Source organism: Salvelinus fontinalis, chromosome 12 (assembly GCF_029448725.1).
Source record: "Salvelinus fontinalis isolate EN_2023a chromosome 12, ASM2944872v1, whole genome shotgun sequence".
NCBI classification, from domain to species: Eukaryota; Metazoa; Chordata; class Actinopteri; order Salmoniformes; family Salmonidae; genus Salvelinus; species Salvelinus fontinalis.
In genome coordinates, this window is record NC_074676.1 from 6,629,691 (window position 1) to 6,773,869 (window position 144,179).

Consider the following 144,179-nt stretch of genomic DNA (forward strand, 5'->3'; position numbering starts at 1 on the left):
GTTTGTTTCCGTGTCTGTGTATGTTGCACCACACGGTACTGTATCGGTTTATGCACTTCGTTATTTTGTTTTGTAATTCAGTATTCAGTTTCGTTTTAATAAATCATTATGAACACTAACCACTCTGCGTATTGGTCCGATCCGTCTCGCCTCTCCTCGTCCGAGGAGGAGGAAGAATGTGACGATAGCCGTTACAAGTATACATATCTCCCTGGCATATTACATCATTTATGCAGCAGCATACAATACATGTTTGGACTCATCTTGTTGTGCTGTGCTCACTTGAACAGGAAGGTGGCATGGCGGTCCTTTGTGGACAAATTTTGTCAAAGTCTGGCATTATCTGGATTTATTGTGCTTTCAAAACAACTGGGAACTCTGGAAAAAAAACAAGATTGAATCATGATTAAGTCATTGATCTTCAGGTCGTAGCTCTAGAAAAAGGCCGGATTTACAATTTAGTGTTGGATGACCGTTCAAAACGTATTTTCCCAGTCGGAGCTCATTTATTCCCGACTTCCCAGTTGTCTTGAACTCACTGAAGTCAAGTTTTCGCAGTTCCGAGTTAACAGCTGTTTTGAGCGCGGCACAAATCATGCTTCATTGACAGCATGGCCAATGTTTATCATTTTAAACTTGGAAAAGAGGCCCTTAATCCCAGATTTGGGACCACACAGCCACTGTCACGGATTCTTTCCAAACCACTCATTGTTGAATTGACGATTGCCAACTCATGAGCACCGATACATTATATCTATAATTTTCTTCATTATTTCTCTTAATATGACAAGGATTAAAAAGGATTTGCCAGTAGATTGTCGACTTGATTCATGATGACGACTGCTAGCTACGATTTTGAAAGTATGATGTTGAAATGATCAGTCCAATCAAAGCTACTGTAGATATAACGTGATTTGACATCATTTTATCTCTGGCCAATGACCTTGAGCCTTCTTGGATGGGCATTTCTAATGTAACTCTATGGCAGCACCAAAGGGCTCGAATTTTCAAAGTCTACCCTTAGACATGGCGGTGACGTAGTGTCAGAATACTGAGCCAATCACGACGCAAAGCTCAGTATTTTCTGCTGGCTTGCCCCACCACCACAGAAAGCACTGAGCTAGGCTGAAACACCTGCGTTTTGGAGCTGCTGTTTTGGAGACCATGTTTGCATGCGGCTTTATTAACTCAATGATATATATCATTATTTTTACATCGTTTGCAAATTGATATGTTACACGTATTAATGCTAAAATAACATGCAAAACAGGCAAGCCCCCATCCCCCCAAAATGTGGGGCTCTACATTTTGCAAAAACATTTTTTTGCCCCACTTGCCCTGAATGACAGGTCTACATTGGAGATAATACATTAAAAAGGGCTCATAGGCTATATGCTTATGGCATGTCTTACAATGCATCATAACCAGGTCAGAATGGATCATACCTGTTGTCTTTATGTAAAATATTAACCATTTATCTGATGACTTTATAACATCACCTCTACACCTTTCTCTAAACGGATCTGTTGTGATCTTGGGATGATAAACACAGGGCTGGTCACAGTTGGTGCCGTGAACCTTACCTGTTGAATTGTTCATGGGATAACTAATCAACCAAACAAAGGAACCCGATTCCATGAGGCCGTCACGAGTGTGAATGCCCGACAGCAATTGGAAAGTTTAGGCATTGGCTTTCACAATGCCGTTTTCATAACCCACGTGCTCTTTTGTTTACCTTAGTAGCATTCTCATTGAGAAGAGAAGCAACAGTGATAAATTACTCATGTGTAATCTATCATCAACCACATTCGTAATCCTTTACATTTGACTTCCAATATAGTCATAAACTTAATTGAAAATTCTTCCCGACTCTTCCCTGGAGCAAAACAGTTGGTACACACTGTACTTTAACAAACACTAACTCTTTGTACGCCCAGTCAGGTCGCAAGCCTCCCTAGGCCGCATGCAGTTCAAACGTGTTGAGATAAAACAGTAAAAGAACAATCAACTGTTGAACAAGAATGATGGCGTTAGCCTGCTCAGCCTTGACACCAACGTTTTTTGAACAGAAACAATTCTAATATTGGGACTTGAGAAGACACGTTGACTCTCGAGGGAGCGTTATGCAAGTCTGCAAATAATGTGGCGTCTCGCTCCTTACGTCACAGTGTTCATTACTGGAAATAACAATGTAAATCCAGGAATCTGGCCCTTCTACCCTCAGATGCTGTTAGTAGAGATCTTTGTAGGCCAATAATATCTCTTAGTGGGAGTTTCCACCATATTTCTTATTCCAGTCATTTCCTTTCAAATCAGTGAAGGGAAGTGACGTGAACGAGGGCAAACTTTGGGATGAAGGAGAGATAATTGGGACACAAACCCATCTGTTGGCTTGCCCTTCGACTCAGAGCTGCCTGGGATTCTTTTAGGGTTACGGACAGCTCCTGGAAGCAGAGAGCCAGATAGGTCAGCTACAGCTGAAGGGAACTATTTGTAATGGAAATAAAGGAAATTATTCTCACACTGTTTAGATGTATCTATAGTATTATTGTAGTAGTTACAATACACTGCACCAGTGGAATTTGCTGAATATTCGGACCAAGACCATCCATCCATCCATCCCTCCATCCATCCATCCATCCATCCATCCATCCATCCATCCATCCAACTTTGTCTTTATTTTCTTCTTTGACTTTGAAGGGCTGAAATCGACTGTATTTAAAGGGATGACATCTACTGTATGGCGCCAATGCATTGTCATAAGAACATTGGGTAGCACGATATTTCAACTGTAATTATAACGGTGTCATAATATTGTCATACAGAAACATTGTTATCCTTACTGTACCTTGTTCGGTACATTGTTCTGATCACCACCACATTATATTTCCCCAATGAAATCAGCATCCTGGAGGCCCATTCTAACCTCAAGCTCATCAGTAGAGAATTTAACATAATACACAATCCGTCAGTTTGAACTAGAGATATCAGTTTTTTTGCATGGGCTGAGTCTCAATCCACCACCTCTGCCTACGGTGGCCTTCCGCATTTGCGGTAGAAGGTGGCAGAGCTACAGCTGTGTTTGTCAGACCATGAGACATCCTGAAAATTGTTCTTCTCAAGAAAATGTCTGTAGTGTCCAAACTATTATGACCCCCTCAAATTCTGAGTTTTTCTCTACGACCGCGGGACTCGTCTGAAGGTAACCCATACAAACAAATGGAAGTATGGAGGTAGTTTTGTGCCAACAAAAATAAGGGATTAAATATGTGTCCAAAAAATATTTCCTGATAATATTTCTCAATTAAATATTTTTCCTAGAACAGACACTTCCAAACCTTATGATTTATTTTTTAACTGTCTTTTTGCCATTTATAAATGTGTTTTTCAAGGCGTTTCTATAGTAGTAAACGCCAAATTCAATCTTTTTTTCAAACCACTTTGAAACAATTCCATATGTTATCTTAGTACCACCCCCCCCCCCCCCCCACGGTTTAGACTTTTAGAAGATAATCCCATAATGATACAAACCCTTGAAAACGTAAGGTCATAATCATAACTTTGAAAGCCAACCCAAATCTCCCCTTCGTGAATCTCTCATCTCTTACAACCTACTGTTGTTAGTATTACATTATGAATGGATAATAATAATCATCTCATATCTGAACTTTACCCTTAAAGACTTACAGTAGGTGAATCATAGAGATTTGGGAGGGCTCATTTTAAGCCTCATCAGGGAGTGACCCAGAAGTGGATTGTGTTGTGTGTGAATCAAATGTGATGGCTGTGAAACACAAGAATGCAACTTAAGAGTGATTATGCTTCAAATGTCCGTCCAGTGTCTTCCGTCAGCGATTATCTCTGTCAAATATTTGCCTCTCACGTGAGTCTAATATCTTTAAATGACCATTACCCAGAAGTAACTTTCAGAAGTCTCTTATCATCCTCCTTTCCATAGGAGCACAGGGCCAGCCTCAGTACACTGCACTGCCCCGAGAGGTACTGTAGTTTTATGTTAAGTTCCTTGCTCCAAAGCATAAGGGTAGGAAATCTAAAACCGGCAGACCTCCAGCTGAAAGTTCAGTCTCCCTTTCTTTTAGTGCCTGGACTGGGATTCAAACTGGCAACACTGGCTATACAGGGCTGCCTCTCTTACCTCTAGGCCACCTACCTATTCTACAATGAATACTGTACATCCCAAGGCTAGGTATTGTGAGACAGCATTTTTTATTTGTTGCATCTCACACACTTTGTCCAATCTAATTAACAGTATGAGAAGCACCAGAGATACAGTACATAAGAACCTTCTTGTCACGTTTTTCATTTCTCCCAGCAGTCCCCTCTCCCCACAACCCCGCATGGAAATGATAGGCTTAAAGTGCACGGTTGGGACCCAGAAGCTCAGATAATGGCTACAGATGAGTAACAGAAAACCCTGGACAGAGTAAACACACAGCGACTATCCAAACTATCCAAACCGGCGCTCTGTTTGGGCCGGAGCCGCCATTGACAGGCGTAATCTGCTGTGTAAATCTGCAGTTTGGGCTTGTCTGGTTTCCGTCTGGGTTCTGTGCTCCCAGACAAAAGCGCTGGACACCTTGCGCACTGACAAAGAGGTGCACGTTGCCGGTGCCTAATCAGAGTGGACAAGGCTTGCTGATGGGGTCTTTTTTTGAGCAATTCATCTTGATCAATGCTTCTTAGGGGGACCTGATGGAAAAGAGGGACAGGCAGTTTGACTTCAACAGGACCTGCTGAAAACTCTCCCTGTCAAAGGCTGGGACTGTGAAGGGGTGCCGTGACCTGTAGTGACCTTTGTAAAGCACGTATACAAACAGATACTGTTGGCGGTGTCACTGTTTGTTGACCTTTCAGAGTACATACAGTATATATATAGATGGTGTTGTTATTTTTGGGTGACGGAATTTGGTGTTGGTCTTTTGAGGGAAAATAAATAGGTCTCATCTGTCGCCATTTAGCCATTTGGTGCTGTTCTTGAATTCTGGCAAATCATGAGAGTAGGACTCAATTACCTCCGAGTACGAACACAAAAAGGCAAGAACACAACGTTATCCAGTAAATCACTGAACAAGGTGGCAGAAGTTCTAACGTTCTTAAGTTCGGAGAGCCCGAGGGAATGGGTGTGGGAAAACTGTGTGGGCCGCTCTAGAATCTTCTCAGAGAGATGGACTACAAGCTCTGCACTTTCTCCATGTGGGAACGGTTCCTTTCCCTTGTCATCAGAAATTTCATGAAGAAAGTGTATATTGTTGGAGTCGTACAGTAGGTTGCTGTCTGCGCTGTTGGCCCCCTACTGTACCATCAACTGTGGAGAATGAGAAAGAGAGACAGAGAGAGAGAGAGAGAGAGAGCGAGAAAGGCAGCCACGCGCACGAACAGCTCCTGACTTGTGCTAGCAAGCTAAATTCTAATTTATTAGCTCCAACTATTTACTAGTGGTAACCATAGCAACGTGGCCACCGAGGCAGCGCCAGCAGCACCAGCAGCAACAGAGACTGAGAGACTTTCCGCCCCTTTCAAAAAAAAAATCCAGCAAAAATCAAATCAGAGAAGGAAAGAATCAATTTTAGCTCTTTTGTGCAGGACTTCCCCATCCTAGGGAAGATACCGGGAAACCAAAAAGGACAAGGACAGCACCCCGACCTTTCCCCTCACCTCAGGCACTCCAATAGCAGGAGCCCAGGCCAGCAACAGGTTTATCCTCCCCCTGTCTGCCTACGCCCTCCAGAGCCATGACCACACCACCATCAGCCTGCTGAGAGACAGGCTGGCTCTGTTAGAGGTATGGGTTACTGAGCTGAAGGAGCAGCCCCTCAGCTACACCACCACCAGCCCAGACACAGAGCTTCTACAGGACCAGATCAACCAGTGCAGGACACCGCTGAAGAACTCTGTCCAGGAGCTGAGAGAGAGGCTTACCACAGCGCTTGAGGAGGTAAAGGCCACCATGAGGAGAGAGCTGGTGCAGGTAAAGGAAGAGATGGCAAAGGAGTTGTCTGTCATCAAGAGGGCGCTGCAGCATAGAGGACAGACTGTAGAGACTCCTAGAGAGAAGCTGCAGCCCCTCACCACGAACCCCCCCCCCCCCCCCCCCCCCCCCCCCACTGACCCACCCACAGCCACTACCCCCCCATACCGACCACCCTTTATCCACACCCCCAGTCAACAAGGAGGCTCACATGGGGACACCTACTACAGAGAGAAGCTGTCTAGCCCCCCGACATACCCCCACACGCCCCTCCTGGTACATAGACCATGTGTACCCCAGTCCCTCTGGTAAAACTCACTGAGGTGGCCGTCCTCATTGACTCAAATAGGAAACTAATCCAAGAGGATAAACTCTTCCCTCACCACAAGGTGTCCAAAAGACGGTGCCTAAAAACGCAGGATGCACTCCACATCCTGTCCCAGCCTGACTTTGGCACACCAGGCCATATTATTATTCACACCGGCACCAACCACCTGCGAGAGGAGCCGGAGAGAGCAGGCAGCCTGGTCCACAGAGTAGCAGAGAGGGCCTCTAAGTGGTTCCCCAACTCCCACATCACCATCTCCACTCTGCTGTCCTGCAAAGACTTTCATCCCCGTACCATTCAGAAAGTCAACGCTGACATCACCAGAGGGTGTGGCCTACTCACGAACGTGCACGTTGCTCACCACCCAACAATCACCCCAGAGCACCTGCACGACCACTCCCGCCTTAGGAATCAGACATTCAGGATGTTTGCCAAGTCTCTAAAGGACGTGGCACTTTGTAGACAAACAGCCCATGCTGCACTGGACAGAGGACCACCCAGAGACCCTTACCAGACCACTCCTCCACCAAGGAGCCCCAGGCCCCCTCAATGCCCCAACAGACCCAGTGCACCCCACATGCCCCACCCACCACCAGAGCATCACCACCTCCATCGGCGCAGCCAGACTGGACCGGGCCCAGCCTACTACCCCACACCAGAACACCAGACCAGAGAGACAGCCTCCCGGCCCAGATCTGGCCCCCCTCCACTCCACAGGGCCCAACAGCAGGACCAGCGCAGCTATGCGGAGGCCATCAGAGGACAGGAGAACTCTGTAGGATTGTGTGAGATTAAACAGCTCCTCCAATACATCTGCACTAAACACACGCACGCACACACACGCACATAGCTATTGTACTAAAAGTTGACTTGTTCAATGAATAGGAAGAAGGAAAAAGAGAACAGATGTTTACTGTTACCCTGTTTATCTCGCTCTGAACAACTTAGTAGTTAGTAGTTACTGTTTTTTGGACTGTCTTTCTTTTTGCAACATGAAATCGCTATCAGTTAGCATGTGGAACATTCAGGTCCTAAACTCAACCTTTGAACTGAAGACTTTAGCACTGGAGTAAAAAAAAGAATTATCTCAAAGATGTTGTCATCATTCTGCAGGAGACATGGTGTAAGGCAGATATTGTCACTCACTGTCCCAGGGGCTACAAAGAGGTAATTGTGCCTTCACAGAAACACAGCTCTGTCAATAGAGGCAGAGACTTTGGAGTATTCATAATTTGGTACAAATCCGAACTACAAAATCTAATTGATCCCCTCAAAATTGGCAGATATCACATTTGGTTAAAACGGAAAAAACGAGTTGTGTTACTTTGCGCAATATATATCCCTCCCTCAAAATGCCCATATTACTCAGAGGAGATCTTCCCCACCCAATATATATCCCCCCCTCAGAATCCCCATATTACTCAGAGGAGATCTTCCCCACCCAATATATATCCCCCTCAGAATCCCCATATTACTCTGAGGAGATCTTCCCCGCCCAATATATATCCCCACTCAGAATCCCCATATTACTCTGAGGAGATATTCCCCACCCTTGAGGAGGACACGTGCCATTTCCAGGGCCAAGGAAATGTGCTCATCAATCCGCACACAGGAACATTACCTGATCTAACGACCACGCGAGGGGACAGCTTTATTACAGGCCATACTGTTTCTAACTGTCTTAATCTCCCCCATAAAGAACAACAGTGACATCACCGTCAACAACAACGGAAGGGATCTGTTGCAGCTCTGTCGAAGCCTGGGTCTAAACTTTGTAAATGGTAGGTTACAGGGGGACCCTTTTGGGAGATTCACCTATGGCTCACCTCTTGGCCACAGCACATTAGACTATACGATTACAGACATTGACCCTTTCTCTCTCAGCTCATTCACTGTCAAGCCACTAACACATCTGTCTGATCACAGACAAATTACATTGTTCCTCAAAAGAACGGATATGGAAACAACCACACATTCACAGCCCAGTAAACTGTACAACATCAGAAATTCATACAAATGGGCCAACAACAGCACAGAAGAATACCAGAAATGAACCAGTACCCAAAAAATCCAAAAACTCTTAGATAACTGTCTGGATACCACATCCACCCACAGTGCAGAAGGCATCAATCTAACATCTAAACATCAGCAATATATTCAGGCAAATGGCAAAAGAAGCACAACTGAAATTGATAAAAAAACAAACCAAAAAAGACTTGTTTGATGCAGATTGTAAAATGATAATGAAAAAACGTAGAACACTATCCAACCAAAAGCACAGAGACGCAAATAATGGTGAATTACGCCTTAATTACTGTGAGACTTTAAAACTCTATAAACGTACACTCAGAACCCCAAAAGAAGCAGCTGACACTATTGAGGAGTCCATAAACAAAAATAACTTTTGGCAAAATGGAAATGAAAGGAATTAGCAAAACAAATGGTGACATATGGACAACCCATTTTAAAACACTCTACAACACCGTTCAAATTGACACGAACGCAGAACAACGCCAAATCCATGAGAAGTTGAATGGATTAGGAAAAGCTAAAAAGGACAATCAAAATCCATTGAACTCCCCAATTACTGACCAGGAGCTCTATAAGAAATTTCAGGCCTTCAAATTTAAAAATGCATGCGGACCTGATGGCATCCTAAATGAGATGGTCAAATTCACTAGTGCAAAATTTAAATTGGCTATATTAAAACTGTTTAATTTGATCCTGAGTGTAGGTTATTTCCCTGACGGCTGGAATCAAGGACTCATAACCCCAATCTTTAAGAACGGAGACACATTTGACCCAAACAATTACAGAGGCATTTGTGTGAACGGTAACCTGGGGAAGGTTTTCTGTAGTATTATAAATGAAGAGTTCTAAACTTCTTTAATAACCACAACGTTTTGAGTAAAAGCCAAATTGGATGTATACCAAACATTGCATGACTGATCATATTTACACCCTACACACCCTGATAGATAAATATATCCACCAAAATAATACCAACATGTTCTCTTGCTTTATCGACTTCCAAAAAACATTTGGCTAAAACGAATTGAATGTGTCATTGAACTAATTGCACTTTATGGAAAGGAGGTGTGGGGTCCACTTGCAAAACAGGATTTCACCCAGTGGGATAAACACCTAATTGAAACCCTACATCCAGAGGTCTGTGATATTCTTCTACATATCCAGAGTAAAACTACAAACAATGAATGCAGGGCAGAATTAGGTCAATATCAACTAATAAGAACCACTAAAAAAAGAACAATGAAGTTTTAGAAACATCTAAAATACAGTGACCCCTTTCTCATATCATTACCAAGCCTTGCAATACCAAGAGCAGAGCAAATAAAAGAGTCCCCTCATCCAGCTGGTCCTGGGGCTGAGTTCACAAACCTGTTCTACTAACACACTGAAGCCTCAGGACCAGAACATCCAATCAATCAGAATAAACCAAAATACAACAGAGTCAAAACAAAACAACATTACTTATTGGGAAACACGGACACAAAATGCAGTGCTATCTGGCCCTAAATCGACAGTACACCATGGCAAACTATTTGACCATGGTTACTGATCAAAACCTTACAAAATATTTGACAAAGTACAGGCTCAGTGAGCACAGCCTTGCCATTGAGAAGGGTAGACACAGGGAAACCTGGCTCCCTGTAGAGGAAAGACTGTGAAACCACTGCACCACAGCAGAACCTGAGACAGAGCTGCATTTCCTGACAAAATGTCAAAAATATGAAACAATTAGAGAGCGTAATTTCCCCAAATCTGAAAAAAACGTATTCAAGGTTTCAAAGACCACTCTGATGAGAATAGGCTACCCATCTTGTTTGGGGAGGATGCAGAGAGTTGTGGGTTGGCAGCACACTACATTGCTGCCTGCCATAAGATGAGGGACAGTGTCTGACAGACCAACCAACCTGCACATGTTATCTATGCTTATTGTTATTGCTCAAGGTATGGTTATTTTGACCCTTGATTATAGTTCTTACTGTTGTCCCGTTGACAATATTGATTATTATTATTTAAATTATGTTAATATTGTAAATCTCCAAAGTAAGCTTTAGAAACATGTACACTGCTCAAAAAAATAAAGGGAACACTTAAAAAACACAATGTAACTCCAAGTCAATCACACTTCTGTGAAATCAAACTGTCCACTTAGGAAGCAACACTGATTGACAATACATTTCACATGCTGTTGTGCAAATGGAATAGACAAAAGGTGGAAATTATAGGCAATTAGCAAGACACCCCCAAAAAAGGAATGATTCTGCAGGTGGTGATCACAGACCACTTCTCAGTTCCTATGCTTCCTGGCTGATGTTTTGGTCACTTTTGAATGCTGGCGGTGCTCTCACTCTAGTGGTAGCATGAGACGGAGTCTACAACCCACACAAGTGGCTCAGGTAGTGCAGTTCATCCAGGATGGCACATCAAGGCGAGCTGTGGCAAAAAGGTTTGCTGTGTCTGTCAGCGTAGTGTCCAGAGCATGCAGGCGCTACCAGGAGACAGGCCAGTACATCAGGAGACGTGGAGGAGGCCGTAGGAGGGCAACAACCCAGCAGCAGGACCGCTACCTCCGCCTTTGTGCAAGGAGGAGCACTGCCAGCGCCCTGCAAAATGACCTCCAGCAGGCCACAAATGTGCATGTGTCAGCATATGGTCTCAAGGGGTCTGAGGATCTCATCTCGGTACCTATTGGCAGTCAGGCTACCTCTGGCGAGCACATGGAGGGCTGTGCGGCCCCACAAAGAAATGCCACCCCACACCATGACTGACCCATCGCCAAACCGGTCATGCTGGAGGATGTTGCAGGCAGCAGAACGTTCTCCACGGCGTCTCCAGACTCTGTCACATGTGCTCATGTGCTCAGTGTGAACCTGCTTTCATCTGTGAAGAGCACAGGGCGCCAGTGGCGAATTTGCCAATCTTGGTGTTCTCTGGCAAATGCCAAATGTCCTGCACGGTGTGGGGCTGTAAGCACAACCCCCACCTGTGGACGTCGGGCCCTCATACCACCCTCATGGAGTCTGTTTCTGACCGTTTGAGCAGACACATGCACATTTGTGGCCTGCTGGAGGTCATTTTGCAGGGCGCTGGCAGTGCACCTCCTTGCACAAAGGCGGAGGTAGCGGTCCTGCTGCTGGGTTGTTGCCCTCCTACAGCCTCCTCCACGTCTCTTGATGTACTGGCCTGTCTCCTGGTAGCGCCTCCATGCTCTGGACACTACGCTGACAGACACAGCAAACCTTTTTGCCACAGCTCGCATTGATGTGCCATCCTGGATGAACTGCACTACCTGAGCCACTTGTGTGGGTTGTAGACTCCGTCTCATGCTACCACTAGTGTGAGAGCACCGCCAGCATTCAAAAGTGACCAAAACATCAGCCAGGAAGCATAGGAACTGAGAAGTGGTCTGTGGTCACCACCTGCAGAACGACTCCTTTATTGTCTTGCTAATTGGCTATAATTTCCACCTTTTGTCTATTATATTTGCACAACAGCATGTGAAATTTATTGTCAATCAGTGTTGCTTCCTAAGTGGACAGTTTGATTTCACAGAAGTGTGATTGACTTGGAGTTACATTGTGTTGTTTAAGTGTTCCCTTTATTTTTTTGAGCAGTGTATATTGTTACGTCATGTCAATAAATCACATTGAATTAAACTTAATTGAATTGAGAGAGAGAGAACTTCACACAGCACGTGAGGCCCATACAATAGCTTATCTACTCCATAGCTTATCAACTCCATAGAACAACATTGCATGTGATCTTGCAATGCTCTGAATGTCCACAAGAGGGCAGCCATAACTGCAATGCACTTTCCACACCAGATTTACTCAAGTAGTAGGCTAAAGCTCTTTGAAACATAAAGGCAATGTGTGGATTTAAAAACAAATGAAAACAATTTGTGGAGTAGTAAGCTTGAGCCAACTCTATGATTCAGAGTAGTCTAGCAATGAAATGTAGAGAACATTGAGGTATAAAATAACAGTAGAGAAATTATATATGGCAACACCCTGAAGGGTTAAGTTTGTTGATGGTTTGTCGTTAGTGGTGTTCCATAGGGTTCTCCTAGGTTTCCATAGTGACCACAGTTCCATTTAGACTAATTATTTGCACGCTCCTGGTTAGTAAGCAGGTTAGCAAAGTGTTCAAAACACAGATAAAAAAATAACAGCAACATTTGGTGAAAATTTCGCCTCTGTGTTTCCTGACGCTGCAATACCATGGATGTCAATCAAGAAGACCAGGAGCAAACTGAGCATCATCTGAGACGGAAGACGTTTACTCATCTGCTGATGAACATGATGCTGATGAAGATGATGTGAGTCGGTTTCTTTATTAGCCAGTAACTGGAACTGAGAGCTTGTGTACTGTTTGGTAACTTAGAAATGTGTAGGCCAATGGAGGCTGGCGACTTAAAAAATGGAGGAGGATGGGAGACCCACGGCACAACGCGGAACGCACGGAGACCAGAAAGTGTGTTACAAAAATCTTCAAAGACTAATATTTTTAACATTACACATTCAATAAAGACATTTATAGTACAATATTATGGGGAATGGGAATGAGAGGGGTACTGGAAAGGGATCACAGCAGTGATTGAATGAGGGTATGAGGCATGTGTTCAGGTGTTCAGAGGCTTGACCAGTGCAGGACAGGATTTGACTGGGAAGACGAAAAACAATAACACAATAGACGGAAGAGCTAAGAATGAGTTAGTCCAAGCAAGGAGTAAAATCTTTGATGTGTAATGATGTGATTGTGTATGTGATTGAGTCTACATACAGTAATGAGAGAAAATTGATAAGGGCACTCACAGTGCTTGGAAGGGAAACACTCAATGTGCCAGTGTATGAGCGAGGACATGAGACGTTGTGGCTTCAGTTCATGTCAGGAGAGAGTTGACAATGGTAGTGGAGTGGAGGTCCTCACCTCTTAATCAGGGAAAAAGGAGGGGACTTAGTTGTAAATACAAATAGCAGATACATTCCATTGCAGCTGTGCCATCGTAGGTGTGGACAACAAGTTTCTCTATGAAGTTAAACTCAAACATTTCAAAATTCATAACGTCAAACACAGACTGCGCATCTCGCCCACTTGACACATCAAAGCAGCCGAAGAAACGTTCCTGAATAAAGCCCTGATCATCCACATACCTGACAATAACTGACAACTGCCAGCAGACTGGTGGCACCATAGGTCCCAGAGCGGTTGGGCAATTTTTACCCCCTAGAGTTTTCCTTATATGTTAACCTAACCAGGAAATCCCTGGACCCTATAAGGTACGACAGTGATTAATCAGTTGTAAAAAGGTTTTATAAAGGCTATGATGGGATCAGTTTTTCCTAATCAAGTCACATGGTTTAAAAAGCTCCTGGCCCTGAAGGGATGAAAACCCTGTCAAACTGCAGCTACCTTATATTTGTTCATATGAATTATATTTAGACTAGATTATGAGGGGGATTTCCTCTACCCAGACACAGAGACAGCAACTGAAACAATAGAACTCATAGGGCTGAGCTTGCTTTACACATGTTTGCATCATGCAGGCCTATGCAACTATAGGCCTCTTAAAAAAACAACTCACATCTGCCATCACTATTATGTAGATCGATTAATTCCAGCTAATAATTTTGGATTCAAAACGTATAGGCTGACTAGCCAGCTCAATTTAGATGACATTTTCTCCTGACACACAAATGGATTATAAATACATAACGTTACAAATTAGTTTACCCTGACCAGACGGACAGGGGGCATAGGCTGTATGCAGCTGCTCTTATTAGTAGCCTAGTTGATCAGATGGAAAAATAGTCTCATTTTCATCCCATACAGCACGTCAGATTTTTTATGTTTAGAATGGTAGAACGGTAGCATAGGCCATTCTACCATTCTGGCGGAGAAAACTGCACACTCTCGCTGGTAGCTAGCTAGCTACTGAAGTTAGCAAGGAAATTTTAAATAAATTGCACTAACTGGACACAAAAATAAAGTTCTAAACCCAGAAAACAATTTAGAAAATACATAATATTTGAATTGAATAATGTCCCAAAAATTCTCAACTATCACTCTTCACTTTTAATCTCTATCTAACAATGTCACCAAGCTTCTCAACACGTAGAACCCCCATAATGCTCTGTGTCACAATCCCAATACAACACACTAGGTTCGTTCTCTAATCCTACATCTATGATTGGATGGGCAACATGTCAGTTCATACTGCAAAAGCGTTGATTGTTTGGAGCACGTCCTCCGGAAGTGGTCATAATTACCATGTATGTCTATGGAAGGGGGTGAGGCCTACCTGCCTCCTAGGTTTTGTATTGAAGTCAATGTAGCCAGAAGAGGACGGAAGCTAGCTGTCCTCCGGCTACACCATGGTGCAAGCCCAGACAGTGCTGTTGAAGTTACTGAAGACCTTCATTGCAAAACAGTGTATTTTAAACAATTATTTGGTGAAATATGAATATATTTAGTATAGTTTTATCTTAAAAGGATAACTTTTTTAATGTTTCACGATTTTTATTTTTATGAAATTTCACTGGGGAGGATGGTCCTCTCCTTCCTCCTCTGAGAAGCCTCCACTGCAAGAATGACATCTAGTGGGCATATGTATCACATACACAAAAGTCTTTACACACCTGCACTGGGGTGCTGCACACTGTCTGTTAAGCAGTGGAGGCTGCTGAAGGGAGGACGGCCCATAATAACGGCTGTAACGGAACCAATGGAATGGCATCAAACACATGGAAACGATGTGTTTGATGTAGTTGATACCATTTCACTAATTGGCTTCAGCCATTAACAGAAGCCCGTTCTCCCCAATTAAGGTGCCACCAACCTGCTGTGCATTCTTGCCTCAATGTAACCAGGCCTATAATTATATTCTTCAAACTAAACGAGCTGTGACCTGTGTCTTTCTCTTTGAGACAGATTATATTGAATGTGATGCATATCTAGAGTCTGAAACTAAACTCAGTTTGGAACTGAAAGCTTTGTTGAAAGAGGGGGGTGAGAGTTGAATCGTGGAATACGAGGTGGAGCGAGAGAAGGAGCAGAAGAAGCAGAGAGAAAAGGAGGAGTGGTGGAAACGCAGACGGAGAGTCTTTGAGGAGGAGCTGGAGGAGGATAGAACAAGGCAATGTGGTTAGACAGTTCATATCATCAGTTTCTCCCATTTCCATGTTATATTATTGTCTGTCTGTAGCTTCACCCTACACACATGGAGGAGATGAGAGAAAGAGAGACATAAGAGAAGCTTCAACAAAAGTTGCTGAAACAGCAGGTGGGCCAGATTCAATCACATTTCTTTTTTATATGCCAACACTGAAACATTGGCTATGGGAAGGGACTATCCCAGACAGTGCTGTTTTCAGATTGGGCATATCTTTCTTTTCAGTTTTTATTGGTTAACTACTCCTCTCCATTCTCTCACACGTACCAGGAGCTGATCAGCAGCCTCCTGAGACAGATGGAAGAGGAGATGAGGGCTTTTGAGTAGGCGCAGCAGGAAGATGCACCAGTCTCCCTGAAGGGTGGTCATCACTATCCAGGCTGCCCTCAGAGGCCTCCCGGCATGCTGTTCCAGGCACACTGTTGGACATGGGTTGAGCTCCACCGCAGAAGAGAGGAAGAGAGAAGGTGCGAGGAGGAGGAAGGAAAGGGAGGAGATGTCCAGGAGAGAACAGCAGGAACAGCGACTGAATCAAATCAAATCACATTTATTTATAAAGCCCTTTTTACATCAGTAGATGTCACAAAATACTTATACAGAAACCCAGCTTAACTTACTTACTTACTTACTTACTTTATTGTCCCCATGGGGAAATTTTGTTGCAGGTCATGTACAAATTTAAAGTGGCGTTAAATACAAAACAAGATTGACAATACAACTTTCAATAACAGTCACGCACCAATAAAAAAAAAAATTATAGTAAGAAATAAGAAATAAGAAATAAAACATTTAAAACATTTAAAACAAAGACTAGCCTGCTGGCCTTACGGGGTCAATGGGAACATTTGCCCGAGCTTAAAACCTCAAAACAGCAAGCAATGCAAATGTGGAAGCACGGTGACCAGGAAAAACTCCCTAGAAAGTCAGGAACCTAGGAAGAAACCTAGACAGGAACCAGGCTCTGAGGGATGGCCAGTCCTCTTCTGGCTGTGCCGGGTGGAGATTATAAGAGTACATGACCATTAAGGCTAGATCGTTCTTCAAGATGTTCAAACATTCATAGATGACCAGCAGGGTCAAATAATAATCACAGTGGTTGTAGAGGATGCAACAGGTCAGCACCTCAGGAGTAAACGTCAGTTGGCTTTTCATAGTTGAGCATTCAGAGGTCAATACAGCAGGTGAGCGAGAGAGAGCGAGAGCGAGGGTCGAAAACAGCAGTTTGGGACAAAGTAGCACGTTGGGTGAACAGGTCAGGGTTCAATAGCCGCAGGCAGAACAGCAGAAACTGGATCAGCAGCACGACCAGGTGGACTGCGGACGTGGACAGTCAGGTGTCATCAGGCCAGGTAGGCCTTAGGGCTCAGGTCCCCCGGAAGGGGGGAGGGAGAGAGAGAGAGAGATGGGAAAATTAGAGGGAGCATACTTAAGTTCACACAGGACACCAGATAAGACAGGAGAATTTCACCAGATAGGACAGACTGACCCTAGCCCCCCCGGCACATAGATTACTGCAGCATAGATACTGAAGGCTGGACAGGGCCAACCAGGCAGGATATAACCCCACCCACTTTGCCAAAGCACAGCCCCCACACCACTAGAGGGATATCAACAGACCACCAACTTACTACCCTGAGACAAGGCTGAGTATATATAGCCCACGAAGATCTCCTCCACCGCACGAGCCCGAGGGGGCACAAAACCAGACAGGAAGATCACGTCAGTGACTCAACCCTCTCAAGTTGAGTATAGCAAAAAAGCCTTGCACGACATGATGCACCCCTCCTTGGGACAGCATGGAAAAGCACTAGTAAGTCAGTGACTCCGCCCCTGTAACAGGGTCAGAGGCAGAGAGTCCCAGTGGAGAGAGCGGAGGTGGCCAGGCAGAGACAACAGGGCGGTTCGTCAGTCCAGTGTCTTGCTGTTCACCATCGCACCCCTTGGCCAGACTACACTCAATCATAGCTACTACTGAGATGAGTCTTCAGTAAAGACTTAAAAGGCGAGACTTAGTCAGCTTCTCTCAAATGGATAGCCAGACCATTCCCTAAAAATGTAGCTTTATCGGAGAAAGCCCTGCCTCCAGCTGTTTGCTTAGAAATTCTAGGGGCAATAAGGAGGCCTGTGTCTTGTGACCGTAGCGTACATGTAGGTATGTACGGCAGGACCAAATCGGAGAGATAGGTAGGAGCAAGTCCATGTCCATGTTTTGTAGGTTAGCAGTAAAACCTTGAAATACGCCCTAGCCTTAACAGGAAGCCAGTGTAGAGGCTAGCACTGGAGTAATATTATACAAGATTATACAAGTTAGTGCTAAATAGCGTCCGTATTTAGCACTAACCGAAGTTTAGTATTCACCCCGCTCTGCATTTTCCCTATTTTGTTGCCTTACAACCTGGAATTAAAATAGATTTTGGGTGGGGGTTGTATATATATATTTATTTTAAAATATTTTTTTTACTCCCTTTTCTCCCCAATTTTCGTGGTATCCAATTACTAGTAATTACTATCTTGTCTCATCGCTACAACTCCCGAACGGGCTCGGGAGAGACGAAGGTCGAAAGCCATGCATCCTCTGAAACACAACCCAACCAAGCCGCACTGCTTCTTAACACAGTGCGCCTCCAACCCGGAAGCAAGCCGGTGTCAGAGGAAACACCGTGCACCCGGCTCCCTTGGTTATCGCGCACTGCGCCCGGCCCGCCACAGGTGCGCAATGAGACAAGGATATCCCTACCGGCCAAACCCTCCCTAACCCGGACGACGCTAGGCCAATTGTGCGTCGCCCCATGGACCTCCCGGTCGTGGCCGGCTGCGACAGAGCCTGGGCACGAACCCAGAGTCTCTCGATGCAGTGCCCTAGACCACTGCGCCACCCGTGAGGCCTTGGGGGGTTGTATATTTTGATTTACACAACATGCCTACCACTTTGAACATGCTAAATAATTTATATTGTGAAATTAACAAGAAACAAGACATAAAAAGGAAACTTGAGCGTGCATTACTATTCACCCCCCCAAAGTCAATACTTCGTAGAGCCATCTTTGCAGCAAGTACATCTGCAAGTCCTTGGTGTATGTCTCTATAAGCTTGGCACATCTAGCCACTGCGATTTTTGCCCATTCTTCAAGGCAAAATTGTTCCAGCTCCTTCAAGTTGGAAGGGTTCTGCTGGTGTACAGCAATCTTTAAATCATACCACCGATTCTCAATTGGATTGAGGTCTGGGCTTTGACTAGGCCATTCCAAGACATTTACATTTTTCCCCTTAAACCATTCGAGTGTTGCTTTAGCAGTATGCTTAGGGTCATTGTCCTGCTGGAAGGTGAACCTCCATCCCAGTCTCAAATCTCTGGAAGAATGAAACTGGTTTCCCTCAAGAATTTCCCTGTATTTAGCGCCATCCATCATTCCTTCAATTTTGACCAGTTTCCCAGTCCTTGCCGATGAAAAACATCCCCACACACTTCAGGAGGGAACCTGCATGATCTAAAATGTGAATCCAGAAAAATAAGCGATGTTTTATTTGTGCTTGATTTAGCTTGGAGTTTTCACCTTTTTCTATTCTTCCAAACTAAAAGTATGATACTAGACTACAAGTAGGATATTTAAATGTATTAAACCCAGGTCTGAAAAACAGTTATAACAAAACCAAAACCAACTTTTTACTGACTGGGCTCAACATGTACCTTCCCATGCAGGTGACCACAGTTGTTCTGGAGGATCTCCCCGTCTGTAGTCTCTCTACTTTGTCCCAATGCCACAGACTGCAGTCCCTCACCATGAGACGCTGTGTGCTTACATTCCTAGATTGCTGTACATGTAAATACACCACCCATTGACATGCTGTATAAGCTATAAGCTTATTTTTTTACACTGATACATTACTACATACTACAAGCATACACTGCATACTTTATCTGTGTTATATAATATATGTTATTGTATACTACTGTTATATTAGCCACTCGAGCCACGGCCTGTTCAACCCGCTATCATCCAGAAGGCGAGGTCAGTACAGCTGCATCAAAGCTGGGACCGAGAGACTGAAAAACTGCTTCTATCTCAAGGCCATCAGACTGTTAAACAGCCATCACTAACTCAGAGAGGCTGCAGCCTACACTGAGACCCAATCACTGGACACCTTAATAAATGGATCACTAGTCACTTTAAACAATGCCACTTTAAATAATGCAATTTTATCATGTTTACATATCTTACATTATTCATATCACATGTATATACTGTATTTTATACCATCTACTGCATCTTGCCTATGCCGCTCGGCCATCGCTCATCTATATACTTATATGTACATATTCTCATTCACCCCTTTAGGTTTCTTGTGTATTAGGTAGTTGTTGGGAATTGTTAGATTACTTGTTAGATATTACTGTACTGTTGGAACTAGAAGCACAAGCATTTCGCAAAACTCGCATTAACATATGCTAACCATGTGTATGTGACCAATAACATTTATTTTATTTGATTTACATGCAACACATACTGTCCGTCACAGTGATAAAAATGAGCATGTGAAAATATAAAATCTTTGGAATTTGAAAACTTGAACATTGTCATGCGTGTACAGGACAACTCGATTATGTTTGTGGACTGTGAGAATCTGGCTAACCTCAGAGTTCTTCTACTTTGTCGGAACTGTCTGACATCCATCCAGGTGGTGCTGTGGACCTGGACATTCTGGAGCTCTCCCACAGCCCCATCACCCACATCGGTAAGCTGAGCTCAGGATCCCTCTTTAAACTTTAAATAGCCACCAAATAGAGTTTACATATGTGAAACACAGTGATTTTATATGTTTTGAAGTAAAAAAATATTAGATAACTACCCGTTATGATGTCTCTGGTTGTAACCACTGCTGTCCACTAGAGAGCAGTATATCTCTTCTTTTGCAGCCTCTAGACTTAGTCTCCACTCCTCCGCTGTTGCTGCTCAATATGTATTGAAATGTGACTTAGTTACCGTGAACAGCAGACCAGGAGTCAGGCCTCAAGTCATGAATTTATATTACCTGCCTGAAAAGACCATCAATGCTTTTTTATTGCCAGTTTAGGCTTCAATGTTACTAAAACGTTAACCTCGGCCCCTCACTGAAATTAGATCTTCACTTCATATGAATTCTACTTCAGCCCCTTCTTCACGCAATCCAATTTTGTCCTTATACTCTTTTGGGTATGCAATTGAAACATCAACATGTCATTATCTACTACACACTAAAAACAAATGGTTCTATATAGTTCAAAATAAGGGTTCTTTGGCTCGTAACGATAGCGGATCACTTTTTGGCTCGTAACGATAGCGGATCACTTTTTTTTAACCATGTTTTTTTTTAACCATGAACCTCTTTTTGAACCACTTTTTTTGAACCATGGAACCAACTCCTACGGTTCAAAATGGAACCTTTATGTTGCTATAAAAGAACCCTTTCCTAAGGTTCTATGAATAACTATAAAAAATAAGTTCTATATAGCGCCAAAAAGGGTTTTGCTACAACCCATTTTGATGCTGCAGGGGTTCCCAAACTTTTTCACTCAGGCCCCCCTTCCATCATTGGGAAGCATTTTGCAGGTTTAAAGCTTATTTCCTGTAGTTTTATTCACTTTTCGTCATGGGATGCAGAGAACATTTTGCCGTTTTAAAGCTCATTTTCTTGCAATTTGCCATGTCTAATGTGTATACAAATTTGAGTAACTCAAATATTACACAATCTATGGTATAAAAAACCTAGCTAAAAAAACGTTAGCCAACATGGGCTAGTTGATCTGGACATTTCTGTCAAGTTACAAATAGCTCTCTAAGGTGTGCAATGACTGACATGACAAGAGGAAAACTGATGATACACTACCCTGTTTCGAAATTGCACCTTGTGCATTCTACTATTACAACTTTCAAGAGTAAGTTGAAAGCTGGAGTTCCTTAAAAAAAAGTTTGGGAACCACTGCTGTGTAGAACCCTTTATAATGTTATTTTTATAGAACCTTCATGGAGAATGGTTCAATAAAGAACCTTTCTCAATCTCAAAGGTTCTAGAAATAACCTTTTGAAGAACAATACAGGTTGTTTTTTCCTAATTAACAAGTTATGCTAATTCTAGAACAGCTGGGAGTTCCCGAGGGGATATTAGAGAACCACTGATTTAAACAACAGCGCTCAATTGATGCAAGGCCACGAGCCTTTCACAGGACACCATCACTGGCCATAGTCCTATTTTACACGACATGACACAACAGTTTAGATAAACTGGAAGGACACTCTCACGCACGGGGGCACAAAAGCATTGTGGTCAAACCACACCCCAAAATATGTGAATGAGCCTCCGCCCCTACTTTTCAATTATCACTAAAAGTGAACAAACTATTGTGAATAGCAAAGATCCATTGAAAGTCTAAGGGTTCTTTGAGTTATTATGGTTACTCATAGAACCATCACCCTTCCCACAGAAACCTTGAGGAACCCTAATTTCTTAGTGTGTCTTTATAGAACAATTGACATTCTAAGATGGTCTGGAGCGGTTGAAGAGGCTGTAGACGTTATTGCTGGACCACAACCAGCTGATCAGTATTACAAGACAGAGAGAGGTGTTGACGCTGCTACACCCGGACCTGTCTCACAAATATCTGTCCAGTGTAGAACGCCTGGACAACTGTGCTCTGCACAACACACTGGACCTGACGGGAAACAATCTCACTGAGGTAAAATACTGGGTCAGCATATCAATGATTGTTAGTTAGACCATGTGGGCCTAAATACCAGGGAAGTACGAGATGAAACCAACCAGGGTGTAAAATGAAGTGCTACCAACATTACTCCTGCATGTTGGATTACAGTACATGGAAACATTTTAAATGGCCTGGATGGATAGTTGTAGACACCCAGTAGCAGTTCGTTCTTCCTGACCTACTAACACTCACAGCAGCTTTCTGCTGATGGCCGGCACCAATGAGTTGAGACTCACAGCAGGACTAAAACGGCTGACATTGACGAATTGGAGGCACTTAAGTGGTGCCTGTCAGCAGCGCTAGTAGCGGCCGTCAGTAACAGGTTGAAGTACCCAGCACTGCTAGGTAAACTCTCTCTGTATATCTGTCTCTGTCTCTATATTTCTCTCCCTATCTCCCTCCCTCCCAGCCACCCGGTTTGAGAAACCAGGTCCTCCTGGTAGAACTCTGTCTGGAGGACAACAGCAACTCCTCACTGGAGGGCCTGACTGCCTGCTGGCTCCCCCTGATGCAGCTCCTCTCTGGGGCCCAAAACAGGTAACATCACGTCGTCATCTAATGCCAATGTAGCCAAAGTTAATGGCCAGTTCTTATTTTTGTATTTACATTTTTTTTGTTGCACTAGCTAAGTAATTCAGTATTTGCAATAACCATTGTGTTTTTAAGAAAACCTATGTAATATTGCTGAATCATCAGTAAATATTACATGTATTTATTCATGTTTTACAGTATAACCCAAGTAGTAAAAGGTATAAGATGATGCACACCCCATTTTTTGTAGCGGTGCTGACTAAACAGAGAGTAAACTATAAAAATAAAAAAAGTTACTCTTAATTATCTTTCCAAACAATTAATGGGTATAGCAACCTATTGCCTCAATGACAACCAGTCAACCTGTCGACTCAATGACATCTAACATTTCCAAGTTTGTCACATCAACTCAATGGTTGAGAATCTCCCATCACATGTCAAAGGCACTAGTCACATGATCTCATTTGGGGGAGGGGCACAGTGCCAGAGGGCACCATATTGGCCAACATCCCACTCATTTGAGGTCTACAAGCCCTAAAAAAAAAAACTTACCCCAACAGAGACCCTACCCTTGTTCCGTAAAGTGAACACATCCTTCGACTCACTTAACTGGTATTATCCAACAACTACTTTGTATTTGAATCAGACTTTTTTACGCCAGATTAGGGGTGTGGCAATGGGTTCCACCTTTGCCAGCAACTATGCTAATCTATATGTGGGACCATTTGAGGAAGAGGTCATTTACAAAACAGGGACACACCCCTTCCTGTCTAAAATCCTCATATGGAAGAGATACATAAATGAAGTCTGTCCTCTGGGGAGAAAGTCAGCAGGAGCTTAATGAATTCCACACTCTGCTAAATGAGAGCTATAGATATCTCAAATGCACAATGCAGACTGATGGATCATTAAAGAGAATGCCACATTGTACACTGACTTGTACACAAAGCCCACAGACTGCAGCATCCTGCTATGCGCAGACAGTATGCATCCCCTCCCACCCAAGAATGGTTTACGATATAGACAGTTCTGTAAGGTTAAACGCATCTGTGGCCAACAGTCCGATTTTGACACCAATGCGAAGAAAATGTCTGACAAATTCTAAATGAGAGGCTACAAATACAAAACTCTTACTGGTGAAAATATCCCAAATACACTGAGAGGAACTACTCAAAACTAAGCCAAAAAAATAAAAACAAAGCAACAGGCTTGTGCCCGAAGTACACCAAGTGCTATCCTGAAAAAACAGTGCTGTATTCTGAAATCTGACCAAAACAAATAGCACACCTTTTCCAGGAACCCCACTTGGTGGTCTACAAGCAAGGCCACAACATTGGGGAAAGCCTAGTGAGATCAGATCTGCCCCTTGAGCCCACTCAGACACTATTGGCACCCATCCCAAATGGGAATTACAAATGTGCTTCATGTGCAACAGCACCACAACAACATCCTTCTTTAGATCGCATACGGCCGAAAAATCCCTGTCAGGGGTGTCATCTCATGTAAGACAAAGGGGGTCATCCATCTCATCACCTGTTTGTGCAGTAAAGCTTACGTTGGGCAAAGGAAAAGACAATTAAAACAACGAATTGTCGAACACCGCAGCTCAATCAGGTGTAAGAACAATTACTACCCAGTAGCAGCCCACTTTGTTAAAGCGAACCATCCTATCTCCTCCCCCAAATACACAGGTATCGAGCGTGTTACTCTACCAAGGAAAGGAGGTAACATTGAGACCCTTCTACTAGTAGTAATTTGAATATTGACTTTGATCTCAGGCCCTTTCTATGACCATTCAACTCAATTACATTTCTTTTCTCATATCTTATTAGCTCACATTGTATATTATGTTTCCCGTATTGATGACGCTCATTATGCATTATTTGAACCAAAATAAATAATAAATGAAATAATGAAACAATGATGAAAGTAAATGAAATGTAACAATAATGATTGTTGATATCAACATTATGTATTCTATTATATCTAATCATGTTAACATATAATGATGTAAATAAATGCCCCATGTATTCAACATCTTGACATGCTGTAAAATATCATTTTTTAACAGTTCCACTTTTTCATCCCTCATTATCTTAATTACTATGACACCCCTCACTGTGTTCATTGGCTGCACTAATTGCACTGTTTGTCTACATAACCTGGTTCAAGTGTTTACCATGTAACCCTGACAATAATATTATTCAGTTGTACTTGCATTTGTATAAGAGAGAGTGACGTAAGTTGTTGAGCCACACTTGTTTCTAGGAAACCTTTTACAAAATGACTAATTTGACAAAATATTTAGGTCCTCATTTCATGGAGTCATGAGATGGAAGAAACCACATTATTATTTTGTAACATTTTTATTTCACCTTTATTTCACCAGGTAGGCTAGTTGAGAAAAAGTTCTCATTTACAACTGCGACCTGGCCAAGATAAAGCAAAGCAGTAAGACACATACAACAACAGAGTTACACATGGAATAAGCAAACATACAGTCAATAATACAGTAGAAAAAGTCTATATACAGTGTGTGCAAATGAGGTAAGATAAGGGAGGTAAGGCAATAAATAGGTCATGGTGGCGAAGTAATTACAATATACCAATTAAACACTGGAGTGATAGATGAGCAGAAGATGAATGTGCAAGTAGAGATACTGGTGTGCAAAGGAGCAAGATAAATAAATAAATACAGTATGGGGATGAGGTAGTTGGATGGGCTATTTACAGATGGGTTATGTACAGGTACAGGGATCTGTGAGCTGCTCTGACAGCTGGTGCTTAAAACTAGGGCCAGCCAAATAGAGTGTACAGGTCGAAGTGGTGGGTAGTATATGGGGCTTTGGTGACAAAACGGATGGCACTGTGATAGACTGCATCCAATTTGTTGAGTAGAGTGTTGGAGGCTATTTTGTAAGTGACATCGCCGAAGTCGAGGATCGGTAGGATGGTCAGTTTTACGAGGGTATGTTTGGCAGCATGAGTGAAGGATGCTTTGTTGCGAAATAGGAAGCTGATTCTAGATTTCATTTTGGATTGAATGTGCTTAATGTGAGTCTGGAAGGAGAGTTTACAGTCTAGCCAGACACGTAGGTATTTGTAGTTGTCCACATATTCTAAGTCAGAACCGTCCAGAGTAGTGATGCTGGATGGGCGGGCGGGTGCGGGCAGTGATCGGTTGAAGAGCATGCATTTAGTTTTACTTGTATTTAAGAGCAGTTGGAGGCCACGGAAGGAGAGTTGTATGGCATTGAGCTCGTCTGGAGGTTAGTTAACACAGTATCCAAAGAAGGGCCAGAGGTATACAGAATGTTGTCATCTGCGTAGAGGTGGATCAGAGAATCACCAGCAGCAAGAGCGACATCATTGATGTATACAAAGAAAAGAGTCGGCCCGAGAATTGAACCCTGAGGCACCCCCATAGAGACTGCCAGAGGTCCGGACAACAGGCCCTCCAATTTGACTCTCTGAACTCTATCAGAGAAGTAGTTGGTAAACCAGGCGAGGCAGTCATTTGAGAAACCAAGGCTGTTGAGTCTGCCGATAAGAATGTGGTGATTTAGGCCTCCCGGGTGGCGCAGTGGTCTAGGGCACTGCATCGCAGTGCTAACTGCGCCACCAGAGTCTCTGGGTTCGCGCCCAGGCTCTGTCGCAGCCGGCCGCGACCGGGAGGTCCGTGGGGCGACGCACAATTGGCATAGCGTCGTCCGGGGTAGGGAGGGTTTGGCCGGTAGGGATATCCTTGTCTCATCGCGCTCCAGCGACTCCTGTGGCGGGCCGGGCGCAGTGCGCGCCAACCAAGGGGGCCAGGTACACGGTGTTTCCTCCGACACATTGGTGCGGCTGGCTTCCGGGTTGGAGGCGCGCTGTGTTAAGAAGCAGTACGGCTGGTTGGGTTGTGCTTCGGAGGACGCATGGCTTTCGACCTTCATCTCTCCCGAGCCCGTACGGGAGTTGTAGCGATGAGACAAGGTAGTAATTACTAGCGATTGGATACCACGAAAATTGGGGGGAAAATGGGATAAAAAAAAAAAAGAATATAAAAAAAGAAAAAAAAAAGAATGTGGTGATTGACAGAGTCGAAAGCCTTGGCCAGGTCAATGATTACGGCTGCACGGTAATGTCTCTTATCGATGGCGGTTATGATATCATTTAGGACCTTGAGTGTGGCTGAGGTGCGCCCATGACCAGCTCTGAAACCAGATTGCATAGCGGAGAAGGTACGGTGGGATTTAATCTGTTTGTTAACTTGGCTTTCGAAGACCTTAGAAAGCCAGGGTAGGATAGAAATAGGTCTGTAGCAGTTTGGGTCTAGTGTGTCTCCCCCTTTGAAGAGGGGGATGATCGCGGCAGCTTTCCAATCTTTGGGGATCTCAGACGATACGAAAGAGAGGTTGAACAGGCTACTAATAAGGGTTGCAAAAATTTCGGAAGATAATTTTAGAAAGAGAGGGTCCAGATTGTCTAGCCCGGCTGATTTTTAAGGGTCCAGATTTTGCAGCTCTTTCAGAACATCAGCTATTTGGATTTGATTTGGAGAAATGGGAGAGGCTTGGGTGAGTTGCTGTGGGGGTTGCAGGGAAGTTTGCCGGGGTAGAGGTAGCCAGGTGGAAAGCATGGCCAGCCGTAGAAAAATGCTTATTGAAATTCTCAATTATAGTGGATTTATCAGTGGTGACAGTGTTTCCTAGCCTCAGTACAGTGGGCAGCTGGGAGGGGGTGCTCTTATTCTCCATGGACTTTACAGTGTCCCAGAACTTTTTTGAGTTTGTGCTACAGGATGCAAATTTCAGTTTGAAAAAGCTAGCCTTAGCTTTCCTAACTGCCTGTGTATATTGGTTCCTGACTTCCCTGAAAAGTTGCATATCACGGGGGCTATTCGATGCTAATGCGGTACACCACAGGATGTGTTTGTGCTGGTCAAGGGCAGTCAGGTCTGGAGTGAACCAAGGGCTATATCTGTTCCTGGTTCTATTTTTTTTTAAATTGAACATGCTTTTTTAAGATGGTGAGGAAAGCACTTTTAAAGAATAACCAGGTATCCTCTACTGATGGGATGAGATCAATATCCTTCCAGGATACCCGGGCCAGGTCGATTAGGAAGGCCTGCTCGCTGACGTGTTTTAGAGAGCGTTTGACAGTGGTGAGAGGTGGTTGTTTGACCGCAGACCCATTACGGATGCAGGCAATGAGACAGTGATCGCTGAGATCTTGGTTGAAAACAGCAGAGGTGTATTTGGGGGGCAAGTTGTTTAGGATGATATCTATGAGGGTGCCCGTGTTTACAGATTTGGGGTTGTACCTGGTAGGTTCATTGATCATTTGTGTGAGATTGAGGGCATGTGTGAGATTGTAGGATGGCCGGGGTGTTAAGCATGTCCCAGTTTAGGTCACCTAGCAGCACGAGCTCTGAAGATAGATGGTGGGCAATCGATTCACATATGGTGTCCAGGGCACAGCTGTGGTAAGAAAGTGGTAAGCAAGTTAGGTAAAAAAACAACTGAAGCAAATTAATGTGTCTCTACAAGCTTCAATATGAGGTCCAAAATCTACCATGAAATTGTATCCTTGTAGCTGTGTGGGCTAATACAGACAAAATGTTTGCCTTGGGTTATGTTGAGCCAATGGCCATGGGGGTAAATTGAACCAATGGCCATGGGGTAAATTGAGCCAATGGCCCTGGGGTAAATTGAGCCAATGGCCATGGGGTAAATTGACGTTTTTTTTCTTCACAAGGTAACAATAAGGCCTGGCCTATGTTAAAAGGGTACAAAAAATGTGTTAAGTCTGTTTTAAAAGATTAAATGACAAAAAAGTAATTGTGTTTAATTGCATTTAGGAAATAAAGATATAATTTTAAAAAGGTAGTGGTAATATTTCATTCAGTGCATACATTTGTAAGCGGCTGAATTTACCATGTCCCGCTGCTCAACTTACCCCATACCCGGGGTAAATTGTGCCAAGAGACCACTTTTTCTGGACAAGCTGTGTTTTCAAAACCAATGTTTACAAACATTCTGATAATTTCCAGGGATACACAACATCCTGAAATGCACACTACATGACCAAAAGTATGTGGACATCTGCTCGTCCAACATCTCATTCCAAAATCATGGGCATTAATATGGAGCTGGGCCTCCCTTTGCTGCTATTTCAGCCTCCACTCTTCTGGGAAGGCTTTCCGCTAGATGTTGGAACATTGCTGCGAGGATTGCTTCCATTTAGCCACAAGAGCATTAGTGAGGTTGGGCACTGATGTTAGGCGATTATGCCTGGCTCGCAGTCGGCGTTCCAATTCATCCCAAAGGTGTTAGACGGGGTTGAGGTCAGGGCTCTGTGCCTGCCAGTCAAGTGCTTCCACACCGATCTCGACAAACCTTTTCTGTATTGACCTCTTTGTGCACTGGGGCATTGTGAGGCTGAAACAGGAAAGGGCCTTCCCTACACTGTTGCCAAAGTTGGAAGCACGGAATCGTGTAGAATACCATTGTATGCTGTAGCCTTAAGATTTCCCTTCACTGAAACTAATGGGCCTGGCCCGAACCATGAAAAACATTAGTTACGCTATGCGTTCTCCTGGCATCCACCAAACCCAGATTCGTCCGCCCCGGACTGCCAGATGGTGAAGCGTGATTCATCACTCCAGAGAATGCGCTTCCACTGCTCCAGAGTCCAATGGTGGCAACTTAACAACACTTCAGCCAACGTTTGGCATTGTGCATGGTGATCTTAGGCTTGTGTGCGACTGCTCTGCAATAGAAACCCATTTCATGAAGCTCCCGCCAAACAGTTCTTCTACTTACGTTGCTTCCAGAGGCAGTTTGGAACTCGGGAAGGGAGTGTTGCAACCGAGGACAAACGCTTTAGCACTTGGTGGTGCCGTTCTGTGAGCTTCTGTAGCTTACCCCTTCGCAGCTGAGACGTTGTTGCTCCTAGACGTTTCCACTTCACAATAACAGCACTTATAGTTGACCGGGGCATCTCTAGCAGGGCAGAAATTGGACAAAATTACTTGTTGGAAAGGTGGCATCCTATGACGGTGCCATGTTGAAAGTCACTGAGCTCTTCAGTAAGGCCATTCCACTGCCAATATTTGTCTATGGAGATTGAATGGCTGTGTGCTCGATTTTATACACCTGTCAGCAACGGATGTAGCTGAATAGCCGAATCCACTCATTTGAAGGGCTGTCCACATACTTTTGTGTACGTGTATATATATGTAACATACTGAATGTAACATACTTCAACTTACCCCACTCACCCCTACTGTTGTTTGGTGGTATGTATAAACGGTTTCTATTTATATCATTCTGCTGTGTGCCTTCCTATGTAAGTGGTTTAAGTGTGAATTTATGGTAATGCATTTGTCTACAGTATGAATGCCACACATCTGAGAAATGCAATGCACCTCCATCAAGTAAATGTCAGGGGATCCAGGCGGTCGATAAAGATACAGTCTCTGCAACAAGATCAGACACCAGCGATAGTGAGGAATAGGCAGTGAAAACCATAAGTGTAGGGCTCTGCTTAAAGCCCAGGATGCTGAACTACCTCTGCGTGTTGTAAAACCTGAAGCTCAGGCCTGTGTTGCTCTGCCTGTCTGTGTGTTGTAGAGCTGCAGAACCTGTGTGAAAGTCTGGAGGGATGTCCAGTTCTCATAGAGATCCACCTCACTGGGAATCCCCTTCAGCAAGAGACCAGCTGGAGGTAGGGCAAGCCCAATGATAAACACAGAATACATATGGGCAACAAGCCCTGGGCCCCGTGGTTGCATGCTCCTGTGGTACAAACATAGACTTAAACGGTAACACTGTACTTGGACATTCAGTCATAACGGCTACAAGCATCCACTGTCATCAAAATAGCAAAGATTAGTTTAAAAATGGCTTTAAAATGGTAGCAGAGAGAGACAGACACCATCTTCTCTAGCTTCTCTGTTCTGGAATATTACTGCTGGTGCGGATGTGAGAAGTAAAGTTACATACCAAGGGAAAGCCACGCCACTGCAATATTTAATATCATCCCTCATGTCGCAGAACGTGGTCCCAGTGCGGAGGAAGATGTTGACTGAGGTGACTTAGGGCTGGGTTCAATCTGTATTGCTGAAGTTCAGCGTTGTAGCGTGATTGAAATTTAAAGGCAATGTCCCTGCGTTAGCAGAGACAGCGTTCACGGTAAACGCTGCATATGTCTACTCAGTAGGAAATGACCTATAAATTTCGATTGCGACTTTAGGTAGAATAAAAATTCCATCTGAACACCGGATCTTCCTGTCATTTGTGGTCTTAACAGTTTATGACTGACAATTCATGCATAACTTTTATGAAGCGTGAAATGGCAAAATATTTTTAAATGTTAAGGTGTTCTAGTCATAATATTGGCTTAGATGATGCCCGGATCTCTCAATATTAATGATGCCCAGATCTCTCAATTTAATAATACGAGTTGTCTACTACTCTTTGAAAAACATGCCACTGAGCAAACACTTAAGAACATTGATTGACACGCCTATTTTCTTCCATTGCCTTTTCCTCTACTGTATAGGCCTACCTGAATCTTATTTTCAGAACAAGTGTTTTCTTCATCTAATCAACTAGTACTATAGACACATTATGCATTCTGTCTACGTAGATTTTTGCAATCAACACCCACCCAGACATATGGGTTGTTTTTACCAGGGGTGCCCCACCATCAGCCACAATGGAGTCTAAATATTCCCAATGAACTGTACCTAACCTCCAATGCCAACAGTGGAGTTTAGCCCCCTGTATTTTCCAACCCCCCCCCCTTTCATCCAGGTCCAGTGATAACACTGGCTGAACTAAAGCACCAAAAGGAGATTGCTAAGAATTAAACTTCCAGCAGCCCTCATCCAGGGGAAGAGGAAAGCACTCGGCCTGATTAACCAGACTTCTTTAAAGAGCCTGTTTTTTCTAGGAAGTCTTCACTAAATGAAATATAAGAAGCCAGGTTGGGTTAGGTGTCGAACCCGAGAGAGAGAGAGAGAGACGGATGGGATGGAGGTTCCGGACGCACCTGGAGAGAGTCTAGCTAGGCCAAGATGGAATACTAGTCTGTTCCCTAGTTCGAGAGAGAAGGAGCTGCATGTCCACCGCTCGGGGCTCTGCTATAGATACATAAATAGTCAAACATTTATTAAAATGAGCCAAGCAGGTAACATTTCTCAGCTTTCTCCCATCTTTGAAAGTCATTTCCTGAGTTCTTTCATTTGAATCTTGTTCATTAAGACACACATAACCAGTGGCACGTAAACACAAAGCATGTTGTTTTCCACCCAAGAACATTTAGCTATAGTCATCCATGGAAGTCATTATGTGTGTCATGACTTGTGCCCACTTCAATGAGCTCATGTGATGATCAAAGCTTTATTATGGTTTGGACTCCGTTACAAGGGGGTCCGGTCGTCCAGACGACGAGCCTGTAGGGCTGGAATCGAATCCTTGTTTGTGTGAGAGCGGTGAAGTGGGGCTCATCAAAACCCCATTTCCGTGACTACGCACTGCACAGCCTGTGACCTAGTACTAGAGTCATTTCTGTAGCACATGGGGATTCAGGGGCTTCTTTTCAGTCGCTTTCTTTTTATAAACACAATTTTGCAACTCAATTTGACATTTAAACCTTTTATAATGGCTGATACTTACAGACGCCAGTATAATTAGGCATTGTTCAGATTACCACAGTGAACAAATGTAAGCCGAATCATACTTTATCAATTTGCTGCATTTGTAAACTATCAGTCTGTAATAGTGTAAGCGTTTCCTAATGCGTTTCTTTTTACAGTTTCACATTGGCATTGATCGACCGACCACATTTGGCCATGCAGTTTGCTTTGGAGACAATTTTCTTCTTCTGGCAGATTTCGGGGATTCCTCGGCTTGAACATCCTTAGCCTAAGGCCACTGTTACTTTTCTCAGATATGGACTTTCAGTGTAACAGCCATCCCCCTCACAGTCCACCATCAGCTGTTTCAGCTTAAGGCAGCGTCCCAAATGTGACCCTACATACATCTCCTCTATGAATGAGTCAAAGTAGTGCACTACATAGGAAATAGGGGGTCATTTGTGATGCAGACGAACTTCTTCACACTTCAGCTCTAAAGATAAAAAATCGAAATAAAAAATATATGTCTATACAGTACCAGTCAAAAGTTTGGACACACCTATTCCTTCAAGGGTTTTCTTTATTTTGACTATTTTCTACATTTTTGAAAAATAGTGAAGACATCAAAACTATGAAATAACACACATGGAATCATGTAGTAACCAAAAAAGTGTTAAACAAATCAGATTCTTCAAAGTAGCCCCCCTTTGCCTTGATGATAGCTTTGCACACTCTTGGCATTCTCTCAACCAGCTTCATGAGGTAGTCACCTGGAATGCATTTCAATTAACAGGTGTGCCTTGTTAAAAGTTCAACTGTGGAATTTCTTTCCTTCTTAATGCATTTGAGCCAATCAGTTGTGTTGTGACATGGTAGGGTTGGTATACAGAAGTTAGCCCTATTTGGTAAAATACCAGACCATATTATGGCAAGAACAGATCAAATAAGCAAAGAGAAACGACACTCCATCATTACTTTAAGACATGAAGGTCAGTCAATGCGGAAAATTTCAGCCAACAAGTGCTCAGCATATGTGGGAACTCCTTCAAGACTGTTGGAAAAGCTGGTTGAGAGAATGCCAAGAGTGTGCAAAGCTGTCATCAAGGCAAAGGGTGTTAACTTTGAATTATCTCAAATATAAAATGTTTGGTTACTACATGATTCAGTATGTGTTATTTCATAGTTTTGATGTCCTCACTATTATTATATAATGTAGAAAATAGTACAAATAAAGAAAAACTTGATGAGTAGGTGTATCCAAACTTTTGACTGGTACTGTATGGTACTGTATTCAGACCACTTGACTTTTTCCACATTTTGGTAGGTTACAGCCTTATTCTAAAATTAATTACATTGTTTTTTCCCTCATCAATCTACACACAATACCCCATATTGACAAAACAAGACCAGGATTTTAGAAATGTACATTTACATAAATATTCAGACCCTTTACTCAGTACTTTATAGAAGCACCTTTGGCACCAAATACAGCCTCAAGTCTTCTTGGGTTTGACGCTACAAGCTTGGCAGACCTGTATTTGGGGCGTTTCTCCCATTCTTCTCTGCAGATCCTTTCAAGCTCTGTCAGGTTGGATGGGGAGCGTTGTGGCACAGCTATTTTCTGGTCTCTCCAGATGTGTTTGATCGGTTTCAAGTCCGGGCTCTGGCTGGGCCACTCAAGGACATTCAGAGACTTGTCCCGAAGCCACTCCTGTGTTGTCTTGGCTGTGTGCTTATGGTCGTTGTCTTGTTGAAGGTGAATCTTCGCCCCAGTCTGAGGTCCTGAGCGCTCTGGAGTAGGTGTTCATCAATGATCTCTCTGTAATTTGCTCCGTTAATCTTTGTCTCAATCCTGACTAGTCTTCCTGTCACTGAAAAACATCTCCACAGCATAATGCTGCCACCACCATGCTTCACCGTAGGAATGGTGCCAGGTTTCCTCCAGAATTGATACTTGGCATTCAGGCCATAGAGTTCCGACTTGGTTTCATCAGACCAGAGAATCTTGTTTCTCAAGGTCTGACAGTCCTTTAGGTGCCTTTTGGCAAATTTCAAGGGGGCTGTCATGTGGTTTCCGTCTGGCCACTCTAACATAAAGGCCTGAATGGTGAAGTACTGCAGAGATGGTTGTCCTTCTGGAAAGTTCTCCCATCTCCACAGAGGAACTCTGGAGCTTTGTCAGTGACCATCGGGTTCTTGGTCACCTCTCTGACCAAGGCCCTTCTACCCCGATTGCTCAGTTTGGCCGGTCGGCCAGCTCTAGTCTTGGTGGTTCCAAACTTCTTCCATTTAAGAATGATGGAGGCCACTTTGTTCTTGGGGACCTTCAATGCTGCCGAAATGTTTTGGCAGATCTATGCCTCGACACAATCCTGTCTCGGAGCTTCACGGACAATTCTTTCGACCTCATGGCTTGGTTTTTGCTCTGAAATGCACTGTCGACTGTGGGACCTTATATAGACAGGTGTGTGCCTTTCCAAATCATGACCAATCAATTGAATTTACCACAGGTGGACTCCGAACAAGTTCTAGAAACATTTCAAGGATGATCAATGGAAACAGGATGCACCTGAGCTCAGGTGCAATTTTGAGTCTTATAGCAAAGGGTCTGAATACTTCTGTTTTATTTCTGTTTTACTAAAAAACGGTTTTTGCTTTGTCATTATGTGGTATTGTGTTTAGATTGATGAGTATTTTTGTATTTAATCCATTTTAGAATAAGGCTGTAAAAAAATGTGGAACAAGTAAGCTGAAACAGCTGATGGTGGCTGTTACACTGAAAGTCCATATCTGAGAAAAGTAACAGTGGCCTTAGGCTAAGGATGTTCAAGCCGAGGAATCCCCGAAATATATATATATATACAACAAAATATATGGGGGATTGGAAATGATGCAGACAATTACATTGATGGAAGATACAATCTATCTGCAATATTAAACCTGATCTACCCCCTAAAAATAAAAAATAAAAACATTTTAAAAATAAAGACAATGTTCATCTGTTTTTGTAAATTATTTAAAGACAGTAGTCCTTGACAGCTGGAGACATACATTTCCCTCACTAACTTTAAACATCAGCTATCTGAGCAGCTAACCGATCGCTGCAGCTGTACATAGTCCATCTGTAAATAGCCCACCCAATCTACCTACCTCATCCCCATATTGTTTTTATTTACTTTGCTGCTCTTTTGCACACCAGTATCACTACTTACACACCACCATCTGCTCATCTATCACTCCAGTGTTAATCTGCTAAATTGTGATTACTTCGCTACTATGGCCTATTTATTGTCATACCACCTCACGCCATTTGCACACACTGTATAGAGACTTTCTTTTTTTTCTATTGTGTTGACTGTACGCTTGTTTATTCCATGTAACTCTGTGTTGTTGTTTGTGTCGCACTGCTTTTGCTTTATCTTGGCCAGGTCGCAGTTGTAAATGAGAACTTGTTCTCAACTAGCTTACCTGGTAAAATAAAGGTGAAAAATAAATAAAAAATAAAACAGAGAGAACACCAACATAGACATAGGTCAACCCTTACCTTCCTGACCTCACCATAATTATGTTTCTCAAAAGATGAAACGCAGTGGTGTCTACTGGTATGGGTCAGACCAAGGACTCCCATGGCTTGGGGGGGACCACAGTGCCCCCCTCCCTTCACCCCTGCCCATGCTCCCTGCACTCCCCCCCGGGCGGTGGACAATGAGCCTTTCTGGGAGTAGGGCAGGGACCACCACAGCTAGTTAACCTCTGGCACAAGTCTCTACCCAGGCCGAGACAAGGTCTAGAGAGGCTGTGGCTCAGGCCTGTCTAGTAAAGCTGGTAAGGTGGTGTAGAGATCCTGGGATTTACCATGCTGTGTAAAGTTTTACAACACTCTGGATAGAAATGAAAGGTATTTTGTGTAAAATGTCCTTACTTTCTCTATACGTTTCCATCCTATGTATTGACACATTTATTAAACACAAATATATTGCTGCAATGGTACATTACCATCCTCATTTCACATAGTGTAAATGGGGGTCGAAGTACCTTTGTGAAAGAATCCCAGTATATTTCCATTAAATGGGATCATTTCAGTTCCATCATGTGCTTGGGCTGCAGTACTAGTAGCCCCCGGGCAGCACGTATTTGCCTTGGCCCACTGTTCCCCTCAACTGCTCTCCACAGGTCCTATTTCACCCTGCCAAGACAATATGACGTTAATTGTTTAATAACAGAATGAAATTAGTTAACCCATTATTTATCCAACCCTAAATGGAACTTGCTATACCTATATATTTCCCCCCTTGACTATGCACATTGTTTGAACTGGTATGAGGTATGAGGTGAACTGGTATGAGGAGGGTTAGGTCGAGGGGTCACTATCTGTTAGTTCCCCTTCTTTTGGTTCCGCCCTCAATCTAATTGAATAGCAGTGGCATTATGAAGGCCAGGCTTGATTCCAGCGCAGCCCTGTACTACCTAGGCCTTAGGGCTAGTGGGCAGACTGTGTATTGTGGTGTACTGTGTACCCCAGTTGCTCTGGCTGCCGTAAGGGTCTCAGATTGATAGGGGGGAAGCGGAACCAAGCGTTGCTAATAGACTTAAGTTTCCATTGAGGTGGCTTTGTACCAACTTAATACCCTCTATGAAAGAGACATTATATGGGATTACAGAACTGACCCCCACACCCTCTGTGGAAGCAAGTCCCGTGTAGCCCAGAAGTCAGACACTTTCTCAATGCATATACTGTATTACGTAATCAAATACTGTTATTCTTGAAGGTATTCATGAATTATGTACGTACTGGCACAGGACGTACCGGACTGGGGAGGCGCACTGGAGGCCTGGTACGTGGAGCCGGCACAGGTGGCACCGGACTGGTGACACACCCTTCAGGGCGAGTGCGGGGAGCTGGCACAGGACGTACCGGACGGTGGAGGCCAGATGCGTGGAGCCGGCACAGACTTCACCTGACCGCTGACAGGCTCTTCAGGTCGAATGTTGAGCAGAACACACCTGCACAACATCTCTCTCCTCTCTCTCTCTCCCATCTTCTCCATCGCCTCCCTGACGGTCTCTGGCTCTTCAGGTCGAGTGCGAGGAGCTGGCACAGATGGCACCGGACTGATGACCCGCTCTTCAGCATGCCTGCGCTGCAGCATTCTCCTCGCTAACTCTTCTCTCCTGTATCCCTCATTGCACTCCTCCATCGACTCCCATTCGGGCTCTGGCACTCTCCGCTGCTCAGCCGACCACCCCTCGTGCCCCCCCCAAAAAAGATCTTGGGGTTTCTGTGGCCGCGGTGCCCGGTGTCGTTGCTGTCCTTCCTGAGTCCTCTGCGACTCCCGCCAAGGAAAGGTCTCGCATCCACTCATGATCTCCTCCCATGCTTGGTCCTCTTTTGGTGGGATATTCTGTCACGGTTGTTGTAATGGACGGACCAAGGCAGAGAGTTTCACATCTTTATTACTGGGAAACATCAAACCAAAAACAATAAACCAACAACAAAAACGTGACAGTGGTGCAACAAGCACAAACACAAACAAACAGTATCCCAAAAAGGTGGGAAAAATGGCTACCTAAATATCCCCAATTAGAGGCAACGATTACCAGCTGCCTCTAATTGGGAACCATACAAAACACCAACATACAAATATTAAACTAGAACATCCCCTAGTCACACCCTGACCTACTACACCATAGAGAACCAAGGGCTCTCTATGGTCAGGTCGTGACACAGGCTGGATTTCTCTAGTCTCTCTCCAAGCAAGATGTTTAAACAGAAATAGATTCATGGGCTGCGTCCAAAATGACACCCTATTCCCTATGTATTTCATTACTTTAGACCAGAGACCATTAGTGTCTGGTCAAATGTAGCGCACTATTTAGGGAATAGGGTGTCATTTGGAACTCACACGTTGTCTGAGAAATTGAGGGTATGACATCATGTATATCGTTGTCTTTTTTCGGAGCAGAATGGCAGCGTGGTGACGTCAGAAGATCCAGCTGTGTCCAGCTCCAGAAGAGGGCCGAGGTGGAGAAGGAGGAAGAGTTGACGTAGGACCCAGCCATACTGGGTCAGGGCAGAGCCGTCTGGAGACAGGTTACGCTGCTGCGACTACCATCCAGGTAGGCCAGGGTCACAGGAAACTGGGCTGCGAGTGACTTCTTAGAACACTTCAACAGAACTATTAGACTGTGCTCGCTGACAGGTTTTTCAACCGTTTTTCAACACGACTATCTACTCACAAATCATTGTCTTGCTTTGATCAATCCCACAAATATATACAGTTTTTTCAGTTGATCAGCTTTCATAGAAATGCAATTTCTCTTTTGTCATGGATGTCCAGTAACATGTTTCGGAGAATGTTGTTTTTTATTAATAATAAGCATAGATTGTGTGCAATGGTAATGTTAATTTCCAGGCCTTATGCGATATCGAGGCTTACTTAGGTTATCCTGTGAGAGAATTAGTAGATTTCTTCTGATACCTCCCCTCTCGCCTCCTCTCTCCCCTCTCTCTCTCTCTGTACTTGATGGGCCCTTGAGGAGCCTGGAGTTGGGGGGATAAAATGATTCATCAGATTCCAGAGTTTTGCAGTAGTGGGAGCACTGAGGATTCCAGCTTCCAGTACTGCTCACTTTGTGAAGGCATCCCTTTGGGAATTCTGAGGATTTAGAACCGTCGCTGGCATTCCATTTGTCTCCTAGCGCCAAAGTCACACAGAGTTCAAACAACAGATCACTCTGCAATTAAACAGAGGTTAACATGTTTTATCTTCCTAATGGGATAACACACAATATTTAGCTTTGTCCGTGATTCATTGCTCTTCCTCTGGTACCTTCATTCCTCCAGGCAGTTTGGAGGGGCTTCGCTCTGAGGAAGAGGCTAGCTGCTGCTCTGGCCCAGGCTCGGTGCTTCCACCCGGGGGATCACGAGGCCTTCGAGGAGGTGGATGTGGATGAATTTGTCTTTGATGAGGTAGGCAGTAGGTCCAAACGTTATAGACTGAATCTCTCTGGGCTGACTGATCTGAACCTCAACCCCATGTCAACCTGACCTCACCTCACGTAGCACTTCACCAACAAACCCGTAGAGGGAATTGAAAAACATCAATGCTTTGTACTGTAGTCCTGTCTGTTATTGTCGTTGTTGTTTCACACTAAAGATGATTCAATCTCCTCTCCTCTGGGTTGTAAACGGACGGCCCTAGAGAGAGACTGGATGATCACCCCTTTGTCTGACGACTCGCCTCCCAAAACCCTCCTTCACTCTCCTCCATTCCCAGACCAGCTGCCTGCACCAAAGGTAACACACAGCACCGCCCGGGAAAGATCATAGAAAACCATCCCTCCCTCCTTTTCTCCCTCGTCTTCTAGTCCTCCAGGACCCGCTACAACTCTCACTGATTAATCCTCCAATTTATTACCTTGAAAAACACAATTACTTTTAGGAGGCCTCAAACTTCCTTTGCATCAGCAGATGTCATTTTTCATCTGGGCTGAGGCCCCTTTTCTTTCCTTCATTACCTCTCCCTGGCTCTTTACTTTGGATGAGTCTTGCAGGCAGGACTCTACATTACGGTAGCTAGCCACTCCGCTAGCTGATACGTTGCAGCTGCCGCCACGGCCAGGCTGACTAACGCTGGCTAACGTGCACATCAAAGGGGTGGATAAACTATTTAAACAATTTACCACTTCTACAGAGAGAGGTTTTTAAAACGTCATTAAGCTACTTAAAGATGTGACTTTGACGTTGGGGGATTTTAGAAATGCTGAATTTCAATGCGTAATACTGTGTATAATGGCTTTCCACATTTAGACTAAATTATTTAGAATACCAAACTTTGAGGGTAGTGTTCTAGGTGTTCGCACAGCTCCTGTTTGCGTTACAAAACACTTAGAACACCTTTTAAACACTTGTTAAATACGCTACATGATCACAAATTTCTGTCTTCTGGCTGTGTTTACTGTATTTCCGCGCCCGCAACACCTACCAGAAGCCACCCAGCAGGCAAGCCCTCCTGTGCTTCTGTGGATGCAGACCGTTTCCCCTGACAGCATTAGCAGGTAGGAAACTGAGCCAGCATGGCCGACAAGTTTCATTTTAGGTAGTTCTTACAGAGCCAACATTGATGCAACAATCATCAATCACAATGCCTTCATAAATGCTATTGTTTCCACATAAGATCACAGTTGATGAGGTGTGGATTGATTTATTTCAGGACTAAAACTCCCGCCTCCGTGTCAGGGCCCAGTGGTCTGTCTGGGAGATCAGAGAAGATTCTGGAAGGTAGGGAGTGGTAAGTCGGGTCACAAAGGAGGGACATAAACTCAGCGAAAAAAGAAGCGTCCTCTCACTGTCAACTGCGTTTATTTTCAGCAAACCTAACATGTGTAAATATTTGCATGAACATAACGAGATTCAACAACTGAGACATAAACGGAACAAGTTCCACAGACATATGACTAACAGAAATTGAATAATGTGTCCCTGAACAAAGTGGGGGTCAAAATCAAACGTAACAGTCAGTATCTGGTGTGTCCACCAGCTGCATTAAGTACTGCAGTGCATCTCCTCCTCATGGACTACACCAGATTTGCCAGTTCTTGCTGTGAGATGTTACCCCACTCTTCCACTAAGGCACCTGCAAGTTCCCGGACATTTCTGGGGGGAACGGCCCTAGCTCTCACCCTCCATTCCAACAGGTCCCAGACGTGCTCAGTGGGAATGAGATCCGTGCTCTTCGCTAGCCATGGCCGAACACTGACATTCCTGTCTTGCAGGAAATCACGCACAGAACAAGCAGTATGGCTGGTGGCATTGTCATGCTGGAGGGTCATGTCAGGATGAGCTTGCTGGAAGGGTACCACATGAGGGAGGAGGATGTCTTCCCTGTAACGCACAGCATTGAGATTGCCTGCATTGACAACAAACTCAGTCCGATGATACTGTGACACACCGCCCCAGACCATGACGGACCCTCCACCTCCAAATCAATCCCGCTCCAGAGTACAGACCTCGGTGTAACGATCATTCCTTCGTCGATAAACGCAAATCCGACCATCACCCTTGGTTAGACAAAACCACAACTCGTCAGTGAAGAGCACTTTTTGCCAGTCCTGTCTTGTCCAGCGACGGTGGTGTCACAGTACGGACATTGCAATTTATTGCCCTGGCCACATCTGCAGTCCTCATGCCTCCTTGCAGCATGCCTAAGGCACGTTCATGCAGATGAACAGGGACCCTGGGCATCTTTCTTTTGGTGTTTTTCAGAGTCAGTAGAAAGGCCTCTTTCGTGTCCTAAGTTTTCATACCTGTGACCTTAATTGTCTACCGTCTGTCAGCTGTTAATGTCTTAACGACCGTTCCACAGGTGCATGTTCATTAATTGTTTATGGTTCATTGAACAAGCATGGGAAACAGTGCTTAAACTCTTTACAATGAAGATCTGTGAAGTTATTTGGATGTTTACGAATTATCTTCGAAAGACAGGGTCCTGAAAAAGGGATGTTTCTTTTTTTTTCTGAGTTTATTTCCTGTACATTTCTGTAAAATTTGGACATTGAACCTAACTCTCGTGTATGCTGTACCCTCATGGGACAAACACTGTTTGTCACTGTCAATGTGCGAGTGTTGTAGTGCTGATGTTTAAGATAGATTGAGCATGTGTCATTGTCACCCCAGGGACTGACGGGCTCAGAAGATGAAGTCCAAGAAGCAGCGGCAGAGAAGTACTGGGTAAGTCTGCAGGAATCAATTAAACACGTTTGATAGAAAACAAATATTATTTGAAACCTGGCAAAAAATGTTTAACCTTATTTACTATTTACAGATATTCAACTGACTTAAGCACCTATAACTGAAACAAAATCCCATAGAACCTACCTCGTCTACGCTCCCCTTTCTCCTCTCTGTCACTCCATCTCATCTCTTTATTTTTTAAACTATATTGCCACGTTATCAGCATTGAGCCTTTCCTCCCTGTGTATGTTAATCAACCGTAACAGACAGCGGAGGTAAGAGGTCTGGCCCCGTCGCCTCCTATTGGGCCCAGCCTGAGATGCCTTACAGGAAACAGCATTAATCAAACCAACTGGTGGCTTTCCCTTCCAACCAACCAACCAGACGCTCTCTCCGAGCCATCGTCCCTGAGACGGTTTTCATTACCGTGTGTCAATTACCGTGGCTACATGCAGTGATATGTGACCTCACCCCCAGGTCTGGTCCAGAACAGCGGTCAGTAGTCCTGCCACGTTCATGTAGACTAGACAGACAGAGGCTGCTCTTTGATCAGGATTGTTAGAGAATGACTCCACAGTACCAAAGCTCTAGATCAAGTCATCTCTCTCTAGCTCTCGATCGCTCTCTCTCTCTCTCTGTGTGTGTGCAACATGGATCTGTGTAAACTGTCATCTGCCCCAGTAGAGCACGCAGTGTGTTAGGCTCTCTGCATGTCATGATTGGTCACTCTGCTATTTCAAGTCAGTCTCAAGTCAAAGTCGAGTCTTGAGGCTCCAAGGCAAGTCTGAAGTTTTTTTTCCTAAGTCGAGTCTCAAGTCATCAAATTTGTGACTCGAGTCCAAGTCAGGTGACTCAAGTCCACAACTCTGACTTTTACTATCTGGAGGAAGTAAGTACCACTGCGGTGTGCAATAAATACAAAACAATTAGAGATTATGGGCCGACAACGAAATTGAAGGCACATGAATGCGGTAAATAGCGGGACATGAAGTTGTTAGGGATTACAAATGATAAACAAGATGATTGTGTTTCAGCAGGGCTTTGTTGATGACCTGAAGTGTGAAATTGAGTTAAGTGCTGGGGAGGTAGGCCACTGAGGGGTTCCAGACTGAACAAACTGCAGGCCTCTTGTCTTATATGAATAGGGTTGTGGGGGGGTAGTAGTCTCCAGGTTTGGGTCGGTTGGTTAGTAAGGAGCTGGTGGAGGGGTATCTAAGTTGTGGGGGGTGGCTAGTCTGGGTTGGGTTGGGAGGTTGAGGTAGGTGGGTTGAGATAGAAAGATGCTGGTAGAAGAAACAGAGAAACTAGTGTGTGGGGGGGGGGGGGGGGGGGGGGGGACTAGACTCAATAAACTCCCCCTCCAGACCAGTCCAATAGACTAACAATACAGATAGCTCCAAAAAAGAGAGAGGGGAAATATTTTCTCCTCTTTTCATGAAAACTCTTTGCGGCTGCTTCCCGGGCCCTGCTACCCTCTCTCCGGGTATGTAAGCCGATACCCATTTCAAGTGGGTTACTAATGTCCAGCACATCCACACAAAGAGACCGGATAAAATAAACACGCCGCGTCGGATATCTCGGAAAGGATCTGTCATGGGTTTGGGGCTAATCACCTCCAGAAGGGGCTTGACTCGAAGCCTGAAACGTTAGCCCCTGCCGGGGAGCGTTGGCTGGGCTGGCTGACTGAGCCTGTGGCGCTAGCTGGGGATGGATCCGAGGGGGTGCCTTTCACAGGTCAACACCAGGGGAAGCAGAGGAGAGGGGAGGCAGCCCAGCCAAAGCCAGCCCGCCGATGGAGAGAGACCCAGAAACCCTCCAGACCTAGAACCAGACCCCGGCCGGCCAGCAAGCCTCCACACCAGCCACCCACCCAGCAGTCTAGCCCAGACCCCTGCAAAAAGCAGGTTGACATATATTGTCATTTGTCTTGCCCTCGAGGCAGAATTGAGCGATTTCCGCTACATGGGCCAGCTGCAAAGTCGAAATTGGCTATATCGTAAAAATGTATATTAATCAAAAATTCGCTTTTTGGTCTTAATTTAAGGTTAGGCTTAGGCATTATGGTTAGCAGTGTGGTTCAAGTTAGGGTTAAGCTTAGGGTTAGGTTTAAAATCAGATTCTCTGACTTTGTGGCTGTGCTAGCTAGTGACCACTCTGTAGGGCTGCCTCCAGGGTAAGATTCATGACAATAAATGCCAAACTGCCTGTAAAAAGGCAGCGGGAGCCGCTTCAATCCGGAATCCCAGCGGGTTTGGGTTACGCTTTTAACAGGGTTCCCCTCTGTAAGATCAGAAACCCAATGATGGTGGGGAGGGAGGAGAGGGGGTGAGCAGGAGGGGGGGGGGGGGGGGGGGTTGGGGGTACAAGTCCAAGGCTGCCTTTGTAATGGCACCCTATGTCCTTTAGGTTCCTGGTAAAAAATGGTGCACTTTGTAAGGAGTAGGGTGCCATTTCAGACACGCACTAAATCCACGCACTGCAAAGCAAGGGCCGTTTTGATGAATAGTCAAGACCAGGGAGGAGGAAAAATACTGGGAAAGATGCTAAAATATGGTTGTTTTGATGGACTGGAAGTATGCATTAGGCTTGGTGCTTATCCAAAGTTCTGACAAACTTGATAGAGAATTTAGCATCACGGGGAAGGAATCTGTAAATAATTAATCTGCGCTTCAAAATATACAGAAATGATGCAGTAAAGATGTCATATTTAACATTGCTTCAGCCATGTCTAACCATTTGGTAACTTGTTTTATTTATTGGGTGTGTACCTGACTGTTACCTCAGTGATTTAAGTTCTCATGTCATGGTCTCAAATGTAACAATTATATGGAAGAAGCTGGCTATTTGTTTTCACTCTCTGTTTTCATTGTAGATTTGATATGGTTTGATATGGATTAATAACATGGACTTAAGTGACAATCATCAGTGCTTTAGTTTCACGAATCGCATATCATTCTGAATATGTAAACAACACAATTGAACAACGAGTGTTGAAACACACTACGCGAACGCCTCCTACATGCTTGACTTACCCAGAACTGCTGTGAACTAACAACATGGACGAGGGGGGAAATGCTGTTGTTGTATGTAAGGATATAACATCCTGATTTTTATTTGGTAGGAAATAGTAAAGCATTTTTGGGGTTGAAATGCAGTTCAATCCAAAATAGGATCATATTGGGAAAATATGTCGAAATGACAAGCGTAAAATACTACATTTGCGAAGTTATACTTTGTATGGAAATAGTGCAAGCATGTAGCTAATGGCGAGTCAGTACAGTACACCATTTTCATTAATTGTTTGAATTATAGCATGAACATAAAGCACGCACTAAATATCTTCATATCAAAGAAAGTCAAACCGTGGCTTTCCTGTGTATTATGTAGAGAGACTTTGATCTGCGTGAATTGAAGCAGGCCAGGTGCCGGCCAGCCCAGCCTCCTCCCGTTCGTTCATAAAGACGTATTATTATAGTCTCTGTGGCCTGTGTGTGTGTCTGTGGCCCGCGTCGCCTGCCTGTTGACCGCTGGGTGACCGTGTGTGGTTTGCTCTCTGGAGGTGAAGGCTTGACCCCTGGGCGAAGGAAAGTAGGAGACATGCCCCTATGATAAAAGCTGACCTCTCCCTCCCTACTTCTCCTCTTTAAGTCTGGCGGTGGACTCCCCACAGGGGCATTTCCACCGCAGGGCAGGGCAGGAGGCCATGCTGGAGAGAGAGGGAGAGAGGGGGAGGGAGAGAGGGGGGGGGGGGGGGAGAGACGCTCATATTAGCTTCTGGTGAAATCTGTGCAGATCCTATGAGGCTTGTCTAGCTGTCTGATTTGAAAAGATTTATTGATCCTCTAAAATGTTGCAAGTGTTCCTTAGTATTGATTTCTTTATCCCCCTCGGCACGCCTCAGAACACCAATGATGCTTTCTCATACAATTACTCACAATGTTGACTGTTCCAAGTTACTCAGAGCTGTAGCTTTGCACGAGTTGAATGTAAGTAACTATCCAAATCAAACAACACTTGTATTAAAGCACATAACAACATTTAGTTATTTACGCCATAACTTACTAACTACCTTGTTATTCCCTACATACACTGTGCATGACCTTGATGTTTTTGCCCCGTGGGTTGTGGGTGAGGGGGGTAACTTGTGCCCAAGACGTGCCTCTCCTTTACGACCTGGTAGCTGCAGGCCATGACCCCCCCACCCGTCCAGATTGTCTCAGGCCCCCCTTGCACCACCCTGAGCTGATTCTCTCTCTGATATCATGACAGCCAGGAATCCCTCTTGCCTCCGTCCTGCCCCCTGCCTCGATAGAAAGACCTGGAGATTGGATAATGTGCTTAAGAACCCAATTTAACAGGCGTGACTCCTCTAGGCTTCCTGATGTCCTGGAGCACGGGAACGGGACAGGGAGTTAGGAACATGGGGGTGAGAGGAAGGTAGGAGGGCAGCAGGACAGGGGGCTGCATGGGGGTGAGGGTGGGGGTGAGGAAGAGGGTGAAGAAGAGGAGCGAGGGGAAGATGGAAGGAGTGATAGTATGTCTGGGCAGGGGGTGAGGAAGAGGGGAAGGTGGAAGGAGTACTGGACAAGGGGCTGAGGGTGAGGAACAGGGGAAGGTGGAAGGAGTGATACAGGGCGAGGAAGAGAAGGTGGAATGAGTACTGGACAGGGGGCTGAGGGAGAGGGGAAGGTGGAAGGAGTACTGGACAAGGGGCTGAGGGTGAGGAAGAGGGGAAGGTGGAATGAGTGCTACAGGGCTGAGGTGAAGCTGGGGCTGAAAGTGGGATGGGGCGAGGGAAAGGTGGAAGGAGGGCTAGCTATATGTCTGGACTGTAACACTAACACTTTAACACTAACCTCCCTACTCCCCTTTGGGCCATCGTGTGTCCTGGTCCTAACAACATCATGCCATAGACACACTTCTGGGTGTGTTGGTCTGATCACATTTATTCTGTATTGTTGTAATGCTCTTTCCTTGAGTTAAGGCATTACTAAAATATATATTTATACATGATATATATATACAGTCGGACAAGGCGGTATTAAAACCTATGGAAAATATATTGTTTACGTTCAACTAAAACATGTGCCACTTTTACTTTCTGCACTAGGAAGTGTGAATGACCATTTCCTGGCCTTACCGCCTCGGGGGAAGCATCCATCACTGGACATTTTTATTGGGTTCTCAATTAACCCATGACAACTGTAAACTATAAACCTTTTCTCCCCTTTTACTGCTGGGTGAAAAGCATGAAAATGAGTTAAATAAATGCGTCTTTAGATCCAGCACCGGGCTGTCAAAATGAATTATCAATTCACGCCCATCTCAGACCACATTACTGTCGGCAGTGTGTCGGCGGGCCGTGGACAGGGTGTAAATGTTTACTTTGAATTACGGCCCTTATTATGGGATTTTCATTGTTGTTCGTAAATCATCGACCTGCCTCTCGGATTTGTCGGCTTTCTCTGTTTGATATTTTGCTCAAATGAATTGAATTTCACAAGAACACACACATACGCAAACACATACAAACCCTCAAGGGAACCCCAAACTCTCCTGGCTGTTGGGTCATTCAACGACTCAAAAGTGTATTATAGTAATGCCCCCAGAGCCCTCCAAACAAATGGCTACTTTAAGCCCCAACATAAACGCTGTGAGCTTTAGCTAACCACTGATCTCGCTCTCCTCCAGCTCGGGGTGAAAACCTAGCGGCCGACTTGTCAAACGTTGACATAATCCAGGCTCCAGTTGTTTATTTGTCCTTGGGACGGTCCCCAATGGCCCCCTATTCCCTATGTAATGTATTACCCATACGGATCTGGTCAAAAGTAGTGCACTATATAGGGAAAAGGGTGACATTTGGGACGTAGGCCTGGTGTTGGTGTGCATTTGTTAACACAACCTCCCTCTTTCCTATATCAATTATCCCCTCACATCATTTGCCACCCCACCTGATAGACATTGCAATAGCAGGACAGGGCAGGGCAGCAGCTGTGTGATTTTCTTGTAACTTGTCATCAGGGATGTTTAAATGAAAGAGAGAGACGAACAAAAATGATCTTGCTTGACGTTTATTTCATATTTACTGTTAAGTGCAGCTCGCCAGGCAGAACTAGCCCCAGGAGGAACAGGCAAAGTGGACCAAAAGCAGTTGAACCATGACGCATCAGGGAGAGTGGACCATACGCGGTTGAACCAAGAACGCACTTACCCGTGGCTCCACACCCAGGCTGTGCACTCTGACAGCAGACGCCCTGAGAGGTTATGCTCTCTGGAGCTGATTCATACATGACATTGTAGATGGCTGCAACTCGTATCCAACATACAGAACAATTACAATAAAGTTGAGTATGTAAGATTCTATTATTGTAGGTTATACGCAGGTGACGGGAATGAAATGAATATTACATGGGTATTACCTCTGTGGCCCATTATAAAAGCTAAGGTAATGTTCTAGAATCTAATCGTTCTAGCAAGTAATGTCCCAAGAACAGTCTAAAAAAAATTAAATTCTTATTTACGCATAAATGATAGCCTAATTTAGGAAAGTATACAGACAGTTATGTAGTTACGTTACAGAAGTGGGGATGCTTGACATTCTGAACAGTACATATGTATTTGTTGAAAATATCCATCATTTTCGCAAAAACCATACTGGTCGAGGCACCAGTGACAAACGCAATGGACGCGGGGGGTATAACATATTAAATAAGACACATTTGGAATTGAGATAGCAGTTACTTGAGAGCCAAGAATGCCAGTGATCTGATGTTCATGCGGTGATATATCCAAGGTAATGTTGTGTCGAAGGGAAGGAGAGAAACCACCACGTTATTGGAGAGTGACCGCTAATAGCAGAGTATTGGAACCTTTGTTTGTCTGCAGGGAACATTTCCTCCCAGAGTCTGACCCAGACATACTGAACAGAGGCCGAGTGCAGCTCGTGGGGAATTAAGCCTCTTTATTTTGACTCACTCTACTTTCCTCCTACGACTGATTGACTTTCGCTGAGTAAGCTCAAGGCCTTTTTTCATGTTCCAGTGTAATGACACTTTCAATTTGATCGACTCACGGCAATTTCTTCATTTCATTTGTAGAAATACCAGTGTCAGTGTGTGGTTTGGGTAGAGCGCAGAATGATGTGATGCTTCTCAGCTCTTTCAAGTTGAAATGTGCAGGTCTCCCTGTGCAAAATATGAGGCCGTTTAAATTATGATCACTAGCTAAATATAACCACCCATCTTTTCCCTTTCTTCAACTACACACTGCCTTTCTGCCTTGAGAACATGAGAACATAGTTAGCTGTTGAAAATGTGGAGCCAGTTGCATGAGAAATATCATGTTTGACCTTATTTGAACAGTGCGCGTGTGTGTGTGCGTGCACGCATGCGTGTGTTTGCAGGCTGTAGCAGGGTACAGAGAGGGTCCAGACCAGGCCCCTGGGTCGTGAGCCAGCGAAACTTCAGCCTCCCCGTCTCGCAAAGAACACAATCAAGCTCAGAGAAACTCCATGGGCCAAACAAGTGAGTTTAAGTATTTACTTCAGGTAAAGTTGGGGTCGGTTCCATTTCAATTCAGGGAATAAACTGAACTTCCAATTCTCCTTAATACATTTTACTAAGATTTTAAAATTGGAATTTCAGTTTATTTCCTGAATTGAAATGCAATTGACCACAACCGAGCTATTCAGCCCAGCTATTACCTTCCAAAATGCCATGTCTTGTTTTACTAGTTGTTGGTTATATAAAATGCACCACTGTACAACTAGTTAAACATACACATGCTCTGTGTTTACCACTGTTTTATACGTAATTCACATGTGTTCATTTGTAAATAGATTCTGAAGGTTTACATACTGCTGTAGTGTAATTTCAAAATATTTGTCCTCTTAAGAAAACTTATGAACTGGACAAGGAAAATCTTATTTTTTAGGCCAAAGATAGCCGGAATATTTCTCCTATTGTACATTCCATTTGCAACTTATTCCATTGAAATGTCACTAAAGACAGAAAATTAAGTCACTGAAAAGTAAGAGTAAAAAACATGGGGACCGATTCAATTAGTGAGATTTGATTTGGATCTCTTTTAGTCCCCATTTGGACTAATCTTCCAAGAGTCCTTGAACATTAAAATACAATGTATAATACGAACACATTTCCACATATAGAACACTATTACAAACATATATAATATACACTGCTAAAAATAAATAAAGGGAACACTAAAATAACACATCCTAGATCTGAATGAATGAAATATTCTTATTAAATACTTTTTCATTACATAGTTGAATGTGCTGACAACAAAATCACACAAAAATGATCAATGTAAATCAAATTTATCAACCCATGGAGGTCTGGATTTGGAGTCACACTCAAAATTAAAGTGGAAAACCGCACTACAGGCTGATCCAACTTTGATGTAATGTCCTTAAAACAAGTCAAAATGAGGCTCAGTAGTGTGTGTGGCCTCCACGTGCCTGTATGACCTCCCTACAACGCCTGGGCATGCCCCCGATGAGGTGGCGGATGGTCTCCTGAGGGATCTCCTCCCAGACCTGGACTAAAGCATCCGCCAACTCCTGGACAGTCCGTGGTGCAACGTGGTGTTGGTGGATGGAGCGAGACCTGATGTCCCAGATGTGCTCAATTGGATTCAGGTCTGGGGAACGGGCGGGCCAGTCCATAGCATCAATGCCTACCTCTTGCAGGAACTGCTGACACACTCCAGCCACATGAGGTCTAGCATTGTCTTGCATTAGGAGGAACCCAGGGCCAACCGCACCAGCATATGGTCTCACAAGGGGTCTGAGGATCTCATCTCGGTACCTAATGGCAGTCAGGCTACCTCTGGCGAGCACATGGAGGGCTGTGCGGCCCCCCAAAGAAATGCCACCCCACACCATGACTGACCCACCGCAAAAACCGGTCATGATGGAGGATGTTGCAGGCAGCAAAACATTCTCCACGGCGTCTCCAGACTCTGTCACATCTGTCACATGTGCTCAGTGTGAACCTGCTTTCATCTGTGAAGAGCACAGGGCGCCAGTGGCGAATTTGCCAATCTTGGTGTTCTCTGGCAAATGCCAAACGTCCTGCACGGTGTTGGGCTGTAAGCACAACCCCCACCTGTGGACGTCGGGCCCTCATACCACCCTCATGGAGTCTGTTTCTGACCGTTTGAGCAGACACATGCACATTTGTGGCCTGCTGGAGGTCATTTTGCAGGGCGCTGGCAGTGCTCCACCTGCTCCTCCTTGCACAAAGGCGGAGGTAGCGGCCCTGCTGCTGGGTTGTTGCCCTCCTACAGCCTCCTCCACGTCTCCTGATGTACTGGCCTGTCTCCTGGTAGCGCCTCCATGCTCTGGACACTACGCTGACAGACACAGCAAACCTTCTTGCCACAGCTCGCATTGATGTGCCATCCTGGATGAGCTGCACTACCTGAGCCACTTGTGTGGGTTGTAGACTCCGTCTCATGCTACCACTAGAGTGAAAGCACCGCCAGCATTCAAAAGTGACCAAAACATCCGCCAGGAAGCATAGGAACTGAGAAGTGGTCTGTGGTCACCCCCTCCAGAACCACTCCTTTATTGGGGGTGTCTTGCTAATTGCCTATAGTTTCCACCTTTTGTCTAGTCCATTTGCACAACAGCATGTGAAATTTATTGTCAATCAGTGTTGCTTCCTAAGTGGACAGTTTGATTTGTGTTCCCTTTATTTTTTTGAGCAGTGTACTAACATAATGACCCAATAAATACTCAATCGAAAAAAATATTGATTCTTCATCTACTGTAGTCCCACAACATTTCTATGTGTTATATTTAAATCATTTTAAAATAATGTTTAAATGTATATATTGAAAGGTTTATGGTTTGCTCAGTTAATTTATTCCATTTCTTTATTGCTCTAAATCGAAATGTTCTTTTGCCTATTTCTCTTTTCTGTCTGGACAACGCATAGATGGTGGACAATCTATTCCTAGTATTTACGGAATGTCTGTCTCTTACCAACTGAATACCGTTGTGAATATAACTTGGCCGTTTTAAATTATGTATATTATGATATAAAATAAGCATGTTCCTTTCAATGATCTTGTCGATTGATGACAAACCACGAACATTGCGCATGACTGCAACAGAAGAACCATATCTCCATCTTAAAACAATCCTTGCTGCTTTGTTCTGTGCATTCTGCAGCCTCCTGACTTCACTTGAGGATGCATTTCCCCAGACCACAGAACAGTAGTTCACCTGACTCTCAATTAATGCTTGTGTTATTTGCTGAAGACTTTTCCCTGGTAAATATTTAGCTATCCTTCTGATTATGCATGCTGTTTTAATATTTTTTTTTTTACATAGATTAGTTATTTGAGACGACCATGATAAGCAGTTGTCTAGCTGCACTCCCAATAGTTTGGTTTCTTCCACTTCTTCAATTTGTACTCCTTCCATACTTAATTGTATCCCATGCTGTTTTGGCCTTTTCCTAGTGGAACAGACCAACATAACTCTGGTTTTCTTGGTGTTTAAAACAAGTTTGTTTTGGCAAACCCACTCCCTAATATTCTCCAAATCTCCTTGTAAAGCTTGCTGTATCTTGTTGAACCGATTGTCTTGCTGCATAAATTGTAGTATCATCTGCAAATATAGTAGCTTGAGTTTCAGCTAAGGCATAGGGAAGGTCATTGTTATATATTAAATAGAGAAGTGGCCCAAGGCAGCTGCCCTGCGGTATTCCACAGTTTAACACATGAGGGGAAGAAAATGAACAATTGATATAGGTGGACTGTTTCCTGTCAGTTAGATATATGACTTTACCCAATTCAATTCTACCTCCTTAATGCATTAATTTTGTAAAAATTATTTAATGATCCACTAAATCAAATGCTGCACTGAAATCTAAAAATAGTACACCCACAAACTTGCCATTATCCATAGCATTGAGCCACTGGTCAGTCATGTCAACCAATGCAGTGGTAGTGGAATGGTTTTTGCGATAAGCTTGCTGATTGGCTGTAATCAGATCATTCTTTTCCATGTACTCCCATATTTGTCTACTCACAATACCCTCCAATATTTTACTGAGTGTAGGGAGTAGACTAATTGGTCGACTATTGGCAGAAGTAATGGGTTCTTTGCAGTCTTTCGGAATAGGACACAGTTTCGCATGCTTCCATTCATTTGCAAACATCCCCTTTTCCAGTGACCAATTAAATATGTATCTCAGTGGAACTGCAATCTGGGGAGGAGCACAGCAGAAAATTGTCAAAAAAAAAAATTGTCAAAAGAAATTGTCCATAAGACCATAACCTGTAGATTTACCATCAGGTAATGACTTCAATAGGTTTAACACCTCCTCCACTGACACCGTTTGCAGACTAAAAGAGCAGATCTTGTTGCTCATAATATCATCATCAATCCATTGGACAATAGCTTGTTTGGAAGAATGTATGTTTACATTGTTGCTCAGTAAATTAATTTTCTTTGTAAAAAAAATCTGCAAAATGATTGGCAATATCAACTGGTTTTGTTATTATTCTCCCATCAACCTCCACACTAGATGGGCATGATGAGATAGATGTACCAAGTAAGCCCTTAACTGTGTTCCATACCATTTTAGAATCATTTTTACAATCAATAGAAGCATTGTTGTAAAATAACTTTTCTTTCAATTCAATTTAACTGCATAATTACGTAATGTTCTATAATTCTGTTCATCAATTTCTAATTTTGACTTGGCTGCTAAGACTTCTGCCATATTTTTTTGGAACCTTGGTGTTCATGGTTATGGTCACAATATTATGGTCTGTCCAGCCCACTGGCATTGATCTGGCTTTTAAGCATTGCAATGGTATATTACAGAAGATCACATCAATACATGTGTCTGAACGATGACCCAACTTAATTGATGATCTAGTAGTATCATTAACCATTTGTTTCAAACCACAGTTCTTGGCATACCTCATCCATTTTGTTCTATTGGAATTATTATGATCCTTCTAATTTATATTAAAATCACCTAAGATAAATACATCTCTGTTGCTATCTGTGGCCTGGTCAAACCCAGTACATAAGTAATCCAGATAGGACACCTTAGAGCTAGGAGATCTATACACACATCCTACCAATATGGGTGCCTGGTGAGGCAGATGTACCTGAGCCCATAGTGCCTCTACTTGACATACATTAAGGTCATCCCACACTTCAAGTGTGTGTGTGTGTGTGTGTGTGTGTGTGTGTGTGTGTGTGTGTGTGTGTGTGTGTGTGTGTGTGTGTGTGTGTGTGTGTGTGTGTGTGTGTGTGTGTGTGTGTGTGTGTGTGTGTGTGTGTGTGTGTGTGTGTGTGTGTGTGAGAGAGAGAGATAGCAGGCACACGTGTGCATTGGACTTATCTAGCAAGACACAAGCCCTGTATAATGAAAACCAATTGCCAATAAGCACTTCTTCCATTATCTCACTGCAATCACTGTAGCTTAGGGTGAGATGAGAGGCCTGGACAGCACACGTTCCAAACAAACTACTGTAATAAACCTGATGTATAGTAGGTTATGATAATATAAGAGGAATGTGTGTGTGTTTTCTGTGTGTGTATGTTTTATGGCTTTGAGTGTTTGTGCATTGTGCATGCGTTGTTGTGTGAGTGTTGGTTGTATGTGCGTCTGCATGCGTTGTATGTATGCATCTGTTGCTTTGCGGTGTGTGTGTGTGCGAGCAGAGTGGGGATAACGGGTCCATCTTAATGCCCCGGGTCGATCTGGAAGCTCGGAGTGGGGTCGGGAAGGGGACAGAGCGCTGAGCAATGCTCCTCGACAGGAAACGGGTAGAAAAAAAAACATTTCAGAGAAGAATGACTGGCCCTTCTGTCAAACAGGCTTTAGCTCATGAGTTTGAGTGACAAAGATGCTACTGACAGGGAGGCCACAAGCAGATGACCAGATTAAACAAGCTGCAGGAATCTAAAAAGAAGGCAAATGTTCCTTCCTAATGAAATTCAATTAGATTCCGATGATGATTTAGAGATTATATCCACGATGGCAGCGACTTGCTGCATACTATAGACACATCGCTGTAGGACTAGGAAGGGGTGGGGAAGTAAGGGAAAGACTCTCTCTAATCAAACAACACATCGAATTGTCTAGAGTAAATTGAATTATGTACGTGCAAGCCGGGCAAATCTTTCAGAAGCCAATTAGATATTTCAAAAACGGCATTTAATTAGCACATAATCAAAACGTTATTTCATGAACAAATTGTATCAGCTCTTGGCAACTCACCTACTAAGGAAAGCAGTAATCCCATAGACTGAAAGCTCTCTGTTGAAAATACGTATAAAATCAGGGTTAGTCTGCCAGTTTGAAGCATCAACAATATTGAAATATTTCCCTTTCCTCTGAAAGGAGTGTAGACTACATCAAAGTCAAGTTTTTAAAGTCAGGGGTTCACTTACTTTGCCATGACAGTAAAGGTTATGTCAATACTTTATAACCTATTGCAACGCGATACCCACCGCTCGCTGGGGTGGTGCCATAAAGTGAAATTTCAGCCCCACAAAATATTTTCACTACTTGTGAAGAGGAAACCACTTAAGTTGCGTATCTACTGCCTAAATGTTGTTCCCATTCAAAGCGAATGGGAGTAAAACGACTGAAAACTATTTGTTTGGTCACAGCGGTCGATGGAATGTCTGGCCATTTATTTATTTCCTTACTTTTTACTAGCATGACCGTTGAAAATAGCAACTAAATGACCAACATGTGTGTCAATAAAGACAAGATTTGTTTTGGCCTCTGTTTTTGATTCGGAACAAACAAATACAAATCTATTTTATTAACAGACATTTCTACACACAAGTTCTCAATAGGTTCTCCAAACAAACAAAAAATGACCCCTGTGGTTGATTGTGTTACAATGGTACATTAAAGACATGCTCCGGAACGTTGGCACCTGCTAAGTATTTTTTAAACCTCCCGCTTTGGGCTGGATGTGTCAATGTGTAGTTCATTTAAGTGATAATGCCAGAGAATATTTTGTTTGGAGGATATATTGGCACGGGTGTTAGGCTCGAGTGTAACGGTCCTGACCTGTTTTATGTTGTTTTTGTATGTGTTTAGGTCAGGGCGTTAGTTTTGGGTGGGCAGTCTATGTTATCTGTTTCTATGTTGGTTTTGGTTGCCTGGTATGGCTCTTAATTAGAGGCAGGTGTTTTGCGTTCTCCTCTAATTAAGAGTCATATTTAGGTAGGGTGTTCTCACTGTTTGTTTGTGGGTGATTGTCTTCCGTGTTTGTGTATGATGTTACACCATACGGGATTGTTTCGGTTTGTTCGTGCGGTTTTTGTAGTAAGTACTTGTTCGTTCGTTCTGCGTGTGTTATGTCAGTTCGTCGTACTAAGTCTGTCTATTTTCGTTTTGTTATTTTGTTAGTTTATTCAAGTATAGTTTGTTTCGTTTTGTCTTATAAATAAAATTCATCATGTATTCACAACCCGCTGCGCCTTGGCTCGATCACTACTCCTCCTCTTCTTATGAAGAGAGAGAGGAACGCCGTTACAGAATCACCCACCATTCCAGAGCCAAGCAGCGGAGTAAATGGAGTAAGGGACAGGAAAAGAAGGAGCAATGGACATGGGACGATATATTGGACGGAAAGGGTTGCTACACATGGGAGGAGATCCTGGCTGGTAGGGATCGCCTCCCATGGGAACAGCTGGAGGCACTGAGGAGAGCAGAGGCTACCGGAGAGAGGAACCGGAGCTATGAGGGAACGCGTCTGGCACGGAAGCCCAAAAAGCCCGTAAGTAACACCCAGAAATTTCTTGGGGGGGGGCTAAGAGGTAGTGGGCCAAGGGCAGGTAGGAGACCTGCGCCCACTTCCCAGGCTTACCGTGGAGAGCGGGAGTACGGGCAGGCGCCGTGTTACGCAGTAGAGCGCACGGTGTCTCCTGTACGAGTGCATAGCCCAGTGCGGGTTATTCCACCTCCCCGCACTGGCAGGGCTAGATGGGGTATTGAGCCAGGTGTCATGAGGCCGGCTCAATGCGTCTGGTCTCCAGTGCGTCTCCTCGGGCCGGCATACATGGCACCTGCCTTACGCATGGTTTCCCCGGTTCGCCTACATAGGCCGGTGCGGGTTATTCCACCTCCCCACACTGGTTGGGTGACCGGGAGCATTCAACCAGGTAGGGTTGGGCAGGCTCAATGCTCAAGAGTGCCAGTACGCCTCCACGGTCCGGTATTTCCGGCGCCACCTCCCCGCCCCAGCCTAGTACCTACAGTGCCTATACTACGCACTAGGCTACCAGTGCGTCTCCTGAGCCCAGTTCCTCCTCCACGCACTCTCTCTGTAGTGCGTGTATCCAGTTCGGTGCCTCCAATTCCGGCACCACGCACTAAGCCTCCTGTGCGTCTCCAGAGCCCTGAACACACTGTATCTTCTCCCCCTACTAATCCTGATGTGCTTGTCCTCAGCCCGGTGTCACCAGTGCCGGTACCTCGCATCAGGTATAGAGTGGGCTTTGAGAATACAGTGTGCCCTGTCCCTGCTCCCCGCACTAGTAGGAAGGTGCTTATCCTTAGCCCGGTGCCTCCAGTTCCGGCACCACGCGCCAGGTCTACAGTGCGCCGTATCCGGCCAGAGCCATCCGTCTCCCCAGCGCCATCTGAGCCATCCGTCTCCCCAGCGCCGTCTGAGCCATCCGTCTGCCATGAGCCTGCAAAGCCGCCCGTCTGCCATGAGCCTGCAAAGCCGCCCGTCTGCCATGAGCCTACAGAGCCGTCCGCCAGACAGGAGCCGCTAGAGCCGCCCGCCAGACAGGAGCCGCTAGAGCCGCCCGCCAGACAGGATCTGCCAGAGCCGCCAACCAGACAGGATCTGCCAGAGCCGCCAACTAGACAGGATCTGCCAGAGCCGCCAACCAGACAGAATCTGCCAGAGCCGCCAGCGAGCCATGAGCAGCCAGAGCCGTCAGAGAGCCATGAGCGTCGAGAGCCGTCAGCCCGCCATGAGCGTCGAGAGCCGTCAGCCCGCCATGAGCGTCGAGAGCCGTCAGAGAGCCATGAGCGTCGAGAGCCGTCAGCCTGCCATGAGCGTCGAGAGCCGTCAGCCTGCCATGAGCGTCGAGAGCCGTCAGCCTGCCATGAGCGTCGAGAGCCGTCAGCCTGCCATGAGCGTCGAGAGCCGTCAGCCTGCCATGAGCGTCGAGAGCCGTCAGCCTGCCATGAGCGTCGAGAGCCGTCAGCCTGCATAGACCTGCCAGAGTCCCTCAGCCAGGATCTGCCAGAGTATATCAGCCGGGACCTGCCCCTTGTCCCGGTGCTGCCCCTTGTCCCGGTGCTGCCCCTTGTCCCGGTGCTGCCCCTTGTCCCGGTGCTGCCCCTTGTCCCGGTGCTGCCCCTTGTCCCGGTGCTGCCCCTTGTCCCGGTGCTGCCCCTTGTCCCGGTGCTGCCCCTTGTCCCGGTGCTGCCCCTTCTCCTGGTGCTGGCCGTTTATTTAGGGGATGTGAGTTTTAGGGTGGTCATTGGGAGGGGAAGACAGAAACGGGGAGTGACTATGGTGGTGTGGGGACAGCGTCCAGAGCCGGAGCCACCACCGTGGTCAACTGCCCACCCAGACCCTCCCCTGGACTTTGTGCTGGTGCGCCCTGCGTTCGCACCTTGAGGGGGGGGTTCTGTAACGGTCCTGACCTGTTTTATGTTGTTTTTGTATGTGTTTAGGTCAGGGCATGTGTTTTGGGTGGGCAGTCTATGTTATCTGTTTCTATGTTGGTTTTGGTTGCCTGGTATGGCTCTTAATTAGAGGCAGGTGTTTTGCGTTCTCCTCTAATTAAGAGTCATATTTAGGTAGGGTGTTCTCACTGTTTGTTTGTGGGTGATTGTCTTCCGTGTTTGTGTATGATGTTACACCATACGGGATTGTTTCGGTTTGTTCGTGCGTTTTTTGTAGTAAGTACTTGTTCGTTCGTTCTGCGTGTGTTATGTCAGTTCGTCGTACTAAGTCTGTCTATTTTCGTTTTGTTATTTTGTTAGTTTATTCAAGTATAGTTTGTTTCGTTTTGTCTTATAAATAAAATTCATCATGTATTCACAACCCGCTGCGCCTTGGCTCGATCACTACTCCTCCTCTTCTTATGAAGAGAGAGAGGAACGCCGTTACAGAATCACCCACCATTCCAGAGCCAAGCAGCGGAGTAAATGGAGTAAGGGACAGGAAAAGAAGGAGCAATGGACATGGGACGATATATTGGACGGAAAGGGTTGCTACACATGGGAGGAGATCCTGGCTGGTAGGGATCGCCTCCCATGGGAACAGCTGGAGGCACTGAGGAGAGCAGAGGCTACCGGAGAGAGGAACCGGAGCTATGAGGGAACGCGTCTGGCACGGAAGCCCAAAAAGCCCGTAAGTAACACCCAGAAATTTCTTGGGGGGGGGCTAAGAGGTAGTGGGCCAAGGGCAGGTAGGAGACCTGCGCCCACTTCCCAGGCTTACCGTGGAGAGCGGGAGTACGGGCAGGCGCCGTGTCAAAAGAAATTGTCCATAAGACCATAACCTGTAGATTTACCATCAGGTAATGACTTCAATAGGTTTAACACCTCCTCCACTGACACCGTTTGCAGACTAAAAGAGCAGATCTTGTTGCTCATAATATCATCATCAATCCATTGGACAATAGCTTGTTTGGAAGAATGTATGTTTACATTGTTGCTCAGTAAATTAATTTTCTTTGTAAAAAAAATCTGCAAAATGATTGGCAATATCAACTGGTTTTGTTATTAATATAAGAGGAATGTGTGTGTGTTTTCTGTGTGTGTATGTTTTATGGCTTTGAGTGTTTGTGCATTGTGCATGCGTTGTTGTGTGAGTGTTGGTTGTATGTGCGTCTGCATGCGTTGTATGTATGCATCTGTTGCTTTGCGGTGTGTGTGTGTGCGAGCAGAGTGGGGATAACGGGTCCATCTTAATGCCCCGGGTCGATCTGGAAGCTCGGAGTGGGGTCGGGAAGGGGACAGAGCGCTGAGCAATGCTCCTCGACAGGAAACGGGTAGAAAAAAAAACATTTCAGAGAAGAATGACTGGCCCTTCTGTCAAACAGGCTTTAGCTCATGAGTTTGAGTGACAAAGATGCTACTGACAGGGAGGCCACAAGCAGATGACCAGATTAAACAAGCTGCAGGAATCTAAAAAGAAGGCAAATGTTCCTTCCTAATGAAATTCAATTAGATTCCGATGATGATTTAGAGATTATATCCACGATGGCAGCGACTTGCTGCATACTATAGACACATCGCTGTAGGACTAGGAAGGGGTGGGGAAGTAAGGGAAAGACTCTCTCTAATCAAACAACACATCGAATTGTCTAGAGTAAATTGAATTATGTACGTGCAAGCCGGGCAAATCTTTCAGAAGCCAATTAGATATTTCAAAAACGGCATTTAATTAGCACATAATCAAAACGTTATTTCATGAACAAATTGTATCAGCTCTTGGCAACTCACCTACTAAGGAAAGCAGTAATCCCATAGACTGAAAGCTCTCTGTTGAAAATACGTATAAAATCAGGGTTAGTCTGCCAGTTTGAAGCATCAACAATATTGAAATATTTCCCTTTCCTCTGAAAGGAGTGTAGACTACATCAAAGTCAAGTTTTTAAAGTCAGGGGTTCACTTACTTTGCCATGACAGTAAAGGTTATGTCAATACTTTATAACCTATTGCAACGCGATACCCACCGCTCGCTGGGGTGGTGCCATAAAGTGAAATTTCAGCCCCACAAAATATTTTCACTACTTGTGAAGAGGAAACCACTTAAGTTGCGTATCTACTGCCTAAATGTTGTTCCCATTCAAAGCGAATGGGAGTAAAACGACTGAAAACTATTTGTTTGGTCACAGCGGTCGATGGAATGTCTGGCCATTTATTTATTTCCTTACTTTTTACTAGCATGACCGTTGAAAATAGCAACTAAATGACCAACATGTGTGTCAATAAAGACAAGATTTGTTTTGGCCTCTGTTTTTGATTCGGAACAAACAAATACAAATCTATTTTATTAACAGACATTTCTACACACAAGTTCTCAATAGGTTCTCCAAACAAACAAAAAATGACCCCTGTGGTTGATTGTGTTACAATGGTACATTAAAGACATGCTCCGGAACGTTGGCACCTGCTAAGTATTTTTTAAACCTCCCGCTTTGGGCTGGATGTGTCAATGTGTAGTTCATTTAAGTGATAATGCCAGAGAATATTTTGTTTGGAGGATATATTGGCACGGGTGTTAGGCTCGAGTGTAACGGTCCTGACCTGTTTTATGTTGTTTTTGTATGTGTTTAGGTCAGGGCGTTAGTTTTGGGTGGGCAGTCTATGTTATCTGTTTCTATGTTGGTTTTGGTTGCCTGGTATGGCTCTTAATTAGAGGCAGGTGTTTTGCGTTCTCCTCTAATTAAGAGTCATATTTAGGTAGGGTGTTCTCACTGTTTGTTTGTGGGTGATTGTCTTCCGTGTTTGTGTATGATGTTACACCATACGGGATTGTTTCGGTTTGTTCGTGCGGTTTTTGTAGTAAGTACTTGTTCGTTCGTTCTGCGTGTGTTATGTCAGTTCGTCGTACTAAGTCTGTCTATTTTCGTTTTGTTATTTTGTTAGTTTATTCAAGTATAGTTTGTTTCGTTTTGTCTTATAAATAAAATTCATCATGTATTCACAACCCGCTGCGCCTTGGCTCGATCACTACTCCTCCTCTTCTTATGAAGAGAGAGAGGAACGCCGTTACAGAATCACCCACCATTCCAGAGCCAAGCAGCGGAGTAAATGGAGTAAGGGACAGGAAAAGAAGGAGCAATGGACATGGGACGATATATTGGACGGAAAGGGTTGCTACACATGGGAGGAGATCCTGGCTGGTAGGGATCGCCTCCCATGGGAACAGCTGGAGGCACTGAGGAGAGCAGAGGCTACCGGAGAGAGGAACCGGAGCTATGAGGGAACGCGTCTGGCACGGAAGCCCAAAAAGCCCGTAAGTAACACCCAGAAATTTCTTGGGGGGGGGCTAAGAGGTTGTGGGCCAAGGGCAGGTAGGAGACCTGCGCCCACTTCCCAGGCTTACCGTGGAGAGCGGGAGTACGGGCAGGCGCCGTGTTACGCAGTAGAGCGCACGGTGTCTCCTGTACGAGTGCATAGCCCAGTGCGGGTTATTCCACCTCCCCGCACTGGCAGGGCTAGATGGGGTATTGAGCCAGGTGTCATGAGGCCGGCTCAATGCGTCTGGTCTCCAGTGCGTCTCCTCGGGCCGGCATACATGGCACCTGCCTTACGCATGGTTTCCCCGGTTCGCCTACATAGGCCGGTGCGGGTTATTCCACCTCCCCACACTGGTTGGGTGACCGGGAGCATTCAACCAGGTAGGGTTGGGCAGGCTCAATGCTCAAGAGTGCCAGTACGCCTCCACGGTCCGGTATTTCCGGCGCCACCTCCCCGCCCCAGCCTAGTACCTACAGTGCCTATACTACGCACTAGGCTACCAGTGCGTCTCCTGAGCCCAGTTCCTCCTCCACGCACTCTCTCTGTAGTGCGTGTATCCAGTTCGGTGCCTCCAATTCCGGCACCACGCACTAAGCCTCCTGTGCGTCTCCAGAGCCCTGAACACACTGTATCTTCTCCCCCTACTAATCCTGATGTGCTTGTCCTCAGCCCGGTGTCACCAGTGCCGGTACCTCGCATCAGGTATAGAGTGGGCTTTGAGAATACAGTGTGCCCTGTCCCTGCTCCCCGCACTAGTAGGAAGGTGCTTATCCTTAGCCCGGTGCCTCCAGTTCCGGCACCACGCGCCAGGTCTACAGTGCGCCGTATCCGGCCAGAGCCATCCGTCTCCCCAGCGCCATCTGAGCCATCCGTCTCCCCAGCGCCGTCTGAGCCATCCGTCTGCCATGAGCCTGCAAAGCCGCCCGTCTGCCATGAGCCTGCAAAGCCGCCCGTCTGCCATGAGCCTACAGAGCCGTCCGCCAGACAGGAGCCGCTAGAGCCGCCCGCCAGACAGGAGCCGCTAGAGCCGCCCGCCAGACAGGATCTGCCAGAGCCGCCAACCAGACAGGATCTGCCAGAGCCGCCAACTAGACAGGATCTGCCAGAGCCGCCAACCAGACAGAATCTGCCAGAGCCGCCAGCGAGCCATGAGCAGCCAGAGCCGTCAGAGAGCCATGAGCGTCGAGAGCCGTCAGCCCGCCATGAGCGTCGAGAGCCGTCAGCCCGCCATGAGCGTCGAGAGCCGTCAGAGAGCCATGAGCGTCGAGAGCCGTCAGCCTGCCATGAGCGTCGAGAGCCGTCAGCCTGCCATGAGCGTCGAGAGCCGTCAGCCTGCCATGAGCGTCGAGAGCCGTCAGCCTGCCATGAGCGTCGAGAGCCGTCAGCCTGCCATGAGCGTCGAGAGCCGTCAGCCTGCCATGAGCGTCGAGAGCCGTCAGCCTGCATAGACCTGCCAGAGTCCCTCAGCCAGGATCTGCCAGAGTATATCAGCCGGGACCTGCCCCTTGTCCCGGTGCTGCCCCTTGTCCCGGTGCTGCCCCTTGTCCCGGTGCTGCCCCTTGTCCCGGTGCTGCCCCTTGTCCCGGTGCTGCCCCTTGTCCCGGTGCTGCCCCTTGTCCCGGTGCTGCCCCTTGTCCCGGTGCTGCCCCTTGTCCCGGTGCTGCCCCTTCTCCTGGTGCTGGCCGTTTATTTAGGGGATGTGAGTTTTAGGGTGGTCATTGGGAGGGGAAGACAGAAACGGGGAGTGACTATGGTGGTGTGGGGACAGCGTCCAGAGCCGGAGCCACCACCGTGGTCAACTGCCCACCCAGACCCTCCCCTGGACTTTGTGCTGGTGCGCCCTGCGTTCGCACCTTGAGGGGGGGGTTCTGTAACGGTCCTGACCTGTTTTATGTTGTTTTTGTATGTGTTTAGGTCAGGGCATGTGTTTTGGGTGGGCAGTCTATGTTATCTGTTTCTATGTTGGTTTTGGTTGCCTGGTATGGCTCTTAATTAGAGGCAGGTGTTTTGCGTTCTCCTCTAATTAAGAGTCATATTTAGGTAGGGTGTTCTCACTGTTTGTTTGTGGGTGATTGTCTTCCGTGTTTGTGTATGATGTTACACCATACGGGATTGTTTCGGTTTGTTCGTGCGTTTTTTGTAGTAAGTACTTGTTCGTTCGTTCTGCGTGTGTTATGTCAGTTCGTCGTACTAAGTCTGTCTATTTTCGTTTTGTTATTTTGTTAGTTTATTCAAGTATAGTTTGTTTCGTTTTGTCTTATAAATAAAATTCATCATGTATTCACAACCCGCTGCGCCTTGGCTCGATCACTACTCCTCCTCTTCTTATGAAGAGAGAGAGGAACGCCGTTACAGAATCACCCACCATTCCAGAGCCAAGCAGCGGAGTAAATGGAGTAAGGGACAGGAAAAGAAGGAGCAATGGACATGGGACGATATATTGGACGGAAAGGGTTGCTACACATGGGAGGAGATCCTGGCTGGTAGGGATCGCCTCCCATGGGAACAGCTGGAGGCACTGAGGAGAGCAGAGGCTACCGGAGAGAGGAACCGGAGCTATGAGGGAACGCGTCTGGCACGGAAGCCCAAAAAGCCCGTAAGTAACACCCAGAAATTTCTTGGGGGGGGGGCTAAGAGGTAGTGGGCCAAGGGCAGGTAGGAGACCTGCGCCCACTTCCCAGGCTTACCGTGGAGAGCGGGAGTACGGGCAGGCGCCGTGTTACGCAGTAGAGCGCACGGTGTCTCCTGTACGAGTGCATAGCCCAGTGCGGGTTATTCCACCTCCCCGCACTGGCAGGGCTAGATGGGGTATTGAGCCAGGTGTCATGAGGCCGGCTCAACGCGTCTGGTCTCCAGTGCGTCTCCTCGGGCCGGCATACATGGCACCTGCCTTACGCATGGTTTCCCCGGTTCGCCTACATAGGCCGGTGCGGGTTATTCCACCTCCCCACACTGGTTGGGTGACCGGGAGCATTCAACCAGGTAGGGTTGGGCAGGCTCAATGCTCAAGAGTGCCAGTACGCCTCCACGGTCCGGTATTTCCGGCGCCACCTCCCCGCCCCAGCCTAGTACCTACAGTGCCTATACTACGCACTAGGCTACCAGTGCGTCTCCTGAAAAAAAAAAAATTCATCATGTATTCACAACCCGCTGCGCCTTGGCTCGATCACTACTCCTCCTCTTCTTATGAAGAGAGAGAGGAACGCCATTACATCGAGACGAAGTCAAGCGCCAGAAAACATTGTCAATGTATCTTCCAAATACCGGCTTCGAGGGCATTATCACTTTTATACAACGGGTTACCAACATATTCAAATAATGATTGACATATTTTCATAAACTTTATTTTGATGAATTTATTCATACTATTTCATCCTTTCACAAGATATAGTCCCAATACAAATCTAGGGTTGCTACCCAAGCCGGCTGGTCGTTCGTTCTATCGGTTCGGTAGCTAGAGACACGACCCAGTCGTTCAGTCATTTTGTTCTGTATCTATGGACGGAACCCAGTCATTCGTTCTAAATGTTCCATTGTCATACTGGCTGGCAACGTTCTTATCCCTCGCTTTCTAGCTAGCCAGAAAACAGAAAAGTGGCTGCATTTGCATTTGTTTAAGCTGTTTTCTAGTGACATTTATTTGGATACATCCATAACGATGAGCTAATGAGGCGCAATTTCACCTGGCATAGAAAATGTGCTCACTCGTCAGGACACTGTTGTTCAGAGTAGCTAGCCAACAACACAGCTACAGTAACACAATCACTTCAAACTGAAGCGGGAAAGACCGCAAACTAGCTGCGCTTCGTTTCGTTTGACCTTTTTTCAATTGACATTTCCATAAAATTGATGCCAGCTGATTCTACTGGGTTAGAAACGCTGCCTGCCTGTATGTCTGTCTCATCCCGACACGTTCATTACTATGGGACAGCTGGAGATCGAACTTGAATATTGAAACAATGTTGCAAATGTCGGAGAGACAGACAGCAAAGTTTATACAAATCCTCTGTTGAAAACTAAATGTTAGTCTAAAAGAATATGAGATAATGTCTAGATGCTTTTTATAGTGGAGATCAAGTTTATAAATTGCCTGGCTGGGCTGATGAGAGTGGATTGCGCAGTCAGATGGAACAGAGTAAATAGGCATTTTAACATCATAGATTTAGCCGGTGGTAACTTGTGGAATAGACATCAGCTGGAATGCGGTTTTAACCAATCAGCATCCAAGATTAGATCCACCCGTTGTATAAACATGCATAATCTATGAGAAGAAATACTGCCTTACCTAAATTAGGCACAAAATCCCCTGTTTGAAAGCGACAGTCTTTCTGGAAGATGTGCTGCGCCATTTTCCCCTACGTGGTCCGGCCCTAGCAACCAATGAGCTTCAGGTCCTTGCCATTTGAGTAACTTCTAGCAAGAGGCACATCATGCACACACAGCAGAGCGAGAGAGAGAGAAAGAGCAATGATGTGGTGCACATATCTGCACATACTGTATGTGACGTAGTATGCAATTTTCGGGGACCACTTTTTGCTCGTGAGCACTAGTTTCAGAATTACTCGCTAAAAAGTATACAAAAGTACCTGAGAATCTCTTTAAAGAAAATCAAACCATTGAGATGGAAATAAACTGTGATACTCATATATATATATATACACACTCTATGGTACTCACAGATACTCTTATATTTAGCATGGTTTAATTATAAAAAGGGAGTCTTAAAAGAGTCTTGAAAAGGGTCTCTGACCGAAACGTCGACAACAAATGTGTAAAGATAAAATCGTTGGAGAGGGAGATATATTTTCTCTGCAATTAATCATAAAATGGTCAGTCATTAATTGAATAGACAAAGATTCCCTTCTTCATGATACTCTATAAGGGACAGTAGCCGTGTAGGTATTTTGAGCTGGTAAGTACCTGTAATGTGTGCTGTGCTCCAGCCCCCCACCCCCACCCGTCGTCACCTCCTGTTGAGCTCCCTATGAGGGGCTCGGCTGTTGAGCTGTGGCCCTGAGGGTGGTACATGTGAAACACGTCATGCCCACAGACACACTCCCTTTGTTCTTGTGTTTGGAGAGCTTAGTGCTGAACCCCAGGTGAAATGCAATAGACTACAGCTGACTGTTACCCAGAGGAGAACACTGAGAAAGAGTGAAGTTTAGTGGATTGTAATATACATGAGCTGCTGTCCATACATTTAATATGTGTGGTAGGATACACAAAGTAGTTGATATACTGTATATTATATACAGTGCATTCAGAAAGTATTCAGTCCACTTGACCTTATGCGCATTTTGGTAGGTCACAGCCTTATTCTAAAAATGATTAAATTGTTTTTTCCCCCTCATCAATCTACACACGATACTCCATAATGACAAAGCAAAAACAGGATTGTAGAAAGTTTGGCAAATGTATTAAAACTTAAAAATGAAATATCACATTTACATAAGTATTCAGACCCTTTACTCAGTACTTAGTTGAAGCACCTTTGGCAGCGATTACAGCCTTGAGTCTTCGAGGGTATGACGCTACAAGCTTGCACACCTGTATTTGGGGAGTTTCTCCCATTCTTCTCTGCAGATCCTCTCAAGCTCTGTCAGATTGGATGGGGGGCGTTGTTTCACAGCTATTTTCAGGTCTCTCCAGAGAATTTTGATCGGGTTCAAGTCCGGGCTTTGGCTGAGCAACACAAGGACATTCAGAGACGAGTCACAAAGCCACTCCTGTGTTGTCTTGCCTGTGCTTTGGGTCATTGTCCTGTTGGAAGGTGAACCATCACCCCAGTCTGAAGTCCTGAGCACTCTGGAGCAGGTTTTTATCAAGGATCTCTGTACTACGCTCCGTTCATCTTTTCCTCGATCTTGACTAGTCTCCCAGTCCCTGCAGCTGAAAAACATCCCCACTGCATGATGCTGCCACAAACATGCTTCACTGCAGGGATGGTGTCAGGTTTACTCCAGAAGTGACACTTGGCATTCAGGCCAAAGAGTTCAATCTTGGTTTCATCAGACCAGAGAATCTTGTTTTTCATGGTCTGGGAGTCTTTAGGTGCCACTTGGCAAACTCCAAGCGGGCTGTCATGTGCCTTTTACTGAGCAGAGGCTTCCGTCTGGAAACTCTACCATAAATGTCTGATTGGTGGAGTGCTGCAAATATGGTTGTCCTTCGGAAGGTTCTCCCATCTCCACAGAGGAACTCTAGAGCTCTGTCATCGTGACCATCGGGTTCTTGGTCACCTCCCTGAAAAAGGCTCTTCTCCCTCGATTGCTCAGAAAGATGGAGGCCACTGTGTTCTTGGGGACCTTCAATGCTGCAGACATTTTTTGTTATCCTTCCCTAGATCTGTGCCCACAATCGAGCTCTCGGAGCTCTACCGCCAATTCCTTCGACCTCATGGCTTGGTTTTTGCTCTGACATGCACTGCCTTATATAGACAGGTGTGTGCTTTTCAAATCATGTTCAATCAATTAACCACAGGTGGACTCCAATCAAGTTGTAGAAACATCAAGGATGATCAATGGAAACATTATGCAACTGAGTTCAATTTTGAGTCGCATAGCAAAGGGTCTGAATACTTATGTATAAAAGGTATCTGTTTTTAGATTTTAACTAAATTTGAAAACATTTCGAAAAACCATTGAAGTCATTATGGGTTATTGTCTGTAGATTGCTGAGGATTTGTAATTTTTTTAATCCATTTTAGAATAAGACTAAAGTAACAAAATGGGGAAAAGGTCAAGGGGTCTGAGTACTTTCCGAAGGCACTGTTTATTCAGTACCAGTCAAAAGTTTGGACACCTACTACTCATTCAATGTTTTTTCTTTATTTGTACTATTTTCTACATGGTAGAATAATAGTGAAGACATACACTATGAAATAACGCATATGTAATCATGTAGTAACCAAAAACATGTTAAACAAATCAAAATATATTTTATATTTGAGATTCTTCAAAGTTGCCACCCTTGCCTTGATGACAGCTTTGCACACCCTTGGCATTCTCCCAACCAGCTTCACCTGGAATGCTTTTCCAACAGTCTTGAAGGAGTTCCCACATATGCTGAACTCTTGTTAACTGCTTTTCCTTCACTCTGCGGTCCAACTCATATCAAACCATCTCAATTGGGTTGAGGTTGGGTGATTGTGGAGGCCAGGTCATCTGAGGCAGCACTCCATCACTCTCATCCTTGGTCAAATAGCCCTTACACAGCCTGGAGGTGTGCTAGGTCACTGTCCTGTTGAAAAACAAATGATAGTCCCACTAAGCGCAAACCAGATGGGATGGCATATTGGGCATATGGCATATTATACAAACCAGAACGCTGCAGAATACAGAATGCTGTGGTGCCATGCTGGTTAGGTGTGCCTTGAATTCTAAATAAATCACAGACCCTGTCACCAGCAAAGCACCCCCACACAATCACACCTCCTCCTCCATGCTTCATTGTAGGAACCACACATGCGGAGATCATCCGATCACCTACTCTGCGTCTCACAAAGACACGGCGGTTGGAACCAAAAATCTCTAATTTGGACTCATCAGACAAGGACACATTCCAACAGTCTAATGTCAATTGCTCATGTTTCGTGGCCTAAGCAAGTCTCTTCTTATTATTGATCTCCTTTAGTAGTGGTTTCTTTGCAGCAATTCGACCATGAAGGCCTGATTCACCCAGTCTCCTCTGAACAGTTGATGTTGAGATGTGTCTGTTACTTTAACTCCGTGAAGCATTTATTTAGGCTGCAATTTCCTGAGGCTGGTTACTCTAATGAACTTATCCTCTGCAGCAGAGGTAACTCTGGGTCTTCCTTTCCTGTGGCGGTCCTCATGAGAGCCAGTTTCATTATAACGCTTTATGGTTTTTGCAACTGCACTTGAAGAAACTTCCAAAGTTCTTGACATTTTCCGGATTGACTGACTTTCATGTCTTATAGTAATGTAAAAATGTATATATACACAAAAGTATGTGGACACCCTTTCAAATTAGTAGATTCGGCTATTTCAGCCACACCCGTTGCTGACAGGTGTATAAAATTGATCACACAGCCTTGCAATCTCCAAACATTGGCAGTAGAATGGCCTTACTGACGAGCTCAGTGACTAACATTGTGGCACCGTCATAGGATGCAACCTTTCCAACAAGTCAGTTTGTCAAATTTCAGCCCACCTAGAGCTGCCCCGGTCAACGGTAAGTGCTGTTATTGTGAAGTGGAAACGTCTAGGAGCAACATTGGCTCAGCCATGAAGTGGTAGGCCACACAAGCTCACAGAACGGGACCACTGATTGCTGAAGCATGTAGCTCGTAAAAATCATCTTTCCTCGGTTGCGACACTCACTACCGAGTTCCAAACTGCATCTGGATGCAATATTAGCATAAAAACTGTTCGTCGGGAGCTTCATGAGATGGGTTTCCATGGCCGAGCAGCCACACACACACACTTCTTAGGGCTGCAATCCCGTTAACGGGATCGATATGACACCAGCCAGTGAAAGTGCAGGGCGCCAAATTCAAACAACAGAAATCTCATAATTAAAATTCCTCAAGCATACAAGTATTTCACACCATTTTAAAGATGCACTTCTTGTTAATCCCACCACAGTGTCCGATTTCAAAAAGGCTTTACAGCGAAAGCACCACAAACGATTATGTTAGGTCACCACCAAATCACAGAAAAACACAGCCATTTTTCCAGCCAAAGACAGAAATCCCAAAAAGCAGAAATAGAGATAAAATGAATCACTAACCTTTGATGATCTTCATCAGATGACACTCATAGGACGTCATGTTACACAATACATATATGTTTTGTTCGATAAAGTTCATATTTATATCCAAAAACCTCAGTTTACATTGGCGCCATGTTCAGAAATGCCTCCAAAATATCCGGAGAAATTGCAGAGAGCCACATCAAATTACAGAAATACTCAAACTTTGATGAAAGATACATGTTTTTCATAGAATTAAAGATAAACTTGTTCTTAATGCAACCGCTGTGTCAGATTTCAAAAAAGCTTTATGGCAAAAGCACAATATTCAGTAATCTGAGAACAGCGTTCAGCCACAAAATCAAGCCATACAGTTACCCGCTAAATTGTGGAGTCAACAAAAGTCATAAATAGCATTATATATCTTCACTTACCTTTGCTGATCTTCGTCGGAATGCACTCCCAGGACTCCCACTTCCACAAGAAATGTTCATTTTGTATTTCATTTATGTCCAAATATCTACTTTTGTTAGCGCGTTTGGTAAACAAAGTCACGAAGCACGTTCACAAAAAAGCAGAAGAAATGTCAAAAAGTTCAGTACCAGTCAGTAGAAGCATGTCAAACGATGTATTGAATCAATCTTTAGGATGTTTTTAACATACATCTTCAATAATGTTCCAACCGGAGAATTCCTTTGTCTTCAGAAGTGCGATGGAACAGAGCTCGCTCTCACATGAACGCGCATGGTCAGCGCATGTTCAGGTCATGATAGACCTTAATCCCCTCTCCTTCGGCCCCACTTCACAGTAGAAGCATCAGACAAGGTTCTAAAGACTGTTGACATCTAGTGGAAGCCGTAGGAAGTGCAAAATGACCCATATCCCACTGTGTATTCGATAGGCGATGAGTTGAAAACCTACAAACCTCAGATTTCCCACTTCCTGGTTGGATTTTTTTCTCAGGTTTTTGCCTGCCATATGAATTCTGTTATACTCACAGACATCATTCAAACAGTTTTAGAAACTTCAGAGTGTTTTCTATCCAATACTAATAATAATATGCATATATTAGCAACTGAGACTGAGGAGCAGGCAGTTTACTCTGGGCACCTCTGGGCACCTTCTCATCCAAGCAACTCAATACTGCCCCTGCAGCCATAAGAAGTTAAGATCGCCAAGCGTCGGCGGGAGGGGTGTAAAGCTCGCCGCCATTGGACTCTGTAGCAGTGGAAACACGTTCTCTGGAGTGATGAATTACTCTTCACCATCTGGCAGTCTGAATTAAGAATCTGGGTTTTGGTGGATGCCAGGAGAATGCTATATGCCCCAATGCATAGTGCCAACTGTAATAGTGCCAACTTCATGGTCATAGTGCCAACTTCATGGTTCGGGAAATGCCCCTTAGTTCCAGTGGGACATCTCATCTTAACATCTTAACGCTACAGCATACAATGACATTCTATACGATTCTGTGATTCCAACTTTGTGGCAACAGTTTGGGAAAAGCCCTTTTCTGTTTCAACATGACAATGCCCCTGTGCACAAAGCGAGGTCCATATAGAAATGGTTTGTCAAGATCGGTGTGGAAGAACTTGACTGGCCTGCACAGAGCCCTGATCTCAACCCAATCAAACACCTTTGTGACAAATTGGAACGCCGACTGCGAGCCAGGCCTAATCACTCAACATCAGTACCGACCTCACAAATTATCTTGTGGCTGAATGGAAGCAAGTTTCTGCAGCAATGTTCCAAGCTCTAGTGGCAAGCCTTCCTAGAAAAGTGGAGGCTGTAATAGCAGCAAAGAGGGGACCACCTCCATATTGATGCCCATGATTTTGGAATGAGATGTTCAACGAGCAGGTGTCCACATACATTTGTTCACGTAGTGAATGTGATATGTTTCAATATATTTCTCTTCAGTCAAGGAGCATCAAGGCAAAAATACTTTATCCTGAGAAATATTGATATGTGATATGCCAATATATTATGTACTTCTGTTAGAATTCTATTTTTCTTTCCCTTTTTCTGCAGAAAATAAAGCACCTTCTCCCCAAATAGTGACCTCTGCCCCTTCTAAAAAGGAGCTCATGTGTTTCCGGGAAAACCCTTTCCAGATGAGTGGTGGCTGGGGAGGGGGCAAGAAAAGGGACAAAATGTACTAGTAACAACATATTTGTTAATCATAACAAGAAACGTGTTTAAGCTGCATTCACCGTATGTCTTAAACATTAACCAAGACAAAGATAATTCTGTTTGCAGTAACTTTTTGACAGTGACTTACAGTATATGTATGTGTTGACATTTCCTTGTGACGTGAACTGTTTAACTTTCCTCCCCCCCAAAAGTTTAGATGTTATTTGTCTACTATGCAAAAATTCCTTTTAGCTTCCTTTCCGCTCTCAGCTTGGGCTCCGTGGGTCTTCTGAAAATTAATTAAAAGCAATGGGAGAAAAGTGAGCCCAAATATCTGCAGGCGTTTTCATTCTGGTCATTATGCTCGGATATCACTGCCTTAATGCGACCACAACCAACACCGGAACACATGGAGCAAAGTCCCGAAACGTTCAGCAAATGACACGGTTAATATGCAGATGGTCAGAATTAAGAAACAGAACTACTCTATTCTAATTGTTAGGATGTGTGTGTGTGTGTGTGTGTGTATTTATTTCTTTATTTTCCTGACAAACTATCATGACTGGTCTTTGCTGTGATATAGTACCCTTTTGGTAAAATAAAATTGAGAATGACAAGGCGTTTTATCTTAGATGCTGCATATTGTATCTAAGAAAACATGTATTTTCTTCATGCTTGTTGTTTACTTCAGATGACGAAGTGGCGCTTTTACTCAGGTGTTAATAATCAAGATAAATAAATGTGATATTCTAAAATAATGATTCAATTCAAGTTTGTTTATTTTGTAGTAGTCGGCAGATTTGGACTAAATCTGAAGCTACATTGCAGACTCATGTTTCAGAGATGTTGCCACACAGCATGTCAGAAACGGACGCAGCTTTGAGTAGAGCGCCCAGCCCATTACAACTGTTTGGATTTGTAACCCAAGCGCACGGTTCTCCTTCAGGGGAAGATTGAACTCCTGTCCCCCTCGGGAGAAGCCTGGAGCTTTTACATTGAGATGATTCTCTCTTCTGGCCCATAGCATGGTCAGTGTTATCAGCCAATATTTGGGATTGGTGAGGATTCTATAGTTTACCCAGTCCACCATATAGCATCGTCCTTGCTTAATCTCCCATATGTTTATTATTGTTTTTCTTGAATTAGGATTTTACAACATCATCTCATGCAGGTCACACATTTGCAGGTCCACTCATTTGAAGAACTTTGGATAATGCTCAGTATGTAATCCAGTGGCGGTTGGTGCCGTTCAAGACGAGAGAGGATGATTTTAAAAAATGATGAACATGACCTTATTTCTATTACAGCTTATTGGATGACTGTCATTCATTTCCATTCACCCAGTTCAATGTAACATCATTAGGTTTAGGCTACTACATGATACTCTAATTATCCCTGTAACCATCATGAGTTTGCTACAACCTAGAAAATGTAACTTTACAACGCAGGTGCACAGGTCGAGATATTTTTTGTTGTCATCAAGGTGACAGACAGTGACACATTCAATACCACCTTACACACTCTTTCCTGCATCTAGCTGATCTAGGGAGTAATCATTTGTCCAACAGTTTCTAATGGACAAATTAAGGTTTGTTTATCCCTGTTTTGTTCCATTTGCTTCGGTCTAAGATTATTTTATTTTTTTCAACAGAATCGGTGGAATGAATACACCCCTGATCACACGCAAACACAGTTCACTTTCATAGCAGCCACATGGAAATAGCATTATCACTTTGCTTGCTGTAATTCCTTCTCACATTTATGCACTATCCTCCTCTTTCACCTTTTCCTTCGCTTGTGGACTTCAGTGAACAACACATCAGATGTATGTGACCAGGCGAAAAAACCTTTCAAGCTAAACCTTCATATCATAATCTTTAACCGCTACACACAGCATACATTATTGTCCCCATATTATCTAACATCATGGTCAACATAGCTAATAGAACTAACGTATTAGTAAATCCGCTAAAGTCTTGCAGTACAGTCTACAGTGAGCAAGCAGTTTAGCAGTTACACCAAAAGCTTACTATGACTTGGAAGAGTTCCAGAGTTGGATAGCCATATATCCAGCTAGCTAACATAGCATCACTTTATGTTTGAGTAGGCAAAACTACCTAACTAGCTAAGTAAGTGAAAATTAAAGTGAAAGAAATACTACTATATATAGCTAGCTCTCGATCTCTCTCCCTCTCTTGCTTCTACTTCATTTTTGAAGACATGTATTTGTTCAAAACTGTTCAACTATTGTAATTCTCTCTCTTTTAGTCAACTACTCACCACATGCTTTGCACTGCAGTGCTAGCTAGCTGTAGCTTATGCTTTCAGTACTAGATTAAAACTTCTTATGGCTGGGGGCAGTATTGAGTAGCTTGGATGAATAAGGTGCCCAGAGTAAACTGCCTTCTACTCAGGCCCAGAATCTAAGATATGCATATTATTAGTAGATTTGGATAGAAAACACTCTGAAGTTTCTAAAACTGTTTGAATGATGTCTGTGAGTATAACAGAACTCATATGGCAGGCAAAAACCTGAGAAAGAAATCCAACCAGGAAGTGGGAAATCTGATGTTTGTAGGTTTGCCTATCCAATATACAGTGTCTATGGGGTCATATTGCACTTCCTAAGGCTTCCACTAGATGTCAACAGTCTTTAGAACCTTGTTTCAGGCTTCTACTGTGAAGGATGAGGGAATGAGAGCTGTTTCAACCAGGTGTCTGGCAGAGTGCCATGAACTCACTCAGGCGCACCCCCGTGAGAGGTAGCTGTGTTCCTTTTCGCTTCTAAAGACAAAGGAATTCTCCGGTTGTCTTCAGAAAGGAATTCTCCGGTTGTCATTCTCCATTATTGAAGATTTATGTTAAAAACATCCTAAAGATGGATTCTGTACATCGTTTGACATGTTTCTACGAACTGTAATGGAATTTTTTGACTTTTCGTCTGGCCTGCGCATCATGCATTTGGATTTTTTAACTAAACGCGAACAAAAAGGAGGTATTTGGACATAAATGATGGACTTTATCAAACAAAACAAACATTTATTGTGGAACTGGGATTCCTGGGAGTGCATTCTGATGAAGATCATCAAAGGTAAGTGAATATTTACTATGCTATTTCTGACTTCTGTTGACTCCACAACATGGCGGGTACCTGTATAGCTTGTTTTTGTGTCTGAGCGCCGTACTCAGATTATTGCATGGTGTGCTTTTTCCGTAAAGTTTTTAAAAATCTGACAAAGTGGTTGCATTAAGGAGAAGTTTTTCTGAAGTTCCATGTATAACACTTGTATCTTTATCAATTTATTATGAGTATGTCTGTAAATTGATGTGGCTCTCTGCAAAATCACCGGATGTTTTGGAGGCAAAACATTACTGAACATAATGCGCCAATGTAAACTAAGAATTTTGGATATAAATATGAACTTTATCGAACAAAACATACATGTATTGTGTAACATAAAGTCCTATGAGTGTCATCTGATGAAGATCATCAAAGGTTAGTGATTAATTTTATCTCCAGTTCTGCTTTTTGTGACTCCTCTCTTTGGCCGGAAAAATGGCTGTGTTTTTCTGTGACTAGGTACTGACCTAACATAATCAGATGGTGTGCTTTCGTCGTAAAGCCTTTTTGAAGTCGGACACTGTGGTGAGATTAACAACAAGTTTATCTTTAAAATGGTGTAAAATACTTATGTTGAGGAATTTTAATCATGAGATTTCTGTTGTTTGAATTTGGCGCCCTGCACTTTCACTGGCTGTTGTCATATCGATCCCGTTAACGGGATCTCAGCCGATCTCAGCCGTAAGAAGTTAATTCTCTGATCCTTTGATTGGGTGGACAAAATGTCAGCTCTGATAGGTTGGAGGTTGGAGGATGTCCTCTGGAAGTTGTCATAATTACTGTGTAAATCCATGTAAGAGTGTAAGAACCATGAGACTCTTAGGTTTTGTATTAAAGTCAATGTATCCCGAGGAGGACAGAAATAAGTTGTCCTCCGGCTACACCATGGTGCTACCCCACAGAGTGCTGTTAAGGCTACTGTAGTGTGTTTTATGTGAATATATTTAGTATAGTTTTTATCTAAAAATAGCTTTTTTAATGTCTCACCCCCCCCCCCAAAAAAATATGAATTCTACTGAGCATGGTCCTCCTCTTCCTCCTCTGAGGAGCCTCCACTGATTTACACACTTAAATTCACATACCACATGTGTTGTTAGGATTTGGGATTGGGTGTGTCTCTACCAATTGGTTTCTCTTCCATTTATTATTTTTAACAGGATTTAAAATTCTGACTGTACACTGTCTTTCATTATAAGGCAGTTGAAGAATTCACTCCCCAACTTAACCCCTGTAATTCACACAATGTATTCAAGACTGTATCCGTTTGTTTGCCTAATAGATTACACTAGGCTATACATAATCACTCTGAACTCACGATTGTGGTGAAATAAGTGTGCTGCTGTATATTAGTCATGTAGACAGGAATATTAGACGGTTTGGCAGTGAGAGAGAGAGAGAAGAAATCACAATGTTAATCTGTCTGTGGTGAGGTGACCCAAACAGCGTAATAGAATACAGGAGGAGGTCTGAAGAGGAGCCCTGTGTCAAACTGTTGTTAGTTCTTTAGGTCTGTCTAGACAGAGTACATACTGTAGAAGCCAAAAAGGGTTGTGTTTAGACAGACCAATTAGTGGGGAAAATATCAGAATTGGGCTGCCTGTCTAAACGCAGCCATACTGCATCATGCTCGGGTCTAACCTTGAGTTGAGTGGTCAACTTAAATTGTAGCATGAATGGTCAACTTCATAAATATAATCACAAATGTAGGCTAGTCTCTTACTATGTTTCTACATTATTGCAGTCATTGAGCACTAGATTTCTAGATTTACATTTTGCTTATGGTTTTCCCACTCAAGGTTAGTAGTATAGCCATCTCACTTAAATCTGGGTTCAGCTAGGCCAGCTCTTCTAGCGGTTTATTATTATTTTAAATAGACTAGTGACCATAGAACCCATCCCAGATGACATTTTACACTGACTCGGTGCCTGAGTTTGTAGGCATGCAAAACAAAAGACAAACAAACGAAAAGTAAACAAACAATGAGCATAAATCCGTTGCTCCAACAGTTTGTAATCATTTGGAGAGAGGTTTATAATGGCGAATCATAGGCAGGCTGCAACAATAAATATTAACTGCAACTATAAACTTGGTTTGCTTTGAGAGTGTAGCCTTCAATATTTCTAAGAATTGAACGTGACTGATACAAACTGACACTAAAGCAGAGCTGACACTGTGGCTTAGCCTAGCTCGAGCCTTAGATGACGCGATACTTCCAAGTAGATTTCTTATTTAGACCTAGGCTTAGCAACGCTGCTTTAGTGATCACTTATTGGTCTGAAAAATAACTTTTTACTCGATTCGATTCTTAATTTCTACCATAATGACATTCAGATTATTTTCTTAAATAATGTATAAATTAGTGTGCTTGAAAGTTGTTTTCTTCTAAGCTTGGTCAAAAGGCAAACATATTTAAAAAGACCAAGTTTTTCAAATTCACTTTAAAACACCCTGCTTTATGGTAAACCCGCCGCAATGACAACCAACATCCTGTCCACTTTCAAGAACTTGCCGCTCATGGTAGGAGTCCTCAGTCCACCGCCCACCAACAGGCCAAACTGCCGCAACCTTTTAGAATTTTCTCCTCGGCATGAGGCGGCATGGTTACATTAGGTTAGGTTACATTAGCAGCCCAATAAGACACCCCCCTGCACTCATATTTCCCCCCCCTCGAGTGTCACGGTCCAACCCCAGGTATTATCATTGACCCGATAGCAAACCACAGCTAAGTATTGTCTGCATGGCAGTTGGTATTGGCCCACCGTATGGAAGGAGGAGGGTTGAAGAGAATTCGGTTCGTGGCAATGTACTTCTTGTCATAAGGAGGGGGACGTGTTCTCCTCTTATTTAATTAAAGTACGTTGGACATATTTACTGTTTATAGCAGACTTTTCCTCTTCAATGTAGCCCTATTACATTTATCTTCAATGTCTTTAAATGATTTAATGGTTATGAATAGCCTCATTTTACGCCTTTCTCAATTTTTGCATTGAACTTATATCAGCCGAAATTGCTATCCTTTGGGAAATAATATATAGTGAAAAAGAAACACACACACACGTTTACGCAATTACGCACAACATGATAATGCCGTGGTGATGGGTAATACATGTGTCCACACAATTGTTTCTCCCTGCCATATAAATTCACTCATGGGGTTGTTCTCAAAACCATACCAGGAATGCAGTATTAACTATTTAATAGGTAAATGTATCATATCTGGCCATTCTGACATCATGTAGCCTAACTTCCGTTATGTAGTTTGGTCTGCTAAATTGGACGGGGCATTGCATTCATTGCTCGTTAAAGATCCGTACAATAATATGCCGGCCACATGGTTTAGTGTGAGTTGCAGTGAGTACTGTATATTGCTCCTATTTGAAGTTCAAGGGACTCTCACTAAATCCGATTAACATTGCTGAACATTGAGAGATAGAAACATGACACACGGATTCCATTGACATGTCCATGTCATCACTGTAAACGTCTTTATTCGTTTCCCAAAAGTTAAAAATACTTTTTTCCAAAGTGTCCTGTTGTGATAAAATTCCCACTTCACAAACGTGCAGGACTATTAGCTAGGAAATACTGGAAGGCAAGCACCATTGAGGCACACCCAAACTTGAGCTATTACTAAATAGCCTATTTTTGGTAAAACTTTAAAATGCAAAACCCATATGATGCATTTGTTTAAATGCATTGCGAATAAGTACCCTTATAATAATATAATACCCTTTTAAGTACCCTTATAATACGTATCATTCCATAATGATTCCTGCATTATGAACTTCCTTTGATCCCCTGTTAAAAACTGGCACATTATAGATTCAATTTGATAACAAGACATATTCAACTACAATGGCTCGCGCTGACAGTGTACTAATCCAGGCATGCTTCCGGCGTTATAGATTTAGAACATGTTAAACCTAAACCAAACAATACATGTCACTGAATTAAAAAACCTTAGCATAGCTTAATCAAAATATTATTTTGCTGTGTTAATGCAACAAATGTGCTGAAACGTAACAATGAAAATGCCAAACGAGGGAAACGTTTATAATTATTAATATCAACAACAACAATAATAATAATGCAGATGATGATTATTAGTATATATACTACTGTAGATCAAAGGAATTAGCACAATTTTGCACACAGTGGAGAACTGTCTTTCAAAGCACACAAATAAATCCGTCTTAATTGCTAGGCCTATAATGTATCTAAAAAGCCACCAACACTTTGTATTGGCCTAGAATTCATCATTTTAGAGAACGTATTGCATTCAAAAGCATCGTTTTGAAGTCCAAAAAGTTGTAGATGTTTTAAATATCTTCATAAATCGTTCTACTGTGAATTTATATTTTCCTAAATATATTGCCATGAAAGTAATTATTCCGACTATTACAGCAATAGGCCGAATTCAACCAGACACTTGAATTGACAAGTGAGTATAGAAGACGAACTTCCGTTTAAATTAGCCATGCGCTCTTACAAATTGTATTTGCAGTCTCAACTTGCAGTAGGCTAGATAAATCATTAGGTTACCTCTATTTAGGGTATCTAAACGTGTTGTAAATTACATTCAATGTCATTGTTTCCTTTTAGATCCTTTCTAGGGTCTAGAATCCCTTAATGTGTGTCTGGTTTGGATTGTGGGAGGAGTTATAATTAACTGCTCCATATTCAAATATTGGGAGGCTTCTTCAAGGAGCCCCCTCTCCCTCCCTTTATAAAGGGACCATAGCTAGTGCCTTTAAGACTAGACAAACTAACGGCTTTAGCGAATTATTGTCTTACCAGGGTAACCTATATAGATGCTCCATTTTGCCGAACGTCAACAGAAATGATATATGGTCAGTTGACAAGGTTAATTTGAGCGACGGGATCTGAGGAAGAAGATGATGATGGAATACGTGAACGATAAATTCGCATTGAAAAGTCAAGCGATTAAGGGCAGCGACTATTACATGGGCTCTGGCAGCGGGCTGGACCAAGTTATGGAGAGTTTGGACAGTGTACAGTACTACAGCAAAACCTCGCCCAAGTGTGTGCAGGCTTTCGGGCTACAGACCACCGAGCACAATACGCGAATGGAGCAGGCATCACCGTGTGGAGAACAAAACGGTTAGTTACTGGCCCCTTTTCACTGTCCATGCGTAAAGCGTTACCAAATATATTTTTCAACTGCCGCAGAAATGTGTATGTTAGATGTGTTATTGATGATATTTGTAGGGCTATATCTGCAGACTAAAAGTGTTACCCAAATGTTATTGAAGCAAATATGTATTAGGTTATTTTACGCATGTTATTTTAGCATCCAAATAGTACTGTGCCTGTGAAACGAAGATGGTAGGCTGCGTACTTTCATCAGTATGTGCCTTATCTCATACAAGTCATTTTTTATGTGTTATGTCATTCTTAGTGCTGTCCAAAAAAAATGTTTGAATGCCAGAAAGCTATTGGATTGAGGCAATTTCGTTTTTTATATATCTTTATATTAGGAATACATTGAAAGAGCAATGGGCAGTTGTGGTCATATTTTAAACGTCATAAAATTATGAATATCCTAGAAAGTGTGGTTATGAAAATATGTGTTTCTGGCTTTGTCAATAATAATATTAATATCAACCGTGATCAAAACTGAAATGCGAACGTGCACATTTGTTTACATTAACTGCTTACAGTTAGAGAACAAATGGGCTTATACAACATCTCTTACATTAAATATATTTGTCAATATTCTTTATAGGCCTGTCACTTGCCTGTTGTGCAAAGATGACCTTATAATGTAGCATCTGGCAGCCAGCATATATGCCAGTATTGTCGCAAAATCGTCGTCATTCTGCTAACGTGTTATTGGGCCTATAAAAGGAAAATAAAACATTTTTAAAGTAGCCGAATTTATGAATAGCCCTGTTATCTAAATAACACTATTTTTAACTATATTTTAGTTTATTTATTTATACTAATAAATTATAGAAACATTGGTGTATCATATTAATAATAATACTTTTCTATTTCTTTCCTATAGCGAATTATGGTGTCCCCAAAACTGAAGATACCTTGCACGTGGACCTCGGGAGGTCGATAGACAACTGTTGCAGTCTGAGGGACTCGCCGGTAATGGCACGTCAGGAGAAAACGGATTTGTACGAAATCAGTGACAAGTGTGACAGTAACGTATCGAGCAGTAAGAAGCGGCGGCACAGGACGACGTTCACGAGCGCACAGCTGGAGGAGTTGGAGAAGGTGTTTCAGAAAACTCATTACCCAGATGTTTATGTGAGAGAACAGCTGGCGATGAGAACGGAGCTAACTGAGGCCAGAGTGCAGGTAGGTCTACTTTACTCTCACTTTCATTCAGGTAATCTCTAGGCCAGGGGTTCCAAAACCTTTCCACAGCATTGGGGAACATCCCGCGCCAACCCCTGCGCACGCGCCAGGTCTATTTCTATGGGCACGAGCACTGTTCATGACAGACTGTTCACACCCTTCTTGTTGGTGGAGCTTTAAAGCTTATTTCTAAACAGGTTGTCATGAGGTGCAAAGAAAATGTTGCCGTTTGAAAGTTAATTTAATTGCAATTTTATACATTTTGCAATGTCGAATGTGTATTCATGTGATATTTGAGTGACAAAAAAATTACAACAATATCTATAGGCTAAAAAAAACGAAATAAAAGCGTTAGCTGACATCGGCTAGTTGATCTGGACATTTCTGATAAGTTATAAATAGCTCTACGGTATAACATGACTAACATGACAAGAGGCACTACCCAATTTGGAATTTGCGCCTCCTGCATTCTACTATTACAACTTTCAAAAGTACATTTAAAGTCGGATTGAGTTCCTTTAAAAAAAAAAAATTGTAATACATGATATACTGTGAATCACAAATGTACGCACGTTATTTAAAATGGATTGTATCCGAGTGCTTAGGTAATGCCTATTAGGCCTATGTGTCACCAAATATTGTCTACAGACAATATCATGCCGAAAAAATAAGGGTAAAAATTAGGCTATAGCCTAAGCCTATAGCCCCGTATACTCAGTTCTGTTTAGGAAAAGTTTGATTATATTTCTCTATTTCTCCCTCTAGGTGTGGTTTCAAAACAGAAGAGCCAAGTGGAGAAAAAGAGAACGTTATGGGCAGATTCAACAGGCAAAAAGTCATTTTGCAGCGACATATGACATATCAGTGTTGCCAAGGACGGATAGCTACTCACAAGCAAGTTTGCGCTTTTACCAGAGACACTATTTAATTACCACTATTGAATACTTTTTGCTAGACTAATTGAACTTCCCTATCATATGGAATTAATCATTTGATTTTGGTGTAATACTTGGTAATTGTTAACAATAATTAGAGCCTATCATGCTTATTTAGCCACACCAACTTTTCGTTTGTATTTTCAAGGGTACCCTCGGTAGGCTAGTAGCCTACACATTTAGTATATATTAAATCAAATGATTATGCTCTTGCTTGCCACCGCACCTTGAGATATTGAGCACCCTTGACATGGGCCTATGTTAATAAGATGTATGCTATGCACCATATTTTAGATAAGACTTTGAAAGTTGATTTAGAATGTATCTCGGCAAACCATTGAAATTAATGGCATTTCAGATTTCTCAAAAAATGATTTACCCAGTCAATGGGATGAGGCTAGTTTAGGCGTATGGGCTTTTAAAAGGGCAATCACTGATTGCTACATTCATTTTTGGTATATCATATTGTTATATATATATCCATTGATTCTTAAATAATATAATTTATAAATGCCTCATGAGCTTAGTCTTACCTCATCAGAACCCAAAATATAAGCTTGTTTTACTCCTTTGTTTGTAAATTATGTAATTGTAAACGAATACTGTATAGCCTCAAAACATGGTCAAGGTCAGTACTTGCATCCATATAGCTCAGTCCATGCATTTGAGAGCGGTTACATTTCTCCAGGCCCGTCTCTCAGCTATTTACCAAATCAGTGGCGGGGTGTCGGCTTACTTATTGTTTGAATCGCAGATTGCCCCTTTAAGGCCAACATAAAACGTAAAGCCAAAAGGGGCTGCCAAAAGGCATCCCTTTAAAATATAAGTTATGAAGCAAATGGCAGCCATATCGGTCAAGGGGGAAATCCAAACCCGAGGCATAATCCTACAGTAATTTCACTTATGCATGACAATAAATGTAGGCCAAGGCATGTGATAGGCTATATCAGAAATTCTGTAACATAATTATTGTCGACCTAAAATAGTCATATAATTATAAAAAACATTTGTACAGGTTTTATAGCCTACCAATTACCTGTAGTTTATAAATAGCCTCTAAAATATATTTAAACATATAATACATGCAAACATTTAGGTTTTCTTGGAAAGCTGTGAGTGCTACTATATGCATTTACAACTTGTCTAAGTCCTATCATCAACTGATTTCAACCAACGTATGGCTGTGGATTGAGTGCATTATTTGATTGGAATGTCGGTATATAGGCAGTTAATTTGAAAAATTAATAGAATCATTCCTCTAAAACTGTCTGCCTAGCTAGCTAACAAACATACAGTACAGATACATACTTATCACAGCACTGGCAAACCATGATTGACCAACTCCCTGACCAAAATGGCTGGGCCTGGTTGCATAAAACACCTTAAGTAGATTTTCCCCTTATCTTTAAGTCAGTTGCACAAACACTTTTAAGGTACATTTCCCCCTTAAATTAAGTGGAAAAAGTTAAGAGTGCCCACGAGGTCCCTTACCTGCTTCATTCAGTAAGGATATCAATGTAAACACCATTTTGTGGTGCTCTGGTTACAAAAGGAAAACATCAACAAGCTAGCTATATAGCTAAACAATGCAAGGGGCACAATCTATGGCTACAAAGCTTGCTGGCTAGTTAGCTATAGCTACTCTCTAAGTTAGCTTGATGTACTAGAAAGTAATATAAACAATTTGGAGAAAAAAAATATCAAGAAACGTGGTTTATTATCTTCTGAATCAATTCGGTTATCCTTTCTTGATTGTAGAAGTTCTATTTTGCTATCTCACAAAATGAAAGCATCTCTTTGACAGCTGTACATGTTTAGTCAGTGAATCAGGCCATCTCTATGGTAACCAGATACTCTTTCTGCCATACATGCCTTTAAACTACCATAAAACCCCTCAAATATGCCCTTACCTAAATAAATATTTGTGAGGCTCTATACCATGCCCTTAAACAATTCCCTTAGGTAAGGGAAAATTATTCCTTCAGTCAAACCCTTGAGGGAAACATTTTATGCAACAGGGCCCTGATCTTTATCCCATCATAAGAAGGTTCATGCCCATTCTAGTGTTCTAATACCTAATTCTATAGTACAGATGCTAAGTGGGGGATTGAAGCATGCCCGTGTATCTTACTGTTTGATATACAGCCATGACTCAATTCAGTTCAAAGTTTATGATTTATTCCTTGTAAATACTGTAGGGGGGAACATAAATTGCATTTTTTTGTGGGTTGGACATGGACATTTCTATGAAAAAGCAGGGTCTGGTTCTGTTTTAAAATGTTACGTTTGTGCCAAAAATGTGACTATATTTACAGATCATTGAGGTCATATCTGATATGCTCTCTGATGTCATATATTTATGGAAATCATTTTGATTGTAACCAGTTGAAAATGACATTCCCATGCAACGCTAAACAAACCGTCATTACATATGACCATAGCAAAATCTTCACCCCCACCACAATTAATTATGTTTCTAGATGTGTCTGTAAACCAACATTTGGCAGGGATGTTACAGTAGTTGCAAGGGAAAGGATGGGTGCAGATACTAATCTTCAAGATGTGATTTTTCCTAATGAATCAGGAATACAATTTCTGACATCTGGACTGATAGCTTAAGCTATATACTGTAGGAACATTTTTATTTATTTTACTAGGCAAGTCAGTTGAGGACAAACTCTTATATACAATGACGCCCTACTAGATTTTTACCATGTCAGCTACAGGGATTTGATCCAGCAACCTTTCGGTTACTGGCCCAACGCTCTAACCACTAGGTTACCTGCCGCACCATCTGAAGTAGCCTGTTCTAAAGTTACACATTTGGATGAAATGGTATATCATATATTATCGTTGTCTAAAATTTTATGACTGATAAATCCAAAAAGTTGACACTTTGTCAAAGAAAATGTCTCCTTAATAGAACTAATGAGAAGAAAATAGAAAACCTTTATAATACACACACTTGGATTATGAACATTCAAAATGCCAGGAGCAATTCATAATCAAGATCATTCAACTTTCCTGATAGAATAGAAACGTCAATAAATAACCAGATAAATTACCTATCATTTCCTTTCCCAGATCCCCAACAACCTGTGGCCCAGCCCTGCTCCCAATGGCTCAATGGTGTCCTCCTGCATGCTCCCCCGTGGATCTCCTCCCTGTGTAACCTCCTACTCCCACTCCCCCCGCTCCGCAGCCGACCACGGGTATGTGGGCTTCCCCAACCAGCAGAACCAGTTTGGACACGTCTCCATCAACAACTTTTTCACGGCTGACTCCCTCCTCACACCCTCACCCAACGGACACCCGTTCGAGGCCAAGCCTGAGTTTGAGAGACGCTCATCCAGCATCGCCGTGCTGCGGATGAAGGCCAAGGAACATGCGGCTAACATATCCTGGGCCATTTGATTGGGATTGTGAACGTTTTGTCCTCCCAACCGACTGACTCACAGCCACTCTAACTTTAACATTAATACTACGCACAATAATTATATCCCCAATGTTGAACGATTGACAGAGAACTGACTGTGACACCGGATGATGGAAAATGACTTCCTTGAATTTGAATGATGTAGGCCTAGATGCTGATCGCTGACGAGCTGCTGTAGAGACATGCTCCAACAAACTGTGACCCCTTTGGGTCAAAGGTTAGAGGACAGAGATGATGAACTGCTTCAAGGTTATTAACGGTCGCCTCGTCAAGGTCGAGCTGCGAGTGCATATCAGTTTAATCCACACAGGCGACACTTACTTTCAGGTTAACAGTATGTGAAAGAGTAATGGAAACACTCCCCTAAGTGAGCCCTTTTTGCCAATTATTATTCATAATGAGGCACAATGTGTTGCTGAAAACGTGGTTGTCTATGGCTTTTTCACTCAACTTCAGTTTGTCCTACACTGTAGGACTTACAGTACAAGTGTTGAGGTGTGTATATTGTCATTGCCTGTGCTCTCTAATTCCATTGCCCCATGCAGCTCTGGACATACAGAGGACCTGAACAGAAATGAAGTGGACTGACACACTAACATGTCTGTGTGCTTTGCAGCAAAGCTATTTAACCCCCATTAGCTCTGTCTGTGTTATATGGCACCAGCACAGGAAGCAGTTGGTATTTTTGTAATAAGGTAATAAAAACATATGTTGTGACATCATTTTTGATAGTATATTTTTATTTAATTGTATTTCCCTCGCTTGTATTTCCCAGGGATGTAAGCAAAGTGTTAGGCTACACTACAATAGTGTGAGTGAAGTATTAAAAAGTATAGTATAATATGCGTAAACTACATGGAAAAAATAATAAACAAAAACTTTTCAGATTGTGGATCTCTTCAGATACTCTATAGATCATTGATATTATCATCAGACTTAACCCCCCCTCTCCCTCCTAGAGTCACACACATTATATCCTGTAGCCCACATGGAAACCGAACATGGGCATGTTCTATGCCTCTGTACTCTTCTAAAAGGTGATTGCAACCCGTTGTGCTGATCTCCCTCTGAGATCACTGTCTATTCATCTCATCGTGGAAAACTTGTCCAAATTAATGGCACGCTTGATTCAATTTCAACCGTAAGTTGTGTCAGATGCTTTGATATGGCACTGCCTTTGTTTTCCTAGGGGCACTACTTCCCTCCCTGGCTATTGCCAATCAAAACTATGTATCTGAGTTTTTTTACTGTGTCTACAACGTACCAAAGCAATGGTCCTTTATTGAGAAGTTTAAGTCTTGAAACAAGACCTGGAAAATTATAGTGCTCAGCCTGACATATGCTTTGAGGTCTTGGCTTTCAGATAGCAGATATTTTGGACTGAGTCAGAGCACATTGGGTCAATTGCAACGCATGTCATTACAAGAATGATGTAATTTTCTTGGCTTCGGATTATCTCTACTTTTAACTCAACTCCAACTCTTATCTTACTCAAATTCATGTATTCATCTAGCCTGCTCAGTAGACTTCCAATAGACCATATACCGCATAGGATAAGCTCATGATTCACGTTAATATGCTTCCTTCCAAAGGCTGGAGGAGGCAAGTTAATAATAGACCAACATCTACTACCCCCATACAGATAGTGGCCTTGTCCAAATACACATACTAGTGTACTAAATAGTATGCTAAAGAAGAACGTTTTGTATTATGTGACATTTCAAAAATAGTACCTCCGAATCCGTCATCTAATGCGCGATTGTGTTGACCTTATGTCGTCGTCTTCATAACGGTGGTCTGCAAACCAACATTAAAGGTGCATGCCGCCACCTACTGTCCTGGAGTGTGTGGTTAATTATATATATTTTTTGTTACATCTAACCTTTATTTAACTAGGCAACAAAGTTATGAACAAATTCTTATTTACAATGACGGCCTACCCCAAATGAAGCTGGGCCAATTGTGCGCCACCCTCATGGACTCCCGATCACAGCAGGATGTGATGCAGCCTGGGTTTGAACCAAGGAATGCAGTGACACCTCTTGCACTGAGATGCAGTGTCTTAGGCCGCTCCTCCACCTCAAAGTTTGCAACTTTTCTATATCCTACCTAACTCAGTACTTCTGAGAAAATAACAAAGAGCTCGAATAACTTCTAATAGACCCTCCCCACCCCCCAAATCCCTTCCAACCCCCCCACCCAAACCCCGCCCAACCTCAATGACCCTACACTTCAATCTTTCCCCCTCTTCAACATACTTACAACAATATAACAACACATGCTCCACCGTTTCATCGACCATACACACCAGACAGAAACTATTCACATGCTTGCCAACCAGATGACGAGTTCAATGTATAATGTCCTAAGCGCAATCGAGCAAACACCACCTCTTCCTTCCTAATCTGATCTTTGAATCTTGGTCCACAAACCTTTCTTTGGAGGGCATATAAATGCCGGCCCTTGGGCTCAGTCTCATCTCTTCTGCCATACATGTATCAAAATGGCTCTGATCTTACATTTGGCCTCACCTCTACCCAGTGGAACATTAATATCAATTATATCTTGTTTCAATGCTCTTTTGTCTAATTGGTCTACAATTAAATTCACTTCCACACCCAAATGTGTTGGGACCCAGCAGAATCTCACTACTACACCCATTCTCACTACTACACCCATTCTCTCAATTCTCCATACTAACATTAATACCTCCAATAGTAGGTCCCTCCTATTAGATTTACCAGATGATAAACTATTCAATAGAGACAGAGAATCTGAGCATACTATAATTCTAACAGGCTGTAAGTCCTCCACCCACTGGAGGGCAACTATTAATGCCAACAGTTCAACGGAGTATACTCTCAGTTCATCTGTTAGTCTTCTACATATCTGCAAATCACATTCAGGAAGGTAAACGCCTGCTCCTGTGTGCCCACTATCTGGGTCCTTGGATCCATCTGTGAAAAGCAGTACAAAAACAAAAACTTCTTCATAAAACCATTTTCCCTATATCACTGACTTCTGACCAATCTTTCCTTTTCTCTCTCAAGGTTAGATCAACAAAAGGATCTGGGAGTAACCATGGAGGAACATCCCCTATCACCACAGATGGGCCAACCTCCAACTCCCTCAAACCATTCTCATCAGCAAACTTTCCAACTGTCCAACCAAAACAACTGCATTGTCTACTAGTATATCCCCAACAGTCATCTAGAACAGTAGCAGTGGGATGCTCAACATCACAGCCTTTTTATGCCGTGCGTCCAAAGGCATCTCACCTGCTTCCACTAGTAAGGCACATACAGATGTTGATTTAAACTTGAACCTTTATTTTACTAGGCAAGTCAGTTAAGAAAAAATTCTTATTTTCAATGATGGCCTACCAGGGAACAGTGGGTTAACTGCCTTGTTCATTGGCAGAACGACAGATTTAGACCTTGTCAGCTGAGGGATGCAATCCAGCAACCTTTCGGTTACTGGCCCAACGTCCTAACCACATATCCTTGAAGCTATATACTGGATTTGTACAAAGTCTTCTCCGCTGTTAGGCTAGGCGTCCCGCTAGTGGGACAACTTCCGGTGAAACTGGAGTGCGCGCAATTCAAATAAATAATCATAAAAATTATGAATATTAAACATTTAGGTACATATAAGTGTCTTATCGGTTGAAAGCTTAAATTCTTGTTAATCTAACTGCACTGTCCAATTTACAGTAGCCATTACAGCGAAAATATGCCATGCGATTGTTTGAGGACGGCGCCCAACATCAAAATAATTTTCCACCTGCACAGGTTTCATAAATTCACAAACAGCGATTAAATATTCACTTAATTTTTGAAAATCTTCCTCTGATTTGTCATCCAAAGGGTCCCAGCTATAACATGCAGTGTCGTTTTGTTAGATAAAATCCTTCTTTATATCCCAAAAAAGTCAGTTTAGTTGGCGCCATCGATTTGAGTAATCCACTCGTTCAACATGAAGAGAAAGGAATTCAAAAATCTACCACTAAACTTTGTGAAAACAAGTCAAAATACGTTTCTATTGACCACTCAGATACCCTAAAATGTAATCAAACTATAAAATATCATCGGTCCTGTGTGGCTCAGTTGGTAGAGCATGGCGCTTGCAACGCCAGGGTTGTGGGTTCAATTCCCACGGGGGGACCAGGGTTCAATTCCCACGGGGGGACCAGGATGAATATGCATGAACTTTCCAATTTGTAAGTCGCTCTGGATAAGAGCGTCTGCTAAATGACTTAAATGTAATGTAAATGATAAGGAAAGAACTATGTTCAAAAGGAAAATGATATTAGCAGGTGCGTCTTGTCTTCATGGAGAGCACATACACGAATTTCCAATAGTGTGTCCCAGTACTGAAACTCATTATTCTTACTCGTTTTGGAAGAAACAAGAATGAAACCTTGAACATAGAGGGATGCCACCCTGTGGAAGCCATAGGAATTGCATACTGGGAGCTAGATTTAACGATTTCGCTATCATTTTCATTGTATTTCATTGTAAAAAATCTGGTTGGTTTTTCTTTGGATTTTCTCCTACCATATCTATTGTGTTATAGTCTCCTGCATTGTTTTAACATTTATACAAACTTCAGTGTGTTTTCCTTCCAATTGTACCAATTATATGCATATCCCGGCATCAGGGCCTCAGCAACAGGCAGTTTACTTTGGGCACGCCAGTCAGGCGGAAAATTAGAAAAAAAGGACCTGTCACATAGAGTAGACCAGAAGGCTAAACTGAAAAACCTAACTATCAAATAAAAAGATGGCGGAGCCGCAAAAGTTCTTCTGTGCAAAGGTGTTCATTTACATAGTGAATCTGGAAGAAAAACAGTACTGACATCCAAAGTATCCATTATGGGACAGCTCAAAACAATGCTGCCCCACCAACAGCTAAATCCAAAATGGTTCCCCCCTTGAACTGAAAGAGAGGCTCCTTTTGTAGGGGAAGCCCCTCCCATTAGAACATACCCAGCACTAATTAATTAAGCAATTACCTTAATTTTTCACTCAGGTAAACAATGAATTATATACATTCCAACGTGTTTCTCATGATACAATATACCATTTACAAAATCACATCACTACTGAAATGGTGTCTTTCAACATACCCATTTACATGAACGAGACATTTGGTACAGGCACTACAAAGCCAGCCCGATTACCGCAGCTCGGGTCTTTATCCCAGCATACCCGGAAGCTACAGAGATGAAGAGAGAGGAACAGAACCAAACAAACAACGTGCTCATCCATAACTTCTTATGGCTGCAGGGGGCGTTACTGAGTAGCCAGCTAAATCGTGCCCATTTCAAACGGCCTCGTACTCAATTCTTGCTCGTACAATATGCATATTATTGTTATTATTGGATAGAAAACACTCTCTAGTTTCTATAGCCGTTTGAATTATGTCTCTGAGTGAAACAGAACTCATTCTACAGCACTTTTCCTCCCAGTGAGTGAGTTTTCAGAAATCTTGGCCTCTGGTTCCAGATCAGTTTTAAAGCCGCTGTAAATCCTATGAGGATACAAACACTGCCCACGCCTTCCTCTAGATGTCAGTAAGTGGTGACAATTTGAATGGAGTCGATTGCGCAATCAGTGCCTCTATAAATCACCAAATACCGGAAGTAGCGTTCTTTTGGACCCTGCGCTCAACGCAAGAAGGACGTCGGACTTGGCTTTTTCCAAGCCTTGGTTTAGCCAGTAATATAGCGCCGGTCATGTTTTTACTCGTTATAGGTGTTAAAAACATCATAAGGTAGTTAATTTAAACCGTTTTATAGCAATTTATATCCGTTTAGTGCGATTTTGAGGCATTTCTATGTGATGCTCTTTGAAGCTTTGGGCACGTTTCGGGGTCCCGGTCGAACGTTAGTGGGCATTTCGACGGACAGAGGACATCTTTCGACCAAAAGAAGATTAGACCCAAGAAAGGATACATTGCCCAAGATTCTGATGGAAGATCACCTCATAGTAAGAAATATTTATGATGATAAATCGTTGTTCTGTCGAAAATTTTTAAACGCATATTCCGCCATTTTGTTTGGTATAGCTTCGCTTGGCGAACCCTGTATTGCACAGTAAGGATAATTTTAGAAATGTAATTCAGCGATTGCATTAAGAACTAATTTGTCTTTCGATAGCTGTCCAACTTATATTTTTTTTGTCAAGTTTATGAATAGTTATCCATGAGACAAGATCACTGTGAAAGATGGCGTCCGACATTTTCAGGCTAGTTTTGCTAGTATTGTCATTGTATAACCACGGTTGTTTGTGGCTAAATATGCACATTTTCGAACAAACTCTATATGTATGTTGTAATATGATGTTACAGGAGTGTCATCGGAAGAATTCTGAGAAGGTTAGTGAAAAAATTAATATATTTTGGCAATGATAACGATATCGCTCTCTTTGGCTTGAATCAATGGTCGGGTAACGTTTGCATATGTGATATGCTAATATAACGATTTATTGTGTTTTCGCTGTAAAACACTTAGAACATCTGAAATATTGTCTGAATTCACAAGATCTGTGTCTTTCCATTGCTATATGCTGTGTATTTTTAAGAAATGTTTTATGATGAGTAAATTGGTAATACACGTTGCTCTGTGTATTTATTCTAGTCGAGTTGTGATGGTGGGTGCAATTGTAAACTATGATTTATACCTGAAATATGCAAATTTTTCTAACAAAACCTATCCTATACAATAAATATGTTATCAGACTGTCATCTGATGAGGTTTTTTCTTGGTTAGTGGCTATCAATATCTTAGTTTAGCCGAATTGGTGATAGCTACTGGTGGAGAGAAAAAATGGTGGACAAAGAAAAATGGTGTCTTTTGCTAACATGGTTAGCTAATAGATTTACATATTTTGTCTTCCCTGTAAAACATTTTAAAAATCTGAAATGGTGGCTCTATTCACAAGATCTGTATCTTTCATTTGGTGTCTTGGACTTGTGATTTAATGATATTTAGATGCTACTATTTAATTGTGACGCTATGCTAGCGATGCTAATCAGTGTGGGGGGGGGGGGGGGGGGGGATGTTGTCATAGGTGTACCGGCGTCGGGCTGCAGCCATAACAGGATAACATTGATAAGTATAATAAATGTTACTTCAATTAAACATGAACACTTGTCTGTATATTCTTTATACCATAAACTGTTACTGACGGAAGGTAAGAATAACGTGTGAAATGTATATACTAAGATGGAGAAGTTAACTTGTGCGTCGACCCACATTGTTAACGTAGCTGATAACGGAGCAGGGAGGCGCGATGAATGTGTGTGTGTGTGTGTGTGTGTGTGTGTGTGTGTGTGTGTGTGTGTGTGTGTGTGTGTGTGTGTTAGTGTACCAAACGCTGCCCATGGCCAGTGATGGACTTCTCCGTCACAGAACCCTAGCCTGAAGAAGTTAGCCGCTGTTCCATAAGCTATACACTTGTAATCAATTGTCCTCCTGATCAGAGCTTCATAACTATACTGTACCAGTCAAATGTTTGCCAAAAATGCCAAGAGTGTGCAAAGCTGTCATCAAGGCAAAGGGGGGCTACTTTGAAGAATCTAAAATCTAAAATATATTTTGATTTGTTTAACACTTTTTTGGTTACTACATGATTCCATATGTGTTATGTCATAGGTTTGATGTCTTCACTATTATTCTACAATGTAAAAAATAGCAACAGTAAAAACCCTGGAATGAGTAGGTGTGTCCAACCTTTTGACTGGTACTGTACATCAACGATTGTCTGTCATCACCCCATACGTAACCAGAGACCGAGCGCATAAGATACACCACCTTCTTAAACTTTGGGTTTCAACATTTGTGATATGATCTTTCCGTGTACAGTACCAGTCAAAAGTTTGGACACACCTACTCAATTTGAGGTGTGACTAGTTAAAAGTTAAGTTGTGGAATTTCTTTCCTTAATGCGTTTGAGCCAATCAGTTGTGTTGTGACAAGGTAGGGGTGGCATACAGAAGATAGCCCTATTTGGTAATTGACCAAGTCCATATTATGGCGCGAACAGCTCAAATAAGCAAAGAGAAATGACAGTCCATCATTACTTTAAGACATGAAGGTCAGTTAATCCAGAGTGCAGTCGCAAAAACCATCAAGCGCTATGATGAAACTGGCTCTCATGTGGACCGCCACAGGGAAGGAAGAACCAGAGTTACCTCTGCTTTCAGAGGATACGTTCATTAGAGTTAGCCTCAGATTGCAGCCAAAATAAATGTTTCACAGAGTTCAAGTAACAGACACATCTCAACATCAACTGTTCAGAAGAGACTGTGTGACTCAGTCCTTTATGGTCGAATTGCTGCGAAGAAACCACAAATAAAGGACACCAATAAGAAGAAGAGACTTGGGCCAAGAAATACGAGCAATTAGACAGGTGGAAATCTGTCCTTTTATCTGACGAGTACAAATTTGAGATTTTTGGTTTCAACTGCTATGTCTTTGTGAGATGCAGAGTAGGTGAATGGATGATCTCCCCATGTGTGGTTACCACTATGAAGGATAGAGGAGGAGGTGTGGGGGTGATTTGCTGGTGACTGTGTCAGTGATTTATTTAGAATTCAAGGCACACTTAACCAGCATGTCTACCACAGCATTCTGCAGCGATACGCCAACCCATCTGTTTTGCACTTAGTGGGACTATGATTTGTTTTTCAACAGGACAATGACCCAACACACCTCCAAGCTGTATAAGGGCAATTTGACCAAGAAGGAGAGTGATGGAGTGCTGCATCAGATGACCTGGTCTCCACATCACCCGACCTCAACCCAATTAAGAATTTGGGATGACTTGGACCGCAGAGTGAAGGAAAATCAGCCAACAAGTGCTCAGCATATGGGGGAACTCCTTCAAGACAGTTGAAAAAGCATTCCTCATGAAGCTGGTTGGGAGAATGCCAAGAGTGTGTAAAGCTGTCATCAAGGCAAAGGGTGGCTAATTTGAAAAATATAAAATATATTTTGATTTGTTTAACATGTTTTTGGTTACTACATGATTACACATGTGTTATTTCATAGTTTATGTCTTCACTATTATTGTACAATGTAGAAAATAGTACAAATAAAGAAAAACCCTGGAATGAGTAGGTGTCCAAACTTTTGATTGGTACTGTATATCGCTCATTGAACCATAAACCCAAATATTTGTACTTAGAAATCCTCCCTAAAGGCTGTCCATACAGAAACAACTGTATAACTTTCTTATTCGAGAAGAACCTACAACAAGACTTTGCTCTGTTCATCTTTGCTCCGATCTTGTTAAGTCTCCTAGTCCCTGCTGCTGAGAAACGTCCCTACAGCATGATGCTGCCACCACCATGCTTCACCTTAGGGATGGTGCCAGGTTTCCTCCAGACGTGACGCTTGGCATTCAGGCCAAAGAGTTCAATCTTGGTGTCTTCAGACCAGAGTCTCTTGTTTCTCATGGTCTTGACAGTCCTTTAGGTGCCCTTTGGCAAATTCCAAGCGAGCTGTCATGTGCCTTTTGCTGAGGAGTTGCTTCCGTCTGGCCACTCTACCATAAAGGCCTGATTATTGGAGTGCTGCAGAGATGGTTGTCCTTCTGGAAGGTTCTCCCATCTCTACAGAGGAACTCTGGAGCTTTTTCAGAGTGACCATCGGGATGTTCGTCACCTCCCTAACCAAGGCCCTTCTCCCACCCGATTGCTCAGTTTGGCCGGGCGACCAGCTCTAGGAAGGGTCTTGGTGGTTCCAAACTTCTTCCATTTAAGAATGATGGAGGCCACTGTGTTCTTGGGAACCTTCAATGCTGCAGACATGTTTTGGTACTTTTCCCCAGATCTGTGCCTCGACACAATCCTGTCTCTGAGCTTTACGGACAATTCCTTTGACCTCATGGCTTGGTTTTTGCTCTGCCATGAACTGTCAACTGTTGGACCTTATATAGACCTTTGTGTGTCTTTCCAAATCATGTCCAATCAATTAACCTTAACACAGGTGGACTCCTATCAAGTTGTAGAAACATTTCAAGGATGATCAACGTTAACAGGATGCCCTTGAGCTACATTTTGAGTCTCATAGCAAAGGGTCTGAATAGTTATGTAAACAAGGTATTTATTTTTTCTATTTTTAATACATTTTCAAAAATGTCTAAAAACCTGTTTTTGCGTTGTCATTATGGGGTATTGTGTGTAGATTGATGAGGGGAAAAACGATGTGATCCATTTTAGAATGAGGCTGTATGTGTAAATGTGGAAAAGTCATGGGGTCTGAATACTTTCCAAATGCAATGTATGTGAGTGTATACTGTCAAAATCAGAATGGCCATCAGTTGCCTCCCTAGGGAACTCATGACCCACCCCCTATCCTCCCAACAGTATCAGCCCCCATCCCTCTCATTCCTCTCCTTATGATGATCACAGCAACTTGTTGACCCAGAGACAGATGATGCAGCCCAGCCTGCACATATGAGTGTGTGTGTGTGTCGTTTTGTGTGTCGGGTGGAGTCCTCCCAGCCTCATCCCACGCATCGCTCCCTGCTCCTGCAGACCAGATCCATCTGCAGCTCCGATGGGTTTGATCCCGCTAGGTGAACCTCAGCCGTTAATAAGAGCATCCCTCTATCCCTCCCTATTTCTGTCTTGCGGGGGAGGTGGGGGAGGGAGGACTGAGGGGGAAGGAGAGGACTGAGGGTGGAGGTGGGGAAGGGAGGACTAAGGGGGAGGTGGGAGAGAGTGATGGGTGAGTTGTCAACAGGAAGACATATCGCTACATCAAACAGAGTTGGCTTGAGAAATATGGTGGTCACATTTTCCAGAGCAGAAGTCTATAGATTAGTTTTTGCTATTTTTGATTGACATTTAAGGACAAATGTGGACATTATCTATTTAATGTCTTTGCTGTAAATTAAAGAGCCACTAAACACGTCTTGGAGGTGTTTCCTGAATCACGTTTGGTTGATGATGTTTGTCCCCCATGAGACACCGTAGACACCGAAGTCTATTTCACTTCCTCAAAATCCCCAGAATTAATCTAAGATAACTCAAGAAATCTGTAATTAATTATGATGTTTTAGTTGCTGTTTAGTTGATGTTTTAGTTGTAACTAAGGTGTTTGGTGCAGTATTTGTCAAGTAAAATAAATTGCAACCTTGTGTTTTATGATAACAAAAACGAAGCTGCTGGGCAGGTCTGTCTCACTGTCTATGCTATTGGACCGAGAGCCATTTAGTGAATCTGTTATTTAATGGATTTGCATGGGCTTATAGCCGTAAGGCCCCCCAAAATGTTCAGCATATAATTGTTTTATATATATTTATTTTTTGACTTCAAGAGGTCTAAAAATTCTAAATCAAATAGCTAAATGACCCTTGATATGACCTTCTTAAAACAATTCAATATAGCTTGGTAGAACCACCCTCCCCCGCCTTAGACAGGGCTTAGACTATGAGGGTATTTCATGTGTGTAGTTTCCTATAGATGCAGCAGTTTTGCTTTAATGAATGGATTGTTTTCAAGAGGGCATTTTCACCTGATTCATACAACAGTCAGGTCAGTTAGAGAGTGAACCCCCCTCTCCTTACAAACTCCAGCTCACCTCTCTCTAGTGGTTGTTCTATGAGTTTTTCCTGACCACATGACCTGATTAAGCCCCTACTCAACTCCTCTAAGACCACTTATCTTTGTGAGACACAACCAGCAACTGATCTCTTCAGATAATACCTCATTCTATGGCCAGATGTTATAGGATTGTAATAACATTAACCTGACATTGTGAGACATTCTAGACTACTTTTCCTTGACACAAATTATAATGTAACTCTCCTATTCTGGAACCACTGACGACAAAACAAAACATGAAATTCCTGTTCATGTGTCATAACACCACAGTGTAGCCAATACGGCATTCTCATGTCAATGACGTCAAGGTCCCTTGACTTCAGTGAGTGTAGTCTTTTCCAGCCAATTATAAGCCTCAAAACATCATCCTGTGAAGTCTTTGCAAAAAGATTCAGGTCACAACATATGATGCTTATGTCAGTACATTGCAGTCAATGGAAAAAGATGAGCATCAACCCGATTAATGACTAAGGCAATACAGTTCATTCAACGGGGGAAGATTAGCATCACAATATGGATTCATGACAGCCGACTACTCTCATAGACATGACAGCCGACTACTCTCATAGACATGACAGCCGACTACTCTCTCTCTTTCCTCCGCCTATCCCCTCCCACACTCCCTCCAACTTACATTTAGCAGAAACTCATATCCAGAGCAATTAGTGTTACGTGCCTTGCTCTAGGGCACATCGGCAGATATTTCACCTAGTCGGCTCGGGGATTCGAACCAGCAACCTTTCGGTTAGGCTACCTGCTACCTCTCTCCCACCTCTACTCTCTTCCCCTTCCTTCTTTCCCTATGTGCCCGTCCTCTCATAGCCCTATAAATGACACAACTGCCACACAGATAGCTAAAATGTGGTGCTAGAACAACCACTAGAGGACGGTGAGCTGGAGTTTGTAAGGAGAGAGGGGTTCACTCTCACTAACTGACCTGACTGTTGTATCAATCAGGTGAAAAGGAGACAGATGGAGGGAGAGAGAGAGAGTAGAAAGGTGTCATGTCCGTAGGCATCCATATTGTGATGCTAAATCTCCCCCCATTGAATGCAATGCATTCACTTAGGCATCAATTGGTTGACGTTCATCTTTTCCCATTGACTGCTGTGTATTGACATAAGCCTCAACCCTGTGACACTCATATTTTATCATTGAATGCAATGTATTGAGGTAAACATATGTTGTGAAGCTTATCTTTTTGCAAAAACATCACAGGATGATGTTTTGGCTTTCCTTTCTAATGGCTCAGGAGTCAGCCAGTTAGCCGGAGTCTGTAGCAAAAAAGCCTTTCAGTAGGTCCCCTATCCTCAGTGCAGGGAGAGTGTTGACCAGCGAGAGTGGGCCGAAGCCTGCTGACATCAGGCAATCAGCACAGTATAGCAGGGGGGATGCCTGTTTAAATCTAATTAGGAAAGGATTAGACTCTTACTGCAGGCTGCCTGTCTGTCAAAGGAGAGGGGCAGCCATTTTCCCCTCGTAGGAGAGAAGGGCTGTCCGGTTACCGCAGCCAGGGCGTCATATTGGACTATGAGGTGTGTGTGTGCATGCATGCGAGAGTGTTTGTATGTCTGTGTGTATAACGAGGGGAAGGTCCAGGTACATGTAGTCCAATACGCCGTGACTAATGAAAGCTCCGGCCCTGCGTCGCCTTTCTGTGACATCACCTCTCTGGTGTGCGCAGGGAGGGTGTGACATCACCGAGCGCCGCCACACACCTTGATTATCCCGAGGGATCGGAGTACTGTCTCTTGTTTTGTTGATTTTGTACTTCAAAATGTATTTCAGTCATTGCATTCTTGCCTTGAGGGAAATGCTGACTGGAAAACAAGCTTTTACGTGAGATTAACACACTAGATGTTTTTAGATTGCAGACAACCTCTGTTTCATTTAGATCACTGATAATCAGCTTTTATAAAACTCCTACCACTAGAAGTTCAAACATTTGCCTTTGGTCTCAATCACACTGTTAAAGCTTACCGTATGCTTCCCAGTCAAAACAGTTCACACATGCACTATATATACAAAGGTATGTGGACACCCCTTCAAATTAGTGGATTTGGCTATTTCAGCCACATCCGTTGCTGACAGGTGTATAAAATCGAGCACATAGCTATGCAATCTCCATAGACAAACATTGGCCAGTAGAATGGCCTTACTGAAGAGCTCAGTGACTTTCAACGTGGCACCGTCATAGGATGCCATCTCTCCATCAAGTCAGTTCGACAAATTTCTGCCCTGCCAGAGCTGCCCCAGTCAACTGTAAGTGCTATTATTGTGAAGTGGAAACGTCTAGGATCAACAACGGCTCAGCCACGAAGTGGTAGGCCACACAAGCTCACAGAAGGGGACCGCCGAGTGCTGAAGCGTTTAGCGCGTAACACTAGTCAGGCATCGGTTGCAACACTCACTTCCGAGTTCAAAACGGATAAAGCTATCAAGTTCCTGCGAGTCTCAGCTTTCCACGGGGTCGGATGCTATAGACAGAAGACAGCACATCAACATGACCAACTTCAGACGAGTCCCATGTGGCTTGTGGGTAAGGCAAAACGGAGAACACCATGGTGTTCGTGAGTCTCATGCTTCTCATCTTTCCAGTGGTTATATTCGTTGGCACGCCAAACCGTTAGGACGCTACAGACTTTTTCGTGAGAAGACCGATTTTCAGGATGTCTCATGGTCTGACAAACACCGCTGTAGCTCTGCCACCTTCCACCGCAAATGCGGAAGGCCGACATAGGCAGAGGTGGTGGATTGAGACGCAACCCATGCAACAAATATCTGTAGCTTGATAGGACGGATGTTGATTTTTGTATTATGTTACGTAGGTTGTCGCACGTGTGACTCTTAAGGATTTGAATCAGTTATTTGGTGACGTGAATATATTTTATTCCAAAAAGTTTTTAAAAAGTTTTTTTGTTTCACTATGTTTATTTTTTATGAAATTCACTGAGTAGGATGTTTCTCCACTTCCTCCTCTGAGGAGCCTCCACTGACTCACACATGCATGTGAGCACGCACCCACGCATGCACACATGTTTTTTCTCTTTTCTATTCATTAGGCCGACACTTCACTGACGGACGTTTCAGCCGGGTCCCATCACTCATGCTAACTCCCAGCCTGCACTGGGGGCCCTGGTGTTTTCAAACTCCTGTGGTGTCAGAGGCCAACATTGCCGAAAGTTATGGATGTTTGGTAGGAGAGCCATAAAGCCTTAGCGTGTGTGTGCGCTTGTCCTTGTGCACATGTACATGTGTGTGTGTATAGCATCCCAGCTTTATGATTTATGGGCCAGCTCCTTGAACTGTCTCTCCAATGAAGAATGACTTATGAAACTGTGGAGTAACTTTTTTATTGGCTGCACAGCATCGAGCCAGTGAACAAATGCGGTGTATGTCATATTTCTAAAGACAAATCATTAAAAGTTCCCACTGTGTTAGTGTGTTTCTGATTTACTGTAAGACAAAAAATATTTATGTTTTAACATAGCTTTGACTGGAGGGAATCTCTATCAAAGGCATCATGCAGTTTGTCTGTAGGTTGTGCTAGATTATAAAACTGTAATTTCTACTAATCCACATACTGTGTTTCTGAAAGAAACGGTAGATACAGTATGTACAATGTTGGTCAAACTCATCTGTGTCTTCAATTCAGTGCTGCTGGAGCTGCTGTCAGTTGAGAGTTGCATTATCTTTTCCAAGTGTTTTCACAGTATCAGAGGGAGCAGATTGATTTACAATTAGGGTCTTAGGTTTTCCATTATAGCTAAGTGTGTTTGCATGCACAGACACACTCATAATACGTAGACACAAATGCAAACAGACAGTCCATCCAATGTTCATCAAGTTCATCATGTACAGAATTAGACCCTTAGAGGCACACCACACGCACACGCACAGCAGAGAGACCTATGCCTGAGGTGTTACGCTATAATTAGCAAAACACGTTGAGTCATTTGTCAATCGACGTGCGTTGATGACAAGCAACTCACTCACGAATAGTCAGATGAGGCAGACCCCTGCTGAGGTAACACTGTTTGCAGATGCTGAAATCAACTCCCAATTAATTACAAACACAGAACATTATGAACACAACTATGACACCCCTCCTTCACTTGGCAAATATTTGGACACCACTCTCTTAATCAGTGCCCCACTGACTCTCCACAGCAGGACAGCTTCTCTCATGGCTGGGGCTCCCAGCCTGTCAGCTGCAGCGGCCAGAAACTATTGAGCACACTTCCGTTACAGCATGTAAAGCAATGGCTTTACTGCTAAACTAGGTTTAATGGCCCCCTCCTAATTAGGTCTGATGCCCTTCTCCGCACCTTTGGGGGGAAACCCTGTGGACTCTGCTGAGTGGGGGACAGATTAGGCTCTGTGTTTCTGCTGATCCTTCTGTAATGAGTCCTCAGGAAGAAATTACTCCCATTACCAAGGCTAGCTACTGGAATGGCCTCTTACTCTAACCCGAGCTAAATGCCCACACCCCGGCTGTACCTTTACTATAGCTCGGACCCTATATGTCCACATCCCAGTTCAACCCGGACCCTAGCTTCATGTTAACATATAGGACGTATTCTTTAGTTACAGTCGCTCTCTATCTCTGTGTCTGTGTGTGTGCATACGCGTATGTGTGCATGCACGTGTGTCTTCAAGTGTGTGTGTGTGTGTCTGTGTGATGTGTTGTCTCCAAGATGGATGACTCCACCACATGAAAGCAGACAGGGGGAATGGTTTACGCTCCCTGGCTCTATATGTACTGTACGGTGGCCAAGCCAAACTGGAGCTGGGCTCTTCAGCAGCCTCTCTGTCGACCTTATATTTGACATGGAACTGTTTACTTTACACCTCAAGGTATTTCATATAGCAGTAGATATTAATGAGAACACATGGATGCTGGTGGGCTTGCCAAGAGAGATAGAGATCGGGACTGGAATGGGGAAAAATGATACAGTTTACTCATTGTAATAGCAAGAACAATGGAAACGTGTCTCAAGGTAGTGTTACAAAGAGTTTCCTGTCTTAAAGACTGAATTCCATTTGAATCTATACATGACAGCAGTACAGCTCGGCTTGGTTCAGTAATGTGAAAAGGACAGCAGTGGCCTTGAAAGACCAGGATTGGGGAACATTGGACTAGATCAAGGTTCTATGACCAGGTTTGTTGTTGTTTTACCTATATTAAACTAGGCAAGTCAGTTAAGAAAAAATTATTTTCAATGACGGCCTAGGAACAGTGGGTTGTTCAGGGGCAGAAGAACAGATTTTTACCTTGTCGGCTCGGGGATTCGATCTTGCAAACTTTCGGTTACTAGTCCAATGCTCTAACCATTAGGCTACCTGTCTCCCCCACATGTTAAACAATAGGCTTAGATAGACGACTCATCTTTGTATCTGCCCTATTATAGCGTCTGTGAGAGCATGGGCAGCACCATGGAGGCCATCTCCATTTTGAAGATGTACATTTTCTTCTTCTACTTCTTATATAAGTTTGCTAAGCAAACTGAAAGGGTGCATACCGCCACCTGGAGTGTGTTGTTTGAACAGATATCAAGCAAATGTTGGCGATTTACTGCCACCTGCAGTTATGGAACGTTTGCTCACGACTATAATTAATTTGCTTATCCCTCCTGATGACCTGGATGGAATCATGTTATCCTTCCTTAAACCATAGGAAGTCACACGAGTTGACGACTTTAAAATGGTGGAAGCCCTCAATGGCAATGTCCATGCAAACGTGGGTTTTTCCAAGTAGTGATCTCTATCCAGCTCTATGGCTTAAACTCGTCGGCGATGGGACCTTTTCCTCTGTATCCACCAGATGGCACCCTATAACTTCTGTTGTCAGAGGTCACACCAGTCAGTCAGTCAGAGCTGGAGGATGCTACAGGAAGTTCACATTTTACACATATGGACACGCACATGCACACACGCACGCACACACAAACACACATTCTACCCCACATAAAACACACATGCACCCCATATACTAAAACTCAGTGTCAGAGAGAAGTTATAAAATAATAGAAAGAGTGGGAAGTCCTCAGTGGAATGTGGATGCAAGTGTAAACTCATTGTAGAACTATCAAACATAGTAGATCATATTGCCATCTGCTGGTGAAAACATTTACAAATGATGGTGTGGAAACTTGCCAAACTATTAGGAAACATCACGGGGACTAAGGTCTATTGCATTGGTAGTCCTGCACACTACCGGACAAGAATAACCCAGCCCTGTCAATCAACATCGCTTCTCACTCTGAAAAGATAATGACAGTTCAATTTGAGTGGGTGATGATAGTGACTTCTCTATCTGACTACGCAGCCCGATACGGCGTAATTAAAAAGGGCAAGACATGCCCTATCTCTGTTGCCTGCAATAAATGGCAAATGTCTACATTTACTTTGGAGGTTGTGTTGAACTATGTGACCGTCTCTGTGTTCTCTCTTTCTCAAAGGCAGTTCAGCCACTTACGGGTGTGACAGCACCATCTGGACTCAGGTGGACTGCTGCTCTTGTCACACGGGCTGCAAGGCCGTTGGCGTCACTCCAGAAACTAAAAAAGGCAGAAGATGAATAAACGCGAGCGGTTCGTAGGTACGCAACGCTGACCACTGTCATTAAGCGAATCGTGAGGCTCAGAATCCAAGCACCTTACTCAATTTGAGAATATGCACCTCGTTGAAAAGGAAGTATAAGCCTTAAAAGTATTGCTCTCCTGTGATATGCAGATAACGTTTTTATGAAGCCTGGATGTAGAAATAGTGCATAGGGTATTATTCTGTACTTAGGATCAAGTATGATCAAGTATTCCTTTACTCATGGTACCACCATTACTTATATTTATACCTATGATGATAGATGTCTGATATGGGTATTCCTCTGAAAGTGATAGTATGTTCGATAGAAGAGTAGATCGAAATAGATAGTAGTAGTAGATATTGTTGGTGTTAGTTAATAGATAGTGGAGTCCAGACCGAGATGAATAGGTTATCCATAACAGGATATACAGTGCCTTCAGAAAGTATTCATACCCTTTGACTTATTCCACATTTTGCTGTTACAGCCTGAATTCAAATTGGATTATGGATTAAATAAATAAAAAATTATCACCCATCTACACACAATCACCGATAATGACAAAGTGAAAACATGTTTTATAATGTTTTGCTAATTTATTGTAAATGAAATATATCTCATCTACATAAGTATTCAAACTCTTGAGTCAAAACATTGTAAAAATCCATTTGGGCAGCGATTACAGCTGTGAGTCTTACTGGGTAAGTCTCTAAGAGCTTTCCCACACCTGGATTGTGCAATATTTGCCCATTATTCTTTTCAAAATTCTTAAAGCTATGTCAAATTGGTTGTTGATCATTTGCTAGACAACCAAAATGTAACATGGCCAATCAGGAACATCACTGTCTTCTTGGTAAGCAACTCCAGTGTAGATTTTGCCTTGTGTTTTAGGTTATATCCTGTTGAAAGGTGAATTCATCTTCCAATGTCTGGTGGAAAGCATACTGAACGAAGTTATCCTCTAGGATTTTGCCTGTGCTTAGCTCCATTCCGTTAATTGTTTTATCCCACAAACACTTTGTATTCAGGGCAAAAGGTTCATTGCTTTGCCACATTTTTTGCATTTTACTTTAGTGCCTTTTTGCAAACAGGATGCATGTTTTGGAATATTTTATTCTGTACAGACATCCTTTAATTCACTCTGTCAATTAGGTTAGTTTTGTAGAGTAACTACAATGTTGTTAATTCATCCTCCGTTTGTCCTATCACAGGTCAAATCCCCAAGCTGACAAGGCAAAAAAAATCTGTCATTCTGCCCCATTAAACTCTGTAACTGTTTTTTAAAGTCAACATTGGCCTCATGGTAAAATCCCTGAGCAGTTTCCTTCTTCCTCGGCAACTGAGTTAGGAAGGACGCCTGTATCCTGGTAGTGAGTGGGTGTATTGATACCCCATCCAAAGTGTAATGAATAACTTCACCATGCTCAATAGGTCCCCTTCTTTGAGAGGCATTGTAAAACCTCCCTGGTTTATTCTGTGTTGGAAATTCCCTGCTCGACTAAGGGACCATACAGATAATTATGTGTGTGTGGGGTACAGAGATGAGGTAGTGATTCAAAAATCATGTTAAACACTAGTATTGTACACAGACCCCAGGCATTTATCTGACTTGTTGAGCACATTTTTACTCCTGAACTTATTTAGGCTTGCCATAACAAAGGGGTTGAATACTTATTGACTCAAGACGTTTCAGGTATAAATTTGTTATTACTTTGTAGACTATAAGAAAAACTAAATATTCCACTTTGACATTATGGGGTATTATGTACAGGCCAGTGACAAAAACATTTGTTTTAATTCAGGCTGTAACACAAGAAAAGGAGGAAAACGTCAAAGGGGTGTGAATACTTCCTTAAGGCACTCCCCGGAGAGATGGGAATTGGTGGAGCTGGAGATGTGTTGAAGTGGAACAGAAGGGTTTTCACTCAGCAGTACAGTGCATCTGTGTGTGTACGTGTGGTGCATGTGTGTGTGTGTGTATGCTTGTGCTCATACTTGGCCGTTCGCATGCGTGTATGTGACTTTAAAGATGAGACCCTTCTATTTCCACTGTGGAGGGTAGAACTTTTCAATATTTTACATGTCATTGCCTGTTGGCCTGTTACAGGTGTTAAACTCTCACCTGGCATGGCACTGTTGAGATTCTGAGTTTTTCTCTCCATCCGTGTCCTCCTCAGCAGTAGTTGAATCCATCCTTCATTGGATAAGATTTTACCACCCTCCAGTCCCTTCCCTCTCTACACATTTAAACATACAGCTCATAAATTGTTTTTAAATATATTTAGAATGGTAGATTTCAAATGATGGAATTAGAATGATGGAATTGGAATGTTGGAAATGGAATGGAATTAAATATCTGGGTGAATAGATTTACACTATATCCAGATGATGAATCATCTTCTGTTTTTGGAGTTTCCACACATTAAGTCAAATCTGAAATCAATCATACTAGCTAGCTGTCTTATTTGTGTTGTCTGAGGTTTTGGGGTGTTCTGTTTGGTTTGAAACTTCAGGCTATAATTGCACACTGTAAATGCACTGAATCTAAATCTGCCAACGAGTCACCGTTATACTTTTCTTACTTGGATGAGCAGTGATAATCCAAGGAACAATTCAGAGCACATGAACACAGGGGGCATGAGATTTGAGTGCTATTGACTGCACAGGAAGTAAAAGCTTTTAACAGCGTGTAATGCAACATGATCTGATGGAAACAATCAAAAAATGTTTACTACGATGAAAGAAAAGGATTGAGAAATAAATAGGCTAATCTACATGTTTTATTATAATATAAATAATAATATCAGAAATATGATCCAAAATATTAAGAGTAACATTTTGTCTCAATCTTCTCTTACAATAACCGAAAGGTTGCTAGGTCAAATCCCCGAGCTGACAAGGTAAAAAAAAATCTGTCATTCTGCCCCTGAACTGTTCCTAGGCCGTCATTGTAAATAAGAATTTGTTCTTAACTGACTTGCCTAGTTAAATAAAAAAATAAATAGCCTTATCGTAAGTTCTACCCTCCACAGTGGAAATAGAAGGGTCTCATCGTAGCCAATAAGGCAATATGGTGTGCATACCATATTGCCAATAAGTGTGCATATGAAATAAAAAATAAATAAAAATATTCACTCTTTAACATTGTTGGGTCAGTGCCGCTTCAAAGTTTGTTTTAGAAAAATGTCCTCCTTCAGGTTAGATGGACATCAAATTGTGTTTGTGTCTCCCCTTCTCATAGGCCTATTATATGGATCAAACAACATTGGTTTTATGGATCTGTTTGTCATTGTCAGCAGAGTATGTTAAAATTTAAAAATATTCTGCGAATCTCTCTAGTCATAAAGTGTAGTAGACTTGCATGAAATGTGTTTAGAACATTTTCCCAGTGCAAATAAAGAAGAAACCTATCTGATATAGCTTATGGCCTAGTCTTACTCTAGAGCACAGGTGTCAAACTCATTCCACGGGGGGCCGAGTGTCTGCGGGTTTTCGCTCCTCCCTTGTACTTGATTGATGAATTAACATCACTAATTAGTTAGGAACTCCCCACACCTGGTTGTCTAGGGCTTTATTGAAGGGAAAAACCAAAAACCTTCAGACACTAGGCCCTCTGTGGAATGAGTTTGACACCCCTGCTCTAGAGTGTATGCCACTATGCGCTTCACCATGCATTCAATTGTCTTTTTTTGCGCACAGTGATTGGGTTATATTATTAGCCTAAATTATGACTATTCAATCTACTCATCACATTAGGAATAGTAGGCTCTTAAATAAGTCTGTGATGGTGCATGGAATGCTTTATTATACAGGTGAAAATGTGCTTCCCCAAACTTGATAATAAAAATTCATCTGGGATGACCTGAAATATTCTGCTTTTACAAACTGTTATGCTGTTTTCAAATGAAATGCAATACCTTGCTCTTGTTAAAGCTTTTAGAATGTATTTGTTTTGATAATAAAAATTGATTATAGTCCAATTTATAACATAATGTTATGATTTTAGGAGACCCGGTCCTGGCTATCATGCATCTCAAAACCCCGCTTAGTAATGAGTGAACGAACAAACTCCCAAATGAGAACATTACGCATTTGCTAGATATCCAACATAGTGAAAGAATGCTGTCCTGCCAGCTAAATTAGTAACATGAACAAAAATATAAACACAACAATTTCAAAGATTTACTAAGTTACAGCTCATGAGGAAATCAGTCAATTTAAATAAATACATTTGGCCGTAATCTATGGATATCACATGACTGGGAATACAGATGTGCATCGGTTTGTAACAGATACCTTTAAAAAGGATCTCCTGACAATATTTCTGTGCATTCAAATTGCCATCGATAAAATTCAATTCTGTTCTTTGCCTGTAGCTTATTCCTTCCCATACCATAACCCCCGCTACCATGTGGCACTCTGTTCACAACGTTGACATAAGCAAACTGCTCAGACACACAACGCCATACACGTTGTCTGCGGTTGTGAGGCTGGTTGGACCTTCTGCCAAATTCTCTAAAACAACATTGGAGGCAGTTTATTGCAGAGAAATTTACATTCAATTACCTGGCAACAGCTCTGGTGGACATTCCTTTAAACTTGAGATATCAGTAGTATTGGGCTGTGTGACGAACTGCACATTTTACAGTGGCCTTGTATTGTCCCCAGCACAGGGGGCACCTGTGTAATGATCATGCTGTTTAATTAGATTCTTGATATGCCACACCTGTCAGGTGGATGGATTATCTTGGCTAAGGAGACATTCTCACTAACAGGGATGTAAACAAATGTGTGCACCAAATTTGAGAGAAATACACTTTTATGTGCATGGAAATATCTGGGATATTTTATTTCAGCTCATGAAACATGGGACCAACACTTTACATGTTGCGTTTATATTTTTGTTCAGTGTAGTTTGTTAGCTCACACACTCATTTAGATTAACTTGGCTAACATCAGCTAGCTAGTTATTTAGGTATCTTAACTGGGTATCTAGTTAGCTATCTCACGTCAGTTCAGATAGTAGGACCCAGGATTGTCATGGCAATTGAAAGCTTTTTTTTGTCTCCCTCATCCTGATTTCAGACGCAATTATGCTGACTTGTGGTATTTGTGAGTTTAAAAGTGTCTAAGTTCCCACACATGTGAAGCACTGCAGGTCACATAGACATAGCTAGCAATGTCAGTTTTCCATGTGTGTAACGTTCGTCTGGTGGTGTATGAACGGACCAAGGCGCAGCGGGTGTTGAATACATAACGATTTATTACAAACAGACGAAACACTGACAAAACACTAGAACAAACTACAAAACAATAAACGAAGGCAACAGACCTGAAACAAACGAACTTACAATTAGACGAAGGACGCAAGAACAGGAACAGACTACCTAAAACGAACGAACAAACGAAACAGTCCCATGTGGATTACACAGACACAGGAACAATCACCTGCAAACAAACAGTGAGAACAACCTACCTTAATATGACTCTCAATCAGAGGAAACGCCAAACACCTGCCTCTAATTGAGAGCCATACCAGGCAACCCATTAACCCAACATAGAAAACACATAACATAGACTACCCACCCAAACTCACGCCCTGACCAATTAAACACATACCAAACAAGAGAAAACAGGTCAGGAACGTGACAATGTGGTTATTTAGATTTTGGAAGGTTTTCTTCACTCAATTCCTAGAGTACTATTGTAAAGTGGCTGTTCCACTGGATGTCATAAGGTGAATCCACCAATTTGTAAGTCGCTCTGGATAAGAGCGTCTGCTAAATGATTTAAATGTAAATGTAAATGTATTCATTCAATGTCTAGAGTTCACCCTGACAGAAGGGCACAGCAAACTTTAAACCGAAATGTGTGTACAGTTAAAATGTTCATGGGATTTCTGCAGCAGAGAAGTTGTACATTTGAAAGGTCTTGTATCTCACTTGAGTGCCCACATACAAGGTCTGAACATAACTTGTCCCTTCGAAGGATGTTCAGACTTTTCATGTAAAGTAATCATTTTCCTCCCATGTCTCCAGATATCACAAACAGTGGGATGTCACTCAAATAGAACTTGTTCACTTATGTGACAAGAAATGCAACGCTGTTAGGTTTTTCCCGTGTGTATCAAGAATCATCCACCACCCAAAGGACATCCAGTCAACTTGACACAACTGTGGGAAAAACATTGGGGTCAACATGGGCCAGCATCCCTGTGGAACGCTTTCGACACCTTGTAGATTCCATGCCCCGACGAATTGTTCGCTACACTCAATGTATACAGTATATAATGTATTTCAAATTATATGTTGCGACTAATAGAGTTGAAGTTGGAAGTTTACATACACCTTAACCAAATACATTTATAATCAGTTTCACAATTCCTGACATTTAATCCTAGTAAAAATTCCCTGTCTTAGGTCAGCTGGATCACCACTTTATTTTAAGAATGTGAAATATCAGAATAATAGTAGAGAGTGATTTATTTCAGCTTTTATTTCTTTCATCACATTCCCAGTGGGTCAGAAGTTTACGTGCACTCAATTAGTATTTGGTAGCATTACCTTTAAATTGTTTAGGTTGGGTGAATTTTGGCCATTCCTCCTGACAGAGCTGGTGTAACTGAATCAGGTTTGTAGGCCTCCTTGCTCGCACGCGCTTTTTCAATTCTGCCCACAAATTCTCTATAGGATTGAGGTCAGGGCTTTGTGATGGCCACTCCAATACCTTGAGTTTATTGTCCTGAAGCCATTTTGCCACAACTTTGGAAGTATGCTTGGGGACATTGTCCATTTGGAAGACCCATTTGCGACCAAGCTTTACCTTCCTGTCTGATGTCTTGAGATGTTGCTTCAATATATCCACATAATTTTCCTACCTCATGATGCCATCTATTATGTAAAGTGCACCCGTCCCTCCTGCTGCAAAGCACCCCCACAACATGATGCTGCCACCCCCGTGCTTCTCGGTTGGGCTGGTGTTCTTCGGCTTGCAAGCATCCCCCTTTTTCCTCCAAAAATAATGATGGTCATTATGGCCAAACAGTTATATTTTTGTTTTATCAGACCAGAGGACATTTTTCTAAAAAGTACTTCTTTGTCCCCATGTGTAATTGCAAACCGTAGTCTGGCTTTTTTATGGCGGTTTTGGATCAGTGGCTTCTTCCTTGCTGAGCGGCCTTTCAGGTTATGTCTATATAGGACTCGTTTTACTGTGGATATAGATACTTTTGTATCTGTTTCCTCCAGCATCTTCACAAGGTCCTTTGCTGTTGTTCTGGGATTGATTTGCACTTTTTGCACCAAAGTACGTTCATCTCTAGGAGACAGAAAAACGTCTCCTTCCTGAGCGGTATGACGGCTGCTTGGTCCCATGGTGTTTATACTTGCGTACTATTGTTTTTACAGGTGAACGTGGTACCTTCAGGCATTTGGAAATTGCTCCCAAGGATGAACCAGACTTGTGGAGGTCTACAATTTTTTTCTGAGGTCTTGGCAAATTCCTTTTGATTTTCCCATGTCAAGCAAAGAGGCACTGAGTTTGAAGGTAGGCCTTGAAGTACATCGACAGGTACACCTCCAATTGACTCAAATGATGTCAATTAGCTTATCAGAAGCTAATATATATACGTCATTACATAATTTTCCAAGCTGTTTAAAGGCACAGTCAACTTAGTTTATGTAAACTTCTGACCCACTGGAATTGCGATACGGTGAAAGTGATAAGTGAAATAATCTGTCTGTAAACAATTTTTGGAAAAATGACTTGTGTCATGCATAAGGTAGATGTTCTAACTGACTTGCCAAAACTATAGTTTGTTAACAAGACATTTGTGGAGTGGTTGAAAAATGAGTTTTAATGACTCCAACCTAAGTGTGTGTAAACTTCCGACTTCAACTGTATATAGATAACAGATTGACTATTTTCATTGTCAGTTTTGTATTGTGCACATTATACATATCAATCCAGGTATGAATTCTACATATTAAAGCCTTTTTCAAATGGAAGAATTTGAATGATCTTACCATGCACTCAAAAGTTTTTTAATCAATAAGCTGAACTATTACTGTTACGTCTACCATTGCTTATAATTTGTTTTTGGTGATGTGTTCTATCCATAGGACCAAAGTGTCACCAAGCCCTCTCAACCAGTTTTTTGTCAGAGCCTCCTTCAACATTGAGAACAGGTCTCAATTCCTTTGCACAAACTACCCTCTAACCTCACTCTTGCAAATGGAAGAAAAGAACAGACCAAGCTAATCACTAAGAAGAGAGATGGTTCGCATTGTCACTAATGATCTACTGAGCAAAGAGACCTTGCCCGGAAGAGGCAAGCTGCGGCAAGTTGCTAAAGAGATCGTAGAGAAATATCCCTGCTTTTTCCAAGACAGAAGTGGAAAGAATGTCATTGGAATGGGATACGATTCACTCCCTGTACAGATGTAACACTTAACTTATTACTACTTTAATAAACATATTAAGTGAATTTGTCTCAATACTTATGTTCCCCTAAATGGAGGGACTATGTACAGAAACTGGTGTAATTTCTAAACGGTTCACACGATATGGATGAAAATACCCTGAGATGAATTGCTGACATGCTTCACTTTAACCTCCATAGTCATTGCATCATTTCAAATCTAAAGTGCTGGAGTATAGAGCAAGAAGAAGGACTCGGGAGAGGCGATGGTCGAGAGCCAAGCGTCCTCCGAAACACAACCCAACCAAGCCGCACTGCTTCTTGACACAATGCCCACTTAACCCGGAAGCCAGCCGCACCAATGTGTCAGAGGAAACGTCGTACACCTGGAGACCGTGTCAGTGTGCACTGTGCCCGGCCCGCCACAGGAGTCGTTAGTGTGCAATGGGACAAGGACATCCCTGCTGGCCAAACCCTCCCCTAACCCGGAACACGCTGTCTAAACGGTCACGGCCGGCTGCGACAGAGCCTGAACTCGAACCCAGAATCTCTAGTGGCACAGCTAGCACTGCGATGTAGTGCCTGAGGCCCCATTAGTGGACCTACTCTGAGGAGATGTGATTACAGGCCATCGTATTAGTGGACCTACTCTGAGAGGTTGTAATTACAGGCCCTGGTTAATGACCAAATTGAATATTATCTACATCTGTGACATCTTATGTTGTGATCTTAAATTCTTGTTTCAGGTGAGGGCCGATTCAACTGCTCCTTGGCAGCCCTGAGCTACATGTTCTGCCTCTTCCTATGCCTTGAACATAAAATACTCAAAGGAGTTCATACAAAGGTAGTCTAAGATGTTGGTTAAGGATTTCTAGTTACTATGTCTATAAAACCTTTATTTGTCTTGATAACAGTGGATAATATTTGCCTTTTTCCAGTCGCAGCCAAAGATTCAGAACAACCAGTGTTAAGCTTGTACTGCACAAAGTATTTCAGATATTAGTGTGGCATGAGGTATGGATAGAAGAAATTGCAACCTACATGATCTACATGTGCAACCATTTTTGTAATGCTTATTTTACCTATTCTTTTATTCTAGAAGTCTACTGGGGATCAATCCAGAATGGGGGTCAAAGGTCGAGATGAAGGGGAAAAAACGTATTCTGGATTAAACGACTTTGAAAATCCTTGGAAGCGTTGAAAGGTGAGCATCTCTTTTCAAAGCACTCCATTGCTTACTCAAACACCATGTTCCTCTTCAAAAGCACAACACTTTTCCTATTCACTGACACATGCAGTGTAGAATTACAGGCTGAATTGTTTTTAGGTTATTGAAATTGGTTATCTGTTGTTTTCTGCTGATGCCATGTGCTTTGTGAAGACCATGCAGGTAGGAAGGAACATTCTGTTCTGTGCTGACAGTAGAAAGGACTGCATTTAGTCTTAAGAATGGCGATTAACGTTATATTTCAATCTCGCTCTCCTCCCTCTGTTTCTCCCCCCTCCATCTCTTTCCCGTCTGTTCTTCTTCCAAACCAAGACCATTGTTTGCAAGGTGTACATACAGTTTTACTAATTTTATATGCATTATACTGTATTCTAGTCAATGCCACTCCGACATTGCTCATCCTAATATTAATATATTTCTTAATTCCATTATTTTACTTTGAGATTAATGTGTATTGTTATGAATGGCTAGATACTACTGCACTGTTGGAGCTAGGAACGCACGCATTTAGTTACACCCGCAATAACATCTGTTAATATGTGTATGTGACCAATAACATTTGATTTGATTGGTTCGGTTCTCAGAACACAAAACCTGTTGCGCTGATAATTATAACATGTTTGTATAATTGACTTAATGTTTTTTTGTCTTTTCTTTAAAGGTTCCCAGAATGTTTCATGGCCTATATTGGCCAAAGCCTATAGGTCAAGTCCCCGGTCCTGGAGTGCCGCAGGGACTTCATGTTTTTGATTTAACCAAGTTTTTGATTAAACCAACCTGGAAGACCAGGTGTGTTGAATTTATCTCTGAACTGATCTATTAGCTCAGTTGGCCGGGTCCGGTGGTACCTAGTTGGGACAAAATCCTGCAGTACCTGCGGCACTCAGGGAACAGGGTTTGCTTACCCCTGGCCTAGGCCCTTACCTTGAGCAAATGTCACATATCTCACTCTGTGGGGAAGATTTCCTTGTTACTTAACTGTAATTATTATTATTTATATTGTTTTTATGTACAGTACCAGTCAAAAGTTTGTACACACCTACTCATTCAAGGGTTTTTCTTAATTTTGTACTATTTTCTACATTGTAGAATAATAGTGAAGACATCAAAACTATGAAAAACCACACATGGAATAATGTTGTAACCAAAAAAAGTGTTAAACAAATCCAGATATATTTTATATTTGAGATTCTTCAAAGTAGCCACCCTTTGCCTTGATGGAAGCTTTGCACATGCTTGGCATTCTCTCAACCAGCTTCATGAGGTAATCACCTGGAATGTATTTCCATTAACAGGTGTGTCTTGTTAAAAGTTAATTTGAGGAATTTCTTTCCTTCTTAATGCGTTTGAGCCAATCAGTTGTGTTGTGACAAGGTAGGGGTGTTATCCAGAAGAAAGCCCTATTTGGTAAAAGTCCATATTATGGCAAGAACAGCTCAAATAAGCAAAGAGAAATGACAGTCCATCGTTATCATATGACTTGAACTTTGGAAGTTTCTTCAAGTGCAGTTGCAAAAACCATCAAGCGCTATGATGAAACTGGCTCTCACGAGGACCGCCACAGGAAAGGAAGACCCAGAGTTACCTCTGCTGCAGAGGGTAAGTTCATTAGAGTTACCAGCCTCAGAAATCAGCAATTAACTGCATCTCAGATTGCAGCCCAAATAAATGCTTCACAGAGTTCAAGTAACAGACACATCTCAATATCAACTGTTCAGAGGAGACCGCGTGAATCAGGCCTTCATGGTCAAATTTCTGCAAAGAAACCACTACTAAAGGACACCATTAATAACTTCTTGTCACGCCCTGGCCTTATTATTCTTTGTTTTCTTGATTATTTTAGTTAGGTCAGGGTGTGACATGGGTAATGTTTATGTTTTGTTGGTTTTGGATGTTTATTTGGTAAAGGGGTTATGGGGTGTAAAATATGGTTTTGTGTTTAGTGTAGATGTCTAGCGTTGTCTATGTTGGTGAGTGATCTAGAAGAGTCTATGGTTACCTGAATGAGTTCCCAATTAGAGACAGCTGATGTCGGTTGTCTCTGATTGGGAGCCTTATTTAGGGTAGCCATAGGCTCTCATTAATTGTGGGTAATTGTCTATGTCAGAACGTTTGTAGCCTGTCTGTCTATACACAACGTTTGTAGCTTCACGGTCGTTTTGTTATTTTGTATAGTTTGTATTAAGTGTTCGTCTTTCATTTAAATAAATTCATTATGACTGCATACCTTGACGCGTATTGGTCCGACCCATGCTTCTCCTCTTCAGACGAAGAGGAGGAGAACGATCGTGACAGAATTACCCACCATAGGACCAAGCGGCATGGAAGGCGGCAACAGGACCTAACCACAAAGGATTTCTGGACATGGGAGGAGATACTGGATGGTAAGGGGCCTTGGGATCAACCTGGAGAATATCGCCTCCCTCGTGAAGAGCTGGAGGCAGCGAAAGCCGAGAGGAGGCGATATGAGGAGGCAGCACGGAGACAAGGCTGGAGTCCCGTGAGTACAACCCAAAAATTTCTTGGGGGGGGCCTTAAAGGGAGTGTGGCGAAGTCAGGTAGGAAACCTGCGCCTACTCCCTGTACTTACCGTGGAGAGCGGGAGTACGGGCAGACACCGTGTTACGCAGTAGAGCGCACGGTGTCTCCTGTACGCGTGCATAGCCCGGTTCGGTACATTGCAGCTCCACGTATCGGCCGGGCTAGACTGAGCGTTGAGCCATATGTCATGAAGCCGGCCCAACGCATCTGGTCACCAGTGCGTCTCCTCGGGCCGGCGTACATGGCACCAGCCTTACGCATGGTGTCCCCGGTTCGCCTACATAGGCCAGTGAGGGTTATTCCACCTCCCCGCACTGGTCAGGCGACGGGGAGCATAGAACCAGGTAGGGTTGGGCAGGCTCGGGGCGTTCAAGGGAGCCAGTACGCCTGCACGGTCCGGTATTTCCGGCGCCACCTCCCCGCCCCAACCCAGTACCACCAGTGCCTCCTCCACGCACTAGCTATATGGTGCGTGTCTCCAGCCCTTTACCACCAGTGTCTAAACCACGCACCAAGCCTCCTGTGTGTCCCCAGAGTCCTGTGCGTCCTGTTGCTGCTCCCCGCACTAGCCCTGAGATGCGTGTCCCCAGCCCGGTGCCACCAGTCCCGGCACCACGCACCAGGCCTACAGTGCGCCTCAGCCGGCAGGAGTCTGCCGTCTGCACAGCATTGACTGAACTGCTCGTCTCCCCAGCGCCATCTGAGCCATCCGTCTCCCCAGCGCCATCTGAGCCATCCGTCTCCCCAGCGCCATCTGAGCCATCCGTCTGCAATGAGCCTGCAAAGCCGCCCGTCTGCCATGAGCCTGCAAAGCCGCCCGTCTGCCATGAGCCCACTGAGCCGTCCGCCAGACAGGAGCCGCTAGAGCCGCCAGCCAGACAGGAGCCGCTAGAGCCGTCCGTCAGACAGGATCTGCCAGAGCCGCCAACCAGACAGGATCTGCCAGAGCCGCCAACCAGACAGGATCTGCCAGAGCCGCCAACCAGACAGGAGCAGCCAGATCAGTCAGCCAGCCATGAGCAGCCAGATCCGTCAGCCAGCCATGAGCAGCCAGATCCGTCAGCTAGCCATGAGCAGCCAGATCCGTCAGCTAGCCATGAGCAGCCAGATCCGTCAGCTAGCCATGAGCAGCCAGATCCGTCAGCTAGCCATGAGCAGCCAGATCCGTCAGCTAGCCATGAGCAGCCAGATCCGTCAGCTAGCCATGAGCAGCCAGATCCGTCAGCTAGCCATGAGCAGCCAGATCCGTCAGCTAGCCATGAGCAGCCAGATCCGTCAGCTAGCCATGAGCAGCCAGATCCGTCAGCTAGCCATGAGCAGCCAGATCCGTCAGCTAGCCATGAGCAGCCAGATCCGTCAGCTAGCCATGAGCAGCCAGATCCGTCAGCTAGCCATGAGCAGCCAGATCCGTCAGCTAGCCATGAGCAGCCAGATCCGTCAGCTAGCCATGAGCAGCCAGATCCGTCAGCCAGCCATGAGCAGCCAGATCCGTCAGCCAGCCATGAGCAGCCAGATCCGTCAGCCAGCCATGAGCAGCCAGATCAGTTAGCCAGCCATGAGCAGCCAGATCTGTCAGCCAGCCATGGGCTGTCCCTCAGTCCGGAGCTGCAGTCCCTCAGTCCGGAGCTGCAGTCCCTCAGTCCGGAGCTGCCATTCCTCAGTCCGGAGCTGCCCCTTACCCTGGAGCTGCCCCTTACCCTGGTGCTGCCCCTTACCCTGGTGCTGCCCCTTACCCTGGTGCTGCCCCTTACCCTGGTACTGTCCCTGACCCTAGTACTGCCCCTGACCCTGGTACTGCCCCTGACCCTGGTACTGCCTCTTACCCTGGTACTGCCCCTTAGTCTGGAACTGCCCCTGAATGCAATGGGGTTAATGTGGAGGGGGGTCGTTTGGAGGAGGCCTAGGAGGTGGTTAGGTACTGTGGTGACGTGGGGACTACGACCAGAGCCGGAGCCGCCACCGTGGAGGGGAGCCCACCCAGACCCTCCCCTAGACTGTGTATGGTGCGCCCGGAGTTCGCGCCTCAAGGGGGGGGTTATGTCACGCCCTGGCCTTATTATTCTTTGTTTTCTTGATTATTTTAGTTAGGTCAGGGTGTGACATGGGTAATGTTTATGTTTTGTTGGTTTTGGATGTTTATTTGGTAAAGGGGTTATGGGGTGTAAAATATGGTTTTGTGTTTAGTGTAGATGTCTAGCGTTGTCTATGTTGGTGAGTGATCTAGAAGAGTCTATGGTTACCTGAATGAGTTCCCAATTAGAGACAGCTGATGTCGGTTGTCTCTGATTGGGAGCCTTATTTAGGGTAGCCATAGGCTCTCATTAATTGTGGGTAATTGTCTATGTCAGAACGTTTGTAGCCTGTCTGTCTATACACAACGTTTGTAGCTTCACGGTCGTTTTGTTATTTTGTATAGTTTGTATTAAGTGTTCGTCTTTCATTTAAATAAATTCATTATGACTGCATACCTTGACGCGTATTGGTCCGACCCATGCTTCTCCTCTTCAGACGAAGAGGAGGAGAACGATCGTGACACTTCTTGACGCTACGGATCCCGTTACCGGGATCATTTTCCTAAACAACCACTGAATTGCAGAGCGCCAAATTCAAAAATAATCCTAAAAATATTTATAATCATGGAATCACAAGTGAAATATACCAAAAACACAGCTTAGCTTGTTGTTAATCCACCTATCATGTCAGATTTTGATAATATGCTTTACAGTGAAAGCAATCCAAGCGTTTGTGAGTGTATCAATCAAGGCTAACAGTTAGCCTTAAATTAGCTTGGTCACGAAAGTCAGAAAAGCAATACAATCGCTTACCTTTGATAATCTTCAGATGTTTGTACTCACGAGAATCCCAGTTACACAATAAATGTTATTTTTGTTTGATAAATATTAGTTTTATAACAAAAAAACACCATTTGGGTTCTGCGTTATGTTCAGAAAATTACAGCCTCGTTCCGGTCCTGAAAGGCAGATGAAAATTCCCCAAAGTATCCGTAATGTTCGTAGAAACATGTCAAACGTTTTTTATAATCAATCCTCAGGTTGTTTTTAACATACATAATCAATAATATTCAACCGGACGGTAACCTATTCAAAAAAAGAGAGAAAGAAAATGTCGAGCTACCCCTCTCGGGCGCAGGAACTAATCAAAGGACACCTGACTCGTTTTGAAAAATCTCGCTCATTTTTCAAAATAAAAGCCTGAAACTATATCTAAAGCGTGGTCACATCCTGAGGAAGCCATTGGAAAAGGAATCTGGTTGATACACCTTTAAATGGAAGAGGGGCAGGCAACAGAACAGGGATAAAATAAAAAAAGCACTTCCTGGTTTGATTTCCTCAGGTTTTCACCTGCAGAATCAGTTTTGTTATACTCACAGACAATATTTTGACAGTTTTGGAAACTTTGGAGTGTTTTCTATCCTAATCTGTAAATGATATGCATATTCTACGATCTGGGCCTGAGAAATAGTCAGTTTACCTTGGGAACGTTATAAAAATTAAAAAAACTTCTGGCCCCTAGCTAGACTGCAAACTCTCCTTCCAGACTCATATCAAACATCTCCAATCCAAAATCAAATCTAGAGTCGGCTTTCTATTCCGGAACAAAGCCTCCTTCACTCACGCCGCCAAACTTACCCTAGTAAAACTGACTATCCTACCGATCCTCGACTTCGGCGATGTCATCTACAAAATAGCCTCCAATACTCTACTCAGCAAACTGGATGCAGTTTATCACAGTGCCATCCGTTTTGTTACTAAAGCACCTTGTACGACCCACCACTGCGACCTGTATGCCCTAGTCGGCTGGCCCTCGCTACATGTTCGTCGTCAGACCCACTGGCTCCAGGTCATCTACAAGGCTATGCTAGGCAAAGTGCTGCATTATCTCAGTTCACTGGTCACGATGGCTACACCCACCCGTAGCACGCGCTCCAGCAGGTGTATCTCACTGATCATCCCTAAAGCCAAAACCTCATTTGGCCGTCTTTCCTTCCAGTTCTCTGCTGCCTGCGACTGGAACGAATTGCAAAAATCTCTGAAGTTGGAGACTTTTATCTCCCTCAACAACTTTAAAAATCTGCTATCCGAGCAGCTAACCGATCGCTGCAGCTGTACATAGTACATCTGTAAACTACCCACCCACTTTACCTACCTCACCCCCATACTGCTTTTATTTATTTTACTTTTCTGCACTTTTGCACACCAGTATCTCTTCTTGCACATGATCATCTGATGATTTATCACTCCAGTGTTAATCTGCTAAATTGTAATTATTCGATTTATTGCCTACCTCATGCCTTTTGCACACATTGTATATAGATTCTCTTTTTTCTACCATGTTATTGACTTGTCTATTGTTTACTCCATGTGTAACTCTGTGTTGTTGTCTGTTCACACTGCTATGCTTTATCTTGGCCAGGTCGCAGTTGCAAATGAGAACTTGTTCTCAACTTGCCTACCTGGTTAAATAAAGGTGAAAAAAAAAAAAAAAAAAAAAAAATCAAGATGTTAAGAAGAAGAGACTTGCCTGGGCCAAGAAACATGATCAATGGACATTAGACCAGTGGAAATATGTCCTTTGGTCTGATGAGTCCAAATTTGGACTTGTGGTTTGTGGTTCCAACCTCAGTGTCTTTGTGAGAATCGCAGAGTAGGTGAATGGATGATCTCCGCATATGTGGTTCCCACCGTGAAGCATGGAGGAGGTGTGATGGTGTGGGGTTGGTTTGCTGGTGATATTGTCAGTGATTTATTTTGAATTCAAGGCAACTTAACCAGCATGGTTACCACACCATTCTGCAGCAATACACCATCCCATCTGGTTTGTGCTTAGTGGGACTATCATTTATTTTTCAACAGGACAATGACCCAAATCACACCTCCAGACTGTGTAAGGGCTATTTGACCAAGAAGGAGAGTGATGGAGTGCTTCATCAGATGACCTGTCTACCACAGTTACCATCTGCCTGGCCTGTTGTATCATAACTACAGCCTGATGGTGCTTTGACATCATGGTATGGGTTTGACTACACTCAAAAATTGAAGGGTTCAACAAGGGTTCTTCTAAGATCCTCAAAGTTCTTGGGAGAACCTTATGGTTCATGCCACTGAGAATTGCCCCCAAAAGGTTCTTCCAATAACTCCATAGGAGGTGGGGTCCATCGAGGAACCTACTTATTTGGTGGGGGTTCTTGCAGGAACCTAACTGCCCAACTGAAACATTTGGATTTGAATTTGAAAGGACAGCAGGCGCAGGTACTTAACTGAAAAATGTAAAGATCTCCTCAATTTAAGGTAAGGTTTGTCCCTTGTATGATCTAAATTCATATTGTTTTACGATGATAACCTCTATCTTTTCATATTTGTGACCCAATTCAGGCAAACTAGGCGTATGTCATAAGTCACGACTTCACAGGAGAGCATTTATCAAAATGCATTTTTTGGCAGAAATACCTTTTCGATGTGAACTTTCATGTGCCTTAATAACAAACTTGTATGCCATCTATAAATACGAATAAAATTGTTGAATTATGAGCCTTGTTGGTTAAGCCACAGAAAAAGTAAGCAACCTTCCCACTAGCCATGATTGCCCGAGATAATGAGTGGGCTGGACATGCTGAGAGAGGAGTTTGGATTGGTCTGCCATATAGAGGGCTTCTGTTTATTTGAGCTGGTCAGTCTGTGTTGGTAATCCTGTCGAACGTGGCTTTTTTTAAAAATGTATTGTGTAGTGGAGCTGAATAAGTGTTGCTCTCCACTTTCTGGTGGATCAAGTTTTGAAATCAGTGGAATTAGAGTATGATAGCTAAAGAGATGGAGAAAACAGCTGTCTCCGGATTACATCTTTAAACTAAGGGCAACCGTGGCATGGCATTCATGACAGGGAGACGCTTCCATGATGCATGATGTATACAGGTAAGATAGTCTAGCGTTAGCTAGCTACATTTGCAGATATTACACGTTTCTAATTTTGACAGAAAGTGGTTTCATTTCAAGCTAAAGTTAGTTGGCTGGCTCCATAGCTGACATTACTATTCGTATCCCAGAACCGTTTGCTTTTCTAGTTAGCTAGCTAACATTGAACCTGGTTGGTTAGCTCCCAGCATATTCATGCAGGATAGTGACGACATGGTTTGCCACTGTGTGCATTGTTGTTTAACTAGCTAACATTAGCTGGCTGGCTCATTAGCTAACGTTACGTGACGTGTGTGGTCTTACACATTGTTTATCTAGATAGGTTCATTGTTTATCTAGCAAGTTATACATGTATGTCTTAAGCTAAAGTGTACTTTTAGCTAGCTAGCTAACGATAGCTGGCTGGCTCCCTAGCTGACGTTATTATTTGTATCCCAGAGCTGTTTTCTTTTCTAGTTAGAGCCAAATGTTACCTTGCTAACATTGACCTGGTTGGTTAGCTCCCAGCACTGTGGCATTGTTGACACCAGAGCTGGTTAGGCTGTTTTCATGTTATCCGTAGGTAAACAAATCATCAGCCAGAGCATCAAGTGTGTGCTCTGAGCGCTCCGAGAGCGAAACAAGATGGGTGGGGCTGAAGCTTAAGAGGGTGTGAACAATGCTGAATGGAAATGAGAAGAGCTCTTCACTTGATACCAAAACATTCAAAGTCCATATTTGGATTTTTCTTCGCCATGAAACTCATAATAAATACTGACAACTAAAATATTGTGTGATTGTTGTTATTGTTATACATATTATTATGAATACTAATAATAGGTGTAACGGTCGTTTTCCTCCTCATCTGAGGAGGAGCAAGGATTGGATCAATATGCAGCGAGGTATGAAGACATAATGATTTATTAAAATAATAACGAAGACGAAAAACACTTAATAAACTACAAAACAATAAACGACGTTACAAGACCTGAACATGTGAACTTACAGACAACGAAGAACGCAAGGAATAGGAACAGACTAACAAACGAAACGAAACAGCCCCGTGTGGTACAAACACTGACACAGGAACAATCACCCACAAACAAACGGTGTGAACAGCCTACCTTAATATGGTTCTCAATCAGAGGAAACGTAAAACACCTGCCCCTGATTGAGAACCATATCAGGCTAATTGAAAAGAACCCAACATAGAAACACATAACATAGAATGCCCACCCCAACTCACGCCCTGACCATACTAAACAAATACAAAACAAGGGAAAACAGGTCAGGAATGTGACAATAAGGAAGGGGGGTAGTTCAAAAATGAACCCCAAAAGGTTCTTCAAAAGGTTATTTTAGGATCCATTAAAAGGGGTTCTTCGAAGAACCCTTTTAAAGGCTTCAAAGAACTTATAGGGGTTCCCCCACAGTTTCACTTTGAAGTACCCCTAAAGCAGGGGTGTCAAACTCATTCCACGGAGGGCCTAGTGTCTGCAGGTTTTTGGTTTTTCCTTTCAATAAAGCCCTAGACAACCAGGTGTGGGGAGTTCCTAACTAATTAGTGATGTTAATTCATCAATCAAGTACAAGGGAGGAGCGAAAACCCGCAGACACTAGGCCCTCCGTGGAATGAGTTTGACACCTGTGCCCTAAAGGATACACCTGTCACGGTTCATGAATCCACTGCCTCACTCTCTCTTTTCTCTCTCTCTCTCTCTCTCTCTCTCTCTCTCTCGCTCTCTCGCTCTCTCGCTCTCTCGCTCTCTCGCTCTCTCGCTCTCTCGCTCTCTCGCTCTCTCGCTCTCTCGCTCTCTCGCTCTCTCGCTCTCTCGCTCTCTCGCTCTCTCTCTCTCTCTCTCTCTCCTGTGTTTGTGTGGGCGTGGTTCCCAATCTTGGCCTGATTGTCTGCGCCAGCTGGAATTAATTATCTTCCCCTTTATATGTTCTGTAACCTGTGTTTCTTGTTGTCAGATCGTTGTTTCTTCCCTGAGGTTGTGTCGTGTGTCAGTGCTCATTCTCTCTCAGCCCTTGTGGGGATTATCTGCTGTGCTCCTTCCTACCCAGCCGGACTCACTCCCTTGGATTTCTCAGCACGCTATCATCAGAGGATGTGCCCTAGGCCCTGGGTTGGATTCTGTCTGAGTATATTCTGTCTGTCCTGTGGATACTGTAACTATTTTCATTAAACCATCGTTGCTTGCATCTTGCATCCGCCTCTGTATTGTGACAACTCCAGGCAGAGTTGCATGTATTGCTAAAAAGGAACCATTTTTATAACTTCAAATATATAGTACATTAAAGCAATGGCAAAAATGTAGGCTATTGTTGGGCATAATCAATATATTATTAATCTACCTAAACTGTAAATTATTAGGTGTATCACTTTTTTTGTGTCATCCTCAATTATTGTAAATGCATTATGTCCTTGTGTGTGGTTGTATTGTGGCCCACCATACAAGCACTAATTGTGTGCGTGTATGTATGTGTCTTCACATCCCAGGTAGCACATAATATTTTCAGTACATCAGCATGATGTTTCCTACAGGTTTCCTGGTGGTTCAATGTAAAGTCATGTTTTCAAATTTTTCAGAGGACGTTAATGAACAACGTTCTTCTGTGGCAATTTCTGTGCTTCAGCAGAACGTTTTCTGCAGCTTTCCTCATGGTTCTATTTAAAGTCATGTTCTCAGAACATTAAGAAAATATTCTATAAAAAACAAGAAAACATTAGCAACATTCAAACATCATTCTAAGAATATTATTTAAAAACACATATATTCCATTTTCAGCATCAACAAAACTCTCTATCCTATATCTTGTTAAGTCTGGTCAGGTGTTTGGCCACGCCCACTAATTGGCCACACCTGATCTTAACAAGTGCTTGTTTCCTTTTAAATGGGGTCTGTTTAAATAGACTAAAATGAACAGCCTTATATGAGTAAAAAAACATGGCATGCTAGCTCCATCTTGGTGGCGCAGTGGACAAATTCCATGTATAGAGAACAGAAGATCATATGTTCAAATCGCACTGACGCTGTGCCACAATAAAACATAAATGTGTTTTCATGATGAATACCTAAGAAAATACATTCCCATGTGTCTTATCTGTGCTTGGAGTCAATAACAGTTAACCCAAACTAAGCTTGCAGTGTTATTGAAAGTCTTATTGAAACATGTTCTCAGAACGGTAGTTAATGTTCTTCAAATAACCTATTATTTCAGTTCTCAGAATGTTAATAAAACCTCCCATAAACTTTCAGTGAACCATAGTAAAACGTTCTCAGAACCTCACTGAAACCTAAATATGTACGTTCCCTGAACATGCCAAATTTTCACTTCTGTTCTCAGAACGTTTAAAAAACGGTCTGTTTTACCAGTCAGGAAAGTTATGGCTTCGTTCCTAGAATCAATGGGAAACCAAAAACGTACATCCCCCACATCTTCCAAGGAACCACATGTGTTAACTGTGTTTTAAAAATGTATTTCTCTGTTCATTTTGGGTAAAAGGCTGCGTTGTCAAATCTGAAAATAAGTGACTTAATTTTGTTACATGCACACGTTTTATTATGACTGATGTTGTCATTTTGTTAACGTATTTACACCACTGATAAGTTTGACACTTCCATTGGTGTGTACAGGACTACAGTGGCAAGAAAAAGTATGTGAACCCTTTGGAATTACCTGGATTTCTGCATAAATTGGTCATCAAATTTGATCTGATCTTCATCTAAGTCACAACAATAGACAAACAATGTGCTTAAAGTAATAACACACAAATTATTGTATTTTTCTTGTCTATATTAAATACATAATTTAAACATTCACAGTGTAGGTTGGAAAAAGTATGTGAACCCCTAGGATAATGACTTCTCCAAAAGCTAATTGGAGTCAGGAGTCAGCTAACCTGGAGTCCAATCAATGGGACGAGTTTGGCAATGTTGGTTAGAGCTGCAAACATTGCTGCACATTTGAAGTTTGCGAAAGTGCACCTGGATGTTCCACAGCGCTACTGGCAAAATATTCTGTGGACAGATGAAACTACAGTTGAGTTGTTTGGAAGGAACACACAACACCATATGTGGAGGAAAAAAAGTCACAGCACACCAACATCAAAACCTCATCCCAACTGTAAAGTATGGTGGAGGGAGTGTCATGGTTTGGGGCTGCTTTGCTGCCTCAGGGCCTGGACAGTTTGCTATAATCGATGGAAAAATGAATTTTAGGCTATCTGTCCGCCAATTGAAGCTCAACAGAAGTTGGGTGATGCAACAGGACAACGACCCAAAACACAGAAGTAAATCAACAACAGAATGGTGCTTCAACAGAAGAAAATATGCATTCTGGAGTGACCCAGTCAGAGTCTTGACCTCAAACCGATTGAGATGCTGTTGCATGACCTCAAGAGAGCAGTTCACACCAGACATCCCAAGAATATTGCTGAACTGAAACAGTTTTGCAAAGAGGAATGGCCCAAAATTCCTCCGGACCGTTTGGTCGAGGTTATTTCTGCCGAAGGAGGGTCAACCAGTTATTAAATCCAAGGGTTCACATACTTTTCCCACCCTGCACTGTGAATGTTTACATGGTGTGTTCAATAAAGACATGAACATGTATAATAGTTTGTGTGTTATTAGTTTAAGCAGACTGTGTTTGTCTATTGTTGTGACCTAGATGAATATCAGATCAAATTGTATGACCAATTTATGCAGAAATCCAGGTATTTCCAAAGGGTTCACATACTTTTTCTTGCCACTTGTATGTCCATCATACTCTTCAATGAGACAGGCGAACACGTTCTTTACATTTCAAGAGACTGAAGAGTCTCCAATTTCTCAAGTCACTGAGTGCTCTTTTGGGTTTCCAAGGGAAGAGTTGGGGGAATGGTTAGGTCAAAGCTGTCATGGTCATTGAATGCTAGAGGCGTGTCGAAGGAGATTGTTTGCCCTCTCTATGAATAGCTCAGGCATTTGCTTTTCCCCATTCGTCTCCAAGGGTCTCCATAACCAATAACCAGCCTGTTGCATTGTTGCATACGTATCACTTTCCTCAGGCCTCGTTCTAGATGATATTTACACAATGCTCCACCTTTGTATATCTAGTGGAAACCTTAACACTACGTGGTGGTATCACACTGTACATCCGCGTAACCCAACACTTCATAGGGGCTATTCTAGCAAGGTTTGGTTTCTACATTGAACTATTTTTGAATGAGGTTGTTTGTTACATTGTTCATTCTATTTCTGACTGTAGACATAGTTCGGAACAGGCGACTGTACGCTATTGCATCCAGGGGCCACTGAAGCTTTGATCGTGCTTGGTAGACAGACGATTGACAATGCCTCGAGCCTGCCTGAAGAGACTGATGTTGGCCCAAGCTGGCTTTTTGTGGTCAGAGAAGGTTTCCTCTCCACAGACAGAGTTGGAGTCATTACCAGACACCAAGACTAGGACCAGGCTCTCACCATGTCATACCCAAAACCATGTCATACCCAAAACCGTGTCATACCCGAAACCATGAGTGTGATATTATCTATGATCTCATGGAATGAAGGAATGAAAGCTATTGTACACACAAATTACAACAATATGGACACATAGGTACTAGAATGTTGCAGAAGCTGGCCTTTGGATATATGATGCAGTTATAGGACTTAAAAGACTTGTATTAAATCTATTTTTGAAGATATCTGATGTAAACATTACCATGTATCAAGACATTACAAAGATTACTGCTTGGTGGCTTCCTTGTATGTACTTCAACAAAATTGCCATGTCACGAATTGCCATCTGGTTTATTATTCCTTCATTTTAAAGGTATCTCTTCTGTGATGTTCTGCATCCTTTGATCTGAACTGGATGGATGTTAGGTGGCTCTAGTTCATGGTTCATGGCTCTGGCTTTTGCCCATTATGGAAAGGGGACATAGCAATGAAGCATTGAGTTAAATACGAGATATAATCAAAAGCCTATTCTGGAGAATATTTTAATCAGGTCTACGGTCCAGATGGAAACATAATGAGGGCTTTGGAGTTAAATTGCTCAGAACGAAAACATAAAGTGATCATGTCTGATGAGTAACTATTTAATAGAATCAGAATCGTAGTGCTGAGCAAATTGAGGGACTACATTTTCTGCTCATTGACTGCCTTAATGGAAGACCACCAAACACAGGGTATGTTTTTCCTAAAGCCTTTTAGGATAATCAAATGACACATCTACAGAAACACGTGAGCGTTTTATGTACCCCCGATTACAACAAAAAATTATGTCATGGCTGCCTCTTTGCTTGGCATCATGGGAAAATCAAAAGAAATCAGCCAAGACCTCAGAAAAAAAATTGTAGACATCCACAAGTCTGGTTCATCCTTGGGAGCAGTTTCCAAATGCCTGAAGGTAGCACGTTCATCTGTAAAAACAATAGTATGCAAGTATAAACACCATGGGATCACGCAGCCGTCATACCGCTCAGGAAGGAGACGTGTTCTGTCTCCCAGAACAACAGCAAAGGTCCTTGTGAAGATGCTGGAGGAAACAGGTACAAAACAATCTATATCCACAGTAAAACAAGTCCTATATCGACATAACCTGAAAGGCCGCTCAGCAAAGAAGAAGCCACTGCTACAAAACTGCCATTAAAAAAAGACAGACTACGATTTGCAACTGCACATGGGGACAAAGATCGTACTTTTTGGAGAAATGTCCTCTGGTCTGATGAAACAAAAATATAACTGATTGGCCATAATGACCATCGTTATGTTTGGAGGAAAAAGAGGGAGGCTTGCAAGCCGAAGAACAACATCCCAACCGTGAAGCACAGCATCATGTTGTGGGGGTGCTTTGCTGCAGGAGGGACTGGTGCACTTCACAAAATAGATGGCATCATGAGGCAGGAAAATGATGTGGATATATTGAAGCGACATCTCAAGACATCAGTCAGGAAGTTAAAGCTTGGTCGCAAATGGATCCTCCAAATGGACAATGACCCCAAGCATACCTCCAAAGTTGTGGCAAAATGGCTTAAGGACAACAAAGTCAAGGTATTGGAGTGGCCATCACAAAGCCCTGACCTCAATCTTATAGAAAATGTGTGGGCAGAACTGAAAAAGCATGTGCGTGCAAGGAGGCATACAAACCTGACTCAGTTACACCAGCTCTGTCAGGAGGAATGAGCCAAAATTCACCCAACTTATTGTGGGAAGCTTGTGGAAGGCTACCCAAACCATTTGACCCAAGTTAAACAATTTAAAGGCAATGTTAAATACTAAATACTAATTGAGTGCATGTAACCTCTGACCCACTGGGAATGTGATGAAAGAAATAAAAGCTGAAATATATAATTCTCTACTATTATTCTGACATTTCACATTCTTAAAATAAAGAATGAGCTAGCTAGGGGGAGTGATGAGCTCTACAGCAGTCTCACAACTCAATCGCTGGTTGAAAACTGTTTTCTGCCCCTCCCAAAAGATTGAATTTGTAGATATTTGGCCCTCTTTCTGGGACTAACCCACAAACAGGACCAAGCCTGGCCTGTTGAGGAGTGACGCTCTACATCCTAGCTGGAGGGGTGCTCTCATCTTATCTACGAACATAGACAGGGCTCTAACTCCCCTAGCTCCACAATGAGATAGGGTGCAGGACAGGCAGCAGGCTGTTAGCCAGCCTGCCAGCTTAGTGGAGTCTGCCACTAGCACAGCCAGTGTAGTCAGCTCAGCTATCCCCATTGAGACCGTGTCTGTGCCTCGACCTAGGTTGGGCAAAACTAAACATGGCGGTGTTTAGTTTTGCCCAACCTAGGTCGAGGCACAGACACGGAACAAACTCTTATTTTCAATGACGGCCTAGGAACAGTGGGCTTGTTAACTGCCTTGTTCAGGGGCAGAACGACAGATTTGTACCTTGTCAGCTCGGGGATTTGAACTTGCAACCTTTCGGTTACTAGCCCAACGCTCTAACCACTAGGCTACCCTGCCGCCCCGGCAGACATAAGTATGTGGATTTCAGACATAAGTATGTGGATGGCTGCAAATGTTTTACTTTTAAACTCGGACAAAACAGAGATGCTTGTTCTAGGTCCTAAGAAACAAAGAGATCTTCTGTTGAATCTGACAATTAATCAGAACCAAAAATGTGATCATATTACTCCAGTGCTAGCCTCTCTACACTGGCTTCCTGTTAAGGCAAGGGCTGATTTCAAGGTTTTACTGCTAACCTACAAAGCATTACATGGGCTTGCTTCTACCTATCTTTCCAATTTGGTCCTGCCGTACATACCTACACGTACGCTACGGTCACAAGACGCAGGCCTCCTAACTGTCACTAGAATTTCTAAGCAAACAGTTGGAGGCAGGGCTTTCTCCTATAGAGCTACATTTTTATGGAATGGTCTGCCTACCCATGTGAGAGACGCAGACTCGGTCTCAACCTTTAAGTCTTTATTGAAGACTAATCTCTTCAGTAGGTCCTATGATTGAGTGTAGTCTGGCCCAGGAGTGTGAAGGTGAACGGAAAGGCACTGGAGCAACGAACCGCCCTTGCTGTCTCTGCCTGGCCACTTCCCCTCTATCCACTGGTATTCTCAGCCTCTAACCCTATTACAGGGGCTGAGTCACTGGCTTACTGGTGCTCTTCCATGCCGTCCCTAGGGAGGGGTGCATCACTTGAGTGGGTTGAGTCACTGACGTGATCTTCCTGTCTGGGTTGGCGCCCCCCCTTGGGTTGTGCCGTGGCGGAGATCTTTGTGGGCTATACTCGGCCTTGTCTCAGGATGTTAAGTTGGTGGTTGAAGATATCCCTCTAGTGGTGTGGGGGCTGTGCTTTGGCAAAGTGGGTGGGGTTATATCCTGCCTGTTTGGCCTTGTCCGGGGATATCGTCGGATGGGGCCACGGTGTCTCCCGACCCCTCCTGTCTCAGCCTCCAGTATTTATGCTGCAGTAGTATGTGTCGGGGGGCTAGGGCCAGTCTGTTATATCTGGAGTATTTCTCCTTTCTTATCCGGTGTCCTGGTGAATTTAAGTATTCTCTCTCTCTCTTATTCTCTCTCTCTCTCATTCTCTCTCTCTCTCTCATTCTCTCTCTCTCTCATTCTCGCTCTCTCGCTCTCTCTGAGCCCTAGGACCATGCCTCAGGACTACCTGGCTTGATGACTCCTTGCTGTCCCCAGTCCACCTGGCCGTGCTGCTGCTCCAGTTTCAACTGTTCTGCCTGCGGCTATGGAACCCTGACCGGTTCACCGGACGTGCTACCTGTCCCAGACCTGCTGTTTTCAACTGTCTAGAGACAGCAGGAGCAGTAAAGATACTCTGAATGATCGGCTATGAAAAGCCAACTGACATTTACTCCTGAGGTGCTGACCTGTTGTACCCTCGACAACCACTGTGATTATTATTATTTGACCCTGCTGGTCATATATGAACATTTGAACATTTGATCTTGGCCAATATCTGTTATAATCTCCACCTGGCACAGCTAGAAGTGGACGGGCCACCTCTCATAGCCTGGATCCTCTCTAGGTTTCTTCCTATGTTCTGGCCTTTCTAGGGAGTTTTTCCTAGCCACCGTGCTTCTACACCTGCATTGTTTGCTGTTTGCCTCCCTTAACCCGCATCCTCAGGCTATGGAATGCCTGGGGAGACCAGAGACTGTTCATCCAGTTCACCCTGGTCAAGGCCAGTGATTTTGTCACCCAATCAGGAGCCAAGGGGGCCAAATCACTCAAGGGGGCCAAGGGGCCAATTGGAACATTGCCTGGCCCAGTACTCCCAGTCAATGCCAGTGGAGAGGCAGAAACGCATGGTGAAGAAGGCCTTTAGGAAGCTGGAGAAGATCCATAAGGAGAAGAGGGTAACGGGATCTTCTCCGGGCAGTGAAGAGATCAACAGGTTGGTTAATCTCCTTATCCAACAGGACCACACGATCTGGCAGCAGACCCAGAGGATGAGAGAGTTGGGCATTGAGATGGAGTGCTTACAGATGGAGCTGAAGGTGGGTCAGGGGCAGGACACAGAGCTTCTCCATGAGGGCTCCTCCTCACTCTCCTTCCCCCACCACCAGAGCATGGACAGCAAGCTGGGGGTCTCCGAGTAGGAGCTGCTGCAGGAGTGCCTGTACAGCAGTGAGGGGTTGTACCAGTTGGATATGCAGTTGCAGAGGCATCAGGAGCTTATCGCCCAGCTGTCCCAGGACATTGACGCAGAACTGATGAGGGCTGTGTTAGTGTTACCGGAGGTCCCCAAAGAGGATACTCAGTTACAGGGTGCAATGGCAGGGTCTGGGTTTACTTCCGACCCATACCTGTCCTGGGAATCAGCAGAACTAGAGAGACTGCATGCCGAATTGAGGCTTAGCCGGTTCACCGGCGCGTCCCTTCACACCCAAACGGCCGATCTGGAGAAGGCACTAAAGCACTACGACACAACACTTGCCTCCACGGACCAGTGGTGCTGGCAGCTGGCCTCCCAGCTGACCACATTGCAGGTTGAGGAAAGTGCACAGGAAATACCAGAGCTTGTGACTATGAAAGGCCACGCCCGGTACATTGCTCCACCGGCAGTTAGACTCAAACACAGCTTGCCCCCTACAGATGTTACAGACACAGAATCTGACACAGGTATCAGCTCCACACACAGTCAGGACTCTCTGTCTCCCTGCCTGGACATTATCCTGACACTATTGGACACAGCTGTCTAAGACGTAGAACTGCCTCTCTGGATTAACCCTAGAAGGTCAATAAAGGATTCTTGTCGGCACAGCATAATCATAATGGTCTGACTACACAAAGGTGCCGGGGAAGAAGGGTCTCCACGGGGGACAGGTGTGTGTGTGTGTGTGTGTTTTGGGAAGAAGGGAGGTATCCGGGCTCCATCAACCAGGAATAGACATTGGCTTATCCAATCTTCACATCCCTGCAACATTGTTGGCGTGCCTCTCAAATAGTTTACACATTCACATAGCCAGTCTACTATTGAGCTGGGCACAAGAATGGAACAACTTGAACAACTGAGATTCAAATCAAATCACATTTTATCTGTCACATGCGCCGAATACAACAGGTGTAGACCTTACCGTGAAATGCTTACTTAGAAGCCCTTAACCAACAATGCAGTTCAAGAAATAGAGTTAATAAAATATTTACTAAATAAACTAAAGTAAAAAAAGAAAAACGAATAAATCAAAAGTAACACAAGAAATGTACATAACAATAACGAGGCTATATACAGGGGTTCCTGGTACCGAGTCAATGTGCGGGGGTACAGATTAGTCAAGGTAATTTCTAAAGTGACTATGCATAGATAATAAACAGTGTAAAAACAAAGGGTGGGGGGGGGGTCAATGTAAATAATCCAGGTGGCCATTTGATTAGTTGTTCAGCAGTCTTATGGCTTGGGGGTAGAAACTGTTAAAGAGCCTTTTGGTCTTAGACTTGGTGCTCCCGTACCCTTGCCATGCAGTAGCAGAGAGACAGTCTATGACTTGGGTGACTGGACTCTTTGACAATTTTGGGCGTGTGTGTGTGTGGGTGTGTAGGTGGATGTGTGGGTGGAAGGGGAGAAGTGTACAGTCGAGGCCAAAAGTTTTGAGAATGACACAAAGTCTGCTGCCTCAGTTTGTATGATGGCAATTTGCATATACTCCAGAATGTTATGAAGAGTGATCAGATGAATTGCAATTCATTGCAAAGTCCCTCTTTGCCATGCAAATAAACTGAATCCCCAAAAAACATTTCCACTGCATTTCAGCCCTGCCACAAAAGGACCAGCTGACATCATGTCAGTGATTCTCTTGTTAACACATGTGTGAGTGTTGACGAGGACAAGGCTGGAGATCACTCTGTCATGCTGATTGAGTTCGAATAACAGACTGGAAGCTACAAAAGGAGGGTGGTGCATGGAATCTTTGTTCTTCTTCTGTCAATCATGTTTACCTGCAAGGAAACACGTGCCGTCATCATTGCTTTGCACAAAAAGGGCTTCACAGGCAAGGATATTGCTGGCAGTAAGATTGCACCTAAATCAACCATTTATCAGATCATCAAGAACTTCAAGGAGAGCTGTTCAATTGTTGTGAAGAAGGCTTCAGGGCGCCCAAGAAAGTCCAGCAAGCGCCAGGACCGTCTCCTAAAGTTGATCGGGGCACCACCAGTACAGAGCTTGCTCAGGAATGGCAGCAGGCAGGTGTGAGTGCATCTGCACGCACAGTGAGGCGAAGACTTTTGGAGGATGGCCTGGTGTCAAGAAGGGCAGCAAAGAAGCCACTTCTCTCCAGGAAAAACATCAGGGACAGACTGATATTCTGCAAAAGGTACAGGGATTAGACTGCTGAGGACTGGGGTAAAGTCATTTTCTCTGATGAACCCCCTTTCCGATTGTTTGGAGCATCTGGAAAAAAGCTTGTCCGGAGAAGACAAGGTGAGCGCTACCATCAGTCCTGTGTCGTGCCAACAGTAAAGCATCCTGAGACCATTCATGTGTGGGGTTGCTTCTCAGCCAAGGGAGTGGGCTCACTCACAATTTTGCCTAAGAACACAGCCATGAAAAAGGAATGGTACCAACACATCCTCCGAGAGCTACTTCTCCCAACCATCCAGGAACAGTTTGGTGATGAACAATGCCTTTTGCAGCATGATGGAGCACCTTGCCATAAGGCAAAAGTGATAACTAAGTGGCTCGGGGAACAAAACATCAATATTTTGGGTCCATGGCCAGGAAACTCCCCAGACCTTAATCCCATTGAGAACCTGTGGTCAATCTTCAAGATGGTGGACAAACAAAAACCCACAAATTCTGACAAACTCCAAGCATTGATTATGCAAGAATGGGCTGCCATCAGTCAGGATGTGGCCCAGAAGTTAATTGACAGCATGCCAGGGCGGATTGCAGAGGTCTTGAAAAATAAGGGTCAACACTGCAAATATTGACTCTTTGCATCAACTTCATGTAATTGTCAATAAAAGCCTTTGACCCTTATGAAATGCGTGTAATTATACTTTAGTATTCCATAGTAACATCTGACAAAAATATCTAAATATACTGAGGCAGCAGACTTTGTGAAAATTAATATTTGTGTCATTCTCAAAACTTTTGGCCACGACTGTACGTGTGCGTGGGGTATGTGTGTGTATGCATCCCACAGCCGGTTCTATATGGTAATGATGTCAGGGTCCATGAAGGATGTAATCACAAGCTGTAATAAAATAAATAATATCTGCGAGCTTAAATGTAGATATTTTTTACTGCCGGTCCTTGTTAAAGATAACATTCCCTCGCAGGAAGTGCCTACGTCATTACGCATATTATTTGTAAATTGTGGGAGGGAATTAATGTATGCAGATAAAAATGAAATAATTATATCCAGTACAACTGAGGCAAAAGGGTTAAAATTGCTTATGGCTGGTTGTGTTCTGTAAGTGACAGTTTGTGCTCTTTTCAAGGGATGGGTCCCAACCTCTTAAGGATCCTACGGTCCATGTGTTCGGGGGTGATATGTCAATCACAGGGATGTCAAACCTACTCTGTGGGAGGGAAACTGGAGGTCTACTTAGAGCCACTTGGAGAAGTATGTTTAGTACGGTATATATCATTGTACAGCTACGTGGCTAACTGGCATGCATTGATTCTGGTGATACTGGTAGGTATGGATAAGTATATAAAAATAGAGGCTAGGATAGTGGTAAGTACTTTAGCTCATATAGAACCCAACATGGTAATTGATGAATTGAGTATAGCTAGCTATAATTCCAATGGTTTGGCTGATAATAGAAAGAGAGGAGCCATGTTTAGATGGTTAAGGAAAAGGATTGGCAAATGTAAAGTTTACAGGAAACTCATTCAACATCATCTGACGAAGTGGCTTGGGAAAAAGAGTAGGATGTTGAAATATATTTCTGTTATAGGCTAAGGAATTCCAAAGGTGTTATGATCCTATTCAAAAACCATCTAGATCAACATGTGCAATCCGTTAAAATAGATCCTCAAGGAAGATGGATTGCTTTGAATATACTACTGGATGATACAAAGTTATGGCTCATAAATCTATATGGACTGAATAATGATGATTCAAACGTTGCTGAAAATATGTTTGTTTTGTTACAGCCTGAATTCAAAATGGATTCAAAAAATCTCACCCATCTACACATAGTGACAAAGTGAAACATGTTTTTTTAAATTTTTATAAATGTATTGAAAATTAAACACAGAAATATCTAATTTACATAAGTATTTACACCCCTGAGTCAATACATGCTAGAATCACCTTTGGCAGCGCTTACAGCTGTGCGTCTTTCTGGGTAAGTCTCATTGAGTTTTTCACACCTGGATTGTACAATTTTTGCACATTTATTGTTTTCAAAATTCTTCAAGTTCTGTCAAATTGGTTGTTGGTCATTGCTAGACAATCATTTTCAAGTCTTGCCATAGATTGTCAAGCAGATTTAAGTCAAAACTGTAACTCGACCACGCAGGAACATTCACTGTCTTCTTGGTAAGCAACTCTAGTGTAGATTTGTCCTTGTGTTTAAGGTTATGGTCCTACTGAAAGGTGAATTCATCCCCCAGTATCTGGCGGAAAGCCTCTAGCGTAGAGAATCCTTCTTAAGCAAATATTTACTCCTGAATTTATTTAGGCTTGCCATAACAATGGTGTTGAATACTTATTTACACAAAATATTTCAGTTTTATTTTTTTATTTTTTTAGTAATTTAGAAAAAAATAATTCCACCTTGACGTTTCAATTTAATCAATGTTAAATTCAGGCTGTAACACAGCAACATGTGGAAGAAGTCAAGGGATGTGAATACTTTCTGAATAATCGGATTAGTCCCCAAGATTCAATCATACTGCCAACTATCATCCTCGATATTCCGAGGCTTAAAAAAAACGATTTCGTAAGATATACTTGGAGGAGGCTTAATCAAGATATTTGGATGGATTATTTTCTGGTTTCCTTTTCTATGGTGCCAAAAGTGAAAAAGGTATTGATTGAGGACTGAATTATACTGTAGCAGATCAACCTATATCCCTTTATATAACTGTGACAGCTTTTCCACGAGGACAGGGAGGACATTGTCAATTTAACCAGGGTTTAGTGACTGGCACTAGTTTCTTAACAAAAACGAAAGAATTCATAACATAATTTTTCAAGCTCAATACAGGTTCAGTGGACCTACTTATCGAATGGGATTCCTTGGTCAGGATTCACCTAGCGGTCATGATTTGGGGCTATACAAATGTTTGATGTATTCGAATAATTGATTATGCTTATGTTTTATTAATAGAAGGGGAGGGGTTATAAGACCCCTCCCTCCTTACATTTATAGGGTCTTAGACTACAGATTAACAATATATATATTCATTATATAGTTTTAGAATTGGTCCACAGTTGTTTGCTCTTTCTCTCTCTCCTATAAAGAAGATCCATCTGAGAGATGTGTGACTGAGACAGAACTCTGCAAGGGAGTGTGGGAGATAAGAGACTACTCAGACATTCCACAATGAATCAACTTTGGGGAGGAGACATTTATTGCCTAGCTTTTAGATAAACACTGAAACTCTATGTTTGTACAGCTGTGGATGCAGGGTTTTGGTCTCAGGAGTAAAAAGGTAATGACGTAGTCAGTGACATCACTAAGGCGAGACTTCGATTAAATAAAACAACTTGAGACTTTTTGTTTGAGGCAGAACTTACTCAGAAACACGCGTGCCATGTTCCTGTTTGTCAACTTCTGTCTGCAATTGCATTAATAAAGGTTTTTGAATGATTTAACTAAAGATATTGTCATAATGCTAATTTCACCAATGAACCAATGATTGACAAGGTAGGACGTAAGGAACGAACCCTAACACCTTTAAGTGTGCCTTTAGAGGCCATACAATAAAACCTTCCCAAAAACAAAAACAGTATCACTCAATGGAGAAAAGACTTACAACAGAAATAGAAAATGTAACATTACACATCAATGGTGTAGCTACAGTTGAAGTCAGAAGTTTACGTACACCTTAGCCAAATACATTTAAACTCAGTTTTCACAATTCCTGACATTTAATCATAGTAAAAATGCACTGTCTTAGGTCAGTTTGGATCACCACTTTATTTTAAGATTGTGAAATGTCATAATAATAGTAGAGAGAATTATATATTTCAGCTTTAATTTCTTTCATCACATTCCCAGTGGGTCAGAAGTTTATACACTCAATTAGTGTTTGGTAGCATTGCCTTTAAATTGTTTAACTTGGGTCAAACGTTTCGGGTAGCCTTCCACAAGCTTCCCACAATTAGTTGGGTGAATTTTGGCCCATTCCTCCTGACAGAGCTGGTGTAACTGAGATAGGTTTGTAGGCCTCCTTGCTCGAACACGCTTTTTCAGTTCTGCCCACAAATTTTCTATATGATTGAGGTAAGGGCTTTGCGATGGCCACTCCAATATTTTGACTTTGTTGTCCTTAAGCCATTTTGCCACAACTTTGGAAGTATGCTTGGGGTCATTGTCCATTTGGAAGAACCATTTGCGACCACGCTTTAACTTCCTGACTGATGTCTTGAGATGTCGCTTCAATATATCCACATAATTTTCCTGCCTCATGATGCCATCTATTTTGTGAAGTGCACCAGTCCCTCCTCCCGCAAAGCACCCCCACAACATGATGCTGCCACCCCCGTGCTTCACGGTTGGGATGGTGTTCTTTGGCTTTTAAGGATCCCTCTTTTCCCTCCAAACATAACGATGGTCATTATGGCTAAACAGTTCTATTTTTGTTTCATTAGACCAGAGGACATTTCTCCAAAAAGTATGATCTTTGTCCCCATGTGCTGTTGCAAACCATAGTCTGGCTTTTTTATGGCAGTTTTGGAGCAGTGGCTTCTTCCTTGCTGAGCGGCCTTTCAGGTTATGTCGATATAGCGCTCGTTATACTGTGAATATAAATACTTGTGTACCTTTTTCCTCCAGCACCTTCACAAGGTAATTTACTGTTGTTCTGGGATTGATTTGCACTTTTCACACCAAAGAACGTTCATCTTTAGGAGACAGATGATATGACGGCTGCGTGGTCCCATGGTGTTTATACTTCCGTATTATTGTTTGTACAGATGACCGTGGTACCTTCAGGTGTTTGGAAATTGCTCCCAAGGATGAACCAGACTTGTGGAGGTCTACAATTTTTTTTCTGAGGTCTTGGTTGATTTATTTTGATTTTCCCATGATGTCAAGCAAAGAGGCACTGAGTTTGAAGGTAGGCCTTGAAATACATCCACAGGTACACCTCCAATTGACTCAAATGATGTCAATTAGCCTATCAGAAGCTTCTAAAGCCATGACATCCTTTTCTGGAATTTTCCAAACTGTTTAAAGGCACAGTCGACTTAATGTATGTAAACTTCTGACCCACTGGAATTGTGATACAATGAATTATAAGTGAAATAATCTGTCTGTAAACAATTGTTGGAAAAATGACTTGTGTCATGCACAAAGTAGATGTTCTAAACGACTTTCCAAACTATAGTTTGTTAACAAGAAATTTGTGGAGTAGTTGAAAAACGAGTTTTAATGACTCCAACCTAAATGTTTGTAAACTTCCGACTTCAACTGTGAATGCAATATTGAGCCACTGAATAATCTAGCCACAAAACAAAAGGCGTTTGAGGAAGTCATTCAGGCATGTTTGGGTTTCATTTATCTAAACAACTGAAGAATTGGATGGAGAATGCTGAAAAATGCACCAAGTTTTTCCTTAACCTTCAATATAGAAATGCAACAGAAAATAAACCCAAAAATGTTGTTAAACGATGAAGAAATCCTTCTCACCAACAGAGATTTTGAACGAGAAAGTAAAATATTTTTAAAAATCTTCTCCTGTCAAGTTCCTTTAACCTCACTTGACAATGAATTTTGTGATATCCCTCTCCCAAAAAATCTGGTTAAACTAACTGCGACACAGAAAAAGGCCTAATTACAAATGCCAATCTATCGTTGGCAATTGATTCCTTTCAGACGGAGAAAACCCCTGGTCTCAATGGCATTCCAAAAGGAGATAAATAGAAATGTTTATGAACTACTGCAAGAGCCATTACAATAATGTTTTATAAAATATAAATGCATTTACTAATATATAAATGGCAAACTGTCAGAAACAAAAAAAAAGGGACTGATCTCTCTCCTACTAAAGAAGAAGCCAGGGGGCAATACAAGAGTCGTAAAACAAGGTTACCCTCTGTCACCATTCATATTCATCTAGTGATAACTTTTAGGAACTAAAATTGTATGAATTAGAGACAAAAGTATCAATGTACGCCGATGATTCAAGTTTTCTTGAGTCCTCAATCTCCAACCTTGAAGGATAATATTAATATATAATATAATATATGGATAATATTACGGATTGGTTCTTAACCTGTTGGGGATGGGGGCGCTGTTTAGACTATTTATGCTAATGTGGCTAATTTTTTAAACGGCTTCCCACAAAATCCTTGATCGTACAATATGCATATTATTATTATTATTGGATAGAAAACAGTCTATAGTTTCTATAGGAGTTGAAATTTTGTCTCTAAGTGGAACAGAGCCCATTCTACAGCAATTTCCCTGACATGGAGTCAGATTTGAGAAACGTTGGCCACTTTTCTGAAGTCATTTAAACGGGCACTGTCGTTGCTATGACTATACGGACACTTCTTACGTCTTCCCCTGGATGCCTTTACGTGATGACGATTCCAACGGGCTCGATTGCTCGTTCACAGGCCCTACAAATGAAAAAAACCTTTAGCTAGCAAGTCTTTTCTTGCTGCGTAACGCGCGTGGAAGACACCGACCCTCTCCTGTTCCAAGCGTTAGTTTAGCCTGTTATATTTCTCCGGTCATCTTTTCACTCGTTATAGGAGTTACAAACATCACAAAGTAGTTAATTTAAAGCGTTTTATAGCCATTTATATCCGTTTAGTGCGATTTTGGGACATTTATTTTTGCAACGATGTGAAAAGTTGGGCACGCTTTTCAGTTCATCCCGAACGTAGTTGACATTTCCACATGGCAAGAGGACAGCTTTCCACCAAAAGACGATTTCTCCCAAGAAAGGATCCTTTGCCCAAGATACTGATGGAAGAACAGCTCAAGGTAGGACATTTTTATTATGATAAATCGTGTTTCTGTCGAAACATTTTAGTGGCTTAGGACGCCATGTTTTTTGACGTAGCTTCGCTTGGCGCAAACTGTATTGAAAAGTAAGGATAAATTAAAAAATGTAATAACGCAATTGTATTAAGAATTAAATTGTCTATCAATCCCTGTCCACCCTATATTTTTTAGTCACGTTTATGAGTATTTATGTATAAGAGTAGATCACTGTCTAAGTGGCGCAAGGACGTTTTCTTTACCAGCTTGTCTACATTTCACATTGTCTAACCATGATTTTGGTGGCTAAATATAAACATTTTCGATCAAACTGTATATGCATGTTGTAATGTGATGTTACAGGAGTGTCATCGGAAGAATTCTGAGAAGGTTAGTGAAAAAATTAATATCTTTTGGCGATGTTGACTTTTATCGCTCACTTTGGCTAGAATCAATGCTGGGCTGCTAATTGCTATGTGCTAAGCTAATATAACGATTTATTGTGTTTTCGCTGTAAGACACTTAGAAAATCTGAAATATTGTCTGTATTCACAGGATCTGTGTCTTTCGATTCGTGTATGCTGTGTATTTTTACGAAATGTTTGATGATTAGTAGTTAGGTAAACACGTTGCTCATTGTAATTATTCTAGTCCATTTGTGATGGTGGGTGCAATTGTAAACTATGCCATATACCTGAAATATGCACTTTTTTCTAACAAAACCTATCCCATACCATAAATATGTTATCAGACTGTCATCTAATGAGTTTTTTTGTTGGTTAGGGGCTATAAATATCTTAGTTTAGCCGAATTGGTGATGGCTACTGGTGTTGGTGGACAAATAAAAGATGGTGGATTATGCTAATGTGTTTTTAGGTAATAGATGTACATCTTTACATATTGTGTCTTCCCTGTAAAACATTTTAAAAATCGGAAATGTTGACTGGATTCATAAGATCTGTGTCTTTCATTAGCTGTATTGGACTTTAATGTGTGAAAGTTAAATATTTTAAAAAAATATTTTTTTTGAATTTCGCGGCACTGGTTTTTCAGTGGGGGGGGGGGGGGTGTGCCGCTAGCGCCACGCTGATCCTAGACAGGTTAAAGATACAAACTTTAAATTGCCATTTGGTCTCCAGATTAAATGGGTGGTTGTGAAGTCGATGTGCTTGGCGTACATATCCTGGAAAAGTTTAGCCATCTTGCAACTATTTTTTTTTTTTTAATTTTTTTTGGGGGGTGGATCAGCTTAATATTGCGGAAAGAATGTTGCTTCCAATGTAATTGTCTGCATCATTTCCAATCCCCCATATTTTTGGGGGTAAATATATATATCCATTCACGTATGCATACATATACATACACATACCTACATAGACATACATACTTTTTTTAAAGAGTATACCTTTATTATTATTCCCCACAAACCCTACCACCGATCCCTCAATTGGAGTAAACTGATAAACATTTCTGTTTTTACCTTCAATTTATACATCTTATACTCATTTTACAGACACAGTCTACTTTATAATAGTTCTCTCTTGTTTGTTCTTAGTCCTTCCTCTATTTCTGTTGTCCATCCAGTTTGATTTCCACTTGTAACTGTGCTATTTCACAATAGCTCCGCACCTATACACATTTCACAGATCCCGTATGCCCTACATTGTTTATCTTGTTATTAGTCCCACCCTTCAGCTCCACTCAACCTTTCCCATCTATCTTCCAACATCATCCATTTCGGATATTTATTTGCCATATATTTTTCAACTGTGCTGTGATGCTTCACAAAAGATTTGAATCTTCCTATTCTCATAGCTTCCACGGATTGTAAATTAAAAATAAACATTTTTGCTAAAATAATTATTATATTATTGATTGATTGACTATGGCTTTTCAAATCCCCCAGTATTGCTATCTGTAGCGTTAGTTCTACGCAAATGTTGCAATTCTTCAA

The 144,179-nt window shown here is 43.1% G+C and overlaps 1 protein-coding gene and 2 pseudogenes across 1 annotated transcript; all 3 read left to right on the plus strand.

The window, feature by feature from the left end:
* Window positions 1-6,276: 6,276 nt before the first annotated feature.
* LOC129867681 (uncharacterized) lies at window positions 6,277-73,033 on the plus strand (annotated as a pseudogene).
* Window positions 73,034-80,899: 7,866 nt separating this feature from the next.
* Window positions 80,900-87,492, plus strand: LOC129866500 (ALX homeobox protein 1-like). Its single transcript, XM_055939285.1, has 4 exons — window positions 80,900-81,247; window positions 82,155-82,456; window positions 83,222-83,350; window positions 86,476-87,492. Exons 1-4 carry the CDS (start codon window positions 81,022-81,024, stop codon window positions 86,803-86,805), a joined length of 987 nt encoding a protein of 328 aa, XP_055795260.1. The 5' UTR covers window positions 80,900-81,021; the 3' UTR covers window positions 86,806-87,492.
* A 45,221-nt stretch (window positions 87,493-132,713) lies between these two features.
* LOC129867682 (ras association domain-containing protein 9-like) lies at window positions 132,714-133,815 on the plus strand (annotated as a pseudogene).
* The last annotated feature ends 10,364 nt before the right edge of the window (window positions 133,816-144,179 follow it).

Excerpts from the sequence above, each read along its gene's own strand:
- LOC129866500 (XM_055939285.1), top strand. The coding sequence starts at position 81,022 with ATGATGATGGAATACGTGAACGATAAATTCGCATTGAAAAGTCAAGCG. Across the intron at positions 81,248-82,154 it reads ACCGTGTGGAGAACAAAACG|CGAATTATGGTGTCCCCAAA; the intron begins GTTAGTTACTGG and ends TCTTTCCTATAG. Across the intron at positions 83,351-86,475 it reads GGACGGATAGCTACTCACAA|ATCCCCAACAACCTGTGGCC; the intron begins GCAAGTTTGCGC and ends TTCCTTTCCCAG.